The sequence below is a fragment of the Rhinichthys klamathensis genome, unplaced genomic scaffold (genome assembly GCF_029890125.1).
Source record: "Rhinichthys klamathensis goyatoka isolate OS25496 unplaced genomic scaffold, OSU_Roscu_1.1 h1tg000578l_1, whole genome shotgun sequence".
Classification (NCBI taxonomy): domain Eukaryota; kingdom Metazoa; phylum Chordata; class Actinopteri; order Cypriniformes; family Leuciscidae; genus Rhinichthys; species Rhinichthys klamathensis.
The window spans coordinates 70,452-197,154 of NW_026607042.1; the positions used below are offsets into that span (position 1 = coordinate 70,452).

The following is a 126,703-nucleotide window of genomic DNA, read 5'->3' on the forward strand; positions in this document are numbered from 1 at the left end:
AATCCTAGGTATTTATTTGAAACAGTGGCTAAACTAACGAAAAAGAAAGCTTCAAGCTCAGAAGTGTCAAAGCAACACGGCAGTGATGACTTTATGAACTTCTTCACTTATAAGATTGATAATATCAGGGACAAAATTATAACTATGCAACCGTCTACCACAGTATCGCATCAGGAAGTGCATTGTAGTCTCCCTGAGGAACAATTTGATTTATTTGTTGCTATAGGAGAGGAAGAATTCTGCAAACTCGTTAATTCATCTAAATCGACAACTTGTATGTTAGATCCTATACCGACTAAGCTACTGAAAGAGATGTTTCCAGAGGTCATATATCCTCTTCTTAATATCATTAATTCATCTTTGTCTCTAGGATACGTACCAAAAACCTTTAAACTGGCTATGATAAAACCGCTTGTTAAAAAACCACAACTTGATCCTACAGAATTAGTCAATTACAGGCCGATCTCGAATCTGCCTTTTCTGTCAAAGATATTAGAAAAAGCAGTATCTTCACAACTATGTTCCTTTCTAGAAAGAAATGATATCTGCGAGGATTTTCAGTCCGGATTTAGACCGTACCATAGCACTGAGACCGCTCTCATTAGAGTCACAAATGATTTGCTCTTATCATCCGATCGTGGTTGTATCTCTCTATTAGTGTTACTCGATCTTAGTGCTGCATTTGACACCATTGACCACAACATTCTTTTAAATAGACTAGAAAACTATGTTGGCATTAGGGGAATTGCATTAGCATGGTTTAAATCATACTTAACTGACCGTTATCAGTTTGTAGCAGTAAATGAAGAGATGTCTTATCGATCACAAGTTCAGTATGGCGTACCACAAGGCTCAGTACTAGGACCGCTGCTGTTCACTCTGTACATGCTACCCTTAGGAGATATCATTAGGAAACATGGAGTTAGCTTTCACTGTTATGCCGATGATACTCAGCTGTATATTTCTTCAAAACCCAACGAAACTTACCAATTCACAAAATTAACGGAATGCATAGCTGATATAAAAAATTGGATGACTAGTAATTTCCTACTACTAAATTCTGAAAAGACAGAGATTCTAATTATTGGACAAAAAACTTCCACACGTAATAACCCAGAATACTGTCTAACACTTAATGGCTGCTCTGTCAAGTCTTCGTCGTCGGTTAGGAACCTGGGTGTGCTCTTTGATACCAACCTTTCTTTTGAAAGCCACGTGTCTAGTATCTGTAAAACTGCATTTTTCCATCTTAAAAATATATCTAAATTACGCCATATGCTCTCATTGGGAAATGCGGAACAATTAGTCCATGCGTTCATGACCTCAAGGCTAGATTATTGTAATGCTCTACTGGGTGGTTGCCCTGCACGCTTAATAAACAAACTACAGCTAGTTCAAAACGCCGCAGCTCGAGTTCTTACCAGAACCAGGAAATATGACCATATTAGCCCGGTTCTGTCAACACTGCATTGGCTCCCTATTAAACATCGTATAAATTTTAAAATATTGTTGATTACCTACAAAGCACTAAATGGTTTAGCTCTGCAGTACTTGAGCGAGCTCTTAACGCATTATAGTCCTTCACGTCTATTGCGATCTCAAAATTCCGGCCAGTTGATAATACCTAGAATATCTAAATCGACTGCTGGCGGTAGATCCTTTTCCTATTTAGCACCAAAACTTTGGAACAGTCTGCCTACCATTGTCCGGGAAGCAGACACACTCTGTCAGTTCAAGGCTAGACTAAAAACACATCTCTTTGACCTAGCATACACATAATACATTATAGACTTCTATAAATTCAATGTTAGGCTGCATAGATTAGGTCAGCCGGAACTGGAAACACTTCCCTTAAATCTTGATGTACTCGCTACATCATAAGAAGAATGGCATCTACGCTAATATTAGTGTCTTTGTTTATCCCGAGGTTTTCCCGCAGCCTGCCGGATCCAGGCCGTGTCCAGATCTGACGAAGGAGATTCGCCTGGACCCGATGACAATGCAGTGCTGAAGTATCCACTATCCTCTCCCTATGGAGGATCCCTTTCCCACTCTACAGATAAAGCGCTGTGAATTCCGGCTCGCGTACCCCGAAGTGATAAAATAAAACAAAATTCTGTATCAAAATTTATAGGCAAGAAAAGTAGTTTGTTTAGGCTGGGTTGTATGAATTACAAACCTGCGCACATATTTTAAAAAGCACATAACTATAGAATTCAGAATGAGCATGTGAACGCCGTCAGCGTTAATCACAGGTTCGCGTTTAAAGTCTGATCATTTCGACAGAGGTGAATCAATCAAAGTTAACTTTGGCTGGAATTAACGTTATTCAAGAACCGCTATAACGCCAAAACAATCTGTTACCTTAAATTATATGTTTATCTCTGTAAAGCTGCTTTGAAACAATTCATTGTTAAAAGCGCTATATAAATGAAGATGACTTGACTTGACTTTATAAACTTTAATGAATTGAGGCAATCGGTTTCCTCAAATGAAATGTGTTAGCTTAACTCATTGGATTTGACTTTGTGTGTGATATTGTGAGCTAGCAGTAACTGCAAGTGCTCTCATTTAAAGTTTGTCATTTCACTGTTTTTACTCAAAGTGAAGTTTCAGCTATATACAGTATTAAATGCAGTGTAAAGTTTAATTGTGTTTTAAGAAATATTATTGTTTTAGTGAACTTGATTAATATAAGTTCAGAGAACTCATAACTATTGGTTTTTTTATAAACTTAAATTAATTGAGGCAATCGGTTTCCTTAAATGAAATGAGTTAGCTTAACTTGTTGGGTTTTACAGTACAGACTACAGTTAAAATTATAACTAAGTTTACATGTGCTTTAGTATGTTAGTTAACAAAATAAGTGTACTTCTTTAAAGTACATTTAAAATATTTAAAAGGATTTAAAATATACTTAAGTAACATTTTTAATGTGACATTATTGCACTGCAAAAAATGCTTTTCTTACTTCGTATTTTTGTCTTGTTTCCAGTCCGAAAGTTAAAAAAATTCTTAAATCAGAAGTAAAATAACATAATAACATAAGATGTTTTCTAAAAAAAAAAAAGAAAGAAAAAAATATAAAATTTAAGTGAGTTTTTGCTTAAAACAAGTAAAATGATCTGCCAATGGGGTCAGAAAAATAATCTTAATTCAAATGGAAAACAAGATGATTCGTCTGACCCCATTGGCAGATCATTTTGCTTGTTTTAAGCAAAAACTCACTTAATTTAGTTTTTTTTTTTTATCAGAAAACAAGATTTTCTTATGTCATTTTACTTCTCTAGTAAATTCCTCTTGATTTAAGAATTTTTAGAAAGTTGGACTGGAAACAAGACAAAAATAGTAAGTAGGAAAAGCATTTTTAGCAGTGTACAAAGTGCACGTTTAAAAGTGTTACTTAAGTGTGTTAAGAAACCGTCATGAACGTGACACTTTTATTTCATTAATATTATATTATCTGCAAGTTAATACTACTGTATATGAATTACAAGATTGAAGTACACTACAAGTGCATTTCTTTTTCACATGAAATTTTACTGTTTTTTGGTTGCACTTTATTTTAAGGTGTCATTGTTACAGTGTAATTATACATTTAAGTACTGAGTAATATTAATTAACGACATGTACTGATATAGGGTTAGGGTAGGATAATGATTTGGTTGAGGGTTAGTTGCACGTAATTACGCATAATTTACTGTTATTACTATGGTAAGTACATGTAACAAGGACACTGTAAAATAAAGTGTTACCGTTTTTTTTTACTGTGTAAAATTTAAAAATTGCTCTTGAGCCAGGCAGACAGAGTAACATTTCAAACCTGGAAATCTGTCTGAAAAAAATGCATCATTCACGTCATTTTTGGTGTGAGTGGTGTATTGTGCATGCTGAGGTGAGGCCGCTGTGACTCAGTGCTGATAGTGTGTGTGGGGTCTGATAGAGGAATGCAGGACACACCACAGTTACACATTTACAGACAGGTGCCTATAAATCCTCACACACACTCACCTGCACAAGCACAGCCACGGACGCCTTACCCGAACACAGGACTCCATCGCCACACACACACACACACACACACCCTGTCCTGGACTAAACTTCCCTCTGAATCATGTGTTCTGGAAACTGTGCTAAATGCCTGGGGATCACGCTAATCCCGCTGGCCATCATCTGTGTGCTCTGCAACATCCTCCTGTTCTTCCCCGGCGGGAAAGTGGCCGATCAGAGCGACGACATCACGGACGAGGTCTTTTACCTGGGAGGGATTCTGGGATCCGGCGTGCTGGTGAGTGAACGCTTGGACCACACGTTTAGGATCTCATCTCTGTACATGCAATCTCATGCTTTTAACGTGTCAATTTGTGCAAAAGGGTTTAAGGAGGAATTCTGTAACTCTGTTTGAAGCTCATTTTCTTTAGGCCTATTGGTTATTTGCGATATCGTGAGTTCTTTAAAGGGAGTGTTTTTATTTGGCTAAATGTTTCACTATTTTTTGTTTGATTTGAAGGATTTTTGGTTAAATGTACTCACATTTAAAGAATATACTGGGATGGTCTTTGTTTAGATGATCTTCCCGGCGCTGGTTTTCCTGGGCTTGAAGAACAACGACTGCTGTGGATGCTGTGGGAACGAGAGCTGCGGTAAACGCTTTGCGGTGAGAAACTCCTCTTTAACTCGAATGCTCGTCTCTTGAGGAGCAGAAGTCATGTGACAAATGACATTTTCACGCCATTCCTCCACACAATGGCCACGTTATTCCCGCCATCTGAGAAAGGCCTTTCCGGGTTAAATATTCGGAATATGCATTTTTTTTTCTTTTTTTAACTCTTATAAGCCATTATTGCAACACACAGGCTACTGTTTTAAAGAAGAAACATGAATAAAATGACAGAGCCAAACATTATGGTAACATTTAAGGTAAAAGTTGCTGCCTTACGTTTTTAAGTACAGTCATTTCAACTTAAATTACATTGAACTGACTTAAAAAAACGAGTTGAATCTTGTATAGCCTGACTTAAAAAAAATAAGTTGAAAATTGCCTAACTTATTTTGATGAGTTAAGCAATGTAAAAACATATGTTGTGATAGCGTATTGATCATATATTGGTTTGTTTTGCTCCAGATGTTCAGCTCTATCCTGTTTGCCGCGGCCGGAGCTGTCGGCGCCACTTACTCCGTGATCATCTCATGTGTGGCCATTAATCACGGACCCAAGTGCTTCACAGAAGCAAACGCCAATTACACCGAGTACCAATTTAGCGAAGGGTACGTGTTTATTTTCCAATAACAATCAAATCAGATAATAACCCAGTGGCTGTAATGTAGCACTGTTCATGTCCTTCAGAGACTACCTGTCCAACCACACGATGTGGGATGTGTGCACGGGCCCGGGGGAGATCATCACGTGGCACCTGACCCTGTTCTGCATCCTGCTGGTGACCGGCCTGGTCCAGATCGGCCTGTGCGCCTTCCAGGTGATCAACGGGCTGATCGGCACCATCTGCGGGGACTGCTGCGGCTGCTGCGCGGTACGGCTCGCTCTCACACGCGTGCTGAGACACGCCACTCACAAACAATTGAGGAAACACAGTGCCTTAACATTATGAAGTAAATGAACGTCATGCTTAAGCGAAAAAATTGAGTAATGTGGAAATGTCAAGTTCACATCACTTCATTTTTTTCAATTAAGCATTACGTTTATTTAACCTACTTAAAAAAATCGAGTAAACCTATTGCCTTAAAATTATTAAGTAAATAAACGTCATACTTAAGCGAAAAAATTGAGTAATGTGGAATTGTCAAGTTCACATAACTTAATTTTTTTCAATTAAGCATTACGTTTATTTAACCTACTTAATAATTTTAAGGCAATGGGTTTACTCGATTTTTTTAAGTAGGTTAAATAAATGTAATGCTTCATCGAAAAAATTAAGTAACGTGGAATTGTCAAATTCACATAACTTAATTTTTTCAATTAAACATTACGTTTTTTTACTTTAAAAAAATGAGTAAACCCGTTGCCTTAAAATGATTAAGTAGGCTAAATAAACTGAATGCTTAAATGAAAAAAATTTTGTTATTTGAACTTGACAATTACACATTACTTACTTTTTCAATGAAGCATGACGTTTATTTACTTAATAATTTTAAGGGAACGGGTTTACTCAATTTTTTTTAAATTAGAGAGTTAGATTGCATGATGTATGCGGATTAATGTAGCATTATAACATGTTTATTTGTGTTTATCTGCAGGAATAAACCACTCGGGAGGGACTTGGATCAATGATTCTTCAGTTCTAATCATACATCGAAATCTGTAATTGTCAACATTTTTCACCTCATGATTTTTATTTATACTGTTCAGATGGATGATGTTTTCTTCCGTTTGCTGTATACAACATCTGCCTGAGGGCTCATGCTTATGAAGGCAACAGATATTTGATATTGTTATATAAATAGGCCTATAAGGCAACGTATGATGTATGATACAGATTTATACGAAATAGGATTTATATAATAGCTATAGTGTATTGATACATATGCCTATTAAAAAGATATTTATTCAAACTGTAAGAGAATGTTATTTTCGTACAAGTATTTAGTCTTTTTTAATGATGAAAGGGAGTGTGCAAATATGTGAATTATTTGATTAAAAATTGAAAAACAGTTTCATTTTATCTCAGGAAATCCATTGCTATATTAGTAAAATAATATTTGACACTTAATAAACTCTTGAATTTAAAAAAAACCTCTCGGCTGTCCTTTGCATTTTTCCAGATCACTCAGCAAAAATAAATCTTTTTTTGCGTTCTGGCTTGAGAAAACAGGAAGCAGAAGGACAGACAGAGAGGATCTGGCCAGCACCGTGACACTCTGGAGATTTCGGGTTACTTCACAAACAACAGCTGGCCTGTCGGAGATGATTTGCGTAATTTTCATAACTAAACATGCAATAACAAGCGCAAGCCGAAACTGTACTGACACGTCTCTGATAAGAGCTCTTACGTATAGGTGATAACTCCAAGCTATTGAGAGAAGGCTTTCTGGATAAAGTAAATGTTTGTTGTTCCGCCGTTGTGATAATGTTGTGTTATCAGTGTGTTTATGAGGGGAATGTTATTTTATGATGGGTTTATATGGCAACGGCTCTTCACACAGGAATGATTAACTTGATGTCCCATGATACCTGTTGCCGATCCTTTATTACTGACAGATTATCCCCTCATGCTTATCCGGCTTTTGTGGCAAACAAAAAGTATTATAGTTGCATGATAAATGATTTGCTTCTCGCCAAATAGCCAGACAAGCAAATATCACTTGATGTGTTTAATATGTTTAGTATGACAACATTGCGTAATTACAAGCAGCTTTTGGGCTATTTGTAATTCCCCGTGAAGCACGTGTACAGTAGTAGCAGTTGCACAGTCAAATCAACACACGCGTAAAAAAAGTAGGCTACCTTTAATAAGGCATTAGCAAAAGTGTTTAGCTAAGTACTAACAGATCAGTAGTTTATGTACATTTAAATAGTTATTGGCCTAAAAAAGCACATAATAATGTTAAGTTCTTATAAAACCAGCATGACTCAATGCAGACCATCATGATTATTTGTATTTCACTGATTTGAACTCTGGCCAGAAATCTCTGACTCTCCAGTGGAGAATATCTCGCAGATGCTGAGGTGAGGCGGAGACCCCTGCTGGACATCTGAGGAACTGAGGCCTTTAAAGACCTTATTCAAAGCCGTTTTCAACGCATCCGCTGTGAAAGCTGGATAAAGCTCCTAGATCACCTAGCATTTTCCACAGCTCATGTTGTTGGGATTTTTTTGTCAACTGGAATTCCTTGGAAAGATATTTTTGCAGTGTTTTATCAGCAAAACAATCCCAAAAACACATGAAAAACCCAGTCCAACCCACTGAAGAGATGTATGTCTGTCCCTCACAGCCTCGCTTTCATTCCCGTTAAACATCAAAGATGGCGCTGCTGTGAATAAGGTCTAGACCCTTCGCAAAAATGTTACACATCATGTTGTCACGCAGTAGAAACTACATCGCAGAGAAAAGAGGACACTGACAACACTTTTGATATGAAACAAAGTCTCCGCTTTCAAATTTTGTAAATTCTTAAGAAATGCAAATGTGTGGTGACTGGTGACAGCTGTAGCGCCTCAATTCAAGCAGTTTCTCTTCCTACAAGTTTGCATGAAATAAACGTGATATACGATAGTCAAAGATGTCAGATTATGCGATTTTGACAAGAAACATGTCAGACTACACGTTGCTTACTGACCAATCATCGCTCGCCATCTTTAAAGTCCCACTGAAGTGCCTTGAAACACGCAGCATTATTCAATGTGTTGACGTCATTTCCACTGAAACAGGAAGAGGGTGGGGCATATTGATCAGCTCCTCCCCTTTTTTAAATAGCCAATAGCGTTTAGTTTATGTCACAGCTGGTCCAGAGCCGTTGAGCTCAGTAAAGCCACAGTTTCCTCCTAATCGCTAACCGTTTCTCCTTCTAATCTCCTCCATATCGCTTTAAAATACACTATTCAGTGCAGAATTGAAATGGGTCTGAAGTTTTCTGGTCTGCATTGACTTGATCATATGATCCGCTCTGTGTGTCGCTTCACTGGACCGTTCGCGTGACACCAGGGTTCTCAAGTCTCACGCATTGGCCGTGAGACACACGCAATTCACAGTTCACACGCCACACCGTGTATATCTCACGCTAGTGATGTATGTCTCGAGACCGGTCTTGGTCTCGAGACCGGTCTCGAGACCACTTTTACGTGGTCTCGGTCTTGTCACGGCCTTGACGGTCTTTGGTCTCGGTCTTGTCTTGGTCTCGGACCTCCCGGTCTTGTCTAGGTCTCGCTGTCTCAGACCGACATGGGATCAGTGGTCAGGGGATTGAGCAATACAATACTACAATATCCACGACGATATCCGCAACGTATTGAAGCATGCGTCCGAGTGAAGACAGTGCGGTGCGCGCGAGCCACGCGAGAAAACACTGTATCCGCGCCACTGATCGCAGCGGCAACGAGCACTTTGATCACTTGATTTAAAAAACACATATCATGTACAGTTTTTGATATATATTAATATATAGTAAAACACATATCAGTGACATGATGGGTTTTACCTTCATTCAGGAGATTTTGGGTAACTGCACAACTGACAGATGACTTTGAGCGCACCGCCAACGGTGTGTGTGTGTGTGTGTAACCATAGCGACAAAAACGACCAACTTTCGGATCCTGCACTTAAGCCTATAATTTCGTTTTTAAAAATATAATTATGTATTTAAAAGTTGCAGAATGGATTCATTTGGAGACTTCGAAATCAGCAGAGATAGGCAGGCAAATGCAAAACAACATTTGACAAGTTATTGCTTAGCTTCAACACTAATGTTTTTTTCCCCTCCGGTCTCGACTTGGTCTCGGTCTTAGTCTCGACTTGGTCTTGGTCTCGACTTGGTCTGTCTTGGTCTTGGTCTTGTCTTGTCTTGGTCTCGATACCATCTGGTCTTGGTAGTGTCTTGGTCTCGGTTTAGGCGGTCTCGACTACAAGTCTATCTCACGCTGAAAAAGCAATGCCAACCAAGTTGTCCTGCAAGCTTTATATATAACGTTGAATACGAGGCGCATGCACACAAAGATAAGGTTCCTGCCGCCAGCGCGTCCGCATCTCGGCCAGATTGCGTTCGTTACTAGGCAACTTATAGACGCGCGAAGTCTGCGAACACACACGGAAGTTCGGCCACCGCGACATCGCGCGAACACACGTCGTGATGGAGAAAGTAAGTTGGAAGAAAGCTCGCCTAACATTTTTAGACTAGAAGTTCTAGAACATTTAATATATAGCCCATCGTATACATTATTGATGCAGTCAAAAACTCTACAACTGCTTTGCAACCAGGCCAAAAGCTTTGGCTCAGTTTGGCTAAGGAAATGTTATTGGGTATGGGAAGGAATGAAGATGTATTTCTTCAGTTTATTTTAAATTCTATATTATACTGTATTAATAGTATTTCTAGTTACATTAAGGCTAAAGCAGAGTGCTCTTGGTAATATTGTATATCCTGTCAAAACATACATTAGCCTAATCATTGCCATTGCATTTGTATTTTTCAAAGATGTCAGGGAAAAATGCAAAAATATTGTTTTTCCAAACATTTTGGAGCAATTTGTTATATATTTGTAGCCTAATTTTGAAATATAACATTAAAGAGTAGGCCTATATTTGATGTGATGAATTGCTCTGTCATTTATCAGATTTACCAATTGTTATAATTTCAATTTTTGCTGGTTAATTATGAACAATGGGTAAAATTGGGGGCGGGGATAGGCGGGGGCGGGGCTCCATTTAGGCCCCTCCCCTAACCGCATGTGATCTCACTCCAAGCTTTTGATAAAACTTGAGAACCCTGCGTGACACTAACGTGAAATAAGTCTTCATTCGCCCCGATGGAAAGCATATTTACAGCCTCTGAATCGTTCCCTATCCCCTATATAGTGCAATATGTGCCATTCACCATGTAGAAAACAGTAAATGTGTGAAGAGTGACTGATTTTCACCGCAGCTTCAACGTCTGTCTATAATGTAGGGGGCGGAGCCTCCGATTCTAGAGAGCATTTGATTGGACAGAAGATCTGATGAGAGCTGAAGTGCAGAGTGATGTCATCAAAATCACTGATCCATATTGGAGGAAGTGAGAGACTTAGGTTTGAACGCTTATATATTCTAAATGTGAATTTGGAGCACAGTAGCTTATATATAAGAGTAAGATTAACATATTTAAACTAAAAGCCAAAAAGGAAATAAATTTTGATATCATGAGGACAATTAAAGATGTATGTGATGTCATAGAGGAGGAACAACTAGCGACTGATTTCCAGAAACGAGCATAACCAAACTACCGAAGCACATGTTAGCTTAATGCTAATCCCAGCACTCACCAGGCTGTTGAAATCATAGATATCATATAATAAAGGTTAGATGTCTCGTCCGCCCTGCTGGCCAATGGAGGTCGACATCCGCACGTGGCGGCCATCTTGTCACAGGCAGCTCGCTCACTCCTAACATTGTGTTTTAATGGTGCATGTACTTTTAAATAACCATAACTTGCTCAATTTTCTACCGATTTTCAATTGGTTTGGTTTGTTATAAACGTCAGAGATGTAGTTATGACACTGCATACATATGAATAATTATGAATAATTATAACATATATGTTCAAGCATTCAGAATTATAACCATGTTAATAACGTTTGTAAGAAACCAAACCGTTTGTAAATCCGTCAAGATTTCAGCGAGATAAGAGTATTTGTGTTCGTGCCGATCACTCATCTTACATCAGAGCCTGCCTGTGACAAGATGGCCGAACGGTGATGGCGGAAGTGACTCCGCCGTAAGACATCTAGCTTTTATTATATGATATGTATGGTTGAAATGCCTCCGCCATCGTTCGCCAGCATTTATCTGTTTTCACTGTGGTGGTCGTCCCTCGAGGAAACATCACGAAGGCAGGAGTATTGTTGCCGTTCCTCCACTGCATAATTCCACCTAGCGGCACCAGCACCACCATCTCTCTCTCGCTTCGCCATGTGTGAAAGCTGTGTCGAGGAGGGCTGAAAAAGTAAACAATCTTTCTGTCGTAGTGTGTCGGTTGTTGTTCTCTATGTGAGATGATATAGAGTGTCGTTTACAAATCAGACAAAACAGATCGTGCCAAAACCAGGCCGATGTATTGTGTAGGTTGAACTCTCCTTCCTGGTTTGCTTGTCGGACAATTATCTACCAATAAGCATTTGTTACAGTATTTATTAATTCTTTGTTAATGTTAGTTATTACACGGCTCTGTGGAATACTTGATTCTGATTGTCAATCGCGTCCTCCAGCGGTGTGTTATCCACCGATAAAAAACTGTAAATCTCAAATCAATATCTCTTATCCCCATAATTAATTATGTGGTGAAAGTGGTATGGCTGTCTCTTAAATGTCCGTCTAGTTTGAACTTGTCGCTTGTTAGAAACTGCTCTCTCCGCGGAAGCTTTGCCTTTAAAGAGCTAATAAAATATTTAGACACAGATCAATATTTCATATCTTAATATTTACTTGTGTGGCAAGTAGCCGTGTGATAAGCGAGATAATGTTCTCTCAGGCTAAAGCAAGACTCTGCTTCGGGGTCCTCATCTCCCTGTCAGGGTTTATTCTCAGATAACAACCGGCTGGATGTACATCATCCATTATAATAAAAACACAACAGTTAGTTCATGTTATCTCAGTTCCTAAGTTCCAATTCTCAGTTCATAATACTAACAGATAGATACAACTTTTAATTTGATTAATGTCATAGTAAATGTTGAAAATAACATGAACTAATATTAATATACCTTGGAAGTATTCTTCATTCTTAGTTCATGTTAACTAATGTAATGAACTATTATTAACAAATGGAACCTTGTTTAAGTATAGGGTATATAAATGTTTAAATATACTTGTATTTAAGTATATTTGTAATTACACATTTGTAATGACGAAGTTGCAATTTAGTACATTTAAAATATTCCAAGAACACACTACAGATCGGCACTAATCCTCAACAAACTCCATACGGCCGTGATGACTCCGATCTTCAGCCAGATGAACTGGATAATATTCTGATGTTCTGATCCAATCCTCCACCTGACCTGTAATGCTCCTGAATCATAATCACACACTGATCGTTCGTTGGCCAGAGGAGAACTGAGCGACTGAGTCTGGTTTCTCCCGAGGTTTATTTCTCCATTCTGTCACTGATGGAGTTTGGGTTCTCGTCACTGTCGCCTCTAAACACTTAATATTCAGCAATATTATTGATCTCCTGCATTGACACCATTATATGAGAACTGAACTGAGATGGACGATGACATCACGGTTTACTCCAGAGCGGCTATATATATAAATGAACTAAATTAATAACTTTTTTACAACAGAAATGAACCATCACTGAACTTACTTAAGCTGGACTGTGACGCTATTTTCTTCTGGAAACAAACTTATTATTTTCCTGTTATCTCTGTAAAGCTGCTTTGAAACGATCTGTATTGTAAATATAACTGTATATATAAATAAAGGAGACTTGACTACAGTTAAACATTATAATGAAATAGTTTACATGTGCTTCAGTATGTTAGTCAACACATAAAAATAATTGTACTTCTTTAAAAGCACAACACAATATTATTAAAATGTTTTAAAAGTATTTAAAATGCACGTTAAAGTAAACTTAATTTGACTATTAAGTGCACTCAAGTGTTAAAACATGAAAGTGTGTCTCTTTAAGTGCACTTAAGTAGCCTTTTATTTAGTTAATTTGACATTATCTGCAAGTACAGTTTTTTTTAAATACAGTATATGGCACATTCAATACATTTAAGAGCACTTCTTTTTCACAAGAGACACATGCCACTGAAAATGGATAATAACTTGTTTATCCAAAGGTTAGTTACCACTCCGGCTGGTAAAGTCAAAGTCAATGAACTGATTCATAAAGAAACACAGCTATACATCCATGCTAATAAACAATTTTATTCTTTCCTTTTTGATTTTACTGACAATTTTAGAGATTTCTTCGAGGTTACAACCACGTTTCTCACGTACAGTACACCGCTATCATATTTCTGTGGTACACTGTTTGTCTTCTGAGCTTTCCAGCATGTGACCAACGTTCTTACAAAACCTAAAGCATGCTGAAGTGTTGAGCGCTACACAACTCTGGATCAGCCGGCACAGATTACACTTCACCCCATAACACAACGACAAAATTGCTCAGTTCCCACCCGCAACTTTCCAACTCTGTGGGAAATTGCATGATTCAGGTTTCGGAAAGGCAGTTTATATCATAGAAAATAGTCAAATCTTTAAAAGGTCCCTCTTGCAGAACTGGCCACTCAAGACCAGCAGATCTCATCCTTAGTTGTCCAAAACTGAAGAAACCAACCTCTGAATGATTCTCAAGGTCACTCGGGTTCGAGAACCTCTTCCTGACCCGGTACTTAACCGGTCGGTCCTTATAAAGGACGTCATGAGCTCAGTTTGACCTACAGTTACTAAAAACCAGCCCTCCGCCCAAACATCTGCACAATCCACAAATCCAACACACTTCTCAATTCATAACCCGTCTATAAAGTAACCATGCACAATAAAGAAGTCATGGTGAGGTGGGTCTACACACCCCCGATGCTATGAATATCAAACAGATCAAACATGCAATACAAAAATTAGACCTGTGTAGAAAAACAAAACAAAACAACATATTTATATGTTTATATATTGAACTGGATTTCAGCCAGGGTAATAAATCAATAAAAAAACATGTGTCGGCCACAACGATCATTCGAATGAAGGCAAAATGATCCGAAAATACTTGATTTGCGATATTCCCTGAAAATATTGCGGGACTAGACTAGTATTGCTGAATCCTTGGTGTATTTGTAGTGCTTCGAAATTTAAAATTCATTAAAAAAAAAAACTTGTAAAAACTATTTAAAAAGAGGTTCATACAGTAGCTCTTGATAAATGCACCAGATGTCAAGAGCACAGAATAGAAAATAGGAATACTGTAGCAGTACAATAAAACATATATGATATGAAACGCTTGTCTACATGAGCTTCGTGAGCTTCACACAATAGCTAAACTGGAATAAAAGTAAAACACGTCTGAAATAGTTACTCGGTGGATATAAATTCACCATGTAAAGCTTTGACAGGCACACTGTTGCTGATTTGGCCAAATGTGAATTATTAAAGCAGGGTGAATCTCATGAAAACGTAAGGACCATTATGATTTCTGAAGCATCTAAATCAGCTGGTTTTATACAAGCCAAAAATAGTATCACTCAATCAACCTAAATACATTCATTTATTCCAATAAAACTAGTTTGATGGTTTAAATAAGATAGAAAGAGCTCCTTAAGGTGGCATTTGCATGTTCCCAGTTTGTACACGGCACATGTGCATTACTGTAACACACGTGCATTACTGTAACATGTGCATTACTGTAACACACGTGCATTACTGTAACATGTGCATTACTGTAACACACGTGCATTACTGTAACACACGTGCATTACTGTAACACACGTGCATTACTGTAACACACGTGCATTACTGTAACATGTGCATTACTGTAACACACATGCATTACTGTAACATGTGCATTACTGTAACACACGTGCATTACTGTAACACACGTGCATTACTGTAACACCCGTGCATTACTGTAACACACATGCATTACTGTAACACACATGCATTACTGTAACATGTGCATTACTGTAACACACATGCACTACTGTAACACACATGCATTACTGTAACATGTGCATTACTGTAACACACGTGCATTACTGTAACACACGTGCATTACTGTAACATGTGCATTACTGTAACACACATGCACTACTGTAACACACGTGCATTACTGTAACACACGTGCATTACTGTAACACACGTGCATTACTGTAACACACATGCATTACTGTAACATGTGCATTACTGTAACACACATGCACTACTGTAACACACATGCATTACTGTAACATGTGCATTACTGTAACACACGTGCATTACTGTAACACACGTGCATTACTGTAACATGTGCATTACTGTAACACACGTGCATTACTGTAACACACGTGCATTACTGTAACACACGTGCATTACTGTAACACACGTGCATTACTGTAACACACATGCATTACTGTAACATGTGCATTACTGTAACACACGTGCATTACTGTAACACACGTGCATTACTGTAACACCCGTGCATTACTGTAACACACATGCATTACTGTAACACACATGCATTACTGTAACATGTGCATTACTGTAACACACATGCACTACTGTAACACACATGCATTACTGTAACATGTGCATTACTGTAACACACGTGCATTACTGTAACACACGTGCATTACTGTAACATGTGCATTACTGTAACACACATGCACTACTGTAACACACGTGAATCTCGAGTTTGATTGTAATTCTCATTCTCAGTGATGATTCTTCGAATTAGTGCTTAGGGGAAACATGCTTAATTATTATTCAAAAATTCCTAATGGTCCTGAAAATTGGCTTAATTTTCTTTAAGCATTTATTCTTATTTCTTATTATTGATCTAGACATGTTCTTATGGAAGTTATTTCTGCTACAGAATACAAATAGAAAAAATGTAACCGTTTATATCACAATTCTGACTTTTTTCTCTCAAAATTGCGATTCTCATTTCCGCAAATCAGGTTTCAGGTTTTTTTTTGTTTACACAACAATGATGTACAAAAAATGTACGATTTCTCCTTTGCGTTTTTAACACACACAACAACGTTGTCAAACGATCCCTGTTTACACGGATCTGTGAAAATGACTAAAACGCTGTATTATTCATGCCAGGCCAGTAGGTGGCGACGTCACTTTGTAAGGAAACACTATAGACTGAACACATAATACACATGCGCATGATGTCACCGATTTCACAGATTCACGTTTCTGTAGTTTAAATGGAGACGATAATGGTAAAAACTTGCACTTTGAAATCTGTGTTCAACAGTTTGCGTTTTCAGGCCCACAAAACACCGTTGTCGTCTAAATGAACGGGCAAAACAAAGAAATTGTTTTTTTTATTGATATTAATGATCTTTCCTTATAATAAATGATGTACTTTCTTAATAAACCAGAGAAAGGTTGAGTTGGCTAGGAGCCAGGGCTATGGCCTGTGTTATCTGTGTTCTGAGGAGCAGAGATATGAAGAGACTGTGTGACTGGGAGTCTTTCCTGCAAGAAATAACCATTAGAATCATTGATTGAACATTTGTCTCTTATCCAGAATTGTTAATTGTTTATTTGCCACAACAAAGGTGTTTGGTGTTTAGTTGAAGGCGGTGTGGTGTACCCTGACCTGACTGCATACACGTGCAGAACTTCAGAGAAAAAAGTCTGAATTTTGAGTTATAAACTAGGACTAACTCTTGTCGGGAACAAGACCGCATGCCTTCTTTTCGTGAGATTCACCCAGACTCTCTCTCTGTGTTAATGTACAAACACACTGCGCCTGTTAAACATGATCCGAGAGCCCGACTCACGTACACCACACTATTAATGCGTTCCCACTCTCAGTGTGATCCTTCTGAACACAAACACAGTAATAATCATATCCACCCATCATCAGTTACAGCACAAACACGTTTGTCTTCCTCTAATGCTTTGATTGACACATGCTTGCTCATTTGTTCGCAGGCTAAACACTTTGGTATTGTTCTTAGACTCGGGGTGATTTCTGACACCTAAACAGTGAAACTAGAGGAAGAGGCTGATTGAATATATAATATAATATCTATATTTGTAAAGCAGTCTTTAGTGTGGCGTGTGGGCCTAGAGCCAGGTGAGGAAGGGCTCGCTCTTGTTCAGGACCGACTCCACGTCGTTGAGGATGGGCATGAGGTCGGCCCCCTCCAGGGTGCCCAGGTCCACGTTGGTGCCGGGCATGGAGTCCAGGAAGTCTGGGAAGCGGCTCTGCTGGGGAACGCTCATGCTGACCGGCACGTTCATGTTCTCACCTGCACACGCAACACACAGCTCAGTGAGACCCAGTGCATATCACCCCTCACACACACGCAATCATACAGCATTGATAATAATGAATGTTGATTTGATGACTTGAGCATCATTCCTCATATTAGAGTGATTTCTGAAGGATCATGTGACACTGAAGACTGGAGTAATGAGTGCTTTGATCACAGGAATTAATTACACTCTACTATATATTCACATAGAAAACTGCTATTTTAAATTGTAATAATATTTTTACAATATTACTGTTATTACTGTATTTGTAATCAAATAAATGCAGCCTTGCTGAGCAGAAGAGACTTCTTTCAAAAACATTAAAATCATACTGATCCAAAACTTTTGACCGGCAGTGTATCGGGTAGATTAATTACACATTTGTAATAATGAAGATGTAATTTACCAATACCGGTATATATATATTGGTAAATTGCATCTTCATTATTACAAATGTGTAATTAAGCAGTATGTTCGGCAGTACACTACAATGAAGTTTATGAATTATGAAATTACATATAAAGATGTACTTAAGTTCTACTTAAGTAGGTCAATTTTTTAACTATATTTTTATTTAAAATCATGCAAATATCATTCAATTAAGTTTTAGAAAACATTACATTCAGTTCACACTTAAGTATATTCTTCTGAAGTATAAGTGTAATTATTTTTCACAAAGGCCTTTAATACAAACTGATTTAAATAAAAAAATATATATATTGAATGACACAATGAGAAATCTAATGCAAAATCATAATTTGGAATAATGAGAAATACAAAATGTAGTAATGAAAATGAGATCAGGTGAAGATTTGCTTAGCTGTCATGAAAATAATGTCATAATGCAGTGCAAAATATTATATATATAAACAATCATTATTATTATCAATATTGAAAACAGTTGTGTACAATTCTTTTCAGGATTCTGTGATGAACACAAAGTTCAAAAGAACAGCATTTATTTCAAATAGAATCTTTATGAATCAATTTAATTCATCCTTGATGAATAAAAGTGTTTATTTATTGAATTTCTTTCGCCAAAATTCTTTCTGACCCCAAACTTTTGAACAGTAGTTTATCATTTATACAAAAGCTTTCCATTTCAGATTAAAGCTGTTCTTTTGAACTTTCTATTCATCAAAGAATCCTGAAATAAAAATGTAAATAACTGATAATAATCATAAATGTTTCTTGAGCATCAAATCATCATATTAGAATTATTTCTGAAGAATCACCATTACATTTTAACATATATTCACATAGAAAAAACAGAAAAAAATCTTTCCGATCCAAAACTTGTGACTGGTCGTGTATATAAATATATATTGGTGTGTGATCCAATCAGATGCTGTGTAAGAATGTCTCAACGGCTGTGTTTGCGTCACCTGTGTCCATCTCCTCCATGTTGTTCAGGAAGTCCTCAGGAGTGGTGGGAATACTGTAGCATCCCAGTCCGAGTCCACTGTCCGTGCTCTGCTCTCGGGAGTGATACGGCCCACTGCGCACACACACACACACACTCTTTAGCACAGCGTCACACACTGGGAGCACGCGAGCGGGTGAGGAGGACACCTGCCTGTTGAGGAAGGGGTCGGCGCTGCTGTTGGGCATGTTGGCCTGGGTCATGACCGGAGAGCTGATGGCTGGAGCCACGGGGGCCATGTTATCAGAGTCCATGGGCAGCTGTCGGAGCGCCACCTCCTGGAGAAACACACACACACACTGTAACCCGACCGCAGGCCTCTCGAGCCCCGAGAAACATCCACATGAGGAACTCAAACACTGAGAGGAAGAGCTAACATTTACATTTGCATGCGTTTGTTTAAATAAACCTGACAATCTCTGCTCATAAAACTGGTTTACTGGATGTATAAACTTAAATACACCTTGTATTTCCAGTTATTAATGCTGGTGTGAGTATCAGGAACATAGAAATGTTGATTATAAATTCATTATGTAATACATTCAACAACTCAAATAAAATAGCAGTTGTTAAAGACATTTATATGTATATAAGCCTCATTGAGTTGGGCTGGTGCTTTCTGGTAGTAGCTATATTGTGGAGCGATTAAGTCTTTAATATTTTCCTATTCATATGAAAGTATGAATATGAGAATATTAAATACAATAGACAGTGTATCAATACATCCTACTAGAAATTTTATTTACACACAAAAACTCACTCGCGCTCAAACTACTCATTTAGTTTAGCCAAGGCAACATTTCCAATTTTTGTTTGTTGAAGTATGACTAAATATAAAACTGAAATTAAAATATTACAAATTAATATTAGAATTATATATGTATACACACACACACATATATATATATAATACATTTGTTAGTAATACTTAATAGTTTACTTAATTTGTGCTTTTTATGTTACTTATTTTTTTGCATTTATTGTAAAACACTAAGCATAAGCTTCAGACATACAGTTGCCGTGCCAATAGCCAATAACACAAGATGTAAGCAACATGTTATCATGACTTTACCATGGATTATCCACATTTACAACTTTATTGCCATGACAACATAACAGGTAAACCCATAAGGTGACGGGATTATTTGAGCTTTAAATTGTTTAAATCCTTTTTACAGGTTTACCAATGAGTTTTATCTGAAGAATTAATGTAAATGCTTTTATAAAACGATAAGCTTCCCAGTGAAGCTTTTAAATGCACTGGTCAGAGCAGCTCGGGCTGTTTATATATAGAGATTCAGGGTGGAGTGCTTTTGCAAAAACAGCTGCAAGAATCCAGTCCAGCAGAAACCGTGGAGCACATCCAGTGCCAGAAACCAGTGCCCGACGAATCTTCCTTCAGCCCGAGTTCTCACACAGAAGAGCATGTCCGTGATCAGACACGAGTGAATGGAGCCAGGACTGGTGAATGTAAACACATGCTGCGTGAGGTCTGTCTGCTGCTCTCGTTTGAGTCGTTCCTATAAACCTGAGCTTGATGAATGACGCCGGCACGAGCGCGTGGACCACTAGGGGGCGTCACAGTTCACATCAGCGCTTCCCAGCCTTTCTCTAAGCTGACCCTGGTGTTTAGTAAGAGAGTCATATACTGCATTTCATTCCCCATTTCACCCTTTTGGAAAAAGCACTTCTTATCAAAGACTATGGAATAACACTAGACGGCGCGTCACTCGTATGGTTTTGAATGGGGAAAAGTGCAACGCTCAATATGACGGAATAAGCCCCGCCCTTTAAACAAGAGCCAATCGCCGATCGTTAAGTCATCGCATCACTGCAGTCAGACGTGCATTTCTATGGCGTTATATGTGTGCCTCAATCCTGAGCGAGTAATTGTAAGTTTTGAGCACAGAGAACTATATTTTGCAAGCACATTGCATTATATTTTGAACAGAAATTAACAATCGCAAAAAAAATTTCCATGCTCAATAAATGTATTTGCTATTATCCATATTAACGGGCAATAATAACCACTCTCACGCAGTTTACAGGTGCTCTCTCACAAACTTATTCTCTGCGCTCCTGTCAAGTCCCTCTCTCTCTCTCAACCTCTTAATTCTGTGCGCGCTCAACTCGACACACACACACGCTCGCTCAACATACAACAGCGTTACAAGTGTGCCACAAAATCAACCAATCGGAAAATTAAAGGTCAATTGTGATTGACTGTTGGTCTCCAATCAAATCGAACACTCAAAACTTACAATTACTCGCTCAGGATTGAGACACACATATAACGCCATACATTTCCACTGCGCATTAGCTTGATCCAGCCTGAAATATTGCATTTTCTGTCATTATTTGAGCGTTTGGAAACAAAGTTTATGAGACAGTTGTTGTCCGATTTCATTGGTGATTTAAAATATGAAATTTAATTGTAAGCTTGGCGAACAGTTTTGAAGAATTTGATGTTTCCCCACTCAAAAAGATAGGAGCTGCACTTGCATGACCGAGAGGCGTTTCAAAGATGGCCGCCGAGGGAAATTCTCTTAAAGGGACTTTGCTTTTTAAACTGTACACTGTAAAAAAACGATATGATCAATAAGTCATGGAAACATATGTTTTTTAATTACTTTACCATCAAAATAATGTAAGAATTTTTTAATTTGTATAAGTAATACAAGATTCAACTCGATTTTTAAAGTCGATTTAATACCGTTTTTATAGTTTTACCCCCAGTTTCACAGACAAGGCTTGACTCCAGTCTCAGACTAACATGCATGTTTGAGCTGTTTTAACTGAAAGCAACTTGCACTGGAATATCCAAAAATATGTCATTGTTTTGTCTCAAGATTCACACCAGTAATGTTTTTTCTACACATTTTATTCACATGTTTAAAAGAATCTAAAAAAGTGAAATCATAATCAGTTCCACTGAAACCAACCCTTTCGAGAGCTCTGGTGACCCCTGGTGGGGTTTGGGGATCAGGACATATAAACAGCTCTACACAGCCCTGTGAACAGGGGACGTTTCTGCCTGTATGCTCCACTTGCTGCAGTATTTCTCTGTCCAGCAGACACTCACCTGTCTCAGGAGCTCCTCCTGTCTCCTCTGGATGCGCTCGCGCTCCATCTGGATGCGCTGGAGCCTCATCTTCTGCTGGTGCTGCTGGGCGCTCATGTTCATCATGGGCTGAGAGCTCTGCTGCTGCTGGGAGCCCTGGGCCTGAGCCTGAGCCTGAGCCTGGGCCTGGGCCTGGGCCTGAACCTGGGCCTGCTGCTGCTGGAGGTGCTGCTGATGGGCCTGCTGGCTGAGCACTGAAACACACACACACACACACTTCACTGAGCATCTGACGCATACTGAGCACAACGTTCTTCACTGGCAAGCTCTAAGCTGATCGTCATTTACAAGGAATCGGGCGTCTATAATGAGTGACTGTGAGGGAGTCTTTTTCGCCTTTGGCTTTTGGCTTGCTTAGTTGGGGACATTTCATTTAATATTCAACAATATTATTGATCTCCTGCATTGACACCATTATATGAGAACTGAACTGAGCTGGACGATGACATCACTGTTTTCTCCAGAGCGGCTATATATATAAATGAACTAAATTAATAAATTTTGTACAAAAAAAAATGAAACATCACTGAACTTACTTAAGCTGGACTGTGACGCTATTTTCTTCTGGAAACAAACTTATTATTTTCCTGTTACCTCTGTAAAGCTGCTTTGAAGTCTAGACAGATTTTTACTAATTTCTTCTGTGAGCAGGAGGAATTTAAACAGTTAAACACTGAAAAAAAACTGGCTTCACTGTAACCACTGACTCTGTAGTCAAGTCACATACATCCAATTATAATGTTAGCTGAATTTAGTTCTCATGACCAGGGCTTGACATGAACTGTTGGTTAGTGGTTTTCCAGAGCTACTCAGCATTTTCACTGGCCACAAATTGTGTTGGGAAATTATGTTTTATTAAGGGTGTGACAAAACACTTAGCTCACGAGACGATACACGATATTGGGTTTACAAGAACGAGACGAGATGATATTTCAACATTATTTTTAAGAAACATTTAATGACGAAATATACAAATGGAAAAAAATTATTTCATTTGACTGAAAGTCACAAAATGCAGGTGGATTTTGAAATATATATTCTCAGCATCGTTCCTCCAGTCTTCAGTGTCACATGATCCTTCAGAAATCATTCTAATATGATGATTTGAAGCTAAAGAAACATTTCTGTTTATTTATCAATGCTGAAAACAGTTGTGCTGCTTCATATTTTTGTCGAAACCATGATACATTTTTTCAGGATTCCTTTATTTATTTGAAATAGAAATATTTTATAACATTATAAATGTCTTTACTGACACTTTTGGTCAATTTAAAGCATCTTTGCTGTATACATTTTATTTATTTAAAAAAATTTACCCCAAACTTTTGAATGCTAGTGTATCTTTAAGATTTCAATATGTAAACGAGGTCTGTTGTGATTGGCTAACCTACATGTACCAGTTGATTATTAGGGTGGGCCTCTTCTAGATGCGTATATCAACTCAAAAAGAAAGGTTTGCTTGGCAAAAGGCTTGTCTGAGAATAAAATCACTTGTGAAACAAATCAATTTGCTTTAAGCAGACAGTATGATTTTTTGTCATTTACGATTTTTTGTCAATTGCGTTTTTTACGTTTTGATTTCATTCGTCTCTGGATCGTGAAAAGCTGTTCTGTTTCAGTATAAAGACCGCCTGCTGTCCTCAGAGATCGGAGACAATGTTTGCTTCAAGGACGCCACTGGCAGCGTTTCAGAACTGACCTTATGATCCTCTGCACAACAAGATTCACTTCACTGCTTTACTTCAAACTGAACCCGCTTCAGTATCATAATCTTTATTTTTAATTGTGAAGGGCACGAGTGTTCCTCAGCCCACAGCTCCTGTGAAGAGTGTCTGCGACCCGTGACCATTTGGAGCATGCGTGTGTATCTCTGTGTGTGTGGTGTGTTTATCTGTCGGGTAAACCACTTTCACATGGAGAAAACATTCCTGTAAAGCCAGATGTGGGCTGAAAGAGTCGTGAGATACGGCACAAACAAAGCAGTCTCTCTGCTTCCCGGATCACGGAACGGCTTGTACCGCTCATGGATTCATTATTGTGCAGCTTATTTAAAAATAAAACGACGAATGTGTCACAATGACTGATGATAAGGTGGCTGCAAGGGCCCTAACAACCTTTGGACTCAGTTTGTATTCTCTTTGCTTGGTGAAAATCTCAACAAGTGAAACGAGTCACACTTTATTTTAAGGTGACGTTGTTACATGCACTTACTATAGTAATAACAGAAAATGAAGCATAATTACAAGCAACTAACCTTAAACCAAACCTTAACCCTACAGTAAGTACATGTAGTTGATTAATATTACTCTGATCTCACAGGTAAGTCCCTCAGAGGTAGAGGTAGGTAGTAAATGGTGAAGTGACTGGTGTGCTTAAACAGAAAGGTGCTGATGAGGGTGATCACAGATGGGTGTGGTGATTGTGGAGAGTGAGCCAGGAGGGATTCTGGGAAACGCAGTGTGCTGAGGTGACTGGACTGGTGAATGGAGGTTGTGATAAAATGTACTAAATTGATACAATATACTTATTGTGTACATGCATGTTTTTAAATTGTGCTTACATTGGTGTGCCACAAGGCTCAGTACTAGGACCGTTGCTGTTCACTCTGTACATGCTACCCTTAGGAGATATCATTAGAAAGCATGGCATTAGTTTTCACTGTTATGCCGATGATACTCAGCTCTATATTTCTTCATGCCCAGATGAAACTTACCAATTCACAAAATTAACGGAATGCATAGCTGATATAAAAAAATGGATGACTAGTAATTTCCTACTATTCAATTCTGAAAAGACAGAGATTCTAATTATTGGACCAAAAACTTCCACACGTAATAACCCAGAATACTGTCTAACACTTAATGGCTGCTCTGTCAAGTCTTCGTCGTCGGTTAGGAACCTGGGTGTGCTCTTTGATACCAATCTTTCATTCGAAAGTTACGTTTCTAGTATCTGTAAAACCACATTTTTTCATCTTAAAAATATGACAAATGCGAAACAGTTAGTTCATGAGTTCATGACATCAAGGCTAGATTATTGTAATGCTCTACTGGGGGGTTGCCCTGCACGCTTAATAAACAAACTACAGCTGGTCCAAAACGCAGCAGCTCGAGTTCTTACCAGAACCAGGAAGTATGACCATATTAGCCCGGTTCTGTCAACACTGCATTGGCTGCCTATTAAACATCATATACATTTTAAAATATTGCTGATTACTTACAAAGCACTAAATGGTTTAGCTCCGCAGTACTTGAGCGAGCTCTTAACGCATTATAGTCCTTCACGTCTATTGCGATCTCAAAACTCCGGCCAGTTGATAATACCTAGAATATCAAAATCGACTGCTGGCGGTAGATCCTTTTCCTATTTAGCACCAAAACTCTGGAACAGTCTTCCTAACATTGTCCGGGAAGCAGACACACTCTGTCAGTTCAAAGCTAGACTAAAAACACATCTCTTTGATCTAACATTCACATAACACATTATAGACTTCTATAATTCAATGTTAGGCTGCATAGATTAGGTCAGCCGGAACCGGGAACACTTCCCTTAAATCCTGATGTACTCGTTACATCATAAGAAGGATGGCGTCTACGCTAATATTAGTCTCTCTGTTTATCCCGAGGTTTACCGCAGTCCACCAGATCCAGATCTAAGGAAGGAGCAGCGCCTGGACACGACGCCAACGCAGTCCTGAAGTGTCAACTAGTCTATCCCCTAGGTTTACTGAAGTCGGCCGGATCCGGGCCGTATCCAGATCAGATGGTGGACCTGCACCTGGACCCATCCATGACACATCCCTGGAGTGCCAGCCTCATCAGCCCTGTGAAGGCCTCATCGACACGACAGCCATCGGCACTGATCCTCAACACCTCGTCTCCATACCGGCGTGATGACTCCGACTTCCAACCAGATGAACTGGATAAATATTCTGATTCAATCAGACTGATGACCTGTAATGCTCCTGAATCATAATCACACACTGACCGTTCGTTGGCCAGCGGAGAACTGAGCGACTGAGTCTGGGCCCAGCCGAGGTTTATTTCTCCATTCTGTCACTGATGGAGTTTTGGTTCCTTGCCACTGTTGCCTTGGCTTTTGGCTTGCTTAGTTGGGGACATTTAATATTCAACAATATTATTGATCTGCCTTACTTCAGGTGGACGTTGATGCAATTTTCTTCTAGAAACAAACTTTGTTGTATTATTTTCATGTTATGACTGTGAAGCTGCTTTGATACAATCTGTATTGTAAAAAGCGCTATATAAATAAAGGTCCCTTGACTTACAACCATTAGTTTAATCCTTGTCCATTATCTGTGTTATTTCTCTCCAGAAGTTATGAGTGATAAAAATATCTGTACTCTCAAGCAAGAGCTGGCTGAACTCCATCGAACAAGCGCTTGTCGTGAGCCTCTATTGGCGTTGGGGTCTCGGTAGTTTGTTGTTGTTTCGATCTCTTCAGTTTCTTTTTGAACCCTGAAACAGCGTGCTGTACAAGTAACCTGAGCTATGCCAGTATTCCTTTACATGAATAAAAACTATGAAAAGCAAACTCAGAAAATTACACAAACCTGCAATAATTAAAAGGTAAATTAGACAAATACTTTATGTATTTACTAGTCTCACTTTATTAACCAATGCCTTTACTGTTGATGCCTTGACTTTTGATGACCCGATTCAACCACACTAATAAGGATTAAACTAATGGTTGTAAGTCAAGTCACCTTTATTTAAATAGCGCTTTTTACAATACAGATTGTATCAAAGCAGCTTCACAGTGATAACATGAAAATAAAACAACAGTTTGTTTCTAGAAGAAAATTGCATCATCGTCCACCTGAAGGCAGATCAATAATATTGTTGAATATTAAATTAAATGTCCCCAACTAAGCAAGCCAAAAGCCATAAGCAATAAGCTTTTTGGTTTTATTGCTGAAGTAAGGTGTTGAACTTTCTTTTCCTGTTTCTTATTCTTCTGCGGTTCAGACTGTCAGCACAGCTGAAAGGTTTGTTTGAGCGGCGCCCTCTACTGTACAGATTTTAATATAAGCCTAAGACTTATTCATCTCAATTATGGTGTGAAAGGGCCATTACAGAAATGCAAATTTTTTTTTTTGTTATTAAAAAACAAGCAAGCAAGTCCAGCCCAGATGAGACACAGAGGAGAAAAAATGAACTAAGTAAAGCAATTATTTACCTTTTTTAAGGGAGTAACGCAATATTGTAACGCATTACTTTTAACAGTAACTTTCCCCAACACTGCTAATAAGTACACAGTAGCTACAAACACTGCACATAAAGTGGAACCCAATGTTTTATTAAAAGATTTACAGAAAGGTTTAGAACAAACAAACAAATAAAAAAGAGACTATTTATGTGATCAGGTAATGCTAACCCATGTACTTACCTTATATTAGCCAGTACTTTCTAGGTAAGTACACGTAAGTACTGTACCGTAAAAGGAAGCGTTACAGAGAATTGAGTGTTCTCCAGCTGGAGCTAACTAACTAGCGGTAAATCACTTTATTAGAGAATGCAATACTACTAATAATAGTAATAATATTATCAATAATAATATAATTACAGTAATGTGATTACTTATTTTGCATAGAATAAAGCTTGATCGAGCTTAGGAGTCAGGGCTGTTTTTATTATTGTAACACTATTAGGTATTATAGTCTTATCACTTGCCTGTATTTTGTTCCATAATCATGAAGACTTACAAAAGGAGATGTTTGGAAGAATATCATGGCGGTTACTTTTCATACTGTAAGTTAAAAGGTGAATGAGAACATCTCTGTCAGCTCAATTGTCATGTAAAAAAAAGATTGTAATTTTATACTTATAATAATAGTTTGCAGATTAATATTTTACCATTCTTTGTGTCCTGAAGTAAATGTCCCTTTTTCTGTTTCAGTTCTAAGAAAAGCAGTGGGCCTATTAAACAATGCTTAGAGAGCATTTGTGTGTGATTTGAGTTGGACCGAAATCTGAAAACTTAAAGAGAATGACCTCTTTAGTTGGCTCAAAGTTCATTAAAACAACTATTTCAAAAGCTGAACTGATTTTCTTTTTTTATATTATAGTAAGAATATGTATAACTCAATGTTTTAACTAATTGAAAAAGCTGAATAATCGTTCCAAAATTACTGATTAGTCGGTGAAATAATCGTCGATTAGTCGATTAATTGTTCTAATAATCGTTAGATGAATCGATTATCAAAATAAACGTTTTTTGCAGCCCTAGATTAAGTGCAATGGAATAAAACTTTTTCAGGTTGTTGAGGGTGGTTGCCAAGGCATACACTGATTTCACGCAGCCGCCATTTTGAAATCGTAAGCGAGGCTCCGGTGGGAAGAACCCCGGAAGTACAGATAGACAACAATGCCTTGGACTACCAACCTGAAGCTGCTGCCGCGATTTACACTATTGGATGTTAATATCCAATATAGGATATGTATGTAGTTCGTTACTGCTTCTTTTTTTACGTTCTGAATTATATATAAAAAAATTATTTTATTTATAAACGAATTTCACTGTATATAGTCTAAAATATGAAAGAAATGTATGTACATTTTTAGAATAAATTATTTCTACATTAAACACAACAATACGCATCGCATTCGCGACTCTCCTATGATTAAAGGCGACACTTCCGGTTTTCTTCCCACCGGAGCCATTTCAAAATGGCAGCTGCGTGAAATCAGCATATTGCTATGTGGTTGCTAAGATATTCCGAATGGTTGCTACTGTAAGTGGTTTGTAGGGTGATGTTTGTATAATGAAAGATCTCAAGAAAAATGTTGGGTTCCATTTGATGTATTTGTAATAACTATGTACTTATGCTAGCAATGCCAAGGTCTTGGGTTCGATCCCCAGGGAATGCAATAAATGTGTACCATGAATGCAATGTAATTCACTATCGATAAAAGCTTCTGCCATATGCATGAATGTAAAAGTGCTGGCCCAAGTCAAAAGAGCCCAGACCCAAGAGCCCATCTCTATAATTTTCTTGTCTATAGGTATGGCTCAGGTTCCTCCTTTAAAGTAAAATGAGTCAATAAGTAATAGAATAAGTGATAGCACACCTTTCATCAACAAATGGTTTGATTTGAAATATCACGTTCGAAGTCTGTTTGTTCAATTCCCCCAACCCTACATTTATCCACAGGACCCACATCTTCTTAAATGTGTAAAAGACTCAATCAAACTTACTGGGTGGAAAAAGTTGAGGCCCATCACCCTCTGTGTCTCACAATTCTACTATAAATGGATTTCTGTTGGATAGAGTTACATAATGCACAAGAGAACGGCTTAAAACTGGCACTTAACCAATTTCCTTGTTAGACTACATGCAGTGATTCTTCAGACTTGCTATAGCCATTTTCAGGCCATCAATTGTCCAGCAAACAGGAAGACATCACGTTAACCATCCAAGTGGGTGTGGAAAACAATAAACCAGGTCAAAATGTCAAGAGATACCACGAACAAATCTGCATCATGTACACAAACAAGAAACTAAACCAGAACTCTTACTAAACGCCACAATCATAACTACGCAGGAGCTGAGGACGGTTTGCTTTATTTAAAAGATATACGAACATTTATTTACAAGGAAAAGATCTTCAAAAGGTCATTTTTATGGATGGGGTGGAGGATTTGGCAATCGAGCAGTTGAGGTGAAGCAAAGACGGCCTTATAGGGTAAGATGAAGAGGAGACATTCGCTAGTTCAGACTTTACTTCTGTCACTGAAGTCATCAACTATTTTTATTGCCATCGAGATATTTTGCATTGTGATATTATTTTCCATGACAATTAAAGGGTTAGTTCAACCAAACAGGAAAAGTCTGCAATCTATTGCTACCCATCATGTTGTTCCAAATACTTTTGTTCATCTTAAAAATACAAATGACAATATTTTTTAACCTGAGAGATTTCTGTCCTTCCATTGAAAGTCCATTCCACCAAAACATGCTTGCTTGATGCAGGAGAACCAGTGAGGTTGGGCTTCAGTCAACCTATGTATGTGCTATATGCATGTTTGCTAATCAATGTTTGTGATGTGAAAAAAAAAGCCTATATTAAATCTGTTCATCATATAAAGTGACTGTGTATCTTCCGAAGACTTGAATTAAACCGCTCGATTTAACTTTTATTTCATGAACTTTTTGAAGCTTGAAAGTCTTGGTGGAATGGACTATCGATGTAGGGACAGAAATCTCTCAGGTTTCATTAAAATAACTTGAAAGTGTTACAGGGTTGGAACAACATGAGGGTGAGTAGACAATGACAGAATATTTGGTAACACTATTTTAAGGTGACGTAGTTACAACATGTACTTAGTATTAACAGTAAAATCTAGCTGCGAGCAGCAATTACCGGGGTTCAAACGGTTTAAGGCCTTTATGACATGGTGCTTATGGGGTCTAAGCTGACTCAAAATGTAGGGATTGGTCCTCTGCTGCCATCTAGTGGTTAGAATGGCCATCATAATCATAGGAACATTGTCATTCTTCACCTTTTTAACTGTTATAGAGGAGTTCTACCATGCAATATGAATGTCGTGGCACTTTATTTTAAGGTGACGTAGTTACACATTACAACATGTACTTACTATAGAATTAACAGTAAATTATGCATAATTACAAGTAACTAACTATAAACCAAACCCTAACCCTATAGTAAGTACATGTAGTTAATTAATATTACTCAGTAATTATTTGAGTAAGTACAATGTAACTATTGCACCTTAAAATAAAGTGTAGCCGAATTTTCTTACTTGGGTAAATTTTGTCAACGTTAAAATACTTTGTATTCATATAAAAAGGAATTATTCTGTTATTATTATTCTGGTGTTGTCTGTGGTGCAGAAACTGAACCAATAATTGTGAGGAAAATGTAGTCTCAATGCAAATAATAAATGGTCCTAAAAATAGGTTTAAAATTTAATACAAAATACAGTTTCTTTTCTTTGATTTTTAGGTCAAATGTGACACGGACATTTACTTTTAAATGCCATTTATCTAGAGGTTACCACTGTGAAGCTGCTTTGAAACAATCTGCATTGTGTAAAGCGCTATATAAATAAAGGTGCCTTGACAGAGTTCAGGTGGTTCACTGTCTGAGTCCAACAGGTGTCCCTGTCTCGGTTACTCTCTGTTCCAGTGTGAGCTGCTGGTCCGGATGTGAACCGTGGCTCTGGAGGCGTCCGACACACTCTGCCTTCCAGCCTTTGGCCTCCTGACATCTGAGTGTCACGACAACCCCCATGATGGAAAACACATGCGGAGCAAACAAGGTCCGTGAACGAGAGGAGAGAGAGAGAGAGATCGGACAGAGTCGATTGAGTTGCTGAAGCTACACCACAAAGAACTTCTTGTTTCATTGATTTCCCAGAAACGGCATCAGCTGTCTAACAGGGTCAGCAAAAAACGACAAGAAAAAAGTAAAGGAAAAAACTTCCAGTCCCAAAAATCTGTGAGATTTAAAAGGACATTCTGTCTCAACAAGAGCTCGTAATCAAAAGTTTTAGCTAACAAAGCCCATATCTCACTCCATTGACATTACTTTATATTAGTCCTACTTTATATTAGGTGTCTAACTATTTTTATACTTTTCCGGCTTTGGTTTGGTGGTATGGGTAGGTTAAGGTTTAAGGGCGGGTTAAGGGTAGGTGTCGGGTCAACAGCATTATTACAGATGTCAATTCCAGAAAATAATTACATGCAGTTTTTTTAATATAACTACAATGTAAAAAAAAACATGTATTTACACAATAAGTGCAATTTAAAAGTTACATAATTAAACACTATAAAGTGGGTCCATATGAGTCACTATTGCTTCTTATGTTGAATATCTACATACCATATCATAAAGACACAAAAGGACATTTATATATTTGTCTGAGCTCTATCTCCACTATGGGTGTTGTATACCAGAATCGACAATAACTGTGATACTACTCTTCTGACAATATCTTTTTTATATGTACATTTTTTTTAGAGATAATATCATTCATGTGAATTGTTTTGCTCACGATAATCATATAGTGAAAATCTAATATTGTGACAGTAACTAATGTCTTCAATTATGAACAATAGTAGGTTGAAACTCGATGCCAATGTTCCCCAACTTTATGGGGTAAACTAAACAACATATTGAGCACAGGTTATTTCTAATATTTATTTTACAGGCTAGAGGAACAAAACATGTCAGTCAGCCATCCATAACTTTACAGATATTTTCTAGCCTGGTTAAAACCAGAGCATTCTCAGTTGTAACTGAGTTATGGTCTGGCAAAGCGTCATAGACAAATCATTTCCAGAGGGGCGTCACCAACGGACGTCGCGGATAGACCTAAACCCAATCAGAGCGATGAAGGAGATGACGTATGCAGAGCGGCGGAGACACATCTCCGAGTGTTGTTCTTTGCTCGGTTTTTAACTAAAAGGAAACGTTCAATGGCTTTGTTCAAAGCCAATGTTTTAATGGCTTAAAACAGACGCGAAAGCTGATTGGAACGAGTGATGTTCGACGGCGGCATCCATCTTTGTAATGTAGGCTACAAAATCTGCTTCAAAATCCCAGCGCTGTCCTCATCGTGTAAAGCCCGCCCCAACGCTTCTGATTGGTGCCGCGATTTCGGCGGATTGGAAATGGGCTTGAATGAGCTCTTTGCCAGACTAACTTTCAGAGCAAATCTAAATTTGCCGGAAGTTGTCTGGGTTTTTCCAGGCTAGATATTTTCACCAAAAAATACAAATTATTAGATCAGACTTTCAGTTGTTGGTCATTGGCAAAAACAAAATATTTAGTACCATTGAAAAATGAACATTCGGTCATCATTTACTTACGCTCATGTCGTTTTGTCCATACAATGAAAGTCAATGTGGTCCATTGTTGTTTAGTTTAAAAACTCGTCAAAATGTGTTTTGCAGAAGAATGAAAGTCATAAAGGTTTGGAAAGACATGAGGGTATGGTGATGACAGAATTTGAATTGTCCCTGGAAATGGTCATCAAGGATCATTGAGTTTTTATAAGGGAAATGATCACTGATCAGGCCAACAAGTATTAGCATGTAGCGCAAATCATCTGTGGATCATTACACTCTCAGGGGACATGTCAACAACACAACACATGCTAGTCACAGCACTAGAACAACACCCTCATGCCATTTCATCATACTGTGGGTTTAGATTAGTGGCAGTGTGGGAAACGGGGGTCAACCGATCAAGAATGGGACTGTGGGATTTGAGTGGGGCGGCAGGATGTGGAAGAATTAAATGACTGGATCAAGCTACTGGGCTGATTGGACTCCAGGAACTCGAGAAGGGAGTACTCACCCACCCGCGGGTCCAGCCATGAGGTGCTCTGGGTTTTGTGGTCAATGAAGTATGTTTCTCCCTGAGGGGTGACGGCCTGCTCCCAAGCCTCGGGCAACTGTCCTGTTCAGCAACAGCACAACAGCTAGAGATCAGCCGGCAGCCTGACCCACTCCAGAGCGGTGACCACAGAAGAGTAGCACTTCATTTACGGCACTACTTCAATGTCCAAAGGGGCAAAGCAGCTTGTCACTGGTGCAGGACCCTTAAGGGAACATGCTTGTACCTTATTTACCCCTAAAAGGGACATACACCTTAAGGGTACATCATACAAATAAACACCTTTTATGGGTAAAAAAGTACAAAATTGTCCTTTTAAGGGTACCAGCGCCAAACTGTTGTGTGCAATTTCTTTTTTCTGACAGTGTAGGGGTTTGAGTTTTTAATCAAAATGTAATGACTTGTGTTGTGTTGGCCCTAAAATGAATGGGCTTTTCTGTTAATGTAGCCAGGGTCAAATAGCAGTGTCCAATATTATAAAATATAATACAGACCACTTTTCAAGAACCAATCAAATCCCAATGAATAAAATCCATGGATGTGAAAAAACGAAGTATACAATTTTCAAGAAAAGTTTAAATGGGTTTAAACTTTTTCAATTATGTCATGAGGTGTAACCAAGTAAAAAGTTTTTTAAATAATTTTTTACTTATTAATCAATGTCATTAAGTTTTCGGTAAGTTTTGGTGGCACATTTTACAACCTGAACTATCCTTGTTTTGTCATAAAAAAAGTCAAATAAACAGAGTCATCTCTATTACATAATTTATGTATCAAATTTAAAAGCATCCTCGTCGTTTAAGATGTATATTCACTGTATGAATGTACTGCACTTTTTAATGTACGTTTAAATACATTAAAAATGAGCGTCACATCATTGACCCAAACCACACATTCATGCTGGGCTTAATTTCAGCTTAAGAGCTAAAGAAGCAGAACAGCTGCTTGTAAAACTGAGTGTGATGCAATATGTCCATTGTTATCAACTGCAAGGAGAAAAAGATACGGAACAAACTATAGAGTTCAAATAGGAGTGGAAAAGACTGGGGAAAACAGGACCTTAGGCCCTGCATTAGTGTCAACTGTCAATTACCTATAATCCCTCAATTTTGAGGGGGGCCCATCGTGAATACACACAACAGGTGAAGGCTCGAGCTGGTCTAAACTAAGAATAGAGGAAATCTGTTGCCCCTCAAGTTCCCAGAGACTGAAAAAAGCCAGGGATAGAGAAAGAACAATGCATTGTGGGATTGTAGGGCCCGGGTCTGAGTCACGGCTTTCTATTGTGAGTCCTTTGAACTTGTTCTAGTGAGCCAAAATGGATGACACAGCCATGTAAAAAAACACACAAAAAAAAAGACCGATTGAGTCATCAGAAGATCGTGCAAGACAGAAATGAATGGTTGAGTTTACAGAAGATCAGGGAGGAAAACGGCCGTTTGAACGAGTGTAGCAGGTTGGGCTACACACACACACACACACAGTTCATTACTTCAGGCTGAGCAGCTTTATTCACATCCAGTGCGGTGAGGTGTCATCACCAGCGCTTCCTCACACTCATGATGCGTGCTACGGTCACACTGGAAACTTTCTGATATTTTTTATTGCAATACACACACTGGTTTTTGTTTGGGAGTCAAGTATTGTAACTTTTATTAAATATCTTCCTGTGACTGCAGACTAAACTTTGTAGTGTGTACTGTAACTCTATATGCTGAGATAGTCGGCGTCTACTGTATGTGCTGGAAGTGCTGGAAGGAATCTTTCTCCCTCCAAACTCTCTCGTCTCGTTCTTATCCCCCCCACCCCCCTTCGCTGGAATCTGTGTCTCGGCTGCCAGCAAAGCAGAGGCACACCTTTTTTTCCATTTCATCACAAATCAGGATTTGAAAAAAAAAAAAGGCAAACAAAGCAAGCACATTTGGAAGTCATTTAGCGTACTGACAGAGTCAGAGCAAACAACATGCAGACACTGAACAAAACGCCTCACATACAGTACGACAGCTTTAAAAGCCTTCATTCTGCCAGCTGGGAGACTTTCTTCATTAAATCAGCATTTGAGCCCTTAAAAAGGAGCAGCTACACCTCATTCAGAGCCTCTGATCAACAGGCAGGCTGATGTGTGTGCTGTTATACACACATGACAAATAGTGTTCATGTCATAAACAGATACTTAAAGTAAGAAATTGCTGGATGAAACACTTTGTTTCATTTGTTTGGTACCTAGCCTAAAAAAACGTTTTCTAGATTTGAATATTTTTTAAGTAAATGCGAATGACGAGGGGTGAGTTTGACACCCCTGGTTTTGCACCTATTTGCTGAGTGTACATCATATACTGTGGTGCATTGTGGGATGGAATGAATGCACTCAACTATGTCCACCATGGGTTCTCAGATAATGCCCTATAAAAGGGTAGAGGGGGGGATTTCGGAAAGCTTCTGAAGGTTTTTAGCAAGTTACTATGTGGTTTCATGGGTAATATGTGGTGTTATTCATGTATGGATTAAACTGCTTGATTCATATTACAACACCAATATGACCTTTTTGGATCGTTTAAGTTTTGGTTACTTGGACTTTCAATGGAGGGGCAGAAAGGAACCTCTAAAGTTTCTTTCATTTGGGTCTTAGATTATCTTATGGTCTTATGGGTTTGGAACAACATGAGAGTGAGTAAATTATGACAGAATTTACTTAGGGAGAGCAAACCCTTTAAGACTCGGAGCCGTTTAAATCTCTAGCCCTAATATGAGCGTAATAATAGAGATGCTTGCCTTAGCACACACCTCTAAAATCAAAAGAAGAAATATCTGCTAGCACATCAGAGCTGTGATATTAGATGTGTGTGTGAATGCCATGGGCTGTTGGGACGAACACCTTGCCAGCTGATTGAAACCGCTCAAGAGAACGTGTGTGTTTTCACGAGTAATGGGGATGGCGTTCACACTCACCGAGGTTGGGTTGAGAGAGGGCCATGGAGCGCTGCTGTATGTTGCCGTTAGTGGAGGCTTGATTGTGCAGACCCATCTGGGTCACCGAGGGGGTCAGGTTCTTCCTGGGGTCGTGCCATGTGGTGATCTTCTCAATGTGGCTGGACAAGAAAAACAGCAAATGCTCACGTTAAACACATCTCTGCAGAAGGGCATTTACAGTGTCCGGAAGGTCAAGCAAATCAGAACTACTCTATGAACACTTTGGTGACTGATTTTGCATGTTGGACATTTTAGCCTGATTCTTCAATCTACTCCAAAACCCATTTAGAAGGAACCCAACTATCTTTCAGAGGAAACCTTATGATTTCTCGGCCGTGTCGAACTACAGTGGCGTCAGTGTTGGGGAAGCTCGCCAGAGCAACTAAACGGACATGGTTATGGGGTGAAAAATTAGATAATATAAAATATATAATCAATGCTTTGGAGGCTAGATTTTGGTGAAGGATGCTTGCCTGTGCTAACCCTGCTACAATGCTAGATTCAAATATGTTCTGAAGGCAACCCGATCTCATGAGAAAACTTAGTTATTTTATGAGTTGTTTGGATTCTTACAATTTGTACAAAAACCAGATAAAAAATTCAAAAAAAATAAAAAAAAAATAACTAAACATGAAGGTCAACCCCTTACCCCACCCCTAAACCTAACCTTCACAGATCACACAAATGAGATCGCTCCCATTCTTAAGAATTCACCAAAACATAAAAGAGTAATACATAACAGTAATAGTAAGATGTGATAATTGCCATTGGATTGTGGATAAATACATTTTGGATGTCAAACAATATTAGATTATGTCAATTTGGGTGACAGCATTTTGAACAGGCAAATTTAAACTAAATACAACCAACAAAACTATACATGTTGCTCCTTTAAGTCAGTTACTCCGTTACAAAGCCAGATGCACAAGTGTTTCTCTCTGGTGGTCTGATGTTTATCCTAACTCTTGTGCTAAAGATGCAAGAATCTGCCTTAAATTGTTCAACTCAAGCCATGGCTGGACTCAACTCAGCTGTTTGACCTGCAGTTGTAACCACACGCCTCTAAACGTCCATGAACAAACGCTGCGATTCGTGACTCGAGGAACAGGTGTACTGTGTTTCCCTCAGCTCGCCACTCCTCCACCCTCAGTGAACCCTTCAAAACTGCAGCTACACGAAATTCTGGCTCCTCTGCATTTTTTCATGCAAGGCCACGAGCGCCAGCCAGGCGGTTGCTCAATGACAATCCCAGTGTCCCTCAGCCAGTAAACCAGTTTAGCGTTTCTTTCATTATCGGGTGGGCTTTATTGTCTAGTTCAGGGGTGCTCAAACCTGCTCCAGGAGATCTGATCTCAACCTTGACTGATATTTTCAACCTCGATGAGCTGGTTCAGGTGTGTTTCAATAGAATCGGAAATGAGCTCTGCAGGAATGCAGATCTGCAGGACACGGTAAATGATGAATGAAATTCAAGTCTTGTACAGCATTGGTTATGCTACAAAATTTGGTTACCAGGAGACTTTTTTTATTGAGAGTTGATCACCTGCAAAGCTAAAGGCGAGGTCACACCGGTTCGTTCAAATCTCATGTGAAAAAGTTTCGCATTCTGCTCTGTATGAAAATTCAAGTTTGCTGAAAAATGATGCATATACATGAGCTGAGCAATGGTGTATATACATGAGCTGAGCAATGATGCATATACATGAGCTGAGCAATGGTGTATATACATGAGCTGAGCAATAGGGGATTATCACGCTGATACGTAGTACTTCCGCATTCAGTGATCTTTGTGCACTGCCACTTCCGTTGAATCACCGATCACTCTGGCGAACTGATGACAGACTACACTAAGTTTATTTATACGGCATCCCTGGTAAATTAGTCTGATTCACTAAAGTGCCGGCTACAAACAAACGTGCTACCTTGTTTTATTTTAAAGTTTGGACCTTAATCCCGGCGAACCGCTTTAATCCACTTCTTCCTTATACTCAATTCAGTCGGGAATCCATGAGAACTTAAGTAGGGTTAGCGTTGTTGGTTAGATTTACAAAGTGGAACAGAGCAGTGACATCTAGCCTTCGTTTCAGCCATTGTTGAACTGCGTCGGAAGTGGACATGCACAAAGTTGACAAATCCCGCCCATGAAACCCGGAAGCGTGATAATCCCCTATGATGCATATACATGAGCTGAGAAATGGTGTATATACATGTGACCAGACCTGCTGAAAATCTTTCTTCATGCAACACTGTCATAGTGTTTTTGACATACTTAAAGGGATAGTTCACTTTGAAATTAATTTTTGGTATGTTTTAGCTTACCTCAAGGGCATCCAAGATGTAGGTGTCTTTGTTTCCACAGTATTTTCAATTTTGATATTTTTAGGTCAAACCGTTCTTGTCTGTCAGTCATATAATGCAGGTCTATGGTCACCACCTCAAAGAGCATGCACAGAGAAGTCCAAATTAAACATGATTTAATGACTCGTAAATGTAAGTACTCATTGATGGCCTAAGACACGAAACGAGCGGTTTGTGTGAGAAAACGAACAGTATTTATATAGTTTTTACCTCTTGTAAACACAGCCACGTCCAAGTGATCTGAGGGCGCGGGCGCTTCGGTCTTTTCCGGCAAGCGCCGCGCGTGTACGTCACTCATTGTTTACACAGAACAGAGATTGTAGTTAAGACGGCTAATTAAAATGGTACTAATTTGCGCTTATCCAGGATGTTTAAACCATCGTAAAAGAAAACAATTTAAAAAATAAATAAAATAAAACAATTGCATGAGTGACGTACACGCGCTTGAGATCACTTCCACTTGCCGGAAAAGACCGAAGCGCCGGCGCCCTCAGTGTTTACAAGGGGTAAAAGCGATATAAATACTGTTCGTTTTCTCACACAAACCGCTCGTTTCGTGTCTAAGGACATCAATGTGTACTTACATTTATGAGTCATTAAATCATGTTTAATTTGGACTTCTCTGTGCGTGCTCTTTGAGGTGGTGACCATAGACCTGCATTATATGACTGACAGACAAGAACGGTTTGACCTAAAAATATCAAAATTGAAACTACTGCGGAAACAAAGACACCTACATCTTGGATGCCCTTGAGGTAAGCTAAAACATACCAAAAATTAATTTCACAGTGAACTATCCCTTTAATTGATTAAAATAGTACAGAAAATATATGTGATTCAACAATCACACTTATACCTTAATTATGACCAAGCAATCAATATAAAAATCTCGGCCTAAAAGATCTATAGATTCTCACTGCAATTACATAATTTTTTATAGCATGAATGACTCGAGGGCAGCAACAGGTCTACATTTTCACGCTGGTGACACATTTTTCCCTCATTAACGAATGCCTTGGTTGGTTACATTCTTTACGGATCTTTAAAAAAGAAAAGAAAAAAGTTTTAAACAAAATAAAACCCCGTCAACTCCACCTGCTTGTTTGTACACTTGTAAACTGGACCAAACACGGCAGTTTGTGGCCAAATGAGTCACAAAATACACAAAGCCTCAATCAGAGAGTGACTCACTGGAAGTATTCATGCTCCGCTGGGAAGATTATCTACTTCCTGCTGATCTCAGGCCTCGCAGTGGACGGACAGGAAGACATGTGTCCATGCGCTGCTCTGACCTCTCGGCTCGTGTTTTCAGAGCATTTCAGATTATATATGATGAGGATGATTCTTTAATTAGTCCTGACAAGATTATTTTAAAGTGCTAAAGCTCAACGTTTTGTCCTTAAAAATCCTTCTAGTTAACTATGTTTGTGTCTCTTTAATAAGCGGTTTGTATTTTTTTCAAATGTTAAATTTCCCAGATTATAAACCTCGAAGTAAAATATTTTAACATAACATGTAAATGGTGTTTTTTAAACCTGACTATCAGTTGTGGTTGAGAGACTCCAGCTGCGTGAAACACATCAACAATGGTGTTAATTTAACAGAGCTAGGAGGCTAGTCGTTGCGATTTACGAAGGTCTTCGGGGTCTGAAGGAGGGAGAAGGAACGGGCCCTCGGGGTCTTCGGGGTCTGGGTGGGGCAGCTGTCCTGCACCTGTGGGTTGGGCCCCTTAACTTTGAGGCCCATCTTCCCACACGCTAAAGCTAATATGTGCAGTAGAACAGCTGTTTAACAGCTTATTGTTAAAGCAAACTCATTTATTTACAATTGGTCAATGGCACAGTTTTCGCTTTCTAGAGTTTTCTAGAGTTTAACAGGACTAGTGGCATAGCAAAAAAAATAAGCTATAAGTGATTAAATAAATATAAGGGCTGCATGTTACAAAGTAGCACAAAGTAGTTTCAGAGGAGTTAGCAATAAGAAAATACTGCGCATTTATGGCAAGCCTTTCTAGGGGTTTATATTGTAATATGTTGTAGATGGTTGTAAGAGTGCATATTTCATTTTTTTTTTAAGTATGTTTTAGAATTAGCAGCCGGCAATAGTAAAGCACAGACATTTCAAAATAAGAGTCCCTGTCTTGTTTATAATTTAAAGTCTCACATTATGCATAAAGTTTTTTTTCCTGATTATTATTGGTATTTTGGTTGGAATTTTATCTGTATTTTAAACTGTATCTGGCATTTCAACATAAACTCTCAGCTATTAAAAGTAGCTTCTCTCTGAGCCACATGTCACAGGAAGGAAAGACTCAGAACATTATTAACACATACTATTCCTTGTACAGATTGTACTGGTATAACCCCAAAAATCTGTTTAAGTTATTACAATCTTGTTGTCTGCTTACGGTACAGTTCTTTGGTTTCTTCCTTTGTAAATACAACATTCAAAAGAGTCTATTAGCATAATTAACAATCAAATCAAAACCCATTTCCAAAAAATATTACGACCCGGACGAGCCCCCATATTTGTACTTTTCCCTACCCAGTCTAAGGTTGAAAGATAGGGTTTATAGTTTTTCAGAAATTAGTTTCTGAACACTTTGGAAAAATAAAGCAGAGATTATGAGGCACAGGGGTAGCTGACGCTTGGGTTCTCGCGCGGCCATGTTTGTGTACGAGCCACATGCTGTTTGCAGAGGAAACACACACACACACACACACATCTCAAAGAAACAATGGCTTGGTGGTGGATTAGGGGTGACACACAGGCTGAAACAACACTGACACACACACTCACAGTAGCCAGATGGACACAACACCTCTGAGCGGAGCTTCCCGCTCTTCCTGTTAGCGTGCTAGCTGTGGAAAATAACACACACACACTCCAGTATAGTTCCAGCGCTTGTCATGGGCCAAGTCCATGTCAACAAACATGCTTACACTGCAGCAGTGATTGAACCTCTCTCAGTCGTGATTTAATCTCATGAATATATCTAAAGAGGGGCAATCCTGAAGACTTCTGGGATTATTTTCCCCAGAAAATCCAGGAGATTTTAAGACAGCATCCAGTGCAATGAGCAAACGTCTGTGATGCGGTTTAGACCGAGCGTCTAGACCAGTGGTCTCTGGTGCCACATGGAGCCTGAGAGTCAACCACAAACAGCCTCAATTCATACAAGTATGAAAATGGCGCAAAAATATTGATGACTCATGCTGAACCACAGATTTTGTCCAATCAGATGCTCTCTAAAAAGAGAATGTCCCTCCCCCTAATACCACCTGCGACTGACTAGAAATTGTCTGTGATGTAACAAAAGCCTATTAATTATTAAAAGAAAAACTGGGATGGTCTGTTTGATATGTCCCACCCTAACTTCCTGTTTGAAAAGATAAGGAACTCTCCCCAGATCCACCTGGTCTGCTGCTGTAATTATAGAGCAGGCCGTGGCAGAGCACCTTTCACCCGCATGTGCTCAGCGTCCAGCAAGACAACTCGAGGAATGTGAGTCAGTCTGTAGCCATAGTGATTTCAACACACTCCAGACGGAGCTGGCGCGCACACACACACACACACACACACACACACAGAGAAAATAAGAAAACAATCTGTGCTGGATATCTATCAGATTTGAATCTACCTGTGCTGACTTGTACAAGACAATAGTTTTGTCAAATATGTTTTTTTAATTGTGTCAACTATTATTCTGCATATTAAGATATATACACTGCCCAGCCAAAAAGGTCACTGTCTGGATTTAAATAGGCAAAATCTTAATTAAAATCTGGATTATTATTGTAGTGACTATTATGTTTCTACTCTGGCATGTTCAGATTCATCAGGTTCAAATTGTGAAGGAATGGTTGGGAGGAGCATGAAGAAAAGTCCCCATTATCTCGTCTGATCCAGAGCTGAAACTCAGGGAAGTCTTCAGGATGTGCTGGAGGAGACTTCACAGAGAGCTGGACTCTTGCACTGGCAATACAAGATCTTGACCAAACATGATAAATGTTGTGTGATGTTATAGAGTTTATCAATGTTTGGTCAGGATCTTGTGGAATGTCTAAAGTGTTACCAAAAATGTTTTAACCTTTTGTGCAAACTGGAATCGAAATGCTCCACGGGATCAAGAGTGTTTCTCTTTTCCACAAAACTCTTAAAAGCATCTCAAAGGTCATTTCATCTAAAGTCAAGTCAGCTTTATTTATATAGCGCTTTTTACAATACACAGTGTTTCAAAGCAGCTTCACAGAGATAACAGGAAAATAATGCAACCGAGTTTGTTTCCAGAAGAAAATAGTGTCACAGTCCAGCTTAAGTAAGTTCAGTGATGGTTCATTTTAGTTGTTAAAAAGTTATTAATTTAGTTCATTTATATATATAGCCACTCTGGGGAAAACCGTGATGTCATCGTCCAGCTCAGTTCAGTTCTCATATAATGCTGTCAATGCAGGCAGATCAAGAATATTGTTGAATATTATATTAAATGGATCTAAAAGGTTATAATAAAAGCGGGAGGGCTGTAACTGTGGCGGAGTCCGTGTGTCGTCCCGTCCGCAGGGTGACAGCAGCCCAGCATGGCTCTGGGACGCTCTCCACCCAGCTGTGCTAATTGAAAACAGGAACAAAAGAAAAAGATCCACTTTCCCAATTACTCTGAGCTCGGGTTACTGGGGAATTCCTGCACATCCCGCACAAAGGCAGCGACTCCCCGGAAGAGAAAAGAAGCGGGTGACGGAGCGCCTGTCCAAAAGACGGATCGCCAGAGGTCAGGCTTACACTGTTGAAGGACACCAGCTGGATATGCTGGAATCAGAAGTATTCAATTTAAAATGTGAGGGAGGGGCGCGCAGGAAAGGGAATGCGTCACTAATTATAGTCATCCAGATTACAGGAATAAAGCTGAGCTCTCACATCTTCTGTGGAAACGGGGCAAGCCGTGGCTTGTGTTCGCAGGCATGGTCAGCAGTGAGGACAGCGTGACGTCCGACAGCCACACACACACGCCTGGTGAAGCCACAAGTAGTTCAACTACAAGTCAAGCTACTTGTAAACTAGTTGCTACACTACAAGCTAATAGAAAGTTGATTAATATACAGAAATAACTATAGTAGCTATTTAAGAGAGGCAATGTATTTTAAAATATCAGATGATATGAACTTCTTTGCAATCTAAGCAGTAGTTAACTATTTCACAATTATTACATACTTATTACATGCTACACGAATATGAAATATTATATATATATATATATTTTTTTATATTCGTACCTGTATATAACCTTAAAGTGTCCACATAATAAATATGTTACATTTTATTTTAAGGTGTCCTTGTTACAGTGAAGTTACACATTTAAGTACTGAGTAATATTAATTAACAGCGTGTACTGATATAGGGTCAGGGTAGGATTGTGGTTTATGGTTAGTTGCATGCAATCATGCATGATTTTAATGTTATTACTATTAGTACATGTAACAAAGACACTGTAAAATATAGTGTTACCAAAATTCACAATTGGCCTGGAGATTGGCCAAGCAAAATCAAGTTTTACAGAAAGCAATGAAAATAATGAGATAACCAATAGATAATTAATAAAAAAAAATGAGCACTGAATATATTCGCAGGGAGTGAGGGGGGTAGTATTAAAAATAATAATAATATTTTTTCTGTTTTTTTAACAAACAGATCAGTATTTATTTGCTAATATGGCAAAGTTTTGCATTTTTCAATTTGTTTTTATTTTAATAGTTTTCAAATTTCTTATAAATTTTAGTTTTGTTTTTATTAGTTTGATTAATGGATTTGTTTAGTTGACTTTTTATAGATTCTATTTCAGTTGTAGTAATAACATTTTAGCAGAATTCAAAGAAAACTTACTTAGTGTAGACCAAAGATGGACATTTTGATGTACGATTAGGGACGCAAACACACTGACACAAACTTAAAGTTCCCGTGAACCAGAGGTTGCAACCAACTGAAACGGAATTTTGGAAACGGAATTTTGAAAAAGGAATTTTGAAAACGGAATTTTGAAAACGAGAATCTTGAATAGAGGGCGGGGCTTAACTCTAGCGCACCTGCTCTCCATCCCTCGCTCACAGCAGACTGATGGTTGGAGGAGAGTGGTTCAGGATATTCAACCCACGCCGTCAAAGTGACGTCATCATAGAGGGAACGCCATTCCAGATCGGAAACACATTTTCGGATTTTAATTAAAGATTACCATGATTTTTTCCCCCCTGTGTATTAACTTGCACTGGTTAGTTGTTCAACGCAAGAGTAGTAATGTGCGCTAACAGAGTAAAAATAGGGTATTTTTTGGTCAAATAGGGTCATTTTTTCAGTAACTATTGTTAGATTCGTTTTGTTTCAGCTTTTCGTTTATTTTGAAAATTTCCTTTTATTTCCGTTTATGAACATGTTTTTTGATCAATCGTTTCGTCTTGATTTCAGATTTCATTTACGGAAATAACCTTGGTATAAACTGATTTTTTAACTGTTGAAATACTTCTATCTCAGCTTTTCCTGTGGTTTGAACAGCCCGACAGCCCCTTCTCATCCAGCAGTGTGAGTGTAGGGTGGGACGAGCCCTTCATCTGACAGCGGATGGGAGGAGCGCTCAAAAAGAGTCACTGCTTCTGAAATTCCATTAAGTGATGTTAACAGCACAGAATTATAATTTTCTGTGAGCAGCATCAATAGATTTAGTTAGTTACACCTCAAACACTAAAAACTATTTGAAACCCTTTTTTTGTGTCTCAAAAATAGGACTCAAACATCACAAAGTCTCAAGTGCTAACTTGACCACCGGATGGAAAGGCAAGAGACGGTGCACCTTAAATTGTTGCCGTGTTTGTGTGGAAACAGTCTCCAAAAATACTTATTCAGCAAGTGGGAAAGAGAAGCAGTCCCGCATCAGATCTTCCTCAGCTGTTGTGAAGGACTTTGGGCGGCTCGTCGTGTTACTGGTTCGGACAACTGGCCGGTGAGTGTGGGAGTGAGCGGCCCAGCAGCTGCCATTGGGTGGGCTAACTTTAGACCTGGCAGGGGTTTACTGGGACTGTTCAGTCACTCAACTGTTCACTAGCCAGACAGAGAGCCAAGCTAATCTATAGAAAACAACAGTGTGCGTGTATTGAGTGGACAGGTCGTGGTTGTGTAAGATCTACAGCTCAAACTAAGGGTCTGAACACAGAGATCATGACAGTAATCCAGTGAGTCATGACTCCTGCCTTCCCGTCAGAGAGCAAAGCCTCATGGGAAGTTTGGGAGTTGCTTGACCCTTAGCACAATTAAGCGGTTTGTCACTGTTCAGCTTCACAACATGAGCTAAATGCCTGTTTAAAAGAGCTAAATACGTTGGCGATAGAGTCGAGTGTTTTTATTGTTGACACGGGTCCAGATCTCCAGACCCATGCTGGTGTTGAGACTCCTCATGGTTTAGGATGATCTCATTAGGGCCGTGTTGGACGTCAGCCCAGTGTGTTGAACAGCTCAGAGCGACAGAGGCAAACTGTGCTGAGCAGAACAATACACTGATCCATCTCCCACAGCGCAGACACTGAGCCTCATCAACACACACACAACTCAGGAGCATCACTGGCCATCAAAGCCTCTGTGTGTGTGTGTGTGTGTGTGTGTTGGGTAGGTTTAGGGGTCTGGTTAGTGTGTGTGTGTGTGTGTATGTGTGTGTGTTGGGTAGGTTTAGGGGTCTGGTTAGTGTGTGTGTGTGTGCGTGTGTGTGTGTGTGTTGGGTAGGTTTAGGGGTCTGGTTAGTGTAAGGGGACAGAATATACAGTTTGTACAGTATAAAAATCATTACACCTATCATGGAGAGTCCTCACAAAGATAGCGAAATCAAGTGTGCATGAGTGAGTGTGTGTTTGTGAGTGTGTGTGCATGAGTGAGTTTGTGAGTGCGCGTGTAAGTGAGTGTGTGTGTGCGCGTTTGCGAGTTACGGTTTGTTTTCATTTAGTCAAATTTGATCATTTGCTGCTTTCAAACTGAACTATAAATGTTTATAAAGGTGAATCCTAAAATAATATATTCTTGTCATAATTTACAACAATTATACTAATATAAACTGCCATTCAAACGTTTAAAAAAAAATCTTAATAACGTTCTTTGTAAAATTCACCCATAAACCTCAGTGAATGTTAGTAGAAACGCCACTCAAACTCAACAGCTCTCACAAACCTTTTACAGATCACTACATTGATTAGCCACACAAAGACAGTTTCTTCGAGTGTGTGTGTGTGTGTGTGTGTGTGTGTGTGTGTGTGTGTGTGTGTGTGTGTGTGTGTGTGTGAGTGAGTGTGTGGGTTGAAGGAATGCTGAGTTAAATTCTAGCTCAGCATCACCATGACAACAACCCGTCGCCCATTCCCACATCACACATTAACATATAAACACCCTCAAACCTGCAGTAACATCCTTTCACACAGTTAATATTTAACTTCATTCACTTCAGTCAGCTTCTGATGTGTGTGTGTGTGTGTGTGTGTGAGTCTCATCACTGGACTGAGGTACCAAGACATCTAGTTACACATTGGTGATGATGATATGGTGAAATATAACTTGTCATAACTTGTTTAAGTGTGTCGATGGGGACGGGGTCACCGTACAGATCCAGTGGCCGACACTGGCACACACTTTCAGATTATTAAAAACGGTAACACTTTACAATACACTTTCATTTGTTAACATTAGTTAACTATAGTTAACATGAACTAACAATGAAACATACTTCTACGGCATTTATTAATCTCAATGTTAATCTCAACATCTCAAACAAACTAACATGAACATTTTTATTAACTAATAATAACAGATTAATAAATGCTGTAAAATATTTTGCTTTAATATTTGGAGTTAATGATACAATGCTCTAATAATAAATAATATAATAAAAGAATTAAAAAGCGAAATTAATTAATTAATTTTAATTTATAGAAGTTTAAGTTTATTGTAATGAAAAATACAATTTTCTATTTCTATATGAAATATATTTTCAAAACATGTTTTACTCTAAAACTGGGAAAATCAAATCGACTAATTTAAACAAGTTGTGTTAAAAATTTGAGGTTGATATCTCAAGAGTACCAAACGCTTCCACTAGAGGAAATTCGATTCCCATTCATTTCCAAAGCAGTGAACATTGACCACGAACACTACACGTGTGACTATTTCTTTTTTTTGTCAGGACTATTTAACCTTTTCGAATCATGTCCATGATTGTGTTCACATAGCAAGTGCCAGAACCTTTACCAAGTTTCACACCATTCCGATGAAGTTCAAAAAATTCTAAAAATAAAAAAAACGGTACATTTTTCGGTCAAAAATAACCAAAGAGCACCAGAAGAAGTTTAAAAAATAGTTGTAAAAATATTTTAAAAATAATTAATAAAAAAATATTTGACAAATATTTATAAAGAATGAATAAAATATAGAAACAAATATTTTGTACATATTTTGAATTACAAAAAAAGTCACTTTAACCTCACAATAATAGTAACACAAAATAAAAATATTTGGAAATATTTGGAAAAGACCAAAGTTCTTCCTTAGGCTAAAGGTCACGTTTGGTAAGATATTTCAATTTATATAGAATTAATTGATGTTAAAATCAGTGCTTTTTGTAATTCATTCTTCCATCTTGATAATCAGCTTTATTCATGAAATTAGTAAGTGGTGTAACTGGTTGTAGGTGTAACAACACTGACAAAAGAGCATGTGAGTGAATGGCAACTGAACTTTACTAAATTGATGAAAATCCTACATTTATTAAAAGTGGCCATAAGTGGCAAAATCATTCTAACCCAAAATTAAACCGTCTTTGGTTTTAGTTCGTAATGCATTATGGGATTGCCTTGCCCATGAAGGATGCATGCAATTTTAAATGTATCTAAAGTACTAGGACTTTGAACTGAGCTTATATGAAATGAGAAAGAATAATGCTGCCTGTTTTGTAAATTTTGTTGGTTGCACTTGTTGAAATAACCAAATAAATGCTTTAGCATTTTTATTTAGTTTAACTTGAAATAAAATAAATAAATAATTTTTTTTTTTTTTTTACAAATTTAAAACTAATAAACGTTTACTAAATCAATACTAAAAATGATAAAAATTTGAACTAAAAGTAAATTAAAAACAGAAAACATATCCCCAGCAGTGGGCCGACACTGGCCAGCGCAGGAGCACAGCCCTCTCCATATATCCCCAGCAGTGGGCCGACACTGGGCAGCGCAGGAGCACCACCCTCTCCATATATCCCCAGCAGTGGGCCGACACTGGGCAGCGCAGGAGCACAGCCCTCTCCATATATCCCCAGCAGTGGGCCGACACTGGGCAGCGCAGGAGCACAGCCCTCTCCATATATCCCCAGCAGCGGGCCGACACTGGCCAGCGCAGGAGCACAGCCCTCTCCATATATCCCCAGCAGTGGGCCGACACTGGCCAGCGCAGGAGCACAGCCCTCTCCATATATCCCCAGCAGTGGGCCGACACTGGCCAGTGCAGGAGCACCACCCTCTCCATATATCCCCAGCAGTGGGCCGACACTGGGCAGCGCAGGAGCACCACCCTCTCCATATATCCCCAGCAGCGGGCCGACACTGGCCAGCGCAGGAGCACAGCCCTCTCCATATATCCCCAGCAGTGGGCCGACACTGGCCAGCGCAGGAGCACAGCCCTCTCCATATATCCCCAGCAGTGGGCCGACACTGGCCAGCGCAGGAGCAGAGCCCTCTCCATATATCCCCAGCAGTGGGCCGACACTGGCCAGCGCAGGAACACAGCCCTCTCCATATATCCCCAGCAGTGGGCCGACACTGGCCAGCGCAGGAGCACAGCCCTCTCCATATATACCCAGCAGTGGGCCGACACTGGCCAGCGCAGGAACACAGCCCTCTCCATATATCCCCAGCAGCGGGCCGACACTGGCCAGCGCTGGAACACAGCCCTCTCCATATATCCCCAGCAGCGGGCCGACACTGGCCAGCGCAGGAACACAGCCCTCTCCATATATACCCAGCAGTGGGCCGACACTGGCCAGCGCAGGAACACAGCCCTCTCCATATATCCCCAGCAGCGGGCCGACACTGGCCAGCGCAGGAGCACAGCCCTCTCCATATATCCCCAGCAGCGGGCCGACACTGGCCAGCGCTGGAGCACCACCCTCTCCATATATCCCCAGCAGTGGGCCGACACTGGCCAGCGCAGGAGCACAGCCCTCTCCATATATCCCCAGCAGTGGGCCGACACTGGCCAGCGCTGGAGCACCACCCTCTCCATATATCCCCAGCAGCGGGCCGACACTGGCCAGCGCAGGAGCACCACCCTCTCCATATATCCCCAGCAGCGGGCCGACACTGGCCAGCCCAGGAGCACAGCCCTCTCCATATATCCCCAGCAGTGGGCCGACACTGGCCAGCGCAGGAACACAGCCCTCTCCATATATCCCCAGCAGTGGGCCGACACTGGCCAGCGCTGGAGCACCACCCTCTCCATATATCCCCAGCAGCGGGCCGACACTGGCCAGCGCAGGAGCACAGCCCTCTCCATATATCCCCAGCAGTGGGCCGACACTGGCCAGCGCAGGAACACAGCCCTCTCCATATATCCCCAGCAGTGGGCCGACACTGGCCAGCGCAGGAGCACAGCCCTCTCCATATATCCCCAGCAGTGGGCCGACACTGGCCAGCGCTGGAGCACCACCCTCTCCATATATCCCCAGCAGCGGGCCGACACTGGCCAGCGCAGGAGCACAGCCCTCTCCATATATCCCCAGCAGTGGGCCGACACTGGCCAGCGCAGGAACACAGCCCTCTCCATATATCCCCAGCAGTGGGCCGACACTGGCCAGCGCAGGAGCACAGCCCTCTCCATATATCCCCAGCAGTGGGCCGACACTGGCCAGCGCAGGAGCACAGCCCTCTCCATATATCCCCAGCAGTGGGCCGACACTGGCCAGCGCAGGAGCACAGCCCTCTCCATATATCCCCAGCAGTGGGCCGACACTGGCCAGCGCTGGAGCACCACCCTCTCCATATATCCCCAGCAGCGGGCCGACACTGGCCAGCGCAGGAACACAGCCCTCTCCATATATCCCCAGCAGCGGGCCGACACTGGCCAGTGCAGGAGCACCACCCTCTCCATATATCCCCAGCAGTGGGCCGACACTGGCCAGCGCAGGAACACAGCCCTCTCCATATATCCCCAGCAGTGGGCCGACACTGGCCAGCGCAGGAGCACAGCCCTCTCCATATATCCCCAGCAGTGGGCCGACACTGGCCAGCGCAGGAACACAGCCCTCTCCATATATCCCCAGCAGTGGGCCGACACTGGCCAGCGCAGGAGCACAGCCCTCTCCATATATCCCCAGCAGTGGGCCGACACTGGCCAGCGCTGGAGCACCACCCTCTCCATATATCCCCAGCAGCGGGCCGACACTGGCCAGCGCAGGAGCACAGCCCTCTCCATATATCCCCAGCAGTGGGCCGACACTGGCCAGCGCAGGAACACAGCCCTCTCCATATATCCCCAGCAGTGGGCCGACACTGGCCAGCGCAGGAGCACAGCCCTCTCCATATATCCCCAGCAGTGGGCCGACACTGGCCAGCGCAGGAGCACAGCCCTCTCCATATATCCCCAGCAGTGGGCCGACACTGGCCAGCGCAGGAGCACAGCCCTCTCCATATATCCCCAGCAGTGGGCCGACACTGGGCCAGTGCAGGAGCACCACCCTCTCCATATATCCCCAGCAGTGGGCCGACACTGGCCAGCGCAGGAGCACAGCCCTCTCCATATATCCCCAGCAGCGGGCCGACACTGGCCAGTGCAGGAGCACCACCCTCTCCATATATCCCCAGCAGTGGGCCGACACTGGCCAGCGCTGGAGCACCACCCTCTCCATATATCCCCAGCAGCGGGCCGACACTGGCCAGTGCAGGAGCACCACCCTCTCCATATATCCCCAGCAGTGGGCCGACACTGGCCAGCGCTGGAGCACCACCCTCTCCATATATCCCCAGCAGCGGGCCGACACTGGCCAGTGCAGGAGCACCACCCTCTCCATATATCCCCAGCAGCGGGCCGACACTGGGCAGCGCAGGAGCAGAGCCCTCTCCATATATCCCCAGCAGCGGGCCGACACTGGGCAGCGCAGGAGCACAGCCCTCTCCATATATCCCCAGCAGCGGGCCGACACTGGGCAGCGCAGGAGCACAGCCCTCTCCATATATCCCCAGCAGCGGGCCGACACTGGGCAGCGCAGGAACACAGCCCTCTCCATATATCCCCAGCAGCGGGCCGACACTGGCCAGCGCAGGAGCACAGCCCTCTCCATATATCCCCAGCAGCGGGCCGACACTGGCCAGCGCAGGAACACAGCCCTCTCCATATATCCCCAGCAGTGGGCCGACACTGGCCAGCGCAGGAGCACAGCCCTCTCCATATATCCCCAGCAGTGGGCCGACACTGGGCAGCGCAGGAGCACAGCCCTCTCCATATATCCCCAGCAGCGGGCCGACACTGGGCAGCGCAGGAGCACAGCCCTCTCCATATATCCCCAGCAGCGGGCCGACACTGGGCAGCGCAGGAGCACAGCCCTCTCCATATATCCCCAGCAGCGGGCCGACACTGGGCAGCGCAGGAACACAGCCCTCTCCATATATCCCCAGCAGCGGGCCGACACTGGGCAGCGCAGGAGCACCACCCTCTCCATATATCCCCAGCAGTGGGCCGACACTGGGCAGCGCAGGAACACAGCCCTCTCCATATATCCCCAGCAGCGGGCCGACACTGGGCAGCGCAGGAACACAGCCCTCTCCATATATCCCCAGCAGTGGGCCGACACTGGGCCAGTGTAGGAGCACCACCCTCTCCATATATCCCCAGCAGCGGACCGACACTGGGCCAGTGTAGGAGCACCACCCTCTCCATATATCCCCAGCAGCGGGCCGACACTGGCCAGTGTAGGAGCACCACCCTCTCCATATATCCCCAGCAGTGGGCCGACACTGGCCAGTGTAGGAGCACCACCCTCTCCATATATCCCCAGCAGCGGGCCGACACTGGGCCAGTGTAGGAGCACCACCCTCTCCATATATCCCCAGCAGCGGACCGACACTGGGCCAGTGTAGGAGCACCACCCTCTCCATATATCCCCAGCAGCGGGCCGACACTGGCCAGTGTAGGAGCACCACCCTCTCCATATATCCCCAGCAGCGGGCCGACACTGGGCCAGTGTAGGAGCACCACCCTCTCCATATATCCCCAGCAGCGGACCGACACTGGGCCAGTGTAGGAGCACCACCCTCTCCGTGTGGATGCCAGGACTGGACAGAGCTGTGCCCCAAGCACCCGCTTCCCTCACAGAGAGAGAGCGCAGTGTAGGGGTGGGCGATATCTCGATATTTAAAATATATCGAGATATTTTTTAAACACGATATGGATTTTGACATATCATATTGATATATTGTTTATATTTAATTCTGATTTCACCACTTTGCTTGTTTGCCTTCTCTGTGCTGTTTGCCTTCTCTGTGCTGTACATTTTCCTCAGAATTGTGAGATATAAACCCACAATAGCTAGTAATAAAGTCAGAATTACGAGATACTGTATAAACTCGCAATTGTGATCAAATTTATTAAATGCAAGTTTAGGCCTATATCTCAGAATTGTGACTATCGCAATTCGGACTTTGTTTCTCGCAATTCGGACTTTGTTTCTCGCAATTCGGACTTTGTTTCTTGCAATTCGGACTTTGTTTCTCGCAATTCGGACTTTGTTTCTTGCAATTCAGACTTTATTTCTCGCAATTCGGACTTTATTTCTCACAATTCGGACTTTGTTTCTCGCATTCAGACCCAGAGCGGGACACAGCCTGATAAGCGTCTGTCTGATAAGTGTGTCTGTATGCCAGCCGACAGTACCCCAGGCCTGTGTGCCGTCAGTCAACTGTGCCACATTCAATGAGGACGCAGAAACACAAAAGAGCGTTTGACACAAACCCCCGTCAGCTCATGACGGCACACAGCCGTCTTTCTCTTGTCTCAGAGTAAGTACAAATATAAAGACTGGACACATATTAGCCTAATGTCTGCTGGACAAAGCGCTCATTGTGAATAATCCTACAGGAGACATGGGAATGAACCCTGGCTCTACACACACAGACCTTTCCATTCGCTTCTCTCGCAATTCATGCACTTGGCTCTCGACTGCTGAAGAACACAATCATCTTTTTTCATTTCTATTATTTTATATTCTTCTTTTTTTAAGTCACTACACATCATTATTAACTAATTAGTTACATTAGGCATTTAACAAAGTTACTCTCATTATCAAGAACACGATCTCCATTCAATGTAAAACGCTGATAGCAACTCATTGTATTTCTGTAAATGTATTGAATTAGTTTGAATGTTTTGATTAAAGAATAAAAAAATAAACTAAAATGTACTAATGCAACATTTAAAATAATATATATATTTACACTACTTGGGTTAGAAATGTTTTTGAAGTCTCTTCTGCTTGACAGTAAAAACAGTAATATTGTGAAGTATTACACTTTAAAACTAGATGAGTAAAGCAAAGTAAAACTTTGATATTGGCCTGAGAAAGCCAAGCTTGAAAGTTTGAAGTAATTGTAAAAGCATAAAGTTTAAATTGCTGAGAGAGAGTTTAAAAAGCTTGAAAGTTTTAGGTTTGATGCAGTTTTAAAAGCTTGAAGTTGAAAGGATTTAAATTTGAAGTAGGCCTAGTTGTATGTTTGAATCAAGCTCAAAGATTGAAGTTTTCAAGTCTCTCAGACAAATTGCTTGCTATGTGGATGCTAGGGTATTCTGGGTGGTTGCAAGGGTGTTGCTAGGGTATTTTAAATAACTTTTTTTTTTTTTTTTTTACATTATAAATGTATTTACGGTCACTTTTGATCAACTTAATGCATCCTTGCTGAACAGAAGTATTACTTTCTTCAAAAAATAAATAAAAATAAAATCAAACCCTTACTGACCACGAACTTTTGAACGGTACTGTAATATATTGGTGTGGTGATGCAACAGTGGTATACTGTAAACCACACTATAAAACGGTATAAAAACCTTCATATACACACTATACAGTAGTGGCCAAAGGTGATGATGTCCAGAGGGGATATTTGGTTTTAATGACCCTACCATTTCAATTAAACCAACTAATTATTTTATATTTGAGGGAAGAAAAAAAAACAACTAAACTTGGTTAAGGTCTTTATCTGACAAAATTATTTGGTAAAAAAAGGAAAAGTATAGCTACAGATTTAATTTTACTAAGCAAAAAAATAAAAATAAAAATGCTGACAGGAAAAGGCTCACATTGACTACAACATAATCAGTTATTATTATTTGGTTGGTTCTTTCTTGTTGTTGCATGTGTTCATAATTTCTTTGTATGACAACCTGACCAAAAATGATGTCCACACAATTTGTCATGTTTCATTGCGTTATCACAAATAAAACAACTGACTCCAAGCACAAATACGCAATATTACATACAAATAATACAAAATGAATGTCTGGATGTCTGACATGTAATCGAGCCGCTGCTGTGTTGTTGCATCTTTATGAACACAATGTTGAAAATGCTCATTTGTAAGTGAAGTGATGTGTAAAATGTGTAATATGTAATATAAAATAAAAGATAAATAAAAAATAAAAGGGGCCAAAAACAAAATCCTGTAGGAAACACTGATTCCCACAATCCCAAATGTTGCCTCATTTATGAAACACCAATGAGAGCTGCCATAGATCTTCAACTGTATCCCTAGTTATGGAGTTGATGAGGAAGGATCAATAGAGCAGTAATGATGGATGAGGCTGTCGGAGCTGCGGTTACGAGACTGCAATGAGACACTGAGACATGCGGGACACAGCCATACACTGATGTGTGGGATTATCGGGAGGACTCTGGTTGGGTTTCGCTCAGGTGTCTTTGTGCCTGAAGGATAATCTGTTCAGGCATCGGCAAAACCTTCATTGCACAGCTATGCAGCTTTACCTGTTTTACTCTCAACACCTGCTTAATCACACTCACAATGAGCAGGAGAGCGATTACATCTGCAGAACAACCACACGTTCTGCTGCTCAGGCCCTGGATGTGTTCATGAGTGCATGACATTACACCAATATTACAGGTGCAATACAAGTAGTGCTCAGTATACAGCATTAGTAGCATTTTATTTCACAAAAGACAAATCATCATTGTTTTAATAATCATGTTTACAATTGTTTTAGGTTGTCACTGTCATGGTTTCAAAATTTAAGTTTACACAGAAAATATTATCAAGCATTTTTCAAATTTAACACACCTATTGTTTACACCGATTGCTCTATAATCTTTTTTAAAGAAAACGAGGGGCACGTGGACATTCATTTTGTGGTAAAACACCTCATTGGGCATAACTTGTCATGAACCCAGAATTGTCCTTTTAACAATCATCAAATTAGAATAATTAAAAACAACAACACATGCTAAATATTAACTGACCAAAGTGAAAATGTTACAAGCAAAATCATGATGTATTTTGGAAAAAGAAGTGTGCACATTAGCATACTTTTAAAAAGAGTACTTATTACGGAAATAAAACACTTTAAAGGAATATACTTAAACATTGCAAACTGAATGTAATGTTTTTGGACACTTAATTATATGTTATTTACAATTAAATGAAAATCATATGTATTGTAGTTTAAATTGATATAAAATTCAATTAGTTGAACTTGAAGAGTTTTGTAGGCACACATAAGTACATATTTATACGTAAATGCACATTTATTTGTATTGTCTTTGAAATATGGTAAATGTACTGACAAGCATTCATGATAAAGTAATTTCTTTTGAAACTTGTATGTCATGTATTTAAATACTTGTAATTTCACATGTGCACTGTTGAAACCGCAGCTACAGTTGTGGTCAGAATTATTGGCACCCCTGGTAAATATGATCAAAGGTGGCCGTAAAACATAATTCTGCATTGTTTATCATTATGATCTTTCATGCAAAAAATCTGCAAAAATCTAACCACGACAAAAGATTAGGCTATTAAAACAATGATCTAATATGTACTTTAAAGTAAAACTTTTAATTTTACATTGCTACAAAGTGTACTTTTTAAGTGTGTTGAGAAGCATATAAAAGAGTCTCTCTTTAAGTGGCCTTTAATTTCATTAATATATTATCTGCAAACAGTTTTCTAAAAACATACTTTTAAGATTTGAAGTACGCTACAGGGTGCATTCAATACAATCAAGCACACTTTCACAAGGGCTGTCTTCATATTTTGTCTCGAGTGTCTCAAGAGACACAATGACCTTGTTACAAATATGCAGGGAAAAAAACTATTTATTTCATTGTCCTAAAAAAATCCTTCATGGCTGGTATGCCATAATATTTATGGTTAATACATTTGTTCAATTCACTCGCCATTGGCAGGTGTGGCAAAAAGCTTTAACGTTGGACCCTGATGGCACCTGACTCAAAACCAGCTTAGAAACTTTGACGGTTGCATGTTAAATGGTCTGTCAAATTCGATTAAACTCAAAGAAAATAACCCCTGGGAACGCTCTCGCTGCTCTTTATGATACAGATTCCTGGGCAGCAGCATAAAGGCATTGCTCTCCTGGAATGTGTATTCTTTGGAGGAGACACTTGGAGCAAATTTGACTCTTTTCTCTTCTCCTCTAGTCATACACCTTCTTGCTGGTGACGTGGAGAGAGGAATGCATGGCCGTCTACTGCGTGGCAAAGATCAGACGCATGCCAGACCCTTCATGAGCGCCTGCCCTCGCAGACAATGAGCATCACGCTTAAGCTATCCTTCAGTGAAGTCCCAGCAATGCATCACACGAGACGGGGCGACGCTGCTGTGAATCAGGGGCCGCCCCATGCTGATGTGGCCCTCCTCCCCGGGCCCCTGATCGACTCCAAAACAAATGCGACCACACACATTCCCCCCCTCGCTGCTGAATGAAACGGCGCTGGTGGAGGAGTGCTGAAAACAATACATCCACATAACTGAGGGAGAGACAAAAACTCAGTGAGAGGGTGGAGTCTGTCACAGACCCTGTCAACAAGTCCAGAAGGGGGTGGAGCCTCTCTTAGCCCCGCCCTCTCATGGTTGGATACGCCCACAACACAGTGGGTGGTGTTCGGATAGAGACCCGAACACACACAACACATTTTCCAAAGCAGTCAGCTCATCATGCAGATGCTTTCCGTCCAACATAACAGGGACTTTGTGACTATAAAAAGACAGACTTTCAGAATTTCTAACTGAACATAAACAGCTGATGAACACCAAAACGCAAGCAACCATGGTCGTAATGACAGTCAGCATAACTTATTCATAATACAATACTTAACTATACATATCCTGAGAGCTGAATATCACCGAGACATGGTGGTGGGTTCTTACAAAGCTTTGTTAGATAAATGAGACTCTCACCCAGCCAACATTGCATGGTGGGGTCAATGAGTAGATATGTTTGTCCAAGGGTCCCATGTTGGCCCTGAATTGTTCTCAGTTTGGGCCTTAAATGGGTTTGTCCATGGGTACAGATGTTTATGTTTCAAGACATTTGTCAGGTTTTTGCCCTTTAAACACTCTTGTGTGTAGGACTAAGTTCTTAAGCATCTCAATGCAAGCCTCCATTGTTAATTTCAATATGTCATTTTAGAGTTAGTAACGGAGACTTGAGCCACAGACTAATGCAGTTAAAGGATTAGTTCACTTTTTAAAAAACTTTTGCTGATAATTTACTCACCCCCATGTCATCCAAGATGTCCATGTCTTTCTCTCTTCAGTCGAAAAGAAATTAATGTTTTTTGATGAAAACATTCCAGGATTTTTCTCCATATAATATAATGGACTTCAATGGTAGCCAAACGGTTCAAGGTCTAAATGACAGTGTCAGTGCAGCTTCAAAGGGCTTTAAACGATACCAGACGATGAATAAGGGTCTTATCTAGAGAAACGATCGGTCATTTCTAAAATAATTAAAAAAGTTTAAGTTTTATAGGCACAAATGCTCGACTTGCGAACTCTCCTGTTTGAACTCGTTCATCAAAATGAACGAATCTTTTTTCGAGTCAATGACTCGAAAAAAGATTCGTTCATTTTGATGAACGAGTCATTGACTCGAAAAAAGATTCGTTCATTTTGATGAACGAGTCATTGACTCGAAAAAAGATTCGTTCATTTTGATGAACGAGTCAATGACTCGAAAAAAGATTCGTTCATTTTGATGAACGAGTTCAAACAGGAGCATTCGCAAGTCGAGCAAGTCGAGGCTTGGTCAGGATATTTGAAATAAATTAAATAATTTGGCGAAGTGAAATGGTCATGGTAATGCGGTCAAGACCTGCCAGGAACTACTTTAGCTGCAATTAATATGCAATCAAGTATCTAATATTATTTCAATGTACATACTATTTCAATAATAAGTACTCTTTTTAAAAGTATGCTAAAGTGTATAGGGTATAGAAGTATAAAGGGTATAGAAGAGAGCAGTGTGAACCAGAGGCCGTGTTAGACGCCCGTCATTTTTATGGACATGATCGTACAAATTCTGCATAATCTAATTATTAGTTCACCCGTCAATTTCATTTTTGAATGATTATAAGCCATTTAATAGCTTCTGTTTTCATTCATATTTTCATTTGTATTTACAAACAGGACAGGACATTACATTACAGGACAAGCTATAGGCTATGTATTAATTTAGATTATGAAAAGAAAGTTGAACAAAACTGAAAAGTGATGCACAGTCTTTCATCTTGAACAGTTGTCGAGGATCGTGAGTGAACGCGATCACCCCTTTTTTTAAGTTACAGAACGAAATAAACATGAATGAACATCAGAAAATATGTTGAAAGATAGTATAACTTAGAAATCAGTATCATGTGTATCGTAATGTAATCGATCAATCAGTGTTGCAAACAATGTCACGTAACATTATACCTCAGAAAATCCATTTGTTGACTTGATAGACAGCAAGAAAAATAACTCGAGTGGAGCATTATGCTAAATATACGCACCATATTACATATATTATCCTGTTCTTTAATATTTAAAGTATGTTCGAATGAATCCGTCAAGATTTTATGACAGCCACCATTTTAAACTAAACAAAATGGATAAGAAACTTAATCATGTAAGTGTAAGTATTATAGCTCAAGCTAAAATGGCTGCTCAACTGTGTGTAATCAAGCGCGCCGGCGCGTCTGTCTAAATGATTGACGCCTTCAGATTTTTCCGTCACTGCTCAAATAAATTTAGTCAATGACGGAAAATGTTCTGGTATAAACATTGCTAAACATCTGCTTTTGTCTTCCACAGTTTGGAATGTCATATGGGTGACTAAATAATGTGAAATATTGTAAGAAAAATATATTTCTTTGTGTAATATAAGAAGTTTTGAGTGGCTCCGGTGAGAACTGTGAGTGCAGCTAGAACTGAAGCTCAAGCACAGATTTACAGGGATTTTCTGCTCTTATGGAAAGACACGGTCAGACAGCAAGTGTCAAAACTCTTCTTTTTTTTTAGGTAAGTAATTTGTATTTGCCTTGTTTTTCTTCTGAAATGCTCTTTGAAGTGCGTAACGTGTGTTTATTGTTTTTACTGTGCCCAGAGCGTCCCTCCTGCCATTATTCTCACGAACAAAAGGAAATGAGCAGCTCCATATCCTGTAGACAGAGCCATCGCTTTCAACTGCTTATTGGAAAGGGGGTGCGGAGACGAGGAAAACACTGGAAAATACCTCTCAGAGGGCAACAGTGCACTCAGACATAACATCCACGCCGAAACAATCACGGCGGAGCACGACTAAAACACTTTAGAGGAATGGCTACGATAATAATTCAAAATCCCCAAAAGGTTTTAAATGTGTGCAAATGATCCGAAAATATTTGGGGGGGGGGGGGTGAACTATCCCTTTAAGTATGAGCAAAAGTAAAAGTGACGTTTGCCTTAGCAAACAACACTAATGAAGAAACGGCAAACAGCTTTCGGGGCCGTGCTTTAGGTCACTATCTGTAAAGCGCCTGAGATATGAGGGCCGTGTGCACAAATCTCCCATCCTCCCCTGCTAAAGGGTTACAGATGTCTTCCCAGAAGGGGATGTCTGTTGACGGTCAGCAACACTGTGTACAAGAGCCACTGAAGAGCTACGGACCTGCTGCTTTATTTAAACGTCGTAAAACACTTTGGCATCGAGCTCAGAGGAGCGGCGCGGTACACAAAGCAGTCTCTGTCCAAACACTTCCAGCCTCTATCTGGCATTAAACGCAAAATAAAACGCATCTGGATGATCGACTGATCTGTGCAGTTAAGTTAGTCACTTTCTTTGCTCTCTTGCCAGGCGAACGTTAATACAATTAAAGCCCTGACTGCAGAAATACACTCTTATCTGCTTGATAAGACCGTCCATGGAGAGAATCAACCATTTAAATGGGGTTCTTTGTTTGCAAATGTTTAAAGTGATGGCATCGTGGCGTAAGTTACGTCTCCGCATCACAAAAACAGGTAAATAAGCCTCTCCACCCTGAATGTGTTGACACATTAGCGAAATTTCGTAGGCAAGAAAGGGCCATTGTCCATTGGGGAAATCTTTTGAAATTACCAACTGCATGGATTTCTATCAAAATGACTGGATTTCGCGTACACAAAAACAAAGGCGTGAATGCTTGTTGTAAACAGTTCCTGTGCGTTCTTGCACCTTCAAATGGCGGTTCCATTCAACTTGAACAGGTTTTTACTCACACAACTAGCTATGGACATGTCAACAATTTATTTTAACTACTTTCTCCTCACACTGTAGTTGACCTTTTTGAGGACACGAACATCCACAATAGTGTTCCTACTCTCTGACAGTAGGTGGCGCTTATAGAAAAGCAGACGTACAGAGACATTTTTCATTCATTCAAATTTCCATTTCTGATGGCCTGTTCACACAAAGTGACAACTATTTTGTGTGACAAACATTTTACTTTAAAAGATTGCACCGGTTCACACTGAAACAAACATCTGCATGCCATCAATGCACCGGGTATTTTACAGAGAGTTCTTCTAATCGCTTTTCCACCGCAAATAAAACTGGCCAACCAATCAGCTTTGCGCTTTTGGTCACATGCTTAGGGCCGCTGCTGTTGAATACAATTTTGACTTGGTTGCAATCACAAACTATTTTGTTAAAGGGGTCATATAATGGTACATGCACTTTTACAAGTTGATTGTACTGAAATGTGTGTTGGCAGTGCCTGTATACAAACATCATATAATGATAAAAATCCATCCAGTGGTTTTGTTTTAATCTCCTTATATGTTTTCCCCTGCCTCAAATCGAGCCGTTCGACCGTGTGACGTCACACGCTCGGAAGCCCCTCCCACGATTGTTGATTGACAGCAGCGATTCAACACAGACCCACCCTCGCTCGTGAGAGCTGTCAATCATAGTCTGCGCGGACCGGCGCGCTCATTGTTGATATGCTGGAGCTCTGTCTATGAGCAGAATGGCGTCTAAGCGATTGTGGTGTTCTGTTCTTGGGTGTAATAACGAACACAGCAGTCATTTTAATGTTCCTAAATCCGAACCGCTGAAGACGCAGTGGCTGAGTTTGTTTTCGAAGGGAATATTCCCCACGAGGAACGTCAATGCGTTCATGTTTGCGCGAATCATTTCTCACCAGACTGCTTTATAAACGAGGGTCAGTATAAAGCTGGATTTGCTAAGAAGCTGCTCATGAAAAATGGATCGGTAGCTGCTACCAGATATTCTTGTTCCTGCTGAATCTCCAGAAGAACTGAAGTGAGTGTAACGTTTTATTAAACTTTATATTAATAAATTAATCTTTGCAAATCGCTAGCTGCACGCTTCACAATGAATGCGTCTAAGGTTTAAACTCAGGGTACATTACGGCATGTTTTCTATGTATGACGTTCTCAATAAAATTCATAATCTCACGTTTATAATGAACAACGCGTTATGGTTATTGTGTTATTGTGTTACAAACGGTGTATGCATAGAACAGAGGGGCGGAGTCAGCAAAGCTCATGATCATTTAAAGTCATATGCACTGAAACGGCGCGCTGAAAACAGAGCTGTTTTTGACCAGGTAAAATAAGTGTTTTCTTACAATACTAATGAGAATTTTTAATTAAAGTATATTACAAACTTTTAATTTAGACCCTAAAGAATCATACTAGCTGGTACAAAAATGGCATTATATGACCCCTTTAAACTACAGTGAATAGCAGAGGAAGAGTTTGAAACGTATTCTCTGTACTCTTGTATTTGCTGTTGTTTGATAAAAACACCATTGCGAATACATTTGAAAACATGTAAACTGTTTGACTTCCTGTCTTCTCCTTAGATTGGGTAGGCTTATTCTGCTTTTCTATAAACGCCACACTGTCAGTGCGAAAATTCATTGCATTATCAGTCAGTTTGTTATTTTTTATGCATTTTTTATGCAAATAATTTTCATCCCAACTTTCACATTGGTCTGACCAGGCCTTCCTTCAAGGCCATTAAAAAAATATGTTGTGAACGTTCATGTTGGTCTAAAGTGCTTTAACAACCGTTCGTTCGAATTAAAATCGCATCTAATTTTCACACCAAATGTTAGCCGGCCTTCAGAACGTGCAGAAACACACAGGAGACTGTGTGCTGTCTTTTTAAACAGTCAGTACAGATCATGCTTCAAACAAAGGCAGAAGAACCCAGTCTAGTCCTGAGGACCATAAATAACAGATGTTTTTATGTATGGGATATGTGTGAGTGAGCGCAGAAGCCCCATCAGCTGCTGCCGTGTGTGAAGCGCAGATCCAGTGTTATTGTAGACGTCAACCAGCTTACTGAGCACTTCATAACACTGGCCTTTGTCTGAGAACACCACAATACCTCCGACTGTGTCAATGGAGCACCATGTGTTTGAGTTACTAAGTTACAAATAAAACGCATTATAACACAGAGCGTAGTATGTGTAACTAGTTTAATACATTTTCTGAATAAAACATGAGTGCTGCATGATGTTGCTAGGCTGTTTTGAGTGAGTTCCAGATGCGAGGTGGTTACTTAAGAGTCCAAGTCAACTTTTATGAAAGAGAGGACACTTTAGAAGTACTTATTACTAGGGATGCACCGATATAAAAAAAATTTGGTGGATACCGATAATTCTTTAAATATTTGAAAGCCGATAACCGATATATTGGCGGATAAATCTAAATCCAGATTTTTATATAATATTTTAGAGCCTGATTAAAAAAAAAAACTAAAGTCTCACCATTAAATCCATGTCCTATACACACAATTATGTTCTCATGATTGATATTTTATGTAGCCGATATGACAGACTTGCGCTGCACATGTTGCACTGAACCGTATTTTCCTTTTCGAAGTGATTTCAATCATATTTCAAGCAGTTCAAAATCATCATGTTGAACAGTGCGCATCTGAAGTGTCTCAGGGACATAATACATTATTTATCGGCTTTAATAAATCGGCCTTATCGTGCCGATAACGCTAACATTAAAAATGAACATTTATCGGCCGATACCGATATGGTGGCTGATATATCGTGCATCCCTACTAATTACAGAAATTACATAATTAGAAGAATGTATTTCAGTGCCAATGTTTCAGACACAAAACTGTATGTTAATTGCAATTCAATAAAAATGTTTTATAGTTTAAATTTATATTACATAGAATGAACTGAACTTGAGTGTTTTTTACCAACTTAAGTAGGACTCTTTATCTCTATATGTAATTTCATAATTCGGTCTTTGAAATATTGTTATTTACTGCTGAGTGTACTGACAAGCCTACTTTAATGTCATTTCTATTGAAAATTGTAAGTCATGCATTTAACTTTATCTGTAATTACACATTTGTAATGAGGACGTTGCAATTAAAACATATTAACATTAAATGTAATATCTAATAACACTACAGTTGAAATTAAAAGCAAGTACAAAGTGAACGACTTTAAAGCATGACAAAATATCATTAAAACAGTGATTTAAAATGTATTTTAAAGTAAATCTTTCAATGTGACTATAACAAAGTGTACTTAAGTGTGTTAAGAAAAATAGTCATGAAAGTTTGCTCTTTAAGTACACTTATTAATATTCTGCCATTACAGTTTAAAAAAAAATATACCGTACTATAAAGATTTGAAGTACACAACAAGCACTTCTTTTTCATGAGGGAAAGATACCCATCTTCAAGTCTTCATGACGTTCAGTATAAAAACTGTAAGTTTGATCACTCAGATAAGACATTTTGTGATTTGTGATTCATAATTTATTTTGCTAGTATCCAGCCAGTAAAGATCATATTCTTTATTCTGATGTCCAGATGAATGTCCTAAAAAATGTCCTTTAAATCTAGATTTGTCTGAGTGAACTGAAATTTTATTGCAGTCAGAGACTCATTAAAGTCTCTTTTATCTTCATTTATTTATTTCAGTTCTGCCCATCTCTACAAAGACACTGGTGTTCAGCGCTCCACACACACCATTTCCTCCGAGTTTAATAGCTTTTATACAGTTCATATCAGCGAGTCACGCAAGGCCCTGAAGTGTTTCTGGAAAATAATCAGTGCTACAAAGAGACTTTTGTGTTTGGACGGCAGCTTTCGGCGGGGAAGAAAGAGCGGCCCAGCCAACCAGCATCAGACGACTCGATCTTCCAGCCTTTCGGACAGGAAAACCCTCCGGCCTCGAGCGCCTCCCGCCCCGTGCCACGAGAGCCCAGCGCCTCCTCCCAGACTCCTCAGTGTGTTGTGTCTGCAGCACAGACCTGACTCCACCAAACACTGCTTTATGCCACAGACTCTGTTTCGTCGCTAGAGACACTGACACTCCTTCAGCGTCACCCACGAGAACGCCAGATACGGCTAATGGCGTCTTCGGTAAACATTTCCTGCAGACTGGGCCCAAACCGAACTCTAACAGCTCAAATGTAAAGTTGAGCTGAGATTCAGACGTTACCTCTGCTTGACACAGCACATCTGGACTTCAATAACAGCAGGACAGGATTTTGTTTAATAAAGCAACCAGTTGCTACAGCAGAAGCGTTTAGTTTACAGAGTGAGTTGGATCGAGCGAAATGTTCCTCCCGCTCATTTCGAACGCTTCTAAAGCGACTGTTATACATCACACCCACTGCTATGAGTTTATCTACAGCAATATCAGTGTCGTCGGCCAGCCAGATCAGACAGAGAAATCATTATTTGTTATTTAAAGTCCCGCTGAAGTGCCTTGGATCGCGCAGCTTTGTTTGATGCACGTGTTTTCCACTGAAACAGGAGCGGAGGCGGGACATATTGAGTGGCTCCTCCCCCTTTTCAAATAGCCAATAGCGTTTAGTTTCCCTCACAGACTGCGAGTCGTACTTGACAGCAGCGAATCCGAGCGCTGATGATACGCTGGATTCAATAGTAGAGATGTGAATAAATTCTAGCCATTTCATTTTTAATCAACTATGAAAACTCGAGCGTTTGAGCAACCAAACTCACATCTCCAACCCATATTGCTCTGTGACGAGTCAACGCTCGCTTCGGCCAGGTGGTGTTTATAGCAGAGGGGGCGGAGCTTTAGATTCTAGAGAGCCTTTGATTGGACAGAAGATGTGATGAGAAGCTGAATTCGGCGATGATGTCATAAAATTCCCTGATCCACTTCAGCAGAAGTGAGAGACTGTAAGTTATATCTCCTAAACGCGAATCGTGTCATTGTTTTGAAACACACCAGCTTATTCATAACCTTAAGGCTAAAATATTCATATTAAGAGCTAAAAAACTTAAATTATGATTTCAGGGGGCCTTTAAGTCTATCTGTTATGTGCCATTTTCATTTATATGGGTCAATCTCACCAAACCTGTCAAGAACATGGTTAAATTTCAGTCCAAAAATAAAATAAAAATGATTAGTTATTAGAGATTAAAAATGAGATTTTAAAAAATACATTTGTGTAGAAATCACATTTTGGGTGAAGACAATAGCCATGTTTCCATTTAAAGTTGCAAATTTATGCACAAATTGGAATATGGCAAACAACAGTTGTGAATAAAGCAGCGTTTCCTTCCCATGTGTTCAAGAGAACTAAATCGTCACTCTTTTCCCTCCATCATAAATGAGTGTGTCTCAGAGCGTCAGTCGAAACTCAGTAAACGCTGTCATGATCTCTTCAAGTCTTACAGAAAGATGTGAGCTAGCAGTGATACCTTATTCACCGCTTCTCTTCAACATAATGGAGGAAAACGGCCAGCAAAAAGCCTGAAGGGAAGACATTCTCCTGCTTTACATGGCATCAAAAGAATGAACTAGAAAAGCTACAATTCTTTCGCCTCACTTCACTTTAGATCAAAGCTGTGTGTGTGTTTGTTTTAGAGCAATAACGGTAAAACATAAACCACTTGCTGAAAGATTTTCTCCCTGTATAGTGAAGTTGGGCAAAGAAACAGTTAACAAACAGTTAAAGTCCCCCTGTAGTCAATCATTTTATCCCTTAAAACACATCTTTAATCACCAAAATTACATTTAAACGTTTTTTCTTAAAAAAAAAAAAATGTCTTCATGCCTTGAAATATCTTGAATGTAACTCGACACCCTCGCCTCCTTTAGTGTGCGTGGTTCTATGAATATGCAAATGAGCCCCGCCTCCACTCACTCACTCAGCTCAGAGATCCACTGGTTGACGATCACACGTTGATCTGATTGGTTACAAGGTCGTTTGTGACGTCAGAAACACCAGCGATTTCAAACCGTGTTTTTGAGACTGTCTTTGGTTCACTGCAGTTTTAAGGAGGAAATACTCAGCAATGCTGTCGACTTATGAATCTACACATGGTGTGTCTTAAAGCGTATTAAAAACACCACATAGACACATAAGCAACATTAAAAGCTGGATTCACACCACAGCGGGGCTTTAAAGATCTAGAATTTGCACAGTTAATTTTTTTCAGTATTTCTGAATCTCTATTTTATACTGTGATGCAAATCTTTTTTAATTAAATGAGTTTTTATTTTTCGTTGGATTGATGCTGATGCTCAAAACTGCATATCTCATGATAAAACAGTCATTTTAGTGTCATTTCGTATGAATTTGTACTAAAAAAAATTTGAAAAAAGTAAGACCGTCAGTGGGACGTGAGCAGATCGTACGAAAAAGTTCATGAGATTGTACGAATTTCATCTGAATTAGCCACCAACTCAGCAAAGCGTTCAACAGTCAGGAGATTTGGTTGTGAATGTGCTGCTTCTCTCTGCTACCAAACAACTCAATAACTCTGCACTGAGACGTTCAAGCTGTGGCGTCTTGAATTGCAAGTCGTAACAAAGATATCCAGAAAAATGTTTAGGCAGAAAGAGGGGGGTCATGTGACGCTGGAAAGAGATACGCGTTCCCTAATAGTGGGGGTGAACGACAACCAACAGCTGCAACAATCCGAAGAAGAAGAAGAAGAAGAAGAAGAAGAAGAAGAAGAAGAAGAAGACGGCGACGTATCAGTGTCTCACACTGCCAGCATGTCCCCGTCCCGAGCCTCCACACACTCCTGCTGATCACCTGTGGAGTCAGCACAGGCACTGACGCTCAGAGGTTCAGCTCATCACGGACAGGTTGGTTAGGTGTAATTGCAGGGTGTGTGTGTGTGTGTGTGAAGCTCTGTTGGTGGCGGAGGAGTCTGTCTGTCCGCTCACTGAATGTGTGGCAAGCCCTGGCACGCTTTATCACGAGGCTCACACAGAGAGTTTCAGGTGAAACACAGGCTGTCCCGGTGAAGCCCAACACTATCTGAAGTGAACCAATACATGATCATTTGTAAGTCGCTTTGGACAGAAGTGTCTGCTAAATGATTAAATGTAGATGATCGAAGCATCTGTAAAGTTACCTAACCACATTTATAAGTATTTCCACATAGAAATGTATAGTTTGGTTGATAATCTAAAAAAAAAAAGAACATGGACTCTCATATATAGAGCATTTATTTACATTCCCAGTCAAATGTTTGGAATATTTGAAATGTGTTTATGTTTTTGAAGGAAGTCTCTTCTGCTCAGCAAGGCTGCATTTATTTGATTACAAATACAGTAATAACAGTAATATTGTGAAATATTGTTACAATGTAAATCAGCTGTATGTGAATATATAGTAGAGTGTAATTTATTCCTGTGATCAAAGCTGGATTTCTCCAGTCTTCAGTGTCACATGATCCTCCAGAAATCACTCTAATATGATGATCTGATGCTCGAGAAACATTTATGATTATTATGAATGTTGAAAAGAGCTGTGCTGCTGCTTCATATTTTTGTGGAAACCGTGATACATTTTTTCAGGATTCGTTGATGAATACAAAGTTCAAAAGAACAGCATTAATTTGAAATAGAATTTGTTTGTAACATTATAAATGTCTTTACTGTCATTTTTGGTCAATTTAATGCATTCTTGATGGATAAAAGTATTAATTTCTTTTCTTTTTTACTTTTTTCTAATCTTTAAACTTCAGTGTCACGGTTTCCACAAAAATATGAAGCAGCAGCACAGCTGTTTTCAACATTGATAATAATGAGAAATGTTTCTTGAGCATCAGATCATCATATTAGAGTGATTTCTGAAGGATCATGTGACACTGAAGACTGGAGAAATGAGTGCTTTGATCACAGGAATAAATTACACTTTACTATATATTCACATAGAAAACAGTTATTTTAAATTGTAATAATATTTCACAATATTACTGTTATTACTGTATTTGTAATCAAATAAATGCAGCCTTGCTGAGCAGAAGAGACTTTTTTTTGTTTTGTATATAAGCCCAAAAATGGCTTGCATACAGCAATGAAAAATGCTAAATGTGAATAATAAAGTATTAACCATATAGGCTAATCAGGCATAGTATATAGCAATAGAATATCAAAATAAATAAGCTAGTCAACTTTTAAATCATTTGTTGTTGACATCAATGTGTCCAATCATATTTCGGTGCAAATCTGGATCCCAAGGCCAAAGCAATGGAGAAGCACTGATTTAACAGCCATGTTTATCCACAAACGGGACCAATACAACCCCGAGAACAGACGAACACTCACTAGTTGCAGGACAGAGGAGGCTAACTAATTGTTTTAGCATGTAGGTGAGAATTGATGTTGCTCTCTAGTGTCAGCAAATAAGATTTCGACGCATTAAAGCGGTTTAATCTCCACGTGTGTTTGTCTCCTGAACACAGGGTGTGATCCTGGGGGCGAGACTGAGTTAATCTCGGCTAGCGAACCCACAGTCGACGTCCCACCGGGGCGATCACAACCCTGGTGACTGAATCAGATAAGACCAGTGTCCCCAGGGCCACAGAAGAATAGCTGTCTCATTCCTGAAGAGACGCAAGTCAAAACACACATTTACATTGAGAGACACTGAGATATGCTAAACACATCCTTATCAAGGTGAGAAAGAGCCTTGATCATAGGCTTGCAGTGTGAAGCATGCGTTACACACGACCGGGTGTTTTTGTCTTTCTGATCCACGCCCAGATACCGTTTTGTGTGTTTCAGACCCACGCCTTCTGCATTAGTCTGTTCACAGGTCAAAATGAAAGCTTAATCGTGACTGCAGAGATTTCACCAGTGTGAACGCCGTGCACTGATTCGGATCTGAAACCGGTTTAGAGATCACAACCTATTGCCCTTTAAAAAACACAGTGATGATGTTTCGAGATGAATCATCAACAACAAATGTAAATAAAGTGAAATTAAGCAATTTTATAAATAAACCAAGTAAATGAAGTATATTATACACACTTCATTTACTTGGTTTATTTATAAAATTGTAATTTTATGCTTTATGCTGAACTTTACGGCTGAATTTTAAACATTTAGGCTAAACCCAACAGTTGTGTTTATCCATATCCACAACATATGTAAAAAAAAGCAATTTTATAAATAAACCAAGAAAACGAAGTGTATATATTACCGTACACTAAAAATGATGGGTTGACCAAATATGGACGCCTGAATTTTAACATGTTAAACCAAACAGTTGAGTTTATCCATATTAGACCATTGAAACAACCCAGTATTTTTTACCTATACCTTAATTTGGTACTTCATTCATTTATACAATTTCTTCATTTCACTTTATTTACATTTGGGTTTGATCAAAGAAACAACATCACTGTTTTTTTTTGTGTGTTTTTTTCAAACATGAGTTGAAACAACAATTTTCTAGAGTGTAACTGATTTATGTGTCAGTTAATGTAAACTGTGTGTGCTGGAATCTCGTGAGAGCCGTGAATAATTAATATGGCACTCACTTGAGAAAGTACTTCTGTCCGTTGGGGGTGTAGGCCATCTCCCAGCCCGGGGGTAGCGGCAGCTCCTCGGCCACGTCGAAGGACTGGTGTCGGATGTGCGAGTGGTGCCGAGCGGGGTTCGGGACGCCCAGCGCGCCCGCGGGCAGCTGCAGCGACGCCGGGGAGGAGTGCGAGCGGACGTGCGTCGCCTGGAGCCGCGGGGGGAGGCCGCCCGAGTCCGTGCTGGACTGCCGAGAGTGCGAGCCCGAGTCCGGCTCCTTGAAGAACGACTCGGGCAGATGCTTGTTCCTCCAGGAGCTGCTGGGCTTGGGGTTCATGACGGAGTTGAAGAGAGCCTCCAGGTCCGTGTCAAGGTCTTTGGCGACATGGATGACCTGCTGGCCCGGTAAAGGCTGGAGAGGGTTGCCGCTCATCGTGTGTCAAACAATAACAAACAAGCCGAAGTATTCGAGTAAAAATGGCCTGCGAAAATCCTGTAGGAACTTCTTTGGTTAGGCCTGTTTCTTCTTTCTTTTCTTTTCTTTCTTTGGTAAAAGTTGCTTCGCCCGACTTTAAAAGCTTTTAAAAGTCTTTAAAAAGTTGTCATAAAGCTAAAGGAGTGTATGTCATGTTGTCCCGCATTGAGTTGTTTTTTTTTTCCCGGAGATTATTCCTCCTGCGCTCCGTAACTTTCCTGCGTCCGCTGGCGAAGTTTCTGTCCCGATGGAAAGTTTGTAAACTCAAGCTTTTCCTCTCTCTCTCTCTCTCTCTCTCTCTCTCTCTCTCTCTCTCTCTCTCTCTCTCTCTCTCTCTCTCTCTCTCTCTCTCTCTCTCTCTCTCTCTCTCTCTCTCTCTCTCTCTCTCTCTCTCTCTCTCTCTCTCTCTCTCTCTCTCTCTCTCTCTCTCTCTCTCAGCTCATGAATATTCAACGACTCTGGGCCTCATGAATATTTAATTATCACTGTTTCGTGTACATAACAGAAACAATGGACTATCAGTATCAGTGGATTATGGAATTAACAACTCCACAAATAAACTTTTTTTTAAAGTGTATTGTTGCTATAATGATATTCGAAACCAGCCTTTTTATTTATTAATTTATTTTTACAAAAAAAAAAGAGAAAAGAATCTGACATAATTATCTATTTTATTGTAATCCATTAAATTAGTTTATAATTTCAGTTTACTTTTTTACTACTATGTTGTTAATATATGTATTAATATTACATGTTAAATATTAATGATAGGTTTTAATTAAATTTGAAACAACACACTGGAAAAAAATAATACACACGTTTATAACACATTTGACATATTATGCATTTAATCATCAACTTGTTAGTTCGAAGCAATTTAAAATATTACAAAACACCTAACATTTTTATCTTGAATTCCCAAATTTATAATGTATTACATATTGTAATATATTAATGTGTGTTATTTAATCTATTAACTCATACCTTAAATAATCTGTTTTATTGTATTAAATTGCACGTTTTTTAAAATTAAATATTATGCCTTGGCAACTAATAATATAAGCGATAAGTGCTGATGTTACTAAAACTGAAATAAAAATAAAGCAAAATAGAAAGCACATGAAAATCTAATAAAAAATGACTAAAGAACATAAAATGTTATAAAATGCATAAAAATGTTTGTAATGTTGAATAGAAAAATGTTAAAGTTTATTGAACAAATTATTTAGGAATAATTTGTTATTGTAATTATACTGTTCATTAGTAATAAAAAAATAAATTGCATTTTCACATGTAATGTATTAAATAATGTAATAACTATGTGATATAAGTTATATCATGTATTAAATATTTTGTTGTAAGACACTTTGCAGCGTAAAGAAGTAATAAACAGAGCAGTACAAAAACATATAATTATTGAACAATAAAAATCAATCAATCAAATTAGTAAAACCTATTTAAAACAAATGAGTTTTAAACTGGGAAATAGAATCCAGCCATGAATAGTACATCATTTCGCCGCAGAACTGAAAACACTCTTTTGCTTTTGTTTTGTTTTGTTTGTTTGTTTCTAAATAATGACAGATATTCTTTCACAGCAAAGGATGAAGACTAAAGAAGAATCATATTTCCAGTATTTTACACTGTGGAGTCGCATGGGTGCAGTGAGGGATGTGGTCATTCAGAGATTACAGGCTAAAACATAAATGTGGGTAAAATGTGTTGTGAAGCCATTCATCAGGTCAACTGTAAACCCCAGCTGACACACACACACACACACACCTCGTCCTCACTGTACATGAGATCCAGTAATGAGTTAATGTGGCCCAGTCAGACTCAACAGTTGTGTTGAGCTAGTGTGAGGTCTGATCTCTGCTCCCATGGGAAGCACACCTGTCCCGAGCAGAGCGGGCCTCCACAAGTGCCAAACAGCTTTACTACTACATGTCAAGGAGCTGTATGAGAATCTTCATGTATTAATCCCTTTTTTATTGCCAATGTGTGACCAGCTTGTAACGAAACTTAAAAAATGAGAGCTTCCCCGACACAGTCTCTGAAAGCCTGCAGTGATTCTCTGGCTGTGTGAAGGACTCGTCATTGTTCCCGGGAAAATCCAAAAGGTGTGTTTATAGTCACGGTATATCGTAACGGTGTAAGTGAACTGACCTCGTCTGATGTCGTCATGATGGCTGCGTCTGGAATCTGCGGAAGCTTGTTTTTCCGCCACAGAATAAAACTTTTTAAAAGATAATTGTGACTTTATATCTCGCGACGAAAAAATCTCGCAATTCTGACTTTATATCTCTCAATTATTCTGACTTCATATCTCGCAATTCTGACTTCATATCTCGCAATTCTGACTTTATATCTCACAATTATTCTGACTTTATATCACGCAATTCTGACTTTATATCTCGCAATTATTCTGACTTTATATATCGCAATTCTGACTTTATATCACGCAATTCTGACTTTATATCTCACAATTATTCTGACTTTATATCACGCAATTCTGACTTTATATCTCGCAATTCTGACTTTATATCTCACAATTATTCTGACTTTATATCACGCAATTCTGACTTTATATCTCGCAATTATTCTGACTTTATATCTCGCAATTCTGACTTTATATCACGCAATTCTGACTTTATATCTCACAATTATTCTGACTTTATATCACGCAATTCTGACTTTATATCTCGCAATTCTGACTTTATATCTCACAATTATTCTGACTTTATATCACGCAATTCTGACTTTATATCTCGCAATTATTCTGACTTTATATCTCGCAATTCTGACTTTATATCACGCAATTCTAACTTTATATCTCGCAATTATTCTGACTTTATATATCGCAATTCTGACTTTATATCACGCAATTCTGACTTTATATCTCACAATTATTCTGACTTTATATCACGCAATTCTGACTTTATATCTCGCAATTCTGACTTTATATCTCACAATTATTCTGACTTTATATCACGCAATTCTGACTTTATATCTCGCAATTATTCTGACTTTATATCTCGCAATTCTGACTTTATATCACGCAATTCTGACTTTATATCTCACAATTATTCTGACTTTATATCACGCAATTCTGACTTTATATCTCGCAATTCTGACTTTATATCTCACAATTATTCTGACTTTATATCACGCAATTCTGACTTTATATCTCTCAATTATTCTGACTTTATATCTCATAATTCTGACTTTATATCTCGCAATTCTGACTTTATATCTCGCAATGCAGAATATCTCGCAATTATTCTGACTCTATATCTCGCAATTCTGACTTTATATCTCGCAAAGCGGACTATATCTCGCAATGCGGACTATATCTCGTAATTATTCTGACTCTATATCTCGCAATTCTGACTTTATATCTCGCAATGCGGACTATATCTCGTAATTACTCTGACTTTTCTCGCAATTATTTTGACTTTATGTCACACAATTCTGACGTTATAACACGCAATTCTGTCTTTATATCTCGCAATTCTGTCTTTATATCTCGCAATGCGGACTATATCTCGTAATTATTCTGACTCTATATCTCGCAATTCTGACTTCAGACTGATCTCATGAAATGGCGTATGTATGACACGCCAATTCGTATTTCCATTTTTGGCGTGCTATCAACACGCATAATCGCTTTTCAGCGTGTTTATCAACGCCTTTGACTTAACGTTACATTACTGTATATATAAATATATGACCTACCCCAACCCCGTCCCTAAACCTACCCGTCACTGGGGTTAATACCATTAATGAGTCTTCTCCTACCATCCTAGGAAAAGAAATATCGCTCCACAGATGTAGATATAGATTTTGCTTCGTTTCGCTCGGACATTTAACGGCGTACACATACACGCGGAATCACTCGGACATTTAATGGCGTACACATACACGCGGAATCACTCGGACATTTAATGGCGTACACATACACGCAAAAGATTTCGGCGTGGACATACACGCGGATAGCTCAAAATGCGTATAGATAACACGCCACTTGACTTGAAAGTGGCGTGTATGTTTATGCAAAGTCATGATGTCATGTTGCTGACTTTATATCTCGTAATGCGGATATCTCGCAATTATTCTGACTCTATATCTCGCAATTCTGACTTTATATCTCGCAATTCTGACTTTATATCTCGTAATTTTGACTTTATATCTCGCAATGCGGACTATATCTCGCAATTATTCTGACTCTATATCTCGCAATTCTGACTTTATATCTCGCAATTCTGACGTTATAACACGCATTTCTGACTTTATATCTCGTAATTCTGACTTTATATCTCGCAATTATTCTGACTCTATATTTCGCAATTCTGACTTTATATCTCGCAATGCGGACTATATCTCGTAATTATTCTGACTCTATATCTCGCAATTCTAACTTTATAAAATGCAATTGCAACTTTATATCAAGCAAATCTGACGTTATAATGCAATTTTGACTTTATATCTCGCAATTCTGACTTTATTGCACACAATTCTGACTTTATAACACGCAATTCTGACTTTACTTTGGCTGTGTGTTTCGGGTCGTTGTCATGCTGGAAGACCCAGCCACGACCCATCTTCAATGCTCTTACTGAAGGAAGGAGGTTGTTGGCCAAGATACATGGCCCCATCCATCCTCCCCTCAATACGGTGCAGTCGTCCTGTCCCCTTTGCAGAAAACCACCCCAAAGAGTGATGTTTCCACCTCCATGCTTCACGGTTGGGATGGTGTTCTTGGGATTGTACTCACCCTTCCTCCTCCAAACACGGCGAGTGGAGTTTAGACCAAAAAGCTCTATTTTTGTCTCATCAGACCACATGACCTTCTCCCATTCCTCCTCTGGATCCTCCAGATGGTCATTGGCAAACTTCAGACGGGCCTGGACATGCTCTGGCTTGAGCAGGGGGGCCTTGCGTGCGCTGCAGGATTTTAATCCTTGACGGCGTAGTGTGTTACTAATGGTTTTCTTTGAGACTGTGGTCCCAGCTCTCTTCAGGTCATTGACCAGATCCTGCCGTGTAGTTCTGGGCTGATCCCTCACCTTTCTCATGATGCCCCACGAGGTGAGATCTTGCGTGGAGCCCCAGACCGAGGGAGATCTTCATCTTGAACTTCTTCCATTTTCTAATGATTGCGCCAACTGTTGTTCCCTTCTCACCATGCTGTTTGCCTATTGTCCTGTAGCCCATCCCGGCCTTGTGCAGGTCTACAATTTGATCTGATGTCCTTACACAGCTCTCTGGTCTTGGCCATTGTGGAGAGGTTGGAGTCTGTTTGATTGAGTGTGTGGACAGGTGACTTTTATACAGGTAACGGTTCAAACAGGTGCAGTTAATACAGGTAATGAGTGGAGAACAGGAGGGCTTCTTAAAGAGAAACTAACAGGTCTGTTACCCCTTTTCCACCAAAGCATTTTGAGAGCCGGTTCGGAGCCGGTGTCTACTCGCGAACCAGTTCTTTGTGTTTCGACAGCCAAAGAACCGGTTCTCGGCCAGGAAAATTGGTTCCAAAGCGGCACCAACTCTTTGCTGGACTAGAACCGTTCTTTTACCACGTCATGCTTACCTCGGGCTAAGACGTATGGCAACGTACACAGTGACGTAACGACGTCGTTCGCTGGGCTCTCTGTCAGTGGAAAAACAAACAGGTTCGCAAGTTGAACCAACTTTGAGCCAGCACCAGTTCCGAACCAGTTCTTTTTTGGTGGAAACGAGGTATCAGAGAGCTGGAATTCTTACTGATTAGTACGTGATCAAATACTTATCTCATGCAATACAATGCAAATGAATTACTTAAAAATCATACAATGTGATTTTCTGAATTTTTGTTTTAGATTTTTTGTCACAGTTGAAGAGTCTGTGATAAACATGACAGTCTTCTACATGCTTTGTAAATGGGAAAACCTGCAAAATCGGCAGTGTATCATATACTTGTTCTCCCCACTGTAGAGCCGCTTTAAACGTTTATGCATTTGCATATACAATTTTCCATTCATTTGGATTATACAGTTTTAACATAAACTGATAAACTTAATGTAATGCATATTTGTCAGTCATATATAAAATGAAAGTAAGATTTCTCTAATACACTCAATGTGTTTTAAATACACAATAACCAGTTTATATAGTTATCATCTATAAATACAATTTATGTACTTACAAAGTACATAATTATATTGGAAATTTGAATAAATTATGCATTTTATTAAAAAAAAACCTTTATTTAAACATATTGTACAAGATGATAATATGTTATGTGTTAAGTCACTCAATCAACATTTTGTTCATTTAAAAGCCAGACGTCATTGTTAATGTTGTTATTTTAATGTTTAAATAAAAAGTGCAAAGTGCTGCTGATTGTATTTGTTTGCTTGGTGAAATGAGTTCAGTGTGTGTATCTGTACATTTGAACAATACCATGATTGATCACCTATAATCGTGATATGAAATGTTCATACCGCTTCATCTGATGAATTATGACAAGCTTATGGTGTTTATATGGCATTTGCATTGTAGACTGGGTGTACTGCTATATTTATGCTGTTCTTAAAATATATAAAATGTGTAATTATTAAAATAATACATTTTAATAATGAATAAAAATCTATAAATTTGTTCAAATATTTTATTCGTTTTAGAAGTTAAACTTCACATAAATTCAACACTTAATGATAATGTGCATTCTCTAATTGTGGATTAATTATTCATGCACGTTTATGCCAATTTTGTCTCTGTCTTTATACATTTTTAATACATTTTGAAACGTAATCACTCTTATTTTTAGACCCCTTCCACCAGATAATTTTCCACACCATAGAAACATTAAAAAAGAATAAACAGAGCAATTCCAAGAGGCTCCTCGCACCATTGGTGCTTCGGCCCTAAAAAAAACGAATAAAAAGGACAAAACTGCTACTTATTGTTATTATGATGTTTTTGTAATTATATAATAACAGATATTGCACTAGCCAATAGTAATTATTATTGTTAATAAAAGTAATTGAGAGCAGGCACTGCTCTCGTGTCTGTGTAATACTGTTAGAGTTACATCACAACCTCTTGGTAAAGCCAACTAGAGCACAAGGGAGTGGATGACTTCGCTAACTTTAGATTAAACGTTAGCAATTAGCAAATTAATCATTATCCTGAGACAAGGAAACAGTTTCCCTGAAATTCAACAACAACTGACTCATGATCATCAGAACTGACTGACGGAACAAAGAAAGCTCGCTTCGGCAAGTTTTTACTCGAAGTAAAACTGATACCAGGTTTTTTGCATTAAAGCCACCCTGAAATCAACATTTAAAAGCCTTATTTTTTTTATGGACTATTGCAGTGTTTATTAGAAATGATTTATCTGTGCACATCATTATTGTTTTAAATTCATGTTCTGGTAATCTTGATTGAGTCAGAGTAACTTCCTCTTGCAGCATCTCTTCTCTTCTCTGATGACGAGGGCGGGGCTATAACCTGTCAATCACATGAGATCAGCCAATAGCAAACCACAGCCATCCAATCAACTCCCCACAGACACAATCAAGCCCCGCCCACATCTGTTCTTGATCCTGAAGCGTTTCACTCGGATAAACGGCACAACAGGGAAGAAAAGACCAGCGCAACTTCAGTATCATGAAGACTTAATAGGATGAATAGGATCATACAAGCTAAATTTGATGGATTATGTTTTTATTACAGGAACTGATGGAAAACAACTAAAAACACATGAATACAGTTCAAATGTTAACAGTGCAAAGCGTATTGAGGAAAAAGGCAGTTTAATGGTCATCTAGTTCTTCTCACCAGGTCCACTGGGACTCTGCGAGGACATCTGACATTTACATATAAAGTGTGGCACTCTCAGCTTTTGCACAGAATCCTGCAGATGCTATAAGTGCAGGAGGTGCTCAAACACTGGCGATTCAGCCTGATCATCACTCTACAGGTGGACACTTCAGAAAGAGTGCAAGAACTCATCAACATGACATTCAGTAAAATTGGTCCTAAATGTGCATATATTGCTGGGAACGTAAACCCCCAAAATACACACGATACACCCTTCAGTTCCATGTGCACATACTTATTATAAAGCAAAGGCATCTGTTAATACTTATGGCACAAATGAATCATTTAAATCTGCATCCATTTTTCTCTAAGAGACAACTAGATCATCACTGGTTTAAAGGGTTAGTTCACCCAAATATGAAAATACTGTCAGTAATCATCATGTCGCTCCAAACCCGCAACACTTCTGTTCATCTTCAGAACACAAATGAAGATATTTATAATGAATCTGAGCGATTTTGACGCCTCAAAGATCATAAAGAGATCGTAAAACTAATCCATATGAATTGAGCGGTTTAGTCCAAATATCCTGAAGAGACTCGATCACTTTATATGATGAACAGATTGAATTTAGTCTTTCATTGATCAGCAAACGTACATAGAGCACATCAGATATGGCTCAAGCGTGAGGACCAATGAGGGTCATTCTCGCACGCAATTACAGTCCAGCTTCTGATCGATGTTTATCTGTGAATAAAAGCCTAAAGTCAATCTGTTCTCTTCAGATCTGGATCATACGGATCCATATGGACTTCTTTCACAATCTCATTTGTGAACTACTTGCAGCATCAGAGTTTCGGGTGAATGGAGGGACATAAACAGCTCCGACTTCATTAAAACATCTTCATTTGTGTTCTGAAGATGAACAGAGGTCTCACGGGTTCGGAAGGACATGATCGGGTGAGTAATGATGACAGGATTTTCATGTTCGGGTGAACTATCCCTCTAAGCTCACATTAAAACTGCAGATGTCTGCGCACCGCTGTAACCAGGAGTCTCTGAGCGCGTGTGTGTGTGTGTGTGCGCTCTACTTGATGTTGCGCAGCACTCGTCTGCAGTGGCTGCTCTTGAGCTCGGCCAGCGCTCGCTCCAGCTCCCGGATGAGGTTCTGCAGGGTGGAGGGGTCCGTCTGAAGCACACGGGCCCTGAGACCCGGCCCGTCCTCCAGGACCAGCTTCAGGGTCACGCTGGGCTTCAGCTGGTGGCGAAGAGCCCGACTGGACAGCTGAACAAGCACAACACACACACACACACACCGTCAGGATACAGCTGGAGATCATGTGCAACTTTAATGCCTGGCAAACTTTAACATGTAGGCGTTTAAAAAGAACTTACTAAAGACACGCAGTGAAAAATGAGCGCTGGAAGGCCGTGGACGGGGATATTTTGTGGCTGATCTTATTGCTTATGCATTTGTTGGAGATTCCCTTTCAGACGCATCATTTATAGGAGGAGAGCATTTAAATGAATCATGCGACGTGATTTACTACGCATGCGCACGTCAATTTACTGGTATCTGTGCCATTATTTATGCCAATAAAAGCACGTCTTAAACCCGCTGGTGATCTGCGCTGCTCTGGGGAGACTGTGTTGGGCATTATGGAAGTGATCCGGCTGCGTCTGTGATCTTTAATGTGTGTGTCGTCAGTAGATCACGCGCAGAGCTTCACACTCCTGTCAGAGCTGGTCCTGTCACCTAATCTGCCCGGTTTAGTAAATCTGGCCCATGCTTTTCTGTGACATTTGGTTGTAATTCTGCTTGTAATATCTGTAAACTTGTCAGCTAGGTAAAATAACCAAGAAGTTTTTAAGCTTTGTCAAAACTACAATTATTTAGAATGATTTTCCAGCAAAACTGTATATGAGAGGACTGCTGTCTCGTGTTTACTGTATAATCATAATAACTATTATTTTCAGCTGTTGCTGCAAATTTTCTTTAAAAATAACTTTTTTTTAAATAAAAAATGTGTGAATGTATAATAATGATGTGGGTTTTTTTTAAATAATTTTAAAGTTAATAAATAATGAATGTAAAAATAAAATAAAATGATAAATTTGAGTATAAAATTATACATTTAACATTCACAAAAATGTTAAATGTGTCCGTTTTGTGTTCGTGTTTTGTCACTAGAGGACGAAAAACAATATGTATTAATTATTTGCTTTTATTTTTATATTTTCAGTTTACATTTTAAATTTAGTTAAAGTTTTAGCAATTTTGCTTTGTGCATTTATCTATTTTATTAGTTTGAATATTTATATTTAGCAAGATTTTTTATTTCAGTTTTAGTTTTAGTACTTTTTTGTACTTAAACTACTACTTGAAATAAAGTTGTTCATCTAATATTTATATTTCACTTTATTTGGTGGTCTTTATTTCTGTATTTCAATAAACCAGACTGATTTCTAACAGTGTTAGTTCCAGCTGATGTTTGTGCTGAGACTCGGTGTGTCGCACCTGAACGTCGAGCCTCCACTCCAGGTTGTGGTAATGTGGGAGGCTGGGGGCGAGTTTGCCCAGGATCTGCCGAATCTCCTTCCTGTTCTCCAAATACAGCTGGAGAAGAAGCTGATTGAGCTCCTCCGAGAACCCCAACACCAGCACTGAGTCCTGGAAATCCCCCTCCGAAACCTGCAGATCACACATGGACATGCGCTATGAAGCGAGGGCTCACCGTCCCGCAGTGTGTGAGGAGGATCAGTGCAGACGCACCATGAGTTTGGCGCTCTCCGTGAGGAGGTACATCAACCCCTCCACCCCGTGCTGGACGCTCTGCGCTGGCACATTCAGCTTCCCTGCCACAGCATTCAACACATCACAGATCAACTCATACGCTCATCGACAACAGCACAGTCATAACACACAACTTCACTCACGTGCCGCTCCCTCGAAGATTTTAGGGTTTGAGCCCTTTTTCAGAAACTCCACAGCAATTCGGCCAAACTCTCCAACAACTGGCAAACAGAAAACCACACTGGAGATCATATATGATGCTTTATTATTATATTGATTATGATGATGAAGTTTGTGTGTTAACATTATGAACGACATTAGATAGACAGACTCTATGTAATAGGTACCGTCAGTCACGATTCTCTCACACACAAAGAATATATCTGTTATACACATTAAACCTGGCTTATTTCCGACATGGAATCAAAAAATAAAATAAACTTTATAGGCTCTCTCACAATTCAGACTTTGTCCTCAAAACAATTAGACAAAAAATATCTGATTTGCCAGATATAAACTCGCAATTCTGAGAATAAAAGTCTGAATTGTGAGATAAATCATAATAAGACAATTACGTTTTAATTGTATTTTTATTTCGTTGCGGAAACAAGCTTCCATAGTTTATTATGTTTTTATTTAGAAATGAAGAGAACGTTTTAGCATTTTGAAAGATGTGAAACTAATAAATGTTATGCTAAAATGAAATATTACTGATTCCTTCTGTATAAACGCAAAATATCACATAACACTGACTTTACGTGGAAATACGAAAACAAAAATAGAAGCAAGTTGTGTTCTCAAACTTTTTAACCCCACTGTTACTCATAAAAGTAACTGTCATCTTATATGACGGGTATATTTATTACAGATAAACAGATACTATAAACATAAACAGGTTTGGTTTCCTGCAGTTTTTGAATCACTTACCCGCAGAATCGACTTCTGATAAGAAACCTAAATGCTCCTTGTGTTCCTCAGATAAAACTAACAGCATTTTCTGACGCTTTTAATATATCATCACACAAAATAAAGGTAATATTTGTAAATTAAATGATGTTTAGTGCAGCTTCTCCTGTATTACGGTCACATGATTAGCTGTGCGCACCTCAATACAGTCCGAGTGAAACAAGCGAGCGGAGCAACGGTTCAGTTCCACTCACTCACTTTAACCAGTCAACGAGTGACTCAGTTGTTGAATCATGCTTTATACATATCAATGCACATCTAAAATAAGTAATACATCATAATATGTGTGAAAATACACCAAAATTACACAATAACAACATATTTAAATTGCGTTTCTATTCGTATTGTTTATTTGATTCATTTTTGTACATCACAATTCATGATGGATGTCACATGACAGTTTCTGTGTTCAAAAAAAGATATTGACATGTCTTAAAAAAATAGAACTGACAAATGATGAATAAATGAGAGAAAATACAATTAAAATATGGATGTAATATGAGTGTATAATGAGGCAATGGCCCTGTCAGATTGTGTATAGCCTGTAGTAAGAGCTAAAGCTATTGCTAAGCACGATTCCTCACAGGAGTCCCTACAACTCCTTCAGTCCTGACAATTAGGCTAATATTCATATATATATATAGCTCGGTGCTTTAATGAAATAGTAACTAAATAATGTATTAAATTAAAGCTAAATAAAAGAATGAACTGGAGTTAAATCAGGCCAAAACAAAGTTCGTTTGGAGTTTGAAACAGCTTGCCAAAGTGAACTTTCTGGGAAAGTTTGTTACCTTCAAACCACCCACCATTGGTCAGTGGTGATGATGTAATAGGTGGGCGGGACTCTGAGGCTCCGCCTTCTTTGAGGTGTAAACTTCTCCGGGTCATTTCTTCAGTTCAGTCCGTCGAGGTCAGACACGTGTAAAAACATGAACGCACTGGAGAGCCGCTTTATAGAAGAAAAGTAAAGTGAAGAACGAAAATAACTTAGCTGACAGTATATCGTATGGTTATGGTTAGCGTGTAGGTTAGGGATTAGTATTTGTTTGAGCTTTGTGTAAGCATGGCCATTATGGAGGGGGTAACTAGCCAAACACAGAGCCACAGTTTTCACACTTTTCAGGAAGTCAACCTCCGAACGGCTCACCCACAGTCTGGGAAACATGGAAGTATTTAAACATTGTTATTGTTAATACCTATAACCAACCTAGCAATGGCCGAGCAGTAAGTGGCATTTTCTCTGAGAGTTCGGCCACAAAGCAGTTTAAAGGTTTCCTGAGGGATGTCGACTATCTTGTCTGATGTTATGGGATCTATTGCTGAGGAAACGCCTGCGCCTGATGTCTGGAAAAGAGTGAGGTAACTCCAGTCTTCAACTTCCAGTCTTCCACGCTCCCGCCACTTTTTCCAGCTGGCAGGATTTCCTCTGGGTTCTTCCTCCCACATGCCCTGTCTCTCCCGTCGTCCCCTCTTCATGGTCTGGGAGGAAGCAGCTGTGGCAGAGCTACTGATGCACTCTGGGAAGGCGGAGGAAGGACCCACAAAGGGTGATGTCACTGGGAAGCCACGGATGAGTCTTTGACCTCTATACATCCTCTCAATGCTCTGCCTCTGGGATTTGAGGACATCTTCTGCATGGGAAAGCCATCAATATGCACCGGATCACCAAACTTTATTCCCAATGGATGGTGTCGTCTTGCTTGAGCCTTGTGTATCCAGGTCTTGTTCAAAAGATAGATGTGCACTGGTAGAGAGAACCCAGGAAAGCTGACAATAGTGTACAGTAGTGCGACATCGGCTGCGTGTGTAGGAGACCTCAGTGGTCTGGATGGTCGATCTCGCAGCTCCATGTGCAGTACGGGTGGACGGAGGAAGGATCTTCTGCTTCTGATCCTCCTCTCCTGATGTTGTATAAGGCAAATCTGCAGGACCGGGCAGTTCTAGCAATGTGGTCTGTGTAGTTTAACTGATCATCAATCACAACTCTCCTCTGGCTGTCCTGGAGAAGTTGGGTTGTGTTGGGTTGGCCTGGACCACGAGCAGTTCTGTCCTGGCAAGGTTGAGGTGAAGATTGTGGTCCTTCATCCAGCAGAGATGTGAGGAGCTCCCGTCAGATCATCCGGCTGGAGTTGTGTGTCATTAGCATAGCAGTTGTAGGAAAGAGAGATGACGCTGAACTGTTTGTGTCCTCTCTCGGAAACTCACTCCAGCCAAGTTTCCAGGAGACATTTGCCACCTGTGACAGAGAATCTTTATTAGTGCCATTTGCTGAGAAAATTTGCTTATTAATCCTCAACTATGTGCAGTGCATTATCCAGGTCCCCATTCAATCAGTTCCCCAGTTCCCCAGTTCTCCTGCGGCCGGGATCGGGCTACTTCTACACTGTAGCCGCGGGTTGGTTTCAGTCCGTGGGTTGAAGAGAACCACCCCCATTACTCAGTTTCCACCCACCGGAACGCGATGTTTACTGGTGAACCCCCAGTGAACGTGATTGGGCTATATTTGGCTATATTTGGCCGTGATTGGGCTATATTTGGCTATATTTGGCCGTGATTGGGCTATATTTGGCTATATTTGGCCGTGATTGGGCTATATTTGGCTATATTTGGCCGTGATTGGGCTATATTTGGCTATATTTGGCCGTAATTGGGCTATATTTGGCCGTGATTGGGCTATATTTGGCCGTGAAGGCCGTGATTGGGCTATATTTGGCCGTGATTGGGCTATATGTGGCTATATTTGGCCGTGAAGGCCGTGATTGGGCTATATTTGGCCGTGATTGGGCTATATGTGGCTATATTTGGCCGTGAAGGCCGTGATTGGGCTATATTTGGCCGTGATTGGGCTATATTTGGCCGTGATTGGGCTATATTTGGCCGTGATTGGGCTATATTTGGCCGTGAAGGCCGTGATTGGGCTATATTTGGCTATATTTGGCCGTGATTGGGCTATATTTGGCTATATTTGGCCGTGATTGGGCTATATTTGGCTATATTTGGCCGTAATTGGGCTATATTTGGCCGTGATTGGGCTATATTTGGCCGTGAAGGCCGTGATTGGGCTATATTTGGCCGTGATTGGGCTATATTTGGCTATATTTGGCCGTGATTGGGCTATATTTGGCCGTGATTGGGCTATATTTGGCCGTGATTGGGCTATATTTGGCCGTGAAGGCCGTGATTGGGCTATATTTGGCCGTGATTGGGCTATATTTGGCTATATTTGGCCGTGATTGGGCTATATTTGGCCGTGATTGGGCTATATTTGGCTATATTTGGCCGTGATTGGGTGGGTTTTGAATAGCAAATAGGCTGGTTTTGTTGCGCAAACCTGGCAACCCCGACGCTCGTACGTGTTGGTGTTGTGCCCAATCCCTCTTACACGCTCTCCATCAGACAGGAGTGCCATTTGAGGCAATCGAGCAATCGGGTCGTAAATAAAGTTGCCCTAAGTATTGAACAGTGGCCATCTCCTTAAGGTGATGATACACAGGGCAACTTTTTGAGCAATGCTGCTGGGCAATGTTGCCGTCAACGGGCAACCAGATAAGACACCGGGCCCACGACCGATCTAAATTATCCAGATAGAAATGTATTGACCATTTTCAATGGGAAGGTGCCCAAGCAAAAATTGCTCGGCAAGATTTCCCAGCAACATTGCTCAATAAGTTGCCCTGTGTATCATCACCTTAAGTGTGTCCTCATCTATGTCTAGAGAGCTTCCAGGAGTTTCCACGGAGAATGAGAAAGTGTTTGATAGGGTAGAAATCCACTGTAAAGAGATTAGAGTTCAGGGAAGGAGGAGGCGGGAACCGGCGAACGGTTCAACTCTTTAATTATTAAATAGTGTCCTCTCTTGCACTGTCGTCGCTCCTCGTTTTCTTCATCCAGATCTCCTTCTGTGAGACTCGAGCCGGTGCGGCGCGCAGGTGACGCTCATTAACACTCGTTCCCACGGCTCTCGGCCTCGCCCTGCGTGCCACATCCACTACCTTTGATAAACAAATAAATAAAAATAACTTTCAATCCCGATTTGCAGTCGGGACATCTCAGCACTAGTTGCTGAAAGTCAGAGTCAAGGTCCTTGCTTTTTTCCCTCTCTTTTTAAGAAGAGAGAGGACAACAAAATCATCCTCACTGCTTGAAGACTCCATTTTGTATTGTTTTATGATTTTTTTCGCAACGGATTAATTAATGCACATCGGACTCATAATTTCTAGGATGATGAAAATGAAAAAACGCATCCGAAAGTTTCGCACTCAGTGTGTAAGGACCTCCAGTCTTCAGATTGTGGCCCGTTGAACCGTATAGTGAATGAGGGCACACACTCTGATATTTTACTTTCAGACTGACTCGACTGAGTCGAATTAGATCAAACACTTTGATATTTTGAGCTGATTTTAGAACACGTGTTGTTTTCATTTGTTATGCATCTCTATAAACGAGGTGTGTGTTTTTGCGTGAGTTTGATGTGTTCAGAATGATTTGACAGTGTGATCCTCATTGTTTAGTGTATGATGCCCAATTTGTCTCTGTAACCATTTACAAAGTCAGAAAGTGAATGATGCCTATATATTTGTATCTGTATTACCTCTGTGCCTCTATCAGTGATTAGATGCTTTCACAGATGTCATTTTCCAGTTTGCACAGCACAGTCCCTGAGCAGGTTTCAGTCATCGAGATGAAGGACGCCCCTGGTGGACAGTCTGGGGAACTGACGGGAAAACCACCGACTTTAGTTTGGACACGAAGGATCTCAGTAAAGTTACTGGTCCCATTATGTGAAATGCCTCTGAACACATGTAGAGCTGCTTTGTTGACTTCCTGTTTAAGGCAGAGCTTGTTTACTTGCATCAAAACAAGACCAACAAGTGTAACGTTGTCATTAAAAGCAGAGGTCTTCAACCACTGTCCTGTAGAGTTTAGCAACAACAACCCTAATGAAACACACCTGAACCAGCTGATCAAGCTCTTCAGGACTGCTTGGCAATCACAGGTCTCTGTAGGAGCGGTGTTGAAGAGCTCTGGTTCCCAGCGCACATCTCCCGCCCAGTGGCGACTCCTGCTAACGACAGCACAGCAAACGACACATGGGGTATGAACAAATGCTTGAAACTCAAAATAAAAAGTGTGGTCAGGAGGTCAAATATATATATATGATATTTTATATTGTATGAGTTTTATTTGACATATATGTTCAGAGTAACACATATGTCAGGATGGGTAACAGGTCGAGACCACTGAGCTGAGACCTGCCAGAATCCACATTTTAAAAGGCCTTTTCACTTTTCATGCTGTGTTCATTTTAATAGTTCACCCAATAGTTCTGTTTCTAACAATGATCCTATGATCTATCCAATGAATGACCAAATTATACTTTGTTAATAGTGCCATGAATGTGGATTAAAATATTACAACTTAGACTTGAGAGTGTGCATTTCCATGATATGACTGTGTAAAGTACAGAGGTTATAATATCACAAAATCTTTTATAATATGCCATTTTTGTATGCAACACATCAAAATCTTCACATGTTATATTTAATTCACAAATCAAATGGATAAAACAACTGATAAATCAAATCTTTAATAGTTTTCCACAGGGTCAAACTGGCAAATATCGCATAAAGAAAATTATGTTGTAATTTTTTTTTGCAGACAGACTGAATATTGATCCTTGTAGGAATATAAATATACACATTTGTATTAAATAAGTTGCAATTTATATCAATTGATTAATAAAATGTAATTATAATTAAATTATGTTAATTCATATCGTTTTACATAATTAAATATTTTTTCATTGGGTGTCCAATAATTTCATTTTTCTTATGAGAGAGAAATACATTATTATTCCTCCAGGTGGCGCTAGATGTTTTAGAAAAACGACGATTATGTCTTGTTAGATAGATTGTACGCTAAAAAGTATAATATATAATATATATAATATAATATGTAATACATAAAACAAAGTATAAATAAATATGCATTAAACCAAACTTCTTTGGTTTTTCTATTACCCGCTGTTTCAGTATATAGACAAGACTATAATTCTGATTTGAAGGGGAAAAAAATATCTTCTACCATTTACATTCCTGAAAGTAGCATTTACACAAAATAACAAATAATTTAAGAGCAAAACAAATATCTACCGCTTATCCAGGAGCGGTCAGTTTATCTCGTTTCACTGCGCATGCGCGCGTCTTAGACATGGCGGCCCCCATGAAGCTGCAGTGTCTTGACGACTTTCCATCACATATTCATCCTCTACACGTGCTTATCAACAAATCACACTTCACCCAGAAGTTTCCAGACTACACTGAACCCACATACGTGCTGTTATTTTCGCCGACGGACCAGCAGTCCCCCTCTAATCGGGGCTTTTTGGTGTGCGCGCACATCACTCCAGAGGAAGAAGAGAGCGATGTAAACACTCACACGTGTCTCGCTGTGTACGCCAGCAGATCTTTCCTCAAACACTACGGGCTGAAGGAGCACTCGCTGGGAACGGTTCGCCCACAGTCCCTGCTGCCTTTAAAGAGGATTGTGCTCGGCGCTAGGACGAAGCAGAGCTTTAAATGGGCTTGTTCAGAGCAGTTCTGCAGTGGTTTGCTGGTCCTGCTGTCCTGTCCCGGGATGACTCTGTTGGCGAGGCAGGGGGACTCGCTTCTGCTCCCCTTCCATCACTCACTGGGCGCTGCGCATGCGCAGATGTCGGAGGTGCTGGTGCTCGAGTGCACACCTGTGAGCCAGGGCATGATCACAGTGGACACGAGTGTGCTGGTGTCAGACTGCAGAGATCTGGACCTGAACACCTCCTCCTCCTCCATCATGCTCAGCCCCAGACTGGCATCTTCCTCTCTCTGCGTGTCTGATTTCGCCCAGTACGCCAACAGCTTGAGCTCTGCCAGCTCTCTGCTCAACAGCAAAGTCTTGGACTTCAGTGCTTTTTTACAGGCTCTTGAATGCAGACTTGACATCCGGGTGGTCGATGTGTCAGATCTCCAGAAACCAGGAGGAATCGTGTCCAGACTAGAGGCGGATGAAGGCTTGGACGTTGACAGCAGTGTGTTTGTGAGCAAGAGCTTGTTGCTGAAGCTGGGTGTGTTTAACGGGGAGTGGGTCGTTGTGTCCGTCCCAGCGGATAAGGCCAAGAAGACTCCTGTGTCTGCGAGTCCGGTCCCGGGACAGGGTGAGAGCGCCTGTAAGAGGCAGGGACGGGTTCACCTGGCCTCGGTCAGAGCCTTCGACACGCTCCCGGATGGGAATGACAGTGTGGGCTTGATCTCAGCAGTTCAGTGGTTTAACCTGTCGGGGGGGATGGCAGTGCCTGGCGGGAATAAGGCCATCAAAATTAAGGTGAAGACGTCTGGAATAATTCTGTTCAAAAATGTTTGTATCACAATATTACTATTAAAGGAGTAGTTTACTTCAGAATTAAAATTTCCTCATCATTTATTTGTCGCATTTAGCAGATTAGAGCGTGGCGATAATATAGTTCACATTTTGTGACAATATAAACAATCAAGCAGTTAAAATTTGCTATATAATATATATCACTTTACGAGTTTACTGTATGTGAATAAAGATGGACACATTTATATATATATAACTTTATAGCGATCATGTGACCGGGTGTCTCTGATGGCCGATCATGTGATGTCTCTGATGGCCGATCATGTGACCGGATGTGTCTGTGTCTTGATCACGCAGAGGTGGAATAAGGAGTCTCAGCACACACAGCCTCAGACGTCTGCGAGCGCGTGTCGATCCGCGGCGCCGGCGTTTGCTCGAGAGCTGCACATTGAAGCGGTCATCTCTCCTGACTACGCCTCGCACGGGCCCTTCGACACACTCCTCCACACACACTTCAGCTCACCCAGGTGCTCACCGAGCAGAGTTCACACATCCATCAGTCTCACTCTCTCTCTGCCTGTCTGTTTCCCTGAATGCTGTGTTTGTTTTCAGGCTTGTTCAGCAGGGGAGTATCCTGGGAATCCCATCGGAAGGACATCCGGATCTGATAGAGAACAGCTCTGAAGGAATCCTCAGCTGCAGGTTCATCTTCAGCAGATCCGCTAATGTTCGCATGACACTGAAGATGCGCTGGTCTTTTCTTCCCTGTTGTGCCGTATATCCGAGTGAAACGCTTCAGGATCAAGAACAGATGTGGGCGGGGCTTGATTGTGTCTGTGGGGAGTTGATTGGATGGCTGTGGTTTGCTATTGGCTGATCTCATGTGATTGACAGGTTATAGCCCCGCCCTCGTCATCAGAGAAGAGAAGTTACTCTGACTCAAGATTACCAGAACATGAATTTAAAACAATACTAATGTGCACAGATAAATCATTTATAATAAACACTGCAATAGTCCATCAAATGAAGAATTTAGATTTCATGAATGATCTTTGAGAGTCAGACTCTTGCATGTTTGTGATTGGCAGGTGGCCAGTGCTGTATTTCAGAGTAAAGCAGGTGTGTGGTTTTTCTGCTGAGGAGGACGAGGCTTCTTCATATCTGGCTGATTCCAGTCACACTTCACTGTACATGGTGAGGAATGAAGTCACATTCACAGGAGTCAAAGTCATACAGTTGTCATGTGCAGATTGCTGAAGCTCTGATTGGCTGTCACAGGGAGGCTCCGCCCACAGCCCGTGTCCCTGCTCTGTGCTGCCGAAGGGCTCGTCCCTCTGGAGGAGTCTCAGTCCCGCTGGCCTGTGCAGCGCTGTGGAGAAACTGCTCACCGTCATCCAGCCGCACCTCAGCCAGAGGTACAGCCGCTTCAGTCTGACAACTCTGGCCTCTTTTATCAGTTTACATCTCGGAAAAAGGGACAATTCTGGAATTTTATTTGCAATTCTGCGATATAAACCTGCAATTCTGACTTTTTCCCCTTGCAATTGCAAGTTTATTTAATGTAATTCTGACTTTATAACTCAAAATTGCAAGTTTAAATCTTCAAAAAAAGTGGGCAATTGTGAGAGAAAAAAATTCAGACTTCATTTTCACAATCACAACTTTATTTTATGCAACTTTATATCTTGCAATTCTGACTTTGTAACTATTTCTGATGTAATTATGACAAAAGCTGCTCGTGTTTTTATTAACAGAGCCCTGGAGTATCAATATATGAAATAAATGAAGCACATTTTTGTGATTCTGTACTGCATATTCTTCAATAGAAACAATAGTTTTTAAGAAAAAAAAAAGTAAAACAGAAACATGATTTCAGTTTACATCTCGATTTTATGTGTTTTTAAGGCTGGATTTAAATGTATTTATTCATGCATATTTATTAATTGAAACACGTTTAAGTCATCCTGACCCCTCTGGTGGAGAACTACTGCATTGGAACATGTTTTAACTAGTAGCTGTTACTCTATATATTGCTGGAATGCTGAAGTAACAAGATGTTAATTAACACATATATGTATAAGTTTAAACATGACTATATCGCAGCTCTCTTGCATTAAACGGAGGCTGTTCAGTTCTCCTGACGGGTCCGAGCGGCTGTGGGAAAGTGACCGTGGTGAGAGCGGCTAGCAGGAGGCTACATCTGCATCTGATTAAGGTGATCGGGGATTTCTCTTCATTATTGTTCTTGAGTTTTTCTGCAGTTATGAGTATCAACATCTTCATAAGTTCAGTCTCTCGTGAAGCGCACAGGAAACACAAATGCCACTTGTTGCCATGATATAACTGAATTACAATGAGGGAACTAATGTCACATTTTCAAAGTTCTGATATCTAAAGGTCTGATGTTCTGATATGACGGAGTTGTAAATGAGTGTGTGTGTGTGTGTGTGTGTCCGCTCAGGTGGACTGCGTGACTCTCTGCGCCGACACTGCCGCCGCGTGCGAGGCTAAGATGAAGTCCGTCTTCGAGAGAGCAGAGCTCCATCACCCATGTGTTCTGCTGATGAGAAACCTGCATCTGCTCGGCCCCGAGACCGACTCCAGGGTCGCCGCCTCGCTCTGCCGGCTCGTGGCAGAAGCTCATGCCAGGTGAGGCTCAGACAGCAACACCTGCAGCGTAGAGGGGACTCCTGCTGGTGTACCAGGGGTTGAAAGGAACTTTTGCACTCACCAGCCAATTTGGCTACAAAATAAGTTACTGGCCATTCAGAGCCTCTACTAGCCAAAAAAAAGAAAAAAAAGAAGAAGAAATAAACCATATTAACTACGCCACAGCTTATATACAATATAATTTGGATTTCATACATTCATTTCTTTCTGAAACAAAATCCTGTCATCCAGCATCTCCTCTTCCTCTTTCATCCTCATCCTTTTCCAAACACCAAACATGTGACAGATCAATACAGCACAAAGAACAGCATAAAATGTAGGATGTCGTAAAATGGCAAAGTCTTTTCTGTTAACCAAATGCTTTTTAATCTTCTTGCTTCAATGCAAATGATCAAGCGCTCCACCATTTGTTGCGTAGAGACGTGTGTGTTCAAGTAAGCCAGATATGAGCAGATCAAGCGCAATACGCTGTGTTTAATATATCATGAGGACTCATCAGTTGAGCATTTGCGCTAAATCTGCACAGATTTGGCTTACACGAACTTCCCCATTAAAGTGAGTAAACATAATAAGTAACTCGGCAAACTGGCTCGAGATTTGACAGCGTCACCCGCAACCCTGCTCCTCAGCCACGCTACGCTTGTCCTCTCCTCCTGCAGTGTGGTTGTGGTGGGGTCTGTGAGCGGGCAGAGAGAGCTGTCCTCGGATGTGATGGCAGCGTTTGTGCACCAGGTGGCGATCGAGAGCCTGAGCGAGGAGCAGCGCCGGACGATGCTGGCCAGCCTCAGTGACGACCTGCTGCTGGGAAAAGACGTCAATCTGGGCAAGATAGCCAAACACACAGCTGTGAGACATCGGACCGATCACCCAGCTCAAAATGCTGCATTACAGGAGTCGTTCACTTCAGAATTTAAATGTCCTGATAATTTACTCTCCTCCACGTCATCCAAGATGTTCATGTCTTTCTTTCTTCAGTCGAAGAGAAATGAAGGTGTTTGAGGAACACACTCCAGGGTTTCTCCATACAGTGACTTCAATGGGGTCCAACGGGTCGAAGGTCCAGATGTGAGTTTCAGTGCAGCTTCAAAGTCTCGACACGATCCAGCCGAGGAATAAGAGTCTGATCTAGACAAACCAGCCGACATTTATAACAAAATAAAATCAGGTTGAAAGGTCACGTGTGTCGAAGGCGGAAGAACAGATTTAGTGTTTACAAAGCGACCGTGCAAAGACTGAGTCAAACACCATTTACATAACAATTAATAAATAAAGGGTAAAACAACGATTTCGGATTATTTTGAAGTTGGAGGAGAAAATGAGAGTTTTTCGCCCTACTCTACATTTATAAACCGGAACACGCGTGACCTTTCACCCTGATTACGTAATGTGTGAAGTCGTGGACGTTCAAGACCAGCATTAGTGGTTAAAAGTATATAAATGTGTATTTTGTTATAAATGTCCGCTGGTTTGTCTCGATCAGACTCTTATTCCTCGGCTGGATCGTGTCGAGACTTTGAAGCTGCACTGAAACTCACATCTGGACCTTCGACCCGTTGGACCCCATTGAAGACACTATATGGAGAAACCCTGGAGTGTGTTCCTCAAACACCTGAAGAACGACTGAAGAAAGAAAGACATGAACATCTTGGATGACGTGGAGGAGAGTAAACTATCAGGACATTTTAATTCTGAAGTGAACGACTCCTTTAAAACACATTACGGAAGTAAAATGAAGTTTCTTGTTGACTTTGTTTCTGTAGGGTTTTGTTTTAGGAGATCTTTGCGCACTTCTTACCAACGCTGGGAAAGCCGCTCACGGAAGACTTCTGAAGACGTGGTAAGTGTTCAGCCGGCTGCGCTCAGTCTCTCCGCTCATGCTTTTAGGTCCTGAAACTGTGGTGTTTGTGCGGTGTAGTTTCCCAGAAGCGGCGAGTGAACAGGACGAGGAGGATCTGTGTGTCTCTGGCGTGAGCGTCTCGTCTGAGGACTTCAGCTCGGCACTGGACGTCCTGCAGGAGGCGCACGCACACGCCATTGGAGCGCCTAAAGTACAGTTGCCTGGTTTTTGTGGTTTTTAGGCCTTTGTAGAACAGAAGAACTCTTTAGCATACTTTAAACATCGGCCCAAAAGTTATGAAAAACATAATTAAAATAGTCCGAGTGACTACAGCGGCTCAATCTTAAGTTTATCAAGCGACGAGAATGTTTTTTTTGCGCACAAAAAGTAAACAAAATAACGACTTTATTTAACTCTTCATTTCCTTCTCTGTGGGCCTCGAGTGAGTTCTCGTAGTGTAACAGCGCAAAGCTTCTAGGTTGTACGTCACACGCATTCAATACAATTAAAAGGATTGTTTTCATGTTTAAATGTGTTCTTAAAACATTCTGTCATAGTTTATTATTCACTTAAGGAGCAGTGAAATGCAGTCGAGCTGTGTTTGCCCCTGAGGCTGAGAGTTATCCTCTTGTGTGTGTCAGATCCCGTCGGTGAGATGGCAGGACGTCGGCGGACTCCAGCAGGTGAAGAAGGAGATCCTGGACACCATCCAGCTCCCCCTGGACCACCCGGAGCTGCTCTCGCTGGGCTTGCGGCGCTCCGGCCTGCTGCTCTACGGGCCGCCCGGCACGGGCAAGACCCTGCTGGCTAAAGCGGTGGCCACCGAGTGCAGCATGACCTTCCTCAGGTGGGTACGGGACACGTAGCAGGGGAACTAATGCTTTCATTAGTGCTGGGCGGTTTACCGGTTCATACCGAATACCGGTGTTTATTGCTGGGAACGCGGTGCGACACTGTTTGAGAGGGGCTTTTCACTCTTGCACTGGTGATGCACAGCTGTGTGTGTTGAAGATGGAGAGGTTAATCTCTCTATAATTAATAGCTGTCATATATCACAGTGTTTCCCATACATTGGTTCAGAATATCAACACTGCCCGCCACACATAGACTTTCCAAAAGCCTGTCGGATAACCATGAGCACCGCACGTTTCAGAGTCAAACGCGGCGCGGGTGTTTTTATATGAGTGTATCTTTGAAGGAAACTGAAAAGTTTTGATGTTATTTTCATTTAATCTTTCTTTCTCTTTCCTGATAAAGCAGCGTTTATGAATTCATAAATGCGTTCAATGCTGGACCTCTTTGTATTAAACACTGCAAACCTGTATTAATACTAGTGTGGATTTCACTACAAAATTCACTCCTGACAGTAAAATAGGGCCGTCTAAGTCAATCTACTGCAGTATCTCCTCTCTCAGTCAGGAGAAAATGTGGTTAACACCCAGTCGTGCCAAAAAAAAAAAAAATACATCATATACCGGTTTAATTTTGGAAAATACCGTGATATAAATGTTTGGTCATACCACCCAGCACTAGCTTTCATACAATGACTGTGTCTGGTGTTTGTTTTCAGTGTGAAGGGTCCTGAACTCATCAACATGTACGTCGGTCAGAGTGAAGAGAACATTCGAGAGGGTAAGAGTGAACAACCCATCTCAATCTAGTGGTGCTTATGGGCTGATTTCCACTATATTTGTTGGATTGAGCTTGTCTCCGTCAGTGTTCAGGAAGGCCAGGACGGCTGCTCCCTGCATTATCTTCTTCGATGAGCTGGACTCTTTGGCTCCTAATAGAGGCCACAGTGGAGACTCAGGAGGGGTGATGGACAGGTCAGCATCACAGAACTGTAACGCTACACCACATGTGCAGATTGTTGCTGCTAAACTTTAAAAAATAACAACACTAGTTCTTCTGTATTAGTAGTACTTGGGTATGAGAATGCTGTCTGATTAATAAGGCCCCAATATACTTCAAGAACTGGTGTAACGTCATTTCGAAAAGTTTGTTTCGGGAGTTCGTAACGGAACTTGCCATAAAGGTCGCTCCTTCGAACCGCCATTGGTCCGTGACAGTGATGCGGTAGGTGGGTGTGGCTCTGAGGCTCCGCCTCCTCTGGCATTGAAATCTTCTCAGGCTAATTTTCCAAATCTTTAAACACTGTTGTATATATATTTCCCTATGTGAGTTTAGTACATTACATACATACTTATATATCCAACTTCATATAAAGAGCTGGGTGATAATATAGTTCACATCATGTGATGATAAATATAATCAAGATTTTCTATATTATTACTTTATGTGAGTACTCTGTATGTATTGATGGATATACTTAAATATTCAACTTTATATAGAGAGCTGTGCGATAATACCGTTTACATCTTGTGACGAGATTTGCTATATATTATAAATTGCTTTCCATGATTATACAACTATATATAAAACTACTTATAGTAGTTGTAGGTAAAGTTATTAATTTGTTATGTGGTCATATTGAGGATTGCTCAGTTTAAACAGTTTGATCACTTTTGATGAAGTCGAATTACAAGTACAGCAACAAAGTTAACTGTCCACCACCAAATTATATTTTTGAGGAGTTTTTAAGGCTTGATTTCTTTCATGGAATCTACATGAAAAAAGCGTGTAAAATCCCCTAAATTATTTAGTCTATGACACAATATATATATATATATATTATTTTTTTTTGGTGAAATATGCTTTTTTTATTTTAAGTTGACTCTCAAAAGTGTGTGAATTAGAGTGAATGGAAATGACCTGTTTATATTTGACTTTGAGCTATATTGTATAATTAAAAGACTGTATACTACTAGCAAAGTTATTGCTAAATGATCAGAGCAACATGCTTCAGATTATGAATACATGCAGTTATTCACAACCTAACCATTAACCCCACTCTTCTGCACTATGCTAACGATCAAAACTCTTTCAAATGTCAAACATAACTGAACATTAACATGTATTTCCCTTTACTCAAAAACACATAAAATAACACTTAATTTCAATATTTACTCTCCATTTCTAGCCATGTGCAAAGCATGCTGGGAACTAGCAATGGTGTCTCTAAATAAAACGGCGTAATTGAACTAATTTTGTTAAAATAAATAGGTAGCCTAATTGTATCAGCTTAATCGGTTCCTCAATTCAAGCCTCAAAACTGTGCATGTTTCCTTAAAAAAATTAGGAAAATATATCTCTTGGTTTTATTAGTGAAATGTTCTCAATATTTTCAACACTGTATACGACACTGAACCACAATTTTCTTAATAAAATCTACACAATATTTTTAATTATCACCTTAATTTTCTTAATGAAAATTACAAGACCCATGATTCATATTTTACTGTGTAGTTTCTTAAGTTTTTTATTAATATAGATATTTTTAAATAAGGAGTGTGTTAGTTTTTTCTTTTGTGTCGTGAATCAAGAAACTTTAATTGTATTGTTTAAAGGATTGTTTCATTGGCAGACACTATTAACCAAAGGGACTTCCATTGCGTTCTTGGTACTCGTTCCATGAGCTATTGATTTCCCTGGGAACCGAACCCATGATCTTGGCGATGCCGGTGCCATGATCTGCTGTTTGAGCTACAGGACGGCTTGTTGCATCATGATAAGCCAGGTTTCGTCACGTGTATCTCTAGGGTTGTGTCGCAGCTTCTAGCAGAGCTGGATGGTCTTCACTCGTCTGGAGACGTCTTTGTGATCGGAGCCACTAATCGTCCTGATCTGCTGGACCAATCATTGCTCAGGCCTGGCAGGTAAACAGATTCAGAGAACAGCTCTTCAATTGTTGTCTTGAATGAAATGCATGAATGCCCTTTTTCAGGTTTGATAAGCTGGTGTATGTTGGTGTGAATGAAGACAGAGAGTCGCAGCTGCAGGTTCTGAAGGCCATCTTACGCAAGTGAGTGTCTATCATGACATGGCGTTCCTCTCTCTCAGTGCTGTAGTGTGGTATGTGACGTGACTCTCTGCTTGTAGGTTTAAAGTGGATCCCAGCGTGTGTCTGTCGGAGGTCGTGGAGTCCTGCCCTCCTCAGCTGACCGGAGCCGATCTCTACGCGCTCTGCTCGGATGCCATGATGTGCGCCATCAAGAGGAAGATTTCACTCATCACTGAAGGTATGTGACAAGCAAATATTCAGTGCAGAGCAACACATGTGGAAAAATGAACAATGCTGGGGTGACTAACCATGTCAAACTAAATGGCAAATGTCATTAAATGCAGGGTTTTCATGCATTTCTGATTATTATCAATGCTGAAAACAGTAGTTGTGGAAACCGTGACACAACCGTGAAAAAAAAAAAAAAGAAATTAATACTTTTATTCAGCAAGGATGCATTAAATAGATCAAAAGTGACAGTAAAGACATTTATAATGTTAAATATATCAAATAAATGCCCGTTGTCATGGACACTAATTTACGATCACACCTGTTATTCTTTGAGTTAATCCTCATTGCGTATTTAAGTTCCTCATTTCTTTCATTCACTGTTGAGTATTGTTTGTGCAATATACACTGTTTGTTTGTGTGTCTTAACTTGTATTATTAAACTACATTTATATTGGGATCCCTGCGTCTACCTTCTCCTCTTGGACTAAGCAGGACAACTATATATTCACATAAAACATAGTTAATTTAAGTTGTAATAATTTTTCACAATATTATGATTTTTACTGTATTTTCGGATAAATGCAGTTTTGGTGAAAGAGACTTCTTCCAAAAACAATAAAAAACTGAATTATTCCAAACGTAATATACAAAATTAATATATGTGATATAAATTGTTTAATTATATATATATATATATATATATATATATATATATATATATATATATATATATATATATATATATTAGGGGTGTAACGGTTCACAAAATTCACGGTTCGGTTCGATACGATACACTTGTGTCACGGTTCGGTTCGGTACGATTCGGTACGTTTCCGATACAGCAAAAAGAAAGAAATGCCAGAGAAATTTCCTTGATTTAATCTTTTTAATTATATTTTTATTAAAACTAACATCATAAAGTATGATATTTTTTAACTTTGAGCAATGATGGAGCTATACTTGACTTTTCTTAGGAGCTTATAAAACAAAACAGCTCCTTGGACAAAATTAAATGTAATATTGTAGTAGTTATAAACAAAGGTTTATTTTAGTTCAGATTAACATTTGAGGGCAGCAATTGTATTCATAATGTCAAAATAAAACCGACGTGATGTTACTTGAAAGCATTATAGCCTACTATTCCTGCCAAACTTCCATGGTTACAGTTAGTAGTGTTACTACAGTAAACCCATGGTGAATGTTGCTGATCTGTGGACACTGGATAGTTCATTCATGGCACAATGTTTCTTCCTGGTTTCCACGTCAGCGCTGTTTGATCCGTTAATAACGGAGAAATGCGAATGTTTCTCACTAGATCTTGCAGCGATGTTATTACTTCAGTGGCGAACTCAAATGCTTTCTTTACTGGATTTGGCTGTGTAGTAACAGTGCTGATGATTAAGATCGGCTCGCGCTGTATTTGTCCAAACTGATAAACGGTCCTTCAACCACACAATAACGAGTGGTTTCGTTCCGCTTACATTACATTTGCCATTTGATGTTGGGCAATGTTGTGGTCACGCACATTATGAGCGCGCTTGCCACGCGTGACGCGCCTTCATTTGAAATAACGAAATTTTGGTCGGCAGGAAAAATGGTCCAACGAACCGTTCGGTTCAAAAATGCGTACCGAAAACCGAACCGAAAGCCTCGTACCGAACGGTTCAATACGAATACGTGTATCGTTACACCCCTAATATATATATATATATATATATATATATATACAATTATATTATTAGTATTATTATAAATATATTTATAAAATATAATAATATTGTCTAATTAAAAAAATATTATTCAGTAACAAGTGAATAAGTTAATTTCTTTTGTGTAGTAAACCTGAAAACATTCTAGAGACTTTAGAATATTGTTGCTATTCTATTGAAATGTATCCTCCATTTTTGTCATGAAACAGGAGGTGAGACATTGAGATGAACTGAACAGGTTTTTGTTCACAGATAGGTTTCGATCTTTTGGTTTATCAAACGGGTAAGTGAAGAGCATAAGCAGTTAAAAGGACAGTCGACAAGTCTCTCTCTTTGCAGGATGGAAGAAGCGCACGCAGATGAGATGCAGTCTTGCTTTCGGTTTAGCCATTGGTTTGGGGATGATAGCCGGAAGACTTACTGATACTCCGAGAAGTTAAAAAAGACAGCTTTCCACACATGCGAGGTGAATTTTGAGCCTCTATCCAACACGATGTCTTCAGGTAACCTGAAGTTACGAAAGACATGATGGAACAGTTTCAGGTTTCCGAAACGGTTTCCATGGCAGTGAGGAAGCCTTTGAATGGGACGAGTTTACAAGCTTTGGAGAAGCAGTCAACAGCCACTAGGATATAGGTGTTTTCGTCGGATAGAGGCAGACAAAGTCTATTCCCAGGTGAGACCATGGACTGTGAGGAATGGGTAGTGGATGGAGCATGCTTTCCGGTAGGTGTCTCTGTGTTTTGGAGATGGCACTGATGGGGCATCCTCAAACGAAGCGTTGGATGTCCTGGGTCATACTTGGCCACCAATAGTTTTCACGGAGGAACGAGAGGGTTTCCTGGAAACCTGGATGCGCGGATCCCCGAGACGAATTAATGAGTCCATGAGGGTCACACGTAGGTTGGATGGTGCGACCCTCAGGACCTCTCGGCAGAGCAAGCTCTTCTCTAGTGGCAGCTGTTTACTGATCATTCGGAGACCAATAAATTGGATACACAGAGGGCTGGAGGGAGAAGTCTGGAGATCGAAGGCGGGAAAGAGCATTTGCATTCGCTTTGGTGTTCTTGTCAGCTGGATGGCAAGTAACTTCAAAACGTGTGAATAAGAAAGCCCACCGGGCTTGGAGAGGATTAAGACTGTATGCATTCTGGAGATATTCCAAGTTACGATGATCCATGATGACTAGGAACTGGTGTTTTGCTCCCTCCATCTAGAGCTAACTTGATGGTGAGAAGCTCATGATTGCCGATGTATTCTGCTCTGCTAGGGACAGTATTTGCATCCACTTCCACTTTGAAGGGTAGGTCTGGATTGGGGTGTTTGAGGATGGGAGCGGTGCAAAAGGCTTCTTTCAGTTGGTCAAATGCTTCAGTGGCAGCTGGATACCAAGACAGAGACTTGGGCCGTTTTCACAGTAATAAAGTGATGGGAGAGGCAATCAAGCTGAAGTTGGCAATGAATTTCCTATAGAATATCCATTTTCCTACAGAAAACGTTGCAGCTCTCTGATGGAAGTGGGTTGTAGCCAGTTCCGGATGGCATGGACCTTCCTCTGGTCCACCTGGATGCCACATCCGTCATTGATCTAATCCAGGAAGTAGACAGAAGGCTGAGGAAACTCTCATTTCTCCAGCTTAAGGTAAAGTGGGTAGTCTCTGAGGCGTTGAAGGACCTGTGCAACATGTTGGTGATGTTCAGCCAGGTTTCGGGAGTAGATAAGGATATCATTGATAAAAATGATGACAAAACTCTGGAGCATATCCCGGAACACCTAGTTAGCCCATGCTGCATAACCCGGTATTCATAATGGCCAGATGGTGTGATGGTGGTTTTACACTCGTCACACTTCCTAATTCGGATTAGATGGTATGCGCTGCACAGGTCCAGCTTGGAGAAGATGCGGGCGCCTCTCAGTTGATCCAGGACTGTTAGAACCAGGGGAAGAGGATAATGATGCTTGACGTCTGGTCATTCAGAGAACTGTAGTCGATGGACGGCCTCAAGTCTACTTTCTTTTTGCCACGAAGAAGAAGCTTGAAGCAGCAGGGGAAGTAGATGGTTGGATGAACCCTTGTTTAATGGGATAGTTAACCCAAATATAAAAATTCTGTCATCATTTACTCACCCTCAATGTGATCCAAACCTGTATACATTTCTTTGTACTGCTTAACACAATGGAAGATATCTTGAAGAATGTTTGTAACCAAGCAGATCTTGAGCACCATTGACTCATAGACTCATAATCTGTTAATATGTCTCCACTACCCTTGTCTCCATGTCTCCACTACCCTTGTCTCCATGTCTCCACTACCCTTGTCTCCATGTCTCCACTACCCTTGTCATCCATGTCTCCACTACCCTTGTCTCCATGTCTCCACTACCCTTGTCTCCATGTCTCCACTACCCTTGTCTCCATGTCTCCACTACCCTTGTCTCCATGTCTCCACTACCCTTGTCATCCATGTCTCCACTACCCTTGTCATCCATGTCTCCACTACCCTTGTCTCCAAGTCTCCACTACCCTTGTCTCCATGTCTCCACTACCCTTGTCATCCATGTCTCCACTACCCTTGTCTCCAAGTCTCCACTACCCTTGTCTCCGTGTCTCCACTACCCTTGTCTCCGTGTCTCCACTACCCTTGTCTCCATGTCTCCACTACCCTTGTCTCCATGTCTCCACTACCCTTGTCTCCATGTCTCCACTACCCTTGTCATCCATGTCTCCACTACCCTTGTCTCCATGTCTCCACTACCCTTGTCATCCATGTCTCCACTACCCTTGTCTCCGTGTCTCCACTACCCTTGTCTCCATGTCTCCACTACCCTTGTCATCCATGTCTCCACTACCCTTGTCTCCATGTCTCCACTACCCTTGTCATCCATGTCTCCACTACCCTTGTCTCCATGTCTCCACTACCCTTGTCATCCATGTCTCCACTACCCTTGTCTCCATGTCTCCACTACCCTTGTCATCCATGTCTCCACTACCCTTGTCTCCGTGTCTCCACTACCCTTGTCTCATGTCTCCACTACCCTTGTCTCCATGTCTCCACTACCCTTGTCATCCATGTCTCCAGCCTTTGCCTCCAGCATTGATAGAGGATAGATTCTACCCTTGGGCAGTGTGGCCCCAGGTACCAGCTCGATGGCACAGTCCCATGGCCGATGAGGTGGAAGTTTAGTTGCCAGCTGCTTGCTGAACACATCCGTGAACGCCCTGTATTCTTCCGGCACACACACGGTGGACTGCACCTCGGGACTTTCAAAGGTGGTGGAGTTGAGATTGACTAGAAGTTGTAGACAATGATCGAAGCAGTACTCACTCCACTCAGTTATTTCTCCAGGAGACCAGGAAACGGTAGGTGAGTGGATCTGGAGCCATGGGTGTCCCGGGATGATATCAGTGGTTTAGCCTTCCAACACCAGAAGGGAGATCTCCTCCCTATGCAGGTGTCCAATCCTCAGCGTGATACATGGTGTACAGTGAGTGATGATTCCTCGACCAAGCAGCTCACCCAGGATCGAATGGTTGTTCAGGATTTGTAAACGGGGGAGTTTCTTGATTCGAAGGTGTTTGAGAAGTTCCTTTAAGATGAAATTCCCAGACGATGAAGGCCTGAATGCTCAGTTTGGGTGAGATGGAATGAGTTAATTTTAATTTCTATTTGAAATCGTTGAGCTTGCATTTCGAATTGCCGTGAACATTGCAACAGAAATCCTCTGCCGCTCCAGAGAAAGTCGACTGGTTGGGCCATGGGACTGAATTATGTGACTAGCGCAGAAGGAGTGGAAGGAGGAAGAAAGGATTGTTGAGAGTCTGAACTGGTTCAGCAAATGGATCGGGAATTCCAGTTTCCTGTGTGATACTTTAGTTCAGTCCGGTCTTCTGTCATGAAACGAGGTAAGACACGGAGATTAACTGATTATTCACAGATAGGCTTCGATCTTTTGGTTCATCAAACGGGTAAGTGAAAAGCATAAGCAGTTCAAAGGACAGTCGACAAGTCTTTCTCTTTGCTGGATGGAAGAAGCGCACGCAGATGAGATGCAGTCTGATGTACAGCTCGAGGAGGACGAAGAAGGTAGGAAGTAGGTATGGATGGTGTTTGATGAGGAAGCGACAGGTGTGGCAGGTTAGTGTTCCAGTTATTGTGAACGAGACCTGGTGCTGATGGGTGGAGCTGATGGACCTGGTGCTGATGGGTGGAGCTGATGGACCTGGTGCTGATGGGTGGAGCTGATGGACCTGGTGCTGATGGGTGGAGCTGATGGACCTGGTGCTGATGGACCTGGTGCTGATGGACCTGATGGAGCTGATGGACCTAGTGCTGATGGGTGGAGCTGATGGACCTGGTGGAGCTGATGGACCTGGAGCTGATGGACCTAGTGCTGATGGGTGGAGCTGATGGACCTGGTGCTGATGGGTGGAGCTGATGGACCTGGTGCTGATGGAGCTGGTGCTGATGGACCTGGTGCTGATGGACCTGGTGCTGATGGGTGGAGCTGATGGACCTGGTGCTGATGGACCTGGTGCTGATGGACCTGGTGCTGATGGGTGGAGCTGATGGACCTGGTGCTGATGGGTGGAGCTGATGGACCTGGTGCTGATGGGTGGAGCTGATGGGTGGAGCTGATGGACCTGGTGCTGATGGCATGCTGGCTGAATCCGGGACACAGACTCAACATGTTCAAAATGTTCACTCCAGTGCAAATATTTGCAGTAAATTAAGAAATCAAAACAGTCAAAACAGTGTCTGTGCATTTGACCGTTCTACAGCCGAGATCTTTATTTGTCAAGTTTAGAGGAAAAAAGAAATTAAAACATTACATTGTATGCTTGAAACCCATGTGTTCACATTCCAGGTACTCTCTCTGAGCCAGAAACAAACTCTACGCCAGTGTGTGAATGCAAATGGCTCTAGCTATGCAAGCTTCGATTCATAATGCATGTACTCTCGCTGCAGACATTCAGTTGTCGTCTCCTACCATCCTTTATTTCTTTCAAACACGTTAGTTTGTTATTTATTGGTTTAATGACACAGACGTTTATAGGAAACACTATCGCCCTCGGGTGCACTGAGATCTATCACCACAGTAATGTTTGAGTGTGTGTACCCGAGTGTTCACGTCTGCGTTCGTCTACTTGAGTAAAGGATGTTTCTGGCCTGACTCTGTGTCTGTCTCTCTGGTTCTTTCTCAAAGTCTGGCCTACTTCCCTTCATCTTTCTTCATGTCTCTGTCTGCGGTGCAGGTGTGGATTCGGAGGCCGGCGCTCTGACTCTGTGTTCAGAGGACTTCAGACAGGCTCTGTCAGGCCTTCAGCCGTCCGTCTCTGAACAGCAGCTCAACAGATACAAACTCATCCAGCAGAAGTTCAACACCAAATAACACTCATCCGACTGAATCATTCCTCCAGTGGTCACGGCTGAACCGGAAAGCTTTGTGTCCTAACCAGAGCTGATGTGTTGACCTACTTTCATTGGTGCATATAATTGTATATTAAACATCAGATGTCTTCTGATTGGCTGTGATTGTGTCATGTCGCACTTTCATCTTCAATGTCCACATACATTTCGAACGTTAAAAAGAGACTTGTCTGGTTAGGACACAGTAGAAATGATCTCTAAAGAAGAGCATCAAATATGTAGTAAGTGGAGCCGGCTCACGTTCACTTTCCTATCCCGCAGGATTCCTTAATGGGTTTCATACTTAATGCTTGAACAGAAATCAGTCTGGCTGAAGAATGCAGAATCAGAAGGCCAGTCCCTTCATGCTAAGAGATGAGATTAAATATTAAATATCATTTATGACTAGCACTGCAATAACCACAACTAAAGAGAAACTGTTAGCTAGACAGTGCGAGTTAATAGTTGTGTTCGTGTTTGTGATGAACGGCACCTAATTTGTGTTTTTCATAAAAACACAATATAAATAGAATAATTCACTTGAATCTTCCTCCTCCGGGTTTGATTTAATTACGCATTGGTCACACTTTATATTAAGTGCTTAGTTTCAAATCATTTAAGTAATAATCAATTAATTTGCTATGCAAAAGTTAAAAAGAGCTGAAAACAGTGATTTATGTCTGTAATTTTTAGAAATGTTAATAAGAATAATTTTTTTTAAAAGAGGTTTACAGTTTCTTGTTTTATAAATATGTAATTGCTACTTAATTACTGTGTTGTTACTACATGTAACAAAGGACAATTGAACGACTTAATATAAAGTGTTACCATGTTTATTCAAAGAATTACTGAAAAGAAAACTGAAAGTAAACGTGATTCTTCGAGCAAATCTACGTGTCTGCTTTGACATGGTAGCTTGAGATAGAAGACAATATGAACACAAAAGACACAATTGTTCAAAAGATAAATTATTTGTGAAAATTTCAAACTGTGCAAGCATATATGTTGACTCATCGTGCGGTAGCTTGATGCTGGAATCAATTGCGAATGAGTGAATCTCATATTTCACCCCAAAATCAAAAGGAAAAACTGTAATTTAAAAATATAATTCATAAAATAATATATGTATTAAATTAACGAAATATACAAATTATATTTTGCTTAAATAAAATGTATAATTGTTTTACTTTATAGTTGATTTAATGTTTATAAATGCGCTCGGGCAGGATGATATTTATTGCTGTATTATAATAATGAGAATCCAATGTGAATAACTATTGTGGGGAAAAAAAAATTGTCCATATGTATTTCCCTAATGAGATTTATTTTTATTTTTTTTAAATGTGCCTAATTGTCATGAAAATAATAAAGTGTAAAAAAAACTGCCAAAGGTCATTTCTTATTTTCTTTTGATTTTGAGGTGATTTATGAGCGATACTGGACATGCTTCATGAAATTCACCTAACAAGTAGTGCAGTCTTGAATTAAAATGTCCATTAAAGATTATGTGGATGTCTTTAGTAACAACCAATTAGTCAAATAGCTGCTTGAAACTGTTTTCTAATGAAAGTTTTTGTTTGTTAAATGATAGTAGGGCCACAAAATGATTCATTTGGATTGTGATATGTTTCATAACTAGTGTGTTTCTTCTTCATTGGATATGGACACATATTGACACAGTAACGGACTGTCAGCTGTCAGTCTGACGGGCTCAACGGTGTGAAAACCCACTGGTGTGCTGTTACTAGCTAATTGGCAATTACTAGCTGGCAATTATACATTTTTCTTTCTATTTTCTTATTTTTCCACCCACACACACACACACACACATCATTAGGAATTGAAAAATAAAAATCCCTGAAATCCTGACCAGAGAACACAGGAAAGGAAAGCACTGTCAACCCAAGGCACTTAAAAGAGCAATAGCAATAATGTACTGTCACACAAGTGTAGTGTACTGAAGCATGACAGATGTGTATTTGAGAGAAAGGTGAACAAGTGTCAGTGTGAGGCTCCAGATGTTAGTCAGGGGGTCTGGTTCTTTGTGGAAGATCCCTCATTTTCACCACAAACTCTGAAGCTCTTCTGCTTTTGCTTGGGCGTTTAGTTCGTGTGTTTGGTAGAGACGGGTAAGATGGTTTGTCTGTGTCCTGATCTGCGCTCATGTCGACGGCTTCTCTCTGCGTCGGTGACTCAAGTGAAATGTGGCATACGACTGCAGGTTCTGCAACACAAGGGAACGCACGTCACATTTCTGCCGGAAAACAGTCTGAAAAGCCCCTCCTCCATTGTTACGGCTGCACCTCCATGAATAGGGTACGAAACGGCTTGACACACCACAGGTGATCATCAACCCAGGAGAGCAGACTTAATAATAGACCTACTATTGGTTTTAGTAGAAGTGTTGCGACCCGGTGACCAAAATTTAGGTCAGATTTATAATAACATTTATAAAATCATAAATGAACCACAATGACAACTGCTGGTTTGAAGTAATTGAAAAAATATATATATTTTCCATAAATTAAAGAGAGGTTATTTGGTAAAATTATGATTTTGGTAACAGGGTTGAATGCTTGAGCTTATTAAATGCTGCCAACAATACAATTTCTTGTAGAAAAAATTGGAGAAAATCAACTGATTTACTTGTTTTCCTGGCATGCTGTAGAACGGTTCCAAATGATGTCACTTCCTGGGGGGTCACACATTTTTGGAATATTCCATTTTGTTTAATGGGGGGAAATAATTTGGTACAAGGGTTACATGCAAGACACAGCTAAACATCAAGTTTTTGGTCATTAAAAATAGTTTTTCAATACTCTGAATGGAATGTGAATTCAACTGGCTGTTTACACGACTCCATTTTCAACTATAAACGTGAAACTTGCTAAGCGTTTTGCCCGTTCATTTACACGACGACAATCGCGTTTTGCGGGCCCGAAAACGCAAACTTTATTTAAAAATGTTAATTAAAGGTTATCGTCTCAAAATTGTTTTTGTACAAAAACGTGAATTTGTGAAAGCGTCATGCGTATCACGTGTTCAGTCTCTTGCGCAGTGTATCTTCGCAAAGTGACGTCGCCACCTACTGGCCTGGCATGAGTAATACAGCGTTTTTAGTCGTTTTCACGGATCCGTGTGCAGGGATCGTTTTGATAACGTTGTCATATGAAAAAAGAAAAACTTTTCCGTTTTTAATACATGGTTGTCGTGTAAACATACTCTAAAGGTGTGGTCACATTAGAGAAATAATGTGGGAAAAAAACGTCCAACCAAACAGCTTTTTGCTGGTCAAAGCAGTGAATCTGCGTTGGGAAATCTTTCACCGTCACGCTTAATTTCCTATTGAAATGAGTGAATATTTGTTGAACAACAGTAAATGTGATCGCGCCCCAAGTTGTGTACGAACATTTGAATCTTATGCCTCTTACACAAGTGATGGGCCTTCAAACTAAACCCTATTCATGGACGGTGCCCGGTCATTTATACTAAAAATAGGTTCAAAAGACGTAGTAACTAGTCATCAGAGTTTTCGTGTCGACCTGTTATGCCCTCTTATTCCTCTTTCTGTGGGCTTATTACAACTACTTTTCCATTTCATTACAATCCCATGATGCACAGTACAGTCAAAATGCAACCATAATCACTATAAAGTGTAAATGAGTGTAAATGTGAGCTGCTGTGAGAGAGAGACACTCGGGCTGAGTTTGAGAGGTCACTGACTGCAGCAATAACCATATTTACCGCTTACGTGGCCTTTGCTACTTTCGTGCGTTTCATCCTTTTCCTGCGCATGAGCGTGACCTGAGGCCTCTTCAAGCCGGCGATGAGCAGCAGCAGTCTGGGCCGGGACTTGGTGAGCCAGCTTCTCAGTAGCGTCCCCTTGGGAAACCTGCCAAACATCACAAACGGTGAGGCCAACATGTCCGACTCAAGCTGGAGCTATTGGAGCACTTCATTGACAGATGTCTAGGGTCTGCTTTGTTATACTTGTACTTCATGTTGTACTTAATAAAAACAACTGATGCTTGAAATGCTAACTCTGATTTTCATTGTAAAGCTGTTTTGAAGCAATTTGTCTTGTATAAAGCTCTGTATAAATAAACTTGACTTCAATGCAATGGCTATTTTTTTTTTATTGACTCAAACAGTGTTTCAAAAATGCATTGACTTGATAAGTACACTTCAAGAAAAGAAAAAATCCATTGGAAAAACTGTCATTTTCCACCTGGACATTATCCGTTAAGTGTACAGACATTCCCTTCAAAATATGGATAAAACACCTGTGAAAAATGAATACCGAAAATTCCTTTATAGGAACAGTTTATTGGGCCCTATTTATTATGGACTTGTCCTAGAGTGTAACACTACTAATGTGGAGGTTAAAAGCAAATCCTCTTGAGTTGCGAGAATATGCTATATGAAGCAGAATCTATATTTAGGGAGAAAGGCTCAAAAAAATTATTAAAGATTAATAAAAGCTGAAGAAGTATTGTTCATTCTTAGTTCATGTTAACTAAGGTAGTTAACTAATGTTAACTAATGAACCTTATTGTAAAGTGTTTCCATATATATATATATATATTTAGGTCCATTAAGGACTCCAAACCCCTGGTTCATGGTTGACTCTTCTCTTCCAGTCGCACTAGCGGCTCTAAATCATGTTTCATGTGGCATGTTTAGTCTAAGACGAGCCCTGAGACGTTCGGCTTGCTCCTGTTTAATAACCGCGGCGTGTTGCGTCTGCTTTAGACTGCACTCACGACACCAAACACTCACATTACTGATAGACTCATCCAGCATGCTGAACGATTGCAGCGTTTGTGTATCTCATTATACACTGAACACATGCAAGTGTTTCAAGTTTTCCCTTATCACAGCACATTCTGCAATGTTAAAAAATAATAAAGTTGGTAATACTTTACAGTAAGGTCCCATTTTTAACATTAATCAATTGATTAATGGATTAACCAACAACAAACACTAAATGGGTTACGGTATTTATTCATCTTTGTTAATGTTAGTTGATAAAATTACAGCTGTTCACTGTTAGTTCATGTTAACCGATGTGAACCTTGCTGTGAAGTGTTACAGAAAAGGGTTACACTTTAAAAAACAAGAGAGTAAAGGTTTAGTTGGTGAGTTTCAGTTTGCTTGCTGGTAGATGCTATAAATACACAACAAAAAAAGCCTATTTTTCCATGGTCAGCAATTCCGAAGTTGCTGTGTATCTGACGGAATATCTCTTTTAGTATAGTAACCAAAAAAATCACCACAAAATCTGATTATTGTAGATGTTTCGCCAGTGACCATTCTTGTGGCTAAGAGCATCAACCATACCTCCTCTCCCTCTCTGAAAGGAGTTATAATATAGAATTATAATATAGTCACATGACATTTACAGCTCAGGTGATTGGCTCTAAGAATATTCCCATGAAGCAAACATGTCAGCTTCCAGGATGGCTTGTCTCCAGGTGTTTGAGATCTCCACGGATAGATGGCGTATTAAAACTTTTGGAAATAGACTACAGACTTGACTTGGTAACGTATACCCAGATCTACATCCAATCAGAAAGCCCTGCGGATTCCCCCAGATATCAAACCCCAATCCCTTACAATGTTCTATACATTCCCACCATTGACGTGTTAGTTTATTAAATATTTTGGCTCCACCGATTTCACAGCAAAACCAATGCGGAAAACAAAACAGCCATTTCTAATTGAGCCAAAATCCTTCTCGTTTTCTGACCCTCCAGAACCGACTAAACCGATCCGTCCGTGTCTTCGGGAGCAAAAAGCTTGTTGGAAGAGTAGCGTTCCCCCCGAACAGCAGAACAGTACCTCAACCAGTAACACTCCTCACCGAAGCTCCATCGCAACAGATCCCGCGTCCTTTCAGATGAAGGGGGACGGCAGAACCGCACCAGCTTTTATACACACGTCTCGCACGTCTGACTGCTGAGCTCAATGGAAAATATAAAACTTCAATTGTTCGGACTTCTGCTGGTCGAGCACGAGCCAACAGGCCAGAGAGAGATCTAGCAACGTGTAGACGCGCTCCGGCCTCGCTGAAGCCATTGTTGTTCCCCCACAGGGGCTCATGTTAAATGTGGCGAGAGCAACATTGTTTGCTTTGCGGCCTTGTTTTCCTCTTTCCCCCTCATCCAGTTCTCTCTCTCTGGAGCTCGACTGATGCTACGGCAATGCTTCTCCTTGATGACCGCGTTTAGTCATCCATTTTGTTTTTCCATTTTGCCAACCAAATTAGCTGCTTCATCCAGCTGTCACACATGCAGATGTTACTCCACAGCTGGGAAGCTTTGTTTCCGAGTCTGATTCGTCCTTGCGCCGGTCCGTTTATCTTTTAGTAGATTTCTTCTGCAAGTCTTTTCACATTGTATCCACACAAACATCCACTGTTGAGATTTCGCATCCAAACATTATTTATTCACGATATCTCGACTTTTAGCTTGAGTTTCAATGATTAAGATGTTTCTAGTACGCAAATTTGGGCCTCCGTTTGTCAATTCGGGCCTTCATTTGTCAAAGAGGCTAAGCTTATCTATACCAAATATCTAAGAGAGACTTTGGTGTAAAATCAATTTTCGCTTACACTTTATTTTAAGGTGCCGTAGGACTGAGTAATATTAATTAACTACATGTAGTTAGTAATGGTTTGGGTTTGGTTTAGGGTTAGTTACTTGTAATTATGGCTAATTTACATTACTTTAATAAGTACATGTAGGAACGTGTAACTACGTCACCTTAAAATAAAGCGTTACCCAATTTTCACTCAGAAATTGCTAGTAAATTTGACAAAGAATTACAAAGAACCAGCAAGTAACATTGAATTAAATGTCAGAAACACTTAAATAGTATTTTCTTGTAAAAAGTGTACTATTAAATGTAGCAGAATATAGTCTATACTAGGCCAAAACACTTACATCCGCCTTGTATCTAGAAATGAGTTTTGAAGACTATAGAACAAAATAATCCTGAACAGTATTTCAAACAACTGAAAAACAACACACAAATACAGTATAATCTTAAACGTATCGCAATCAATCAAACACAAAAAGTGTTTCTTAACTTAAAAATGCTCGTAAATGTCCTATGAAAAGCAGAAAGTGTTTCTTACCAATTGACTCCACACATTTGTTAGGCTATGCCCCCCGCGCCCTGCTAAGCCACATATATGATGCTAATGGACTTATTAGTGTCACGCTAGAAAGTTCAACCAGGATGGGAAAAACAAATCTGCGGGACAATAGGAGGTGCCCTGACTCCATGGGGCCGAGGGGACGGGGGGGCCAACAGGAGGGTCCACTCAGCACTTCTGTCAGCCAGCAACCAATCACAGCGCTCGCTCACACGGTTTCTATGACAGCCAGCCCCTCGCCTATGTAAAACAGTTTAGAGAGAGGTCAGCCAAACTACCATCCTCTGTTCCACATGTGGAAAATAAACTCCTGCTGTACATATACAGAACACAGGGAACTTTGGCCCATAATTAATCACAAATAACGCTTTAAAGGGATCAAAAGTGGCGGTAAAAACATTTATAATGTTACAAAAGATCTCTATTTTTTGATAGAACTTTTTAATCATCAAAGAATTCTGAATTCTGATGTGCTTAGTTAAAAAAAAAAAAGTCTTCATGGTCCTTTAAATGTGTTTCATTTGCAGCTTCATTTCTTGATGTGTGTTTTGAGATGAGATCTGCAGTCTAGCGGTGTTCTTGCAGTGTCTCTTCCGCTCTGTGAGGGGCGCTGTGGTGCTGATCGAGACGAAGAGCCAAACACACGAGATGATGTTACCGCAGAGAGAGGGAGAGAGAGAGAGAGAGAGAGAGAGAGAGAGAGAGAGAGAGAGAGAGAGAGAGAGAGAGAGAGAGAGAGAGAGAGAGAGAGGGCTGGGGAAGCCTGGCACTGCATTGCAGATCAGTAAATGAGGAGGAGACTGCAGGAGTCTGCAGGATAGGCGTGATAAACACTACGGGATTCCCTCGTCTCTGAAACACACACAACCCTCACTGGATGACCATGACATGTTACAGACAGGAGTAGTTTTCACTTCTAGACATAAGGGACACAAATAATTGATCTTATGATGAAGAAGTTGCTGTTATTTATGTTGTACTGTTTGCATGAGCAACATGTATTTCTTGCAGACTGTAACGATTCGTATGAATGAACAGTGGCATTAATAACCATGAGCAATGGGAAGATTCTACAAAATACACAAATGTACAGGAGAAAATGAGTGTATCTTTGTTCTGTTTTAAACGTTTTAAATCTCAATTTAAGATTGTACATTTTGATGAATTAGTATACGATCTGCTTATGCTCCACTCAGTAGTTTAACATTATTTGTATGATGCGAAAGCAGTTGCGTGAATTAATATTTTGTAAATAAAGTGGTAAACTATTTTTTTTGCAAAAAGCACTCGTGTCTCTTCATAAGATTGAGGTTAAACCAACACATGGATTACTTTAATGATGTCTTTACTGCCTTTCTGGGGCTTGAAAGTGGTGGTTGCGTAGACTGTCAATGGAGGGACAGAAAGCTCTCAGATTTCATTAAAAATATCTTCATTTGTGTTCCTGAAGATGAACGAAGTTCTTACGGGTTTGGAACGACATGACGGTGAGTAATTAATGACAGAATTTTCATTTTTGGGTAAACTAACCCTTTAAGTACTGTAGGCCAATGTGACGTGTTGTAGCTACACTATATTGCCAAAAGTTTTGGGACGCCTGCCTTTACATGCACATGAACTTTAATGACATCCCATTCTTGAGCCCACCCGTTGCAACTATAACAGCCTTTCTAAAAGGTTTAGGAGTGTGTTTATTGGAATTTCTGTTGGGAGCATGAAATCCTTTCACTGGAAATAAGGGGCCAACCCCTGAAAAACAACCCGCACCATAACCCCCCCTCCAAACAACCCCGCACCATAATCCCCCTCCACCAAACAACCTCGCACCATAACCCCCCCTCCAAACAACCCCGCACCATAATCCCCCCTCCACCAAACAACCTCGCACCATAACCCCCCCTCCAAACAACCCCGCACCATAATCCCCCCTCCACCAAACAACCCCGCACCATAATCCCCCCTCCACCAAACAACCTCGCAGCATAATCCCCCCTCCACCAAACAACCCCACACCATAATCCCCCCTCCACCTAACAACCCCACACCATAATCCCCCCTCCACCAAACAACCCCGCACCATAATCCCCCCTCCACCAAACAACCCCACACCATAATCCCCCCTCCACCTAACAACCCCACACCATAATCCCCCCTCCACCAAACAACACCACACCATAATCCCCCCTCCACCAAACAACCCCACACCATAATCCCCCTCCACCAAACAACTCCACACCGTAATCCCCCCTCCACCAAACAACCCCACACCATAATCCCCCCTCCACCAAACAACCCCACACCATAATCCCCCCTCCACCAAACAACCCCGCACCATAATCCCCCCTCCACCAAACAACCCCACACCATAATCCCCCCTCCACCTAACAACCCCACACCATAATCCCCCCTCCACCAAACAACCCCGCACCATAATCCCCCCTCCACCGAACAACCCCACACCATAATCCCACCTCCACCAAACAACCCCGCACCATAATCCCCCCTCCACCAAACAACCCCACACCGTAATCCCCCCTCCACCAAACAACCCCGCACCACAATCCCCCCTCCACCAAACAACCCCGCACCACAATCCCCCCTCCACCAAACAGCCCCGCACCATAACCCCCCCTCCACCAAACAACCCCACACCGTAATCCCCCCTCCACCAAACAACCCCGCACCACAATCCCCCCTCCACCAAACAACCCCGCACCACAATCCCCCCTCCACCAAACAACCCCGCACCATAACCCCCCCTCCAGCAAACAACCCCACACCATAACCCCCCCTCCACCAAACAACCCCACACCGTAATCCCCCCTCCACCAAACAACCACACACCATAACCCCCCCTCCACCAAACAACCCCGCACCATAATCCCCCCTCCACCAAACAACCCCACACCATAATCCCCCCTCCACCAAACAACCCCGCACCATAATCCCCCCTCCACCAAACAACCCAGCACCATAATCCCACCTCCACCAAACAACCCCGCACCATAATCCCCCCTCCACCAAACAACCCCACACCGTAATCCCCCCTCCACCAAACAACCCCGCACCACAATCCCCCCTCCACCAAACAACCCCGCACCACAATCCCCCCTCCACCAAACAACCCCGCACCATAACCCCCCCTCCACCAAACAACCCCACCCCATAATCCCCCCTCCACCAAATAACCCCACACCGTAATCCCCCCTCCACCAAACAACCCCGCACCACAATCCCCCCTCCACCAAACAACCCCGCACCACAATCCCCCCTCCACCAAACAACCCCGCACCATAACCCCCCCTCCAGCAAACAACCCCACACCATAACCCCCCCTCCACCAAACAACCCCACACCGTAATCCCCCCTCCACCAAACAACCACACACCATAACCCCCCCTCCACCAAACAACCCCGCACCATAATCCCCCCTCCACCAAACAACCCCACACCATAATCCCCCCTCCACCAAACAACCCCGCACCATAATCCCCCCTCCAAACAACCCCGCACCATAATCCCCCCTCCACCAAACAACCCCGCACCATAATCCCCCCTCCACCAAACAACCTCGCAGCATAATCCCCCCTCCACCAAACAACCCCACACCATAATTCCCCCTCCACCTAACAACCCCACACCATAATCCCCCCTCCACCAAACAACCCCGCACCATAATCCCCCCTCCACCTAACAACCCCACACCATAATCCCCCCTCCATCTAACAACCCCACACCATAACCCCCCCTCCACCAAACTTACACCACTGCATCCCACGCTATGCATTGCACTTGGTGATGTAAGGCTTGGATATGCAGCTGCTCAGTCATGGAAACCCATTCCATGAAGCTCTACGCACTGTTCTTGAGCTAATCTGAAGGCCACAGAAGTTTAGAGGTCTGTAGCTGTTGACTCTACAGAAAGTTGTCGACTTCTGTGCACTGTGTGCCTCCGCATGTGCTGACCCCGCTCTGTGGTTTTACGTGGCCTACCACTTCGTGGTTGAGTTTCTGTTGTTCCCAATTGCTTCCACTTTGTTATAATACCACTTACAGTTGACCGTGGAATATTTAGTAGTGAGGAAATTTCACGAATAGACTTATTGCACAGGTGGAAACCTATCACGGTACCACACTTGAATTCACTGAGCTCCTGAGAGCAACGCATTCTTTCACAAATGTTTGTAGAAGCGTCTGCATACAGTAGGTTCTTGATGTTATACACCTGTGGCCATGGAAGTGATTGGAACACCTGGATATAACCCCCCCCCCCCCCCCCCCAATATTTAAATCAATGCATTACAACCACCCCATTATTTATACCATAATCACAATATCAGGAGGCATACCCAAACTTCAACCCCCCCAATGTTCAAACCAAATCTACGCCCTTGATTGACATAGTAACCATAGCAACATTTTGGCGTCTAATAGTTTCATGATTTTTGTTACATTTACACTTTAGTTTACATACACCTTTCAGAATCTCCAAAATGGAATTTTTATTTATTTATAAGAAAGGATCATAAAAACATTGTTTCTGTTTAGTACTGCACTGAAAAAGCTTTTTCACATAACATGTTTAATAGCCTAGTCCACAAGAAAAAATACAAACACAAAATACAAGACAAATTAGCCTACTTGATTTTTATATTGTGTGTCATTACCTGAATGATCCACAACTGTTTTTTTTTTGTGTGTGTTTTTTTGTTTTTGTTTTTGTAATGGTTGTTCATGAGGAAAAATCCTCCAGCTCCTGCACATTCTTTGCTTTTCCAGCATCTTCTTCATATTTGACTCCTTACTAGCAGTGGCTATGATTGTGAGATCCATCTTTTCGCACTGGTGACAACTGAGGGACTCACACACAACTATTACAAACCCTGCAAACATTTAGTGATGCTCAAGAAGGAAGCATCTGTTAAGAGCCAGGGGGTGTAAACTTTTGAACAATGTAAATTGGTGTAAATTGTTCTTACTTTGTTTAAAAATGAATTAATTAATTTAGTCCTGCCCTTCAGAGGCTAAAAAAGATATTAGCATGTAAAACAATATTAGAAAAATGTAATCATCACATCATCTTGCTAAAAATTTTACCCCCTGGCTCTTAATGCATCGTGTTGCATTCTTGAGTATTACATTGCAGATTCTGAAAGATGTACAATAGGTAAACGTATCACTGTGACTATACATTGCAATAATTTTATAAGGTTTAAAATATTAATTTAAGAGCTCAGTGGTGAGACCTTTTGCCGGACTTTGATTGACAGGCGATCTGACCAATTATAATGCAGACACCCGCCATTTTTGTCCGACAAACAAACCAAACCAGTTAGTAGATTAAAGTCAGTGGACCACCAAAAAATGGTGTGTATTGATTTCTTTTTGCAGTTCTGATTTTCATTCATGTTTAATTTGTGCTATAACTAGAAGAGATTATCAGTTCATGTGCTGCTTGAACTAAGGCCTACACATTAAAGCACCACAAAACAGTATTTATTGTTTGAATTTCATAATAATTATTTAAAAAAAAATTTTTTTTAAATAATTTAACTTTTATTTCATACCAAAAGTAGGCTGCTCTGTCTTGTATGTTTGGCGCATTGTCAGTCCTCTTTGCTCCGCAATATATGTTTCACTGTGTGAGAACATGTGAAGTGAGAGCGGAATGGCTTATCGGACGTAGCAACAGTAACTAAGAGGGGCGGGTCTTTGTGAAAGGTCAATTTCAAATCATTTAAATCTTTGTGGACTCGGCCGGACTCGACTCGGACTCGGATGTTAAGGACTCGGACTCAAGTCCAACTCGGCCCTCTTTGGACTCGGACTTGGACTCGAACTCGATTGTTAAGGACTTGGACTTGACTCGGACTCGACAAAGGTGGACTCGGACCCAACTCCAGTTAAAATAGTCCGAGTGACTACAGTGGCTCAACCTTAAGTTTATCAAACGACGAGAATACTTTTTGTGCGCAAAAAAACAAACAAAAATAACGACTTTATTTAACTCTTCATTTCCTTCTCTGTGGGCCTCGAGTGAGTTCCCGTAGTGTAACAGCGCAGCGCTTCTGTGTTGTACGTCGTTATTTTTGTTTGTTTTTTGCGCACAAAAAGTATTCTCGTCGCTTGATAAACTTAAGATTGAGCCACTGTAGTCACTCGGACTATTTTAACGATGTCTTTCATAACTTTTGGGCCGGCCAGTTTCGATCCCTTAAGAAGCCTATGGAGGAGTGATCCAGCTCTCAGATTTAATCAGAAATATCTTAATTCGTGTTCCGAAGATGAACGAAAGTCTTACAGGGTTGAACAACATGAGGGAGAGTAATTACTGACAGAGTTTTCATTTTTGGGTGAACTAACCCTTTAAGCTCATCTACAAGATACAATCATTATATAGGCAAATAATTTCAAATATATTTGTTATGTTTTTAGGGGTGAATTGAGGTTGATTGGGACACTTTTTCTCAATAGCAAAAAGTGTATCAATCAACCTGAATTCATTTGGCAAGTAGCTGCGTACTAAGTGAGATTATGTATGTGCATCGGGTCAATAACATAAAATAACCCATCTCAGGGTAGTTGAGCTGATCACCCTGATGGGGTTTATTATATGACAATAACCAGCTGACTATATTAGATCTCACATAGAAAATTTCCACCAGAAGAACAACTTCCCTCTAGAGAGAAGAAGTGAATATGAAAGTCTGACTTAGCTGCAGGAACTTATTAATATTTTGGTTTGACATTGAGAGTGGTAACTGGCCTCTTCCTCTTTTTGAAAATTGGGTCATGATTGTGGTTAAAGCTTGCAAGTTGTAGTTATTACAAAATTTCCCAACGTTACCACATGTCATTGTTCCCCATGTTAGCATGTATGTGTTTGTATGTTCTTTTACTAATAATTATCAGCTTTGCATATACATGTCTTATATAGGCTACAGTTTGGTATAATAATAATAATCTGTTGAAGATCCAACAACGTTGTAGGAAGAGCTGGCAATAAAACCATGCCAATATTTGTATCATTGCACTCTACAAAAGTAAAAGCTATAAACATCTCAATTCACAATGTGTCACAATAGATAAAAAAAGAAGGTGTGTTGGAAAAATACATAATTTTACGTCAAAATGGCTGATGGTCAATATGGCCGATTATGGTCAATTTGGTTAACATTATGCTCTATAATAAATCTAAAGAGACGTAAAGCGATCTAAGAGGCTCATGATTTCTGCACATTTCGACTGGATTAAGAATAAACTCCACAGGAATGTTCAGTAGTGAAATAAAGATTTCGGCTGTTGTTCAGCAGTTCAGTGTTGAGCTGAAGCAGACTCATCTGGATGAGCTCGTCCTCCTCAAACATTACTGTATTTGCCCATAAATATCATCTATGTTTTCATTGTTCAATATGCTAATAAGGCAAAGTACTGTACAATCTGTAGGACAATGATTACATTTTGAGGATTGATGGCAGTAGTCCGTCTGATAATCTGTAGTTGGTAGACGTACGTTGATTTATAGTCTTTTGAAATCCATTTTAAACAATAGAAAGATAGGGCTTGGCAGTGGTAAATGGTCTTTAAGGTCCATCTACCGGGCCGGAGGGACGCATGTGGAGGTCAGTGAAGAGGTCGTCACTCAGTAACACAGAAGGGGAGGGCGGGAGATGGAGGATAAACCTGGAACACAGAGCCTGGTGACCTTGGGATGGGATAAACACGGAAAAACAAACAGATGTGGAAGCAAGTCTGATGTATGCTGGTGTCATTTATTCCCGTGATCAAAGCTGGATTTCCAGCATCATTACTCCAGTCTTCAGTGTCACATGATCCTTCAGAAATCACTCTAATATGAGGATTTGATACTCAAGAAACATTTGTTATTATTATCAATGTTGAAAACAGTTGTGCTGCTTCATATTTTGGGTGGAATCTCCCATTCAAAATTTGCGGTAATAAAGATTTCAAATACATTCAAAGATTTAAATATAGCTACTACTAATAGATACACACACACGCTGCTGTGAACATGTAAGATCTGCTGCTGCATGAATAGACACACATGAGTCCTGAATCAGATCTAGGCAGGGGGAGCTGGGGAGGTGGAGGGGTTCAGACGAACTAGCTTACAGCAAACACTGAGCCAGACTATTTAAATGTTCAACAAGCGATCTCATTGGCTGCAGGATCAGCAGAGGCCAATCAGCTTGTGTCATGCGGTAATGATGTGATTGTTTTTAGATTGCATGTGAAGGACCATCAGCCGGCGCCCTCTAGAGTTTCATGTCTGAACTAGATGTGTACTGTACAGTTTAAGGTTAGCATTAGCATAACTTGATACAAGCTTGTCTAAAATTCTGACATCAAATGACCATTATTTTTTTGTAATGAATATTAATTGTGTTTAGTTTTCCTATCAAGTGATTGAATTAAATGACCAGTAACTCAGCTTTAGCTGTATAGAAACCATGACACAGGTGATTAGCATTAGACATCAACTCTCACTTTAATCAAATATCTGTCCCAAAGTCTCTGAGGATCAGTCTGGCTCTGTGGCCCTAATCAGATTAAAGACCCATCAGAGAAAGTAGACGTCTTTAATTGCGAATGTCTGAAGAAACTACAGCGAAACAAACTCTCAGAGAAAAGCATGTCCTGATCCAACAGGCTAAGATGAGCTACAGCCGCTTGAGAGGATATGTGGAACAGGAAACACACACCCATTCAAAAGTTACTGTTCATTTTAAAATAGATTAAAATATAAAACTGTTATTTTAAAAAATACAATATTTTACAGTATTACTGTCTTTTTAAGAGACTTCTTTTAAAAACATTCTTACTAACCACAAACTTTTGAGCGGTAGTGTATAAAAACATCTTCACTTATCACTTAAATAGTTGAGAATTTAAAGGTAATTTATTTTAAAGGTAACATTTATTCAAGATTGGCATGATCTGTTATTTTTTCTTGATATATATTTTCTGTATACACTCACCGGCCACTTTATTAGGTACACCTGTCCAACTGCTCGTTAACACTTAATTTCTAAGCAGCCAATCACATGGCGGCAACTCAGTGCATTTAGGCATGTAGACATGGTCAAGACAATCTCCTGCAGTTCAAACCAAGCATCAGTATGGGGAAGAAAGTTGATTTGAGTGACTTTGAACGTGGCATGATTGTTGGTGCCAGAAGGGCTGGTCTGAGTATTTCAGAAACTGCTAATCTACTGGGATTTTCACGCACAACCATCTCTAGGGTTTACAGAGAATGGTCCGAAAAAGAAAAAACATCCAGTGAGCGGCAGTTCTGTGGGCGGAAATGCCTTGTTGATGCCAGAGGTCAGAGGAGAATGGCCAGACTGGTTCGAGCTGATAGAAGGGCAACAGTGACTGAAATAACCACTCGTTACAACCGAGGTATGCAGCAAAGCATTTGTGAAGCCACAACACGCACAACCTTGAGGCGGATGGGCTACAACAGCAGAAGACTCCACCGGGTACCACTCATCTCCACTACAAATAGGAAAAAGAGGCTACAATTTGCAAGAGCTCACCAAAATTGAACAGTTGAAGACTGGAAAAATGTTGCCTGGTCTGATGAGTCTCGATTTCTGTTGAGACATTCAGATGGTAGAGTCAGAATTTGGCGTAAACAGAATGAGAACATGGAACCATCATGCCTTGTTACCACTGTGCAGGCTGGTGGTGGTGGTGTAATGGTGTGGGGGATGTTTTCCTGGCACACTTTAGGCCCCTTAGTGCCAATTGGGCATCGTTTAAATGCCACGGCCTACCTGAGCATTGTTTCTGACCATGTCCATCCCTTTATGGCCACCATGTACCCATCCTCTGATGGCTACTTCCACCATGTCACAAAGCTCTAATCATTTCAAATTGGTTTCTTGAACATGACAATGAGTTCACTGTACTAAAATGGCCTCCACAGTCACCAGATCTCAACCCAATAGAGCATCTTTGGGATGTGGTGGAACGGGAGATTCGCATCATGGATGTGCAGCCGACAAATCTGCGGCAACTGTGTGATGCCATCATGTCAATATGGACCAAACTCCCTGAGGAATGCTTCCAGCACCTTGTTGAATCTATGCCACGAAGAATTGAGGCAGTTCTGAAGGCAAAAGGGGGTCCAACCCGTTACTAGCATGGGGTACCTAATAAAGTGGCCGGTGAGTGTATATTCCAATAACAATATGACTGACCATATGCAATGCAAAGTATAAAATGCTTTAATATAAACATTTGACACATTTTAATAAACAGTTGCTTTTCTTGTCATTTTATGAGATTGATTTATATCGATTATAAATAGGCAGGACATAATAAAAACATTTAAAATTAAGTACGATTCTTTTAATTTATATTTCTTTTTGATAATAAAAATGAGATCGAACATCTGTGTCATGACCTGATAAAAGTGATTTCACATGAAAGACATTTAAAAACATTAAAAAATTGAACATTAAAAAAACATTCAAATAATTTTTTAAGACATTAAAGAATACACATTTGTGCACAGACAAAGTGAAAACACAGCAACAAACAAAAGATGCTAATACTATTCTTTTAAAGTTTTCATATATGCTACATTCATGTTATTCTCTCTTATGTATCTGTATTTGCTGTAATGCATGGACCGTACATAACAACTTTTGCTGCAATAAACATCTGAATAAAACATAAGTAGGCTTTTTATTAATCATATGTTGCACAACATAAATTTTAAATTGCAAAATGGCTTTCACACTTTCCATTTACTTCCATCATCCTTCAATAATCAAGTATTTCCATTAATTTAGTCTTTAAAATTCGATCTTGCAAAAAAGAATATACAGCATTTGTTTACAACTAACGTAAACGTTAAACAACTATTATCTCAAACTTTTGCAATGACCTTTTTCTGATAATCTTTAGACTTAAATCCGACATTAAAAAAAAGAAAGTACAATCAGTCAGTCCCGTCAAGTCTTTCAGTTTCACAGTGTGTACACTGATTCATCCTGCTTACAAAATAGACAATGAATCAAACATTAAAGTTGTGCAGTGCAAATATCGGCAAAAACGTTCAAGAGATAAACATTCAACGTTTTGGACAAGCTATGATATACCACTGTCCTACACTTTCTTGGAAATGACATCTACAAAACAAAAAAGACTTAACACTTTTAAAAGGGGAATAGGTTTTTGGCAAGAATGCTAAATGAACACTACTGTACCTTATTTCATGCTTCATTTCATCTTATATAACTGGAATATTCCTCATGTATAAACCTAAACAGTTATCAGTATTGCTTATCCACCATCTAATTTTTTGGCTTCATGCATCTGTTAAAAATGACACATAATACACTTTTTGATATTCCCAAGTTTAGCATAACATTTCCCTTAACTATTTCCTTTGGCTCTTTTATTTTAGATTTAAAGTTAAAAGTCAAAAACAAACTCGTCATCCTCCAAGAATTCACAGACAGTGGAATTTTGGTTATTTTGCATTTGTCGCTATTGCTATATTGCATGTTGTCACATTAACAGGCACAAATCATTTTATCACATAAACAGGCAACATAGTATTTTATAGTAAAAAAAAAAAAATAGTAGAAAAACTTATATTCAGCATAGAGTCCCAAACATACAATTACCAGGTGCATGATTTTTAGTAAGACTTTTAAAATGTGGACTCAACGGTATCTTCAAGATGGTACAATTTTACTAATTATTGTAAAAGCAAAGGCCCGATCCATAAAACAAGAGCTCATCATTCATGATTCATGAAATAAATCAGTCACATTTAATTGAATGCAATAATTCTACTCCAAAATTTGGTTTTACACAGAAATTCATTCTGCTCTTGTTCATAAATGGGCCCATTGTGTAAATCATTATAATCAGTTTTGTATTTTTCTTGATTGACTGACAAATTATGTATGATGTAAATTACGCATAATTTGACAGATGCGAGAATAAGACAGACAGCAGTTGTACATTTCACAGATACAAATAATGATTTGGATGACCATACAAAAATGCCATACACAAAAGTTGACAACTGATTTTATAGTGACATACAATATTCCGTTATATGTAAGATTCATATCCATATATTAATGTGTTGATTTTCAAGTTGAAGTGTGTTATTCTTGTTCCAACAAACAGAAGCAAAAGTAATGAGCCATAGTGGCGTTACACCATATGATTGCTGCCCACTAGATTATGGCTCAGACAGAAGAAGAAAGTATTTTAACATCGAAAAAATTACACTCTTTATGTTTAAAGGTGAAGTATGTAGATTCATCAACGCCAGTGACACCTAGCAGAATTTCAAAAATAAAGCATTTCTTCCCCGTTTGTGTGTTGCGCCTCCTCCAATTCATTACAAATACAGCCTGCTTTCAATTAAAGGTCCAACATATTAGGAATACTTTTAGCTGCTACAGTAGCCACACCCCAAACTCTCAGTCTGCTACAGTAGCCACACCCCAAACTCTCAGTCTGCTACAGTAGCCACACCCCAAACTCTCAGTCTGCTACAGTAGCCACTCCCCAAACTCTCAGCCTGCTACAGTAGCCACTCCCCAAACTCTCAGCCTTCTACAGTAGCCACACCCCAAACTCTCAGTCTGCTACAGTAGCCACACCCAAAACTCTCAGTCTGCTACAGTAGCCACACCCCAAATTCTCAGTCTGCTACAGTAGCCACTCCCCAAACTCTCAGCCTGCTACAGTAGCCACTCCCCAAACTCTCAGCCTTCTACAGTAGCCACACCCCAAACTCTCAGCCTTCTACAGTAGCCGCACCCCAAACTCTCAGTCTGCTACAGTAGCCACACCCCAAACTCTCAGTCTGCTACAGTAGCCACACCCCAAACTCTCAGTCTGCTACAGTAGCCACACCCCAAACTCTCAGCCTTCTACAGTAGCCACACCCCAAACTCTCAGTCTGCTACAGTAGCCACACCCCAAACTCTCAGTCTGCTACAGTAGCCACACCCAAACTCTCAGTCTGCTACAGTAGCCACACCCCAAACTCTCAGTCTGCTACAGTAGCCACACCCCAAACTCTCAGCCTTCTACAGTAGCCACACCCCAAACTCTCAGTCTGCTACAGTAGCCACACCCCAAACTCTCAGTCTGCTACAGTAGCCACACCCCAAACTCTCA

At 40.4% G+C, this 126,703-nt stretch overlaps 4 protein-coding genes and 2 long non-coding RNA genes across 11 annotated transcripts; 2 read left to right on the forward strand and 4 right to left on the reverse strand.

The window, feature by feature from the left end:
• The first annotated feature begins 4,007 nt into the window (after positions 1 to 4,007).
• tm4sf4 (transmembrane 4 L six family member 4) lies at positions 4,008 to 6,496 on the forward strand. The gene is made up of 5 exons (XM_056240010.1): positions 4,008 to 4,288; positions 4,568 to 4,657; positions 5,126 to 5,268; positions 5,348 to 5,531; positions 6,256 to 6,496. Exons 1-5 carry the CDS (start codon positions 4,115 to 4,117, stop codon positions 6,259 to 6,261), a joined length of 597 nt encoding a protein of 198 aa, XP_056095985.1. The 5' UTR covers positions 4,008 to 4,114; the 3' UTR covers positions 6,262 to 6,496.
• Positions 6,497 to 17,039: 10,543 nt separating this feature from the next.
• On the reverse strand, positions 17,040 to 71,957 carry wwtr1 (WW domain containing transcription regulator 1). 3 transcript variants are annotated; one of them, XM_056240007.1, is made up of 7 exons: positions 71,230 to 71,957; positions 36,505 to 36,644; positions 33,517 to 33,618; positions 22,130 to 22,362; positions 19,201 to 19,322; positions 19,010 to 19,122; positions 17,040 to 17,617 (listed from the first exon to the last, which is right to left on the reverse strand). In XM_056240007.1, exons 1-7 carry the CDS (start codon positions 71,640 to 71,642, stop codon positions 17,433 to 17,435), a joined length of 1,308 nt encoding a protein of 435 aa, XP_056095982.1. In that variant the 5' UTR covers positions 71,643 to 71,957; the 3' UTR covers positions 17,040 to 17,432. The 3 variants fall into 3 exon arrangements, with proteins under 3 accessions (XP_056095982.1, XP_056095981.1, XP_056095983.1); XM_056240006.1 differs by having other exon boundaries at positions 19,201 to 19,325; positions 71,230 to 71,956; XM_056240008.1 differs by lacking the exon at positions 33,517 to 33,618 and having other exon boundaries at positions 19,201 to 19,325; positions 71,230 to 71,955.
• Positions 71,958 to 80,557: 8,600 nt separating this feature from the next.
• commd2 (COMM domain containing 2) lies at positions 80,558 to 83,409 on the reverse strand. Its single transcript, XM_056240011.1, has 5 exons — positions 83,212 to 83,409; positions 82,428 to 82,505; positions 82,264 to 82,346; positions 82,009 to 82,182; positions 80,558 to 80,775 (listed from the first exon to the last, which is right to left on the reverse strand). The coding sequence occupies exons 1-5, from the start codon at positions 83,276 to 83,278 to the stop codon at positions 80,578 to 80,580; spliced, it is 600 nt and encodes a 199-aa protein (XP_056095986.1). The 5' UTR covers positions 83,279 to 83,409; the 3' UTR covers positions 80,558 to 80,577.
• Positions 83,410 to 87,795: 4,386 nt separating this feature from the next.
• Positions 87,796 to 89,793, reverse strand: LOC130075387 (uncharacterized). 2 transcript variants are annotated; one of them, XR_008805478.1, is made up of 3 exons: positions 89,689 to 89,793; positions 88,202 to 88,312; positions 87,796 to 87,964 (listed from the first exon to the last, which is right to left on the reverse strand). It is a non-coding gene; the product is annotated as an uncharacterized LOC130075387 (long non-coding RNA). The 2 variants fall into 2 exon arrangements; XR_008805477.1 differs by lacking the exon at positions 89,689 to 89,793 and adding an exon at positions 89,403 to 89,518.
• On the forward strand, positions 89,429 to 106,478 carry pex6 (peroxisomal biogenesis factor 6). 2 transcript variants are annotated; one of them, XM_056239988.1, is made up of 17 exons: positions 89,429 to 90,609; positions 90,964 to 91,133; positions 91,219 to 91,308; positions 91,695 to 91,800; positions 91,885 to 92,021; positions 92,710 to 92,821; positions 93,068 to 93,255; positions 93,936 to 94,122; positions 95,037 to 95,113; positions 95,192 to 95,324; positions 95,755 to 95,960; positions 96,684 to 96,745; positions 96,831 to 96,939; positions 98,773 to 98,889; positions 98,958 to 99,035; positions 99,113 to 99,252; positions 106,209 to 106,478. In XM_056239988.1, the coding sequence occupies exons 1-17, from the start codon at positions 89,461 to 89,463 to the stop codon at positions 106,343 to 106,345; spliced, it is 3,198 nt and encodes a 1,065-aa protein (XP_056095963.1). In that variant the 5' UTR covers positions 89,429 to 89,460; the 3' UTR covers positions 106,346 to 106,478. The 2 variants fall into 2 exon arrangements, 1 of the variants encoding a protein (XP_056095963.1); XR_008805473.1 differs by lacking the exons at positions 99,113 to 99,252; positions 106,209 to 106,478 and having other exon boundaries at positions 96,838 to 96,939; positions 98,958 to 98,978.
• Positions 106,479 to 107,898: 1,420 nt separating this feature from the next.
• On the reverse strand, positions 107,899 to 113,618 carry LOC130075386 (uncharacterized). 2 transcript variants are annotated; one of them, XR_008805476.1, is made up of 3 exons: positions 113,501 to 113,618; positions 110,107 to 110,254; positions 107,899 to 108,586 (listed from the first exon to the last, which is right to left on the reverse strand). It is a non-coding gene; the product is annotated as an uncharacterized LOC130075386 (long non-coding RNA). The 2 variants fall into 2 exon arrangements; XR_008805475.1 differs by lacking the exon at positions 113,501 to 113,618 and adding an exon at positions 112,204 to 112,270.
• Between the last annotated feature and the right edge of the window lie 13,085 nt (positions 113,619 to 126,703).

Bases quoted from the DNA above. Each gene is read 5' to 3' on its own strand.
- pex6 (XM_056239988.1), top strand. From the start codon at position 89,461: ATGGCGGCCCCCATGAAGCTGCAGTGTCTTGACGACTTTCCATCACAT. The intron at 93,256-93,935 runs GTGAGGCTCAGA...CTCCTCCTGCAG, and splicing joins GTGGCAGAAGCTCATGCCAG to TGTGGTTGTGGTGGGGTCTG. The intron at 95,961-96,683 runs GTGGGTACGGGA...GTTTGTTTTCAG, and splicing joins TGCAGCATGACCTTCCTCAG to TGTGAAGGGTCCTGAACTCA.
- tm4sf4 (XM_056240010.1), top strand. From the start codon at position 4,115: ATGTGTTCTGGAAACTGTGCTAAATGCCTGGGGATCACGCTAATCCCG. The intron at 4,289-4,567 runs GTGAGTGAACGC...GTCTTTGTTTAG, and splicing joins TTCTGGGATCCGGCGTGCTG to ATGATCTTCCCGGCGCTGGT. The intron at 5,269-5,347 runs GTACGTGTTTAT...CATGTCCTTCAG, and splicing joins GAGTACCAATTTAGCGAAGG to AGACTACCTGTCCAACCACA.
- wwtr1 (XM_056240006.1), bottom strand. From the start codon at position 71,642: ATGAGCGGCAACCCTCTCCAGCCTTTACCGGGCCAGCAGGTCATCCAT. The intron at 36,645-71,229 runs GTGAGTGCCATA...TTTCTTGTCCAG, and splicing joins GGACAGAAGTACTTTCTCAA to CCACATTGAGAAGATCACCA. The intron at 19,123-19,200 runs GCAGGTGTCCTC...GTGTGTGCGCAG, and splicing joins GCCGACCCCTTCCTCAACAG to TGGGCCGTATCACTCCCGAG.
- commd2 (XM_056240011.1), bottom strand. From the start codon at position 83,278: ATGCTGTTAGTTTTATCTGAGGAACACAAGGAGCATTTAGGTTTCTTA. The intron at 82,506-83,211 runs GTAAGTGATTCA...TCTGTTTGCCAG, and splicing joins ATCAGAAGTCGATTCTGCGG to TTGTTGGAGAGTTTGGCCGA. The intron at 80,776-82,008 runs GTGCGACACACC...GTGCTTGTTCAG, and splicing joins AGTGGAGGCTCGACGTTCAG to CTGTCCAGTCGGGCTCTTCG.